The sequence below is a fragment of the Perognathus longimembris genome, chromosome 28 (assembly GCF_023159225.1).
Source record: "Perognathus longimembris pacificus isolate PPM17 chromosome 28, ASM2315922v1, whole genome shotgun sequence".
NCBI lineage: Eukaryota > Metazoa > Chordata > Mammalia > Rodentia > Heteromyidae > Perognathus > Perognathus longimembris.
The window spans coordinates 29818741-29962919 of NC_063188.1; the positions used below are offsets into that span (position 1 = coordinate 29818741).

The window sequence follows — 144179 nt, forward strand, 5'->3', positions numbered from 1 at the left end:
GGTGCTGGCAAAACTGGCTCAACACATGCAACAAACTAAAACTAGATCCTTATATATCACCCTGCACCAAAATCAATTCCAAATGGATTAAAGACCTTGAAATCAAAACAGGCACCCTGAAAACACTAAAGGAAGGAGTAGGAGAAACACTTGGGCTCCTTGGCACAGGACAGAACTTCCTTAACAAAGACCCTGAAAGGCTACAAATCAAAGAAAGGTTGGACAAATGGGACTGCATCAAACTACAGAGCTTCTGCACGGCAAAGGACATAGCTCTCAAGATAAACAGAAAGCCCACAGACTGGGAGAAGATCTTTACTGGACATTCAACAGACAAAGGCCTCATCTCTAAAATATATGCAGAACTAAAAAAATTACCTTCTTCCAAAACAAAACCTCAAAGAACCAATAGCCCCCTCATCAAGTGGGCTAAAGACTTACAAAGAAACTTCTCTGATGAGGAAATGAGAATGGCCAATAGACATATGAAAAAATGCTCTACATCACTGGCCATAAAGGAAATGCAAATCAAAACATTGAGATTCCATCTCACCCCAGTAAGAATGTCATATATCTAGAAAACTAATAATAACAATTGTTGGAGGGGATGTGGCCAAAAGGGAACCCTACTTCATTGTTGGTGGGAATGTAAACTGGTTCAGCCACTCTGTCAAGCAGTATGGAGATTCCTCAGAAGGCTCAATATAGAACTCCCCTATGACCCAGCAGCCCCACTGTTGGGTATCTATCCAAAAGCCCACAAACAAAAATCACAGTAATGCCACCAGCACAACAATGTTCATCGCAGCACAATTTGTCATAGCGAGAAGCTGGAACCAACCCAGATGCCTCTCCATAGATGAATGGATCAGGAAAATGTGGTACATATACATAATGGAATTTTATGCCTCTATCAGAAAGAATGACATTGTTCCATTTGTAAGGAAATGGAAGGACTTGGAAAAAGTTATACTAAGTGAAGTGAGCCAGACCCAAAGAAACATGGACTCTATGGCCTCCCTTATTGGGAATAATTAGTACAGGTTTAGGCAAGCCATAGCAGAGCATCACAAGGCCCAATAGCTATACCCTTAGGAACACATAAGATGATGCTAAGTGAAATGAACTCCATGTTATGGAAACAATAGATATATCACAGTTGTAACTACTTTCAACGTCCTATGTGTATGTGTAGTTTCTATTATTGATGATGTTCTTGTATCACCTTCCTATGGTTGTACCTACACTATCTCTGTAATCTTATCTGAGTATATTGGAAACCGTGTTTACTGGTATTGGAAGTAGGAAATTCAAAGGGAATACCAAATGTGAGAGACACAGGGTAAAAAAAGAGAAATAACTACAAAAGCAGTACTTGCAAAACTGTTTGGTGTAAGTGAACTGAACACCTGGGGGGGGGGGAGGGAAAGGGGGGAGGGAGGAGGGCATGAGGGACAAGGCAACAAACAGTACAAGAAATGCATCCAATGCCCAACGTATGATACTGTAACCTCTCTGTACATCAGTTTGATAATAAAAATTTGAGAAGAAAAAAAAAGCTGGTTCTTTGACACAATAAATAAAATTGACAGACCCCTTGCAAGACTTAAAATAAAAAAGAAGAGACTCATATACGTAAAATCAGGGACTCCACCCGAAAAATAACAACAAATACACACGATATTCAAACAATCATAAGGAACTATTTCCAGAACCTCTACTCACTAAAAAACAATAATTTTACAGAAATGGATCAATTCTTATAGAAGTATAAACTGACCAAACTGAATCAAGAAGAAATAAATCAACTAAATAAACCAATAACTTACAGCGAGAATCAGGGGGTAATCAAGAACCTCCCAACAAAGAAAAGCCCAGGCCCAGATGGATTCACCAATGAATTCAATAAACCTTTAGTGAGGAGCTAATACCAATACGCCTCAAGCTCTTTCGCAAAAGAGAAACAGAGGGAGAAAAACCAAACTCATTCTATGAAGCTAATATTATACTCATCCCCAAACTAGGCAAAGACCCAACAAAAAAAGAGAACTATAGACCAATATCACTAATGAACACAGACGCAAAGCTCCTCAATAAAATATTAGCTAACAGGATCCAGAAACTGATCAAGAAAATTATACATCATGACCAAGTAGTCTTCATCCCACAGACACAAGGATGGTTCAACATCCATAAATCTATTAATGTAACTCACCACATCAACAGAACTAAAATCAAGAATCACATTGTTATCTCAGTTGATGCCCAAAAAGCCTTTGACAAAATACAACATCCATACTTATTAAAAGCTCTGGAGAGAACAGGAATAGATGGAACATTCCTTAAAACAATAAAACCCATATACAACAGAGCAACTGATAATATCATATTAAATGGGGAGAATCTAAAATCATTCCCCCTAAACTCAGGAACAAGACAAGGATCCCCACTCTCCCCACTTCTTTTCAACATAGTGCTGGAATCCCAAGCCATCGCAATAAGGGAAGAGGAGGACATCAAAGGGATCCACATCGGCAAAGAAGAAATTAATCTATCCCTATTCACAGATGACAGGATCTTATATCTGAAGGACCCAAAAAACTCAGTCCCCAAACTCCGACACCTAATAAACCATTTTGGCAAAGTAACAGGATACAAAATCAATCCACAAAAGTCAGCAGATTTTCTGTTCAACAGCAATGTACAAGCAGAGAAGGAAACTATGGAAATAATACCATTTACAATAGCTAAAAAATGAATAAGTTACATAGGGATCAACCCTAACTAAAGACGTGACAGACCTATTTAATGAGAACTATAAAAATCTAAAAAGGGAAACTAAAGAGGACACAAGGAGTTGCAAAGACCTCCCATTCTCATGGGTAGACAGACTCAATACAGTGAAAATGGCCATATTGCCCAAATTATTATACAAATTCAATGCAATCCCCATCAAGATCCCAGCTACATTCTTCACTGAAATAGCGAAAGCAACCCATAAATTCATATGGAACAGCAAAAGTCCTAAAATTGCCAACACAATTCTAGGCAAAATAAGCAATGCAGGAGGTATCACAATCCCAGACTTCAAGCTCTATTATAAAGCCATCATAAGAAAAACATCCTGGTATTGGTATAAAAACAAACCTGAAGACCAATGGAATAGAATTGAAGACCCAGAAATAAAACCGCATTCTTGCAGTCAGCTCATATTCTACAAAGGAGCTAAAGACATACAATAGAAAAAACATACCCTCTTCAACTACTGGTGCTGGGAAAACTGGGCAGCCATATGTAGAAAACTCAGAGTAGACCCTAGTCTATCACCATGCACCAAGATCAACTCAAAATGGATCAAGCACCCCAACATCAGACGTGAATCCTTGAAACTACTGAAGGACAGAGTAGGAAAGACTCTAGAACTTATAGGCACAGGAAGGAACTTCTTGAATAGAGTCCCAGGGGTACAACAAATAGGGGAGAGACTCAACAAATGGGACTACCACAAAATAAAAAGTTTCTGCACAGCTAAAGACATAGCCACCAAACTAGAAAGACAGCCAACCATATGGGAAAGGATCTTTACCAGCACAGCAACAAAGGCCTAATGTCCATCATCTATAGAGAACTCAAAAACTAAGCCCCTCCAAACCCAGTAAACCAATTATGAAATGGGCAAAGGAGCTAAAGAGACACTTCATAAGAGAAGAGATAAAAATGGCAAAGAGACATATGAGGAAATGTTCAACATCCCTGGCAGTAAAGGAAATGCAAATAAAAACAACCTGAGATACCACCTCCCCCCAGTTAGAATGGCCTATACTCTGAACTCAGGCAACACCAAATGCTGGAGGGGGTGCGGGGAAAGAGGAACCCTTCTCCACTGTTGGTGGGAGTGCAAATTAGCACAACCACTTTGGAGAACAGTATGGAGGTTCCTCAAAAAGCTCAACATAGACCTACCCTATGACCCAGCCATACCACTCCTAGGCATCTATCCTGAACAACAGGTCCCAAGATATCAAAAAGACATTTGTACTTCCATGTTTATTGCTGCACACTTCACAATAGCCAAAATATGGAAACAACCCAGATGCCCCTCCACAGATGAATGGATCCAAAAAAATATGGTACCTATACACAATGGAATACTACATAGTGATTAGAAATGGTGAAATATTGGTATTCGCAGGGAAATGGTAAAAACTTGAACAAATAATGTTGAGCAAGACAAGCCTAGAACACAGAAAACAAAGGGGCATTATCTCCTTGATATATGACTGTTAAGGTGGTGGGGGGGGGGGGAAGACAGTAGAGACCAAGTCTGTGAAACCAAAAACTTCTTGTCAAATGGTATTTCCCACAGGTTTGGGTCAGCGACCCTACATTATGTAACTAAAACCAAACAACTACTCAACATATAAAGGTCAAAAATAGACCTCTAGTGGATCACAATAGCTCAAAAGCTATGTATGTATGTTCATATAAGACAAGGATAAGCAAAGTGTTTTGTTGACATTACATTTAAAGTCCTAGGTGAATTTCCTTTGGCGTAGGCCACGTGGCTACTGTATATGTTTTTGGTACACTGTGTAATATATATATGTCTACCTGATCTAGGGTAAGGAAAGAAAAACAGGGTGTAAGATATCACAAGAAATGTACACACTGCCGTATTATGTAACTCTACCCCTTTTGCACAATACCTTGTTAAAAAATGTTTAAATTAATAAATAAATTTTAAAAAAAAGAAAAATAACAGTAACAAATGTTTGAGGGGATGTGGCCAAAAGGGAACCCTACTTCATTGTTGGTGGGAATGTAAACTGGTTCAGTCACTCTGGAAAGTGGTATGGAGATTCCTCAGAAGGCTAAACATAGAGCTCCCCTATGACCCAGCAGCCCCACTTTTGGGCATCTACCCAAAAGACCACAAACAAACAAGAACACACTAAAGCCATCAGCACAACAATGTTCATCGCAGCACAATTTGTCATAGCTAGAATCTGGAACCAACCCAGATGCCCCTCAGTAGACAAATGGATCAGGAAAATGTGGTACATATACACAATGGAATTTTATGCCTCTATCAGAAAGAATGACATTGCCCCATTTGCAAGGAAATGGAAGGACTTGGAAAAAATCATACTATGTGAAGTGAGCTAGACCCAATTAAACATGGACTCTATGGTCTCCCTCATAGGGATAATTAGCACAGGTTTAGGCTAGTCACAGCAGAGGATCACAAGAGCGTAATAGCTATGCCCCTATGAACGCGTAAGATAATGTTAAGTGAAATGAGCTCCATGTTATGGAAATGACTGTTATATCACTGTTGTAATTACTTTCAACATGTGATGTGAAACCGTAGCTTCTATTATTGATGACCCTCTTTTATCCCCTTCCTATGTTTGTACCTGCATTATCTCTGTGTCTTATCTGAGTACAATGTATACTGGTATTAGAACTAGGAAACTGAAAGGGAATACCAAAATCGAGAGACACAGGGTAAAAAGATAAACGACTCCAAAAGCAATACTTGCAAAACTGTTTGGTGTAAATCAACTGAACAACTCATGGCGGGAAAGGGAAAGGGGGAGGGGGGAGCGAGGAATGAGGAAGGAGGTACCAAACAGTACAAGAAATGTATCCAGTGCCTAACGTATGAAACTGTAACCTCTCTGTACATCAGTTTGACAATAAAAATTTAAAAAAAATTAAAAAAATATTAGGAGATTTGAATAACAATATTAAACTATAATACTTTTATATTTAATAAAACAATGCAAATATTTTAATGAAAAGGAGTTATCTTGTTCTTCAAAGAATATTCCATCCATTTTTACTTGTTTTTGTTTTATAAGTATTAGGGGTGTAGCTCAGTGGTAGAGCACATGTATAGTAGACACAAATTCCTGCAATCAATCCCTAACACACACACAAAAAAACAAAAATATAACCCATTCTTTATTTTTTAGAAAAAACACCTTTCTTATTGTTAACATTTTAGCCCACTTACTTTATCCAATTTTTATCCATCTCTAAATTCATAAACCAATTGAGTGTAAGTTGCAAGCATGGTAGCCTAATTTCTAATGCTTTGCTGTGTATTTCCTAACTATAAAGAGTGACTTACATACCATAATACAAGTGATGATGTCAGCAATAACCTCCACAGCAACCAGGGTAATATGAGGCATTTTTTTTCTTTATCAAATCTTTTTAGCTTCAATTTAATATGAAATATTCTTACAGCAATTCTGTGTCCTTTATAATAATAAATATTCCATAAAATTTTAGATCAAAATAAAGTTATTTCAAAAAGTATAGCAGCATAGACTCTAAACCTAGATTGAATTGAAATCCTTGTTCTGCAACCAAGTATCTATAGGACCTTAGGCAATTTAGTGTCTTCATGTCTCATTTTCCTCAAGAAAAGCAGAATTGATAATGCTATCCCACAAGTGATATTATACACAAAAAATTTATAACAGTATTAATCACATGCTAAGGATTCTATAATATGATGTGTAATATTAAATATTAATAATATTACAAATGTAATACCAACTGAAAAGTGTAAACATTTACTGGCTACCTCTTGTATATAAGGTATATTAATGACTAAGACCCGGGCATGTATAATTTACCTATTTCAGAGTCTAAAATTGGGGGACTTGAAATGGGATTAATGATGATCAGTTCTTACTTTTAGTTTGTATATGGATTATTATGAATCCAGTAAAATTTAATGAGCCCCTCTCCAATAAACAATCCACTGTAGTGACTTTGAATAAAATATATTCACATTCTAATCCTCAGAACCTGTGAACATGATTTTAATTTGAGAAAACATTTTTTACAGATGCAATTTAATTAAGAAACTAAGGATAAGGAGATAGTCTTAGATTATCCAGGTGGGTACCATATTGAATAGCAAGGGCCCTGTGTCTTTGAACTCATAGAAGAGAGAGAAGAAAAGAAAGCAATGAAGATGGTGGAAGATTGATGAGGTCATAGGTTAAGAAACAATGAAAGTTGTATGTCATTATTTAAGTGAAATAAGCCAGACACAAAAGACAGTATCACGTATCTTCTCTCAGTGCAGATTCTAGAACTGAATTTTAAAACAAAAATGACATGGAGGAAAAAAAGTAGGACTGTTTAAGGAGGAACCGGTGGGAAGAATGAGTATGAAGGAAGAAGATAATGGATTTTCCCTGGAAACTCTGGAAGGAGCTTGATCCTGCAGATGTTTTGGATGTCTGTCATCCAGTCCTGCGACAGAATAAATTTCTGTTGTTGCAAGTTGCCAACATCATGGAAAATTGTTATAAAAATTACAGTAAACCAACATAAAAAAACATTCAAATACAGTGGTATAGATTTCAGTTATTATATATATCCCAGGTCCTGAAACTTGGCTGTTAACATTTTGTTTGTTTATTGATTGATTGATTGATTGATGGGGGGAGGGAAAGCAGGAGAAAATGAGAGAGGGGGTAACAGTGTTTGAAAAGAAATGTATTCATTACCTTACTTACGTAACTGTAGCTATTTTGTACATCACCTTTACGAAAAATTTATAATTTTTTAAATTAAAAAAAGAATAGATTGGCATGTTTTATATTAGGATGAAAAATAGCCATTAAACACTTTTTGAACTATGAAAAAAACCCTAGTATTAACACAGGTTAGCTTTGAACCCAAGATCCTTCTGCCTCTGTTTCCCAAGTGCTGGGATTACAGGTATGTACCACCACAGTGGACAGACACCATATTCTCAGTGTACTTCACCACTTGCTAATTAGAAACCAGAGGCTCAGGTAGACCTATAGCTTAATACTGAGGGAGTGCTGATAGCAACTCAAAAGCTCTGGTGTAGGATCAGATATGGCTAAACTTCAGAGTACAGCCATACTGGCCTTGCCTAGCAAATCAAGGAGCAGGGCTGGAATTTTCTCCCTGTGTGCCATTAGTGTTTCAGTCCTTCCTGCTTCCACAAGACAATTCCTTTCCCCCAAACCAGTATTTGAAAACTATAGAAAATAAACATAGTTAAATGGAAAGAATGTGAACAAAAAGCATTTTTATGAGTAAGTAAAGTGAACTTTTCCATGTTTCCTAGTAAACTGAAAGATTGAAACCATCATCACTCAAAAATAATTATTGAATAGACTTTGTTTCCTTAAAGAAATGAAATAAATAATAAGTAGTAGCATCACTACAGTAGAGATCAAGCTTGAAGCTCGATCTGAAGAAGGTTTATATTTCCTGTGCTTAAAAACCAGTAAATACTGTTAGGAATCTAGGCTCATTTGGGTCCTGTTGTGGGCTGCATTGTGTGCCTAAAAAGTAATTTGACATCTGAATCCCCAGAACCTATGAAGGAAATTATAAGACATTTCCAAATGGAGTCAAATTAAGACTAAGTCATCAAAATGATGCCTAATCCAAATAGGGTTGATGTCCTTCTAAGAAGACAAGAAGAAAGAGATGAAGATAGGAGAATACCATGTGAAGAAATGCAGAGTAATGAAAGGAAGAAAGTCATATGAAGACACAGGAAGAAATTGGAGTTAAGGTGTCAAAAGTCAATGACCACCTGGGTCTATCAGAAGCTAAATGAGGCAAAGAAAGGTCTTCCTTTAGAGGCTTCCTGTGGAGAACTGAGTGTGCCAACACCTTGATGTTGTATTCTGGTCCTCTTAGCTGTGACATAATAGATTGTATTTTAAATCATCTACTTTGAGTTCCTGTGTTAGGTAGCCCTAGGAAATAAATACAATCCCTTTATTTAGATAACCACAAACTATTTACTACATAACTACTGTGTGCCAGACAGTGTGCTAAGCCCTAGGGGACTGCAAAGATAAGGAGTTTTTCTTATGTTAAATCATACAGTTTTCTATGATGTGTTAGGCCACTTCTAGGGGCCTTTCGAATTGTTTTGCTAAATAGGGACTTAGCCACCTCACTTATGCTTTCTTATTAGCTCATGTGTGTTCCATATGTAGGCACTATAAAGATCAGATTTCTCCTGACATTTCTGACTATCCCACTTAGCTATAAACACATTCCCAAGATTACCCCCTCTCCTTTTAGGATTGCAAAAAGTACAGCAGTAGGAAAAGGGAAAAGGTTCCCTTCATCTTTCCTGGTGAATATATTTTCAGTGATTTTTTTCTGCTCTAAAATTAATTTTGTACATACTTAGGAAATGATGCAAGAACCACACTGCATTAGTATTTCATTCACAGAATTTAATAACATTCATAGTTAATTTTACATCAAAATACAAGGCCTTCATTTCATAGTATATGGGGTGTGTGTGCATGTGCGTATGTGTAACTCCCACTTAGAGACTATTGTCATCTTTACAACTGGGAATGAGACTCAAAGGTACATCGCTTGCTTATCATACATGAGGCCAAGATTTGCCATTGCTTGCTTATCATATATGAGGCCAAGATTTGTTCTCCAGCCCCACAGACAAAAAAATGTCAACCTCAGTAAGAGAAATTAGGTTTTATACCTTAGATCTTTGCTACCACTATGGAAAACTTTGGCAAATTCATGAAGTAGGAAGTGTTGTCTTTATTTCACTCCTATGTGAAATATATACATAATTAGAGACCTCGATTTCTTTTTTATTTTTGAACTCTACCACTGAGCTTATACTGTCCCCAGCCCAAGATGCCACTTTCTACTATACTCTGTCTTCCCCACTCTTCCACCCCCAATAAGTGGTTAGCTTGCCAAGGTACTAATAGAAAGCTACTAGCATGAAGTATGACTGTCTCAGAGTAGCAGTCTATTTTTAAAGAGGAATTTCTTAAAGACCAAAAAAAAAAGCCTCAAACTTGAAAGTAATCTAACTGATGATAGCCAGGCTTGAAGTGGGTGAATCTTTTGGGGTAGAGGTTCCAAACAACCCCATGTTCATTTTTTTTTATATCCAAGTGACTTGTCCTCTTTTATGAATTTTGCCACATATTTTTGACAGCACACAATATTCTTCACAGCAACCTGTGAAGTAGATATTGACATCTTAGTTTCAAAGAAAGGTAAATGGAGGGCCAGAGAACAGAAATAACTTGCCCATGGCAGACAGCAGGAATGTGTCAAAGCAAGAACTACTTTACTGTATTTTTCTGATTCTCATTTTAGTACTTTTTCTTCTACATCATACAAGTTCATTTGTTGTGTTCTAGATGCGGAAAAGTTTATTTTATATGCAAGATTCTACCCTGAGACTTGTGGAATGATACAGAAGTAAATCAGGTACTTCCCTCTTATCCTCAGGAATTCATTCTCAAACCTCCAATGGTTTTCTGAACCCATAGATTGTACCAAACCATATATATGTTTTCTTCTATATATGCTTTGGAATGATAAAGTTTAATTATTTTTGTGTCTGTTGTGGGGCTTGAACTCAGGACCCTGGACACTGTCTCTGAACTCTTTTACTCAAGGTTAATGCTCTTCCACTTTGAGCTACAGAACCACTTCTGGTTTTTGAGTGGTTAATTAGAGATAAGAGTCTCATGGGGACTTTATTTATTGGGCTGGCTTTGAACTGTAATCCTCAGATCTCAGCCTCCTGAGTAGCTAGGATTATAGGTGTGAGCCACTGGTGCCTGGCCTTATAAATTTTTATTTGTTGACATTTCCATATTTTTTAATGTCGGTTAATGGTAACTAAAATCATGGAAAGCAAAACCATGCATAAGAGGTGAAATGACTATGTATCATGCCTATGTTCTCTAAGAACTTAAAATCTATTTCTATCAAATCATACCAAGTAGTCAGTGCCTCAAGGCCAGGTTGTATTACCAGACTATCTCATAGATTGTTTTACCAAGGTCCAGGGAACTGACATTCAGAGAGTTCATTTTGGACTGAAGAGAAAGGGGATATGGTTGCTGAAGCTTTTCTGAAACGGAAAAGCTAAAGGTATTTTTCTTCTATTAGTAAGGTCTATTTTCCCTAGGTAAGCAGTAGTCATCTGCTGTTAACCTCCCATTTCTTAGGATGATGGCTGTTTCCTCCTCAGTATATAGCCATTAGATCATATGTTTTGTTCATTCTCATTTCCACATTAAATAGACCTTTTTTCTGGGAGAAGTCTTTAGGTTTTTTGATAAAAAAAAGATTAAATGAATTTGTTTCTATAATATAGTTTATTTCAATCCTAATCTGTCTTGTTATAGGTGTGTCAACTGTGATGCTTATGGTAAATGAGGAAGGTATCAAACTTTTGTGGGTCTTAAATTACCTTTTTATTATCTTTGAGTAGTTGTACAACAGAGTTATAATTCAACATGTCAGTTTTTGAATTCAATGCATCATATTTTAATAAGATATTTCATTCAGTGATGTAAATGAAGGAATAGAGGATGAGATGGGAGAATATCAGAGCGGGATAAACAGGAGTGATAAGGCCCTAAAAGCAAAACAGTGACTTTAGCAATGGAACAGCAATATCTCAGTGACTGGCTATGGATAATTAAGGGAGAGGGGATATTTTTGTAGATCGGTGATTCTTGTTTGAATCATCAGAAAATGAGGTTGATAGTGGTATCATTCATGAAGATGAGATATGTAGTCAAGGAAGATGAGAATGATGGGTATTTGGAGGAACAGATTTTAGATTTGGTTTTATTCTTTCTCATTTCCCAGTGGGTGTTCTAACAAGCACTTTGATATATGGATCTTATAAGAGATCTGGCAAATGGTATTGATTTTAGAATCAGTAGACAATGTGTTCCCTTGTCATTCTTTGAGGCATCAAGAAATATTTGGCTTCTGAATACTGAAGAACAGCTGGAAAAGTTTTTAAGAGGAAATAACATTCCTGTGTCCTTGAAACACATTCATGGTCTTGGCCAGTGACTAAATTTGCCCTAGCTGGTCAGTCTAGGTACTCTTGACCCATTATAGTTGTGTGTATTATTTTGCAAAATATGATAGATGCACTGGTTTGGGTATTCTTCATTTGTGATACAAGATCAAGAAAATCAAACTTAGTACTGTTATTTTGTTTGTTTGTTTGTTCTTTTTGCTAGGCCTGGGGCATGGGACTCAAGGCCTGAGCACTATTCCTGGCTTCTCTTGGCTCAAGGATAGCATTCTACCTCTTGAGCCACAGTGCCACTTCTGGCGTTTTTTGTATATGTGGTGCTGAGGAATCGAACCCAGGGCTTCATTCATGCTAGGCAAGCACTCTACTACTGAGCCACATTCCCAGCCCTTTGTACTGGTTTTGCTCTGTAACTAAGAAGCACATGTGAATCAAGAAGATTTGAATAATCTCTAAAACCTCCAAAAAAAAAAAAAAAACAAGTTTCAATTGCCCTAGGCAGCATTTGTGTACCTAGAGAATTTGTTCCTACCTTATGTTTGACTTAATTTTCCTAAACCTCTATGCAAACTACTCCAGTCATAACACTGTAACACACTGGCCTCACATTGCAAGAAATTCAGACTTTTTTTATAATAAAATTTTTCTAATTCTACTATTTACACGAACAGAAAGCTGTGATACCTTTCCTCACTCGTCATAAATCCCATAGCAAGACAGGTTAATGAGAGGAAGGCTTAGCAAGTTTATTGAATCCAAGTTTTACCAGACATGATAAACTTCATAAATACTCAAAGACCCAAGGAAACTTTTCTGGCTTTCTGCTTAGATTTGATGGAAAAAATAGGCAGGCCTATAGACATGTGATTATACAAAAAGGAATGGTCTTTTGGTTGTAGAAAATAAGGGGGAATAACCCCAAGGCCTGTCTGTTCAGATTCTTCTTGGCCTCCCTGTGTAGCATTCCTTCCTCCCGGGTATGGGTCAAGATCCCAATGGAGTTAGTCTTCAAAGGAGAATGTGACTCTTCTGGATTTTATGGCTTGCTTTGGGGTAGAAGGACTGCAGTTTTAACAGCCCAAGAAGAAGAATTCTTGTTTTCATAACTCATTTTGGGGAGAGAAAGAAATGGTAAAGACAGAAGGCCAAGATATCAGACAGAGCCTGCCTCTGAGATCTTCCACTCTCCTTCACTCCAGTGTAATCAGAAAGCCAAAGTGCCATAGTGTAGGGGAGTATATTCTGAACCACACTATAATCCATGTGCTTTGAATAGCTTCCTCTAACCACTCTACCTCTACTCAAGAGATCTCCATTGAACACCTTTGTGATGTTTGTTGAAACATAATTCAGGTAGCTACCTCCCTTTTCTTCTCTACTACCTCAAGAATGGTTACAGTGACCACATATTCAAAGTCAAACAACAGTTTGAAAGCACATATGTGCAAAATTACACTGAGGAAGGGTATTGAATTGTATCTTAGAACTCATTGTGTGATTACTAAAATATTTTGTCTCTTAAGTGACATGGGAGTTTTTGAAAGCTAAGTCCCAGTTGAGATTTCATGACACCAATCACAAGCTTGGTATTTAACAATCCTGCAGTGTTTGTGTTTGGACTAGGGGCTAATGTTTGTTCTTTGTTTGAGTTGGGCAACATTCTTTAGGTTTGGCCCACCCTCAGTAACTATGAAGGTAGAACACAAGGAAAACTAATGAGTTAGATTAAATTCGGCAGAAAATACATTTTAACAGAAGAGATTAGCCGTTCTGCTGAGTAAGCTGAGCCCTAGTAAACTGATCCTGCCTTCTTCCAAAGAGCTAAGGAAATAAATCACCTTGAGGGAGAAACAGAGCTAGTCTCCATTTGCAGGGGGATTTTAGTGTCTCCATGGTTTAGCCTTCCACAAAAAATCTGACCATATTTAACATCTGCTCTGTCTTCAAATTACCTTTAGTATTTTTCTGAAACTGTGAAAATGAGCAAGGAGCTCTCCCTTTTCTAAGGGTCCAAAGCCACAGGGATATTAATTAGAGGTAGGAGGGAAGGGAGCAGGGAATTCCTCTTCCCAAAGGAAGTTAGCTTATTCCCTAGGAAAAAAGTGAAATGTGAGTTCAGAAGGGTACAAGAGAAGCCTTTTAAACTCTTCATGGCTAGAATGGAAATTGACTGGAAGGATAGATGCGATGGTAAAACAGGGCGATAAACAAGTCAGAAATTTCCTGTAACTTTGCAAGAGAAGGTGATAAGGTCAAACTTGCTTCAAATTCTGTTTTAAGATACTGAGGAGAATTCTGTTATCAATGTCTCTCTGTAAAGGGCTAGTCAATATTTCAGGCTCTGGGAACTACATTTCTATCATCTCTATCATATGTTCTTTGTTTCTAACAACCTTGTAAAAATAAGCCAGGCGCCAGTGGTTCACATCTGTAATCCTAGTTGCTCTAGAGTCTGAGATCTGAGGATCAAGGTTTGAAGCTAGTCAGGGTAGAAAGTCCTTGAGATTTTTATCTCCAATTAACTAACTACTCAGAGAAAGTAGGAAGTGTTAGAGAACTAGCCTAGAGCACAAAAGCTTGGGATAGTTTCTGGGCCCAGAGTCCAAACCTAAGACTGGCAAAACAACAACAACAACAAAAAACTGTAAATATCAAGAAATGTTGGCTGGAGTTTCACAGAAAAAAGCAACTACTTCTCTTACTCTTAGATAATTGCTCCTCCTTGCTTAGTGAAAATTTCAGCTTAATTTCAACATAGAAAATCTGTATTGAGCTCCAAACTGTAGTGAGAACAACTATGCATAATTAACAGTGAAAGCGGGGAGGGGGGGGGGAGAGGATAAAAGTATAAAAGATTCAGAATGGGGAGGAGGGAAAAGACTACTCCTGGCACTAACTAGCCAGGATTCTGCAGCCTGCCAAAAGGCAGGGACTAGTTGGATAGGGAGCAGATATGAGAGAATATAAGGAGTCTGTACAAAAGCTGTTCAATGTGGAAAAAATAAATGGCGACTGTGATTTGAACAGAACACTGAGCATCTGGCTGGAATGAGGGATGGGGAGCCCCATTGGGAACTCTGTGAGCAGACCCAAAGGCAGGCTGGAAGCTGAGGTCAATGAGAGGCAAATGCTGAGAGTGTTTTGTGTTTCTGCTTAACCACAAAGGGAGGGCAAGTTCTGGGTTTCATAATTACCAAGCAGCTGAGATTACACCTTGGGAATAAGTAAAATCTCTGCAAAATGTAACTTACCTGCCTGGGATCTATCAAAATACCTCATAGGGTAGACCTTGATAGATGTCAAGAAGTTAGATCTGAAAAGAAAAAATTGAGTCAGGGGACCTGGAGAGTTCTGCTACAAGAAGAGGTTGAAAATCTTTCCTCACAAGATCCACTTTTCACTAGAGACAAGAAAGCAAACTTGAAGGTAGTATTGAAAGAGCTTTCAATAAAAAGCTTTTGAGCAACCTGGGAAGGGCTCCCCTTAAATACAGACTGAAAAGACCGGAGGGCAACAAGTTTTAAGCAAAGATCAACTTGTTGAGATAGGAAGAACAAAGCTCACCCCCTGCAGTTGTAGCCTAGAGCTAGGGGGGTTTCAGACTGGATCAATGCTTGGTGTCTCTAACTGGTGCTGTTAGCATAGGTAGTAACCACACTAACCACAGATGTCTTGAACACAGACATTTAGTTCATTGTCCAAGGTGTTTGATCTGAAGCTCTCAACAAGCCTGAGTGATATCCAGACAAGACAGTGATTTTCTTTTTTTTCCATTTCTTATTAAATTTTATTGACAAGGTAATATACAGAGGGGGTACAGTTACATAATAAGGTTATGAGTACATTTCTTGTCATATTGTTACACCCTCCCTCATTTTTCTTTCCCTTCCCTAGTTCAGGTAAGCATATATACAATATCCAGTGTACCAAAATAAGACAGTGATTTTCTCTCAATGTTTATAGAAGGAAGAAATAGAAGGATCCAAGTATTTACTTAAGTTTGAATAGCTTGTAAAATGGCATCACCAAAGTCTTGATCTCACTTTCCTTTTAATTTTGTTTGTAATTTTTTGGGTTGTTTTTTTTTTACTATGTAGCCCAAGCTGGCCTGAATCTTGAGCTCCTCCTAAGTCAATCTTCCAAGTTTCAAGTGCCAGGATTACAGGTGTGTGCTACTACTGCTGTCTTTTCTCTTGTATTAAAAGGACACATCAGGACTGTGCATATTTATAGGATGTTTTCATAATGTACATGTTGTGTTATAAAGAAATCTGAGTAATTAGAATATCTACCACCTCATACATGTATCATTTCTTTGTGATGAGAGCATTCAAAATGTTCTTTTGGGGAGGCAATTTTGAAATAGTAATACATTATTGTCAATATAGTTAACCTATAGAAAATTAAATTCTACTATTTCTATCTAGTTCTAACTTTATGTCTTTTTAACAACCTCTCCCTGGACTACAACCCTACCAGTAACTTCTACATGAAGATGAGAATCTACTGACAAAACATATTCTTGGGGGAGCTACAGAGGATAAAACACAAGTGAATAATTGGAAGAGGATGATAGAATCAGGGGAAACGGAAGGCTTTCAGAGGACTGTGAGTGAAAATGGCTTTTAAATTAAACAGTTCTGAATCCAATGTCTGTGTTCCAAGGAAACCAAGAGCTGCATTTGCAAAAATGTTGAGGGTAACCAAGGAAAACCGCTGTGATGGAATTAGGATTGCTTCTCAGGTTTTCATCTATGACAAAAGAATGCTCAAAAGCAAGGGCTTTGCCTGTTCAGTTGGCTATCTATGCAGAGAAAAATAACTTTGATTTTGTATTTAAATGGAGAGTAGGATTGGGGCATCCAAGAGAATTATCAACAATTCATTTCCATAAAACCCTTCATCATGAAATTCATTTCCTTCTTCTAACAAACATCTGAGAACTTACTATGTGCCAGATATTGCTAGTATGTGTTAGGTTTGGAAGAGACAGTGGCAAATGAGACACTCTCCATGACCTCAGGAGAACCTACAATCTAGCTGGCCACACAGGGTATAAACTGCTGCAAAACAATTTGATAAGAAATCTGATAGAGATAGAAATTAGGATGCTCATCCTTGGGTGAGGTGGGGAGTGTTAATTAAAATGCTGGAAATATGAGAGTACATGAAAGGCAACACTTGGTGAAATTAATCATATATTTTGTAAAATATAAGTCAAGGTTCTGTGGTTCTTCAATAGGGTAAAAATTGGAATTAAAATGTAGAAGTAGAAATTGGGAATCCTAAAAACCTAGGAACTCTCTCTCTCTTTTCCAATTTGAACACACTATGCTTCTAGAGAGATGGAACATTAAACTGGAGATAAATGTTGGTTTGAATAATGTCACCTAGATTAGAACATGACTGACAAGGTGGTGGTAAGAGAATGTCATGATTGCACATTCAAGTTTTTTGATCTCCTGGAGATAATAAAAGACAAAAGTTTATTCAAATGGATCCTAAACCTACTGTTCAGGGCCACCCTGGGCTAAATTTTACTATAGAAGGAACTGCTACTGAGGAAACTGTAAGGGGGAAAGAGGCATACAGGATGGAAAAATCCACAAAAGCCATCCACTATCTACAATATTTCAAGAATTTGGAGTATTTTGTTTAAGCTACTTATTGTCCCTTGTTTAAAAATTACCTAGCTTTACTTGGCTTTTTAACAAGGCAGTAGTTATCTATTAAAATACACTACTACTAATAATAAAAGCTATTGTTTATTGATCATCCACTGTGTTATGGTACTGTAAGGAAGGGCAATATTGTAAATCATCACAAATCCTTAACTATATACCTACCATTCCAATATCCCTTCAAATTGTAAGCTCCATAAAGCAAAGATTTTTTTTCTGCTGTGTTTGCCAATCTACTCCAAGTGCACATAACCAAGATTCAAACATAGTGGATATTCAATACACATTCTTTCAACCAATGGGCTTATTAAATTGAGAGTTGAGATGTTATTTACTTTAGGTCACACAATAAGTTGAATCGAGTTCAGAAGTTTTTCATTGGTTCTGCTACATTTGACACTTCTTAGAAAACTCTATTTCTGGTTTACAGAAAATGACATGATCTAGTAAATCATCTGGAACCTTCTTCCTGCCATCAAAGGCATTAAACAATATAATCATTGTCTAATGGACTCCCTAGTTCTCATGCCTGTACTGTCTTTCTCCTTTGCTAGGTACCAAATAAACATTTCATGTCTGATTAAACAGCCCAAACCCACATTGTCTAGTTATACTTCAAAACTCCTCATTATACACCAAGATCAAAGAACTAGGATGTAGATGACACTACTGAGGGAGAATCCCACTCTAGCATTGAGAGAAGCAATAAATCCCTAACTTGTGATTGCCTCAGGGCATCTTTAAAGGGGTGAGAAAGAGAGTGCAGGGGACACATAAAGCTGGGAGATAAGCATGAAGGTTTGTAGAGCAATACTTTTCTAGATTGGGAGACAAATAATTTGACTATTAAATATTTTAAATCATATTTGATATTGAAACCACTTCCAATATACCACATTGGAATACACAGTTCACATGAAATGTGTAAAGAGAAATAAGAGATGGCAGAATTACTAGGATGAGTTCCCTCAATAAATGACATTGAAGTAGAGACCTGAGAATCAGACTGGGTTAGTGATGTGACAAGTGGGAAGGGAGGGAGCAAAGGGGGACAGATACAGAACCTCAGGCAGAAGGAAATAGTGTGCACAAATGTCCTAAGGCAGAAAGATAGGGAGTACAAAGAAGCTGAGTCCTGGGTGTGACAGGAACAAAGGTCTGCTGCGGCACCATTTTTTTTTCACTTGAGTTCTGTCAAAATATCCTGAGAATCTTCGGGAGGAAAGCAGTCCACTACTTGAAATGAGATTTCTACAGTCCAACATTTGAACAGTGATGTCTATAGTGGTCCCAGTGACACTTCACATGTTGTAGCCTAAATACGGAGGTCAGGAAATGTAACTGGGGCATGTTTAAGGATTCACAACACTTCTACTAAACCCACTCACTGCTTTAGATTAGAAACTGTTGAGTAGAAAAAGTCACCTTTAGCAGTTGGGTGCCAGGAGCTCACATCTATAATTACAGTTAGTCAAGAGGGTGAGATCTGAAGATGGCAGTTTGAGGGCAGCCCTGGCAGGAAAGTCTGTGAGACTCTTATCTCCAATTAATAACCAAAAAAGTGGAAGCTGTAGCTGAAGTGGTTGAGGCTGGCTTTGAACACAGGAAGCTCAGGGACAGCATCCAGAACCCAAGTTAAACACCAGGTACATCAAAAACAGAAGAAAGAAAAAAAGAAGGAAGGAAGGAAGGAAGGAAGGAAGGAAGGAAGGAAGGAAGGAAGGAAGGAAGGAAGGAAGGAAGGAAGGAAGGAAGAAAGGAAGGAAGGAAGAAAGGAAGGAAGGAAGGAAGGAAGGAAGGAAGGAAGGAAGGAAGGAAGGAAGGAAGGGAGGGAGGGAAAGAAAAGGAAGGGAGGGAGAGAGAAAGGAAGACAGACAGAAAGAAAGAAAGAAAGAAAGAAAGAAAGAAAGAAAGAAAGAAAGAAAGAAAGAAAGAAAGAAAGGAAAAGAAAAGAAAAGAAAGGAAGGAAGGAAGGAAGAAAGAAAGGAAAAGAAAGACAGAAAGAGAAGAAAAGGGAAAATGAAAAGCTATCCTTAGCAATATGTTGTACACAATATTACAAATCGTAGTACCAGCTGTTACCTGGATATGTCTGTCATTTTATCCTGGATACCACCTATCTAGAATTGTCCTTAGTTAGCAAGTGAGAAAAGTGAGACTCAAATTGTACTCAAAGTCACACGAATAGTGACCAACAGAACAAAGCCTAAGGGACAAGATTCTTAAAGATATTGAAGCCCAAACATTCAGCTCCTTTGCCCTAACAGTCAGCATTATACAAGAGAAGGCTGACCAAGGGAATCTTACTACTACATGCTTTCTTTTCTTCTTCTTTATTGTCAAAGTGATGCACAGAGGGGTTACAGTTTCATATGTAAGGGAAGTACATTTCTTTTCCAACTTGTTACTCCTTTATTTTCCCCCATATCTCCTCCCTGTCCAGTCCCCCCTTCCCCATGAGTTGTACAGTTGGTTAATACCAATTGGTTTTGTGAGTATTGCTATTGCAATGGTTAGTCTTTTTTGTCCTCTGTCCCTAGTTCCCATACATGTATATACAGTATCTGGGGTATTAAGATCACTACATACTTTTAAGTCCTGTACACCAGTAATCAAACAATCCTCCTACCTCAGGAAATGCAACACAAGATTGAGTGGGAAGGAAAAAAGAAATACATTGTTCAAAGTGACTAGATAGCAAGCATTATGATAGAACCTCTAACTATGTTATTTCAGTCATTTACCACAACAGCTCCTTATGGTAGAAAATTTTCTAGTCATTTTACAGATGAGTGAATTGTTGTCCGTGATAATTAAATAATTGTGTTCACTGGTAAGTTGGAAAGCTGTGTTGGAACCCAGGCTTGAGTGATTCTGAAAGTCTAGACCCTTTCCACCAGAGCTAATAATGATGGCTTACTATTTAACCCTTCCCAGATTAGGTATTTGCACTTTATTGAGGGCCTTTTCCTGTGCAAATTTCACAGGACAGTGGCAGACCTGAAAAGAAGGTTGATTAGGGCCTACAAGTTGAGCTTGCCTTAAATCACATGGCAATGGCATTGACTTGCCTTCTCCCTAGAGTTCTGAAAGTAGGGCAGTGAGCCAGAGAAGATAAATCTCAACTTCAGTCACAGCATTGGGCTCCTCCAACTGGGATAACAACTTTCAGACAATCTGGCAACTATAGAAACAAAGAGAGCACCAAATCAATCACAAGTTTATTTGCAAAGGTCAATGTCAGTGGATGAACTTCCTTTAAATCTTGCTAATGCTGTATATTTAACATGCTTACTAGCTCACGGATTTGACTTGCCTCTGACCTGCTTTTAGAGATTAATTTTTATCATCGACTGCATTATATTCTCCCTCTCAGCACACCACCTTTCAGAGAGAAGACTTTGATGTGTTCCTCAGCCTCCCTACCGCCTTTGTGGTTCAAGTAACTGAGGACTTTGCAAACAAACCCCACTAAGAGGTCTGGCCAACCTAGGCCTTTCCAGAAACTCAAGCAGCTGTAGGAGATATGGTGTTTCGTTAAGCTGAAATGAAGCCCTCTGCATAATCATAAAAGAGCCAAACCTAGGTTACTCAAACAGGACCCTAGGAAGTGTTTGGGGAATAAAATTGCAGGCAGTTTTATTTTTCTACAGCCAATTTACTTTCCAAAATGCTGGGTCCCACAAACACTCCAGGAGTAAATTGGTTCCTGAATGCTGGAGCAGGTCTTGGCTTCAGAGCAGTGTTTCCTGTATCCCCACATTGCTGTTTCCACACATAGCTTGGAACTTCCTGTGTCTAGACTGTTCTCTCTCTCTCTCTCTCTCTCTCTCTCTCTCTCTCTCTCTCTCTCTCTCTCTCTCTCTCTCTCTCTCTCTGTCTCTCTCTCTCTCTCTTTGTGTGTGTGTATGTGAGTGTGTGTTTCTCTTTTGATTCTCTGTGTGTGTATGTTTAAATACTACGAAGAGGGTGGGAGAGGGGAGGGAAGAGATTCAAAAGGAATAGCATTTAACTCAGTGTTTGGATTGCATATATGTCCCTTTGTTTCTTTCTTGTTCAGATATAACTGTTCTTTTCTCATCTGTTGACTTCCCATGAACTTAGCTGGTGCACTTATGAATAATAGGAATCTGTCTTCTGTCCAGAGAAAGTATATCTTCAGTGTTTTTCTGACCTATCTGTGGGGTGTTTGGGTTGGGAGAGAAGAGGGGAAAGTTATATGTGGGGACATAAATCCTTAAGGTTTATTTTCCCCCAGTGTATATGTTTGCTTTTGTTCCTAAATGCATTTAAATGCTTTAGTTGTCCACAATGCAAATTAAGGGATATGTGCTCATTTCACACTCCCAGTTGACTATTTGAGTGGGGGAATGTCACTCAATGCAAAGCAGTACAATTTCATAGTCTGTTCTTCAAGGAATCTACCAGGGATTTGAAGAATAGATTCTTAAGTTGCACTCTCCTACCTGCTTCTCCTGTTCATAGGGCACTGATTTGGAGCCAAAGGTAGATTTTTTTTTTCTTTAAGATGTTTAGTAATTGTCAAAATTTAAAACTAGAAAATTTCCCATTAAATGTATTTGATTTCTAGTTTCTCTTCTAAAAATGGAAGTTTTGGTTAGATGAGCCTGTATTACCCCATAGTGATGATCTGGTTGCTCCTTTTCCCAGAGGTGTTACCTTCTATTTATTGGTAATTCTCATTAGTGGTATTGACTTTAAGTACATTTACAATATTGTGCAGCCATCTCTATTATCTGTTTCCAAAGCTTTTCATCATCCCAAACAGAAATTGTCCTTAGCCAGGAGCCAGTGGTTCTCCCCTATAATCCTAACTATTCATGCTGCTATTTGAAGATCACATTTTGAAGTCAGCCCAGGCAGGACAGACAGTCCATAAGACTCTTATCTCCAATTAACCACCCAAAGGCCAGAAGCGAAGCTGTGGTTCAAGTGAAATGCATGAGCTTTCAACCGAAAAACTATGAGACAGTGTCCAGGCCAATATTGGAACAAAAGAAAAAAAAACTACCCCAGTTAAAACCTGGTTTTCATCCTCCTTCCAACCTTTGAACATATGAACTTTATTTTCTGTCTCTATGAATGTCCCTCATAAGTGAAATCATAGATATGTCCTTTTGAGTTGGGTATATTTTACATAATGTAAAAGCCAGACATTTGTTTTTAAAAGGTAGACTTTTTAGAGGGAGATGTTGATTTTTATTATTATGCTAAAAGGTCAAACAAGACAGGTAGTCTAAGATAGAGAATCTTGAGTTCTGAGGTTAAAAATGATCCTCTTTTTCATATGGTTATATGGGGAGTATTAACATGTAATACTTTGGCAACTCACTGTCTTTACACAGGTGTTTTGCAGCTAGTGGTTAATTCTCCTGGTATCCCCCAGAGGGCTTTCCATAGTTTACAGTCAGAACATGAAGACATAGGGATGCTGTGGGGATTAGTTAAATGTGTGTGGCATAGTTTGTTGTATAAACTCAAGCTCTGAAACTAGTTTTCCCTCCCTGCTCTTAACTTCCACAGCTTTTACTGTCAATACCATTCATTTAGCACTTAGCATATGCTTGTTAGTTGTCTTTTTATGTATATATCCTGGAAGGCAAGAGCCAAGTCTCATATCTCTTTGTTTTTTCAGTCCGGTTGGTAATAGCAGTTCAGTGATGTTTGTTGATGTTAGCCTCCCCCTCCCACCCTTGCCCTTTTAACTAGTGCAGGCAATGCATAGCTTTAAATTCAAACTCAGTTTAAACAAACGGAGAGGTTTTCAAGGTAAAAACACAAAGGAAGTCTAGCTTGGCAAGAGAGAAAGAATGTGAAAGGCACATGGAAGACTGGGAAAAACTGAGGCTCCTCAAAAAAGATTGTTATCCTGGGTTCTGTATCAAAATTTGCTTGTGCTAAAGCGTCATGCCCCTCGGCAGTGTTTGAGAAAGGGGTGTTGAAAAAGTTGAATTTTAGTGGTTCTCACAGTAGACTCCTAAGTGGAAGGCATGCAGGAAAAGTCCTTTGAGAGAGAAACTTTAAAGATAAGGGAGGCATATCAAAAACACTGTCAAAAGCCTTTTGCTACCAGATTTTTTTTGTTGGTATCTTCCATAGTGACATGTGATGGGAAATAGTTTGAATACCCTCTTAAGGAAAAAATGAGTAGAACAATTTTTGTACATCTTTGCAATGAAATCCTGAGTTAAAATGAAAAAGGTAATCCTAAATTAACATGAAAAATGCGCTAGATACATTAAGATACACTTTAGAGTAAAACAAACACATGTGCTGTAGTGACTTGTTATAAAGCACCAAACGGAAAGGAGAATGGTGAAGAGAAACAACTGTAATTTCAGTACAGTTATAATGTGCTTTACCATGTGCATAATTTACTATTTTCATTTTAACAGTAGTATTGATTTTAACAAATATCCCTTATGACTCCAATCTTAGTAACCCTCTAAAATATTACTGCCCTCTCCAGGTTTCATGTGTGTGTGTGTGTATGTGTGTGTGTGTGTGTGTGTGTGTGTGTGTGTGTGTGTTCCTGCCTGTCCTGGGGCTTGAACTTAGGACCTGAGTACTATCCTTTGGCCTTTTTGCTCAAGGCTAACACTCTATCACCTGGGCCACAACTGTACTTGGCTTTTTTGATGGTTAAATGAACTTTCCTTCCCCAGGCTGGATTTGAACCACAATCCTGAGATCTCAACCTCCTAAGTAGGATTACAGACGTGAGCCACCAGTGCCCACCTATCTCATTCCCATGTCTCCAAACAAGCCTGGAATTATCTTGCTTCATAAATCAGATGTGTCTGTGTTTAAATACTGGAAAAATCAGGACAAACTTGCCTTCGTTATGAGAACTCACCCAGATAGCCTCACTTCATACATAAAGTGACTCATATCCCAAATCCAGCTTCCAATGCTCCTGCTTCTGAATCAGCAGCACCTAGCTAGAGTATTCTGTGCACTCCATAAGAAGCCATCCACCCACTATGCTTCCTGTGATATTCTGAGACCCTGTTCTCCAGAGATACTATTTCCTTTGGGCACACTTCCTCTTGCTTGCCTTGATCCATGATTCCTCAGAGGGCTCCATGTTTGGTAAGCTTGTGACTGATCACTCTTTCAGTGACATGAGTTCATGATAATAGCTGTGTGTTGACAAGGCCTTTACATTCAGACTTGCTTTTTGCTCACAGTATTGTCTAGGAAATAGAGATCTGCAGAGAATGGTGGTTTCCATGGCAAATGTTCCTTCATATTTGTTTTCTCAAGTTCACTTTGGAGATATGCTGCATGATTTCCTCTTTCATTACCAGCACCACAATAGATTTAGGTCGTGCCACAATTGCATTGCCATTTGAAAAAGAAAAACCTCACCCCACTGTGGTTAGAAAGGGAGTAATTTCTTAATGTGAAAGCAGGGAACCAATTTCATATCTCCCCCCCCAAAAAAAAACTGGAGGCAAAGAGTTGAAATTAAACAATGAAGCCACAAAACCTACACAATCTTGTATGCAAATGTTTAAAACGGAAGAGTGGAATATTTTGATTCTCAAATGTGATATTATGCACTGTGTGTCACACACAAGTAGAAATATAGATGTATGGAGTGCTTTGTGGTTTAGAGAGTTTTCCCATACATTTCCTTTTATTTTCACACCAGTGTCATTAAGTTAATGGGGCATGTCTTATAGCATTTATTTACAGATAGGAAAATTAGGGCTGAGAAGTCAAGCCAGTTAAAAGTCGCATAGTTAGCTAATAAGTGCCAGGGCCCACAATGAATTCTTCCTTCGGTTCCAAATTCCATGTTATTTTGTTACCCCTACACTGCTTCTTTGTGCTTTCGTTTTCACAAATGTAAAATGGTAGATTTTTCAGTGTCCCAGGATGCTGTTGTACTCAACTTTCCGTGTTTTTAAGCAACATCAATTTTTTTTTTTTGCAGCTAGGCAATGTGGACATTTTGTGGACTTTTTTCCCTTTTGGTTTTACAAATTAAGAGGGAAAAAAGTTACCTATTCCCAAAGGGCTGGGCAGTGGTACAAAAATAAAGGTGTTCCAGAGTCTCGGACACACTGTCTCACTCTTTTATGAGGCTAAGAAATCAATCGTCTCATCTTTCTATTCCCAGCAGCAGCTTGGGGAGAACAGAGAGCTAGACAATAGTCTCTTGTTTAGTTTTATTAATTTTGAAGACGGATGAAACAAAAGGATCGTATTGGCGACTCAAGGGACCAATGGCAGGCGAACTCCAGGCTAGGACCCGCCAATTCGTAGTCACAACAGAAAAAAAAGAAAGAAAGAAAGAAAAAGAAAAAACAGAAAGAAAATGTGGGTGGGGCTTATACTTCAGACCTCGCTCCGCCCAGCCAAGCACGTCCAGCCTCCCAAGGAGGAGGAGCGTCTTGCATGAAGCCCCGCCCGCCTCCCACACCCGGCCTCCCACCCCTGCCCGCGAGGCCTGCCACCAGGAGGTGGGCTAGAGCCTTGGGTTGACTGGAGGAGGGCAAAGAAGGGGTAAGAAAGGAGGCGGGGGTGGAGGGGGGAGAGGGGGTGCCTGGGAGAGAAAAGGGAAAAAAGAGGGTGTCACGCAGAGCTGTGATCTGGGTGGGGGCCTGCTGGTAAAAGGAAGCACTAGGGGAAGGAAAAAGGAGCGCTGCTCCTTCCTGAATTATTTTAAGCAGGATTTGGTGGAAGCTGCTTTTCAGCATTTCTATTACTTGTTTTTCTTTCTCTCGCGGCGGGGCGGGTCCTTCACAGGCTCTCCCACGCGACTTGGCTGCGCAGTTGCTGTAGATTATTATTGTTGTCTTTGCAATCCCTCTTTTTCCAGGCGAGTCCCCGTGTAAGACTCTGGGCTGCCATAAGCAGGTCGTGTCGAGCTAGTGGGAGGATAAGAGCCAGGGCTCCCAGCTTTTGCCCCAGCTCCAGGACCCCGCCGTTCAATTGTTTGAAACTTCCCCGCCCCCAAGCCCCGCCTTTCTTCCGTGCCCGCCCCCCTCCCTTCTAGGGTCTCGGCTGGCTCCCGGCCTTCTTTCCCCGCCCTCTTCTTGCTCCGCCTCTCACCGTAGTCCACTCCTCTTCTGGGCGGCCCTAGCTACTCACAGCAAGAAGAAAAGCCACCAATTTCTCCTCCTCCCCTACCTCTCTTCCCTGGCTCGGGAGCTGCCTTCATCGCAGTCACGCCCCTTCCTTCGTAGGAGCTTTCTGGCTGCTTAGACTTGTAGACCCCTTACTTACTCTTCGTCCTTCTCCGCCTAATCTCGTTCGCCTCCTCTTAGTTCTCATTCTCCGCCCCACTACCACCACCTCCCTTCTGTGTCTCCTCTCACCATCCGCTCGCTGCTCCACCCTCTGGCCCCGTAGTCTGCTAGTCCACTGCCACCAAGGAGAACCCTGGAACGGAACACCGAGGAGGTAGCAGCCGGGAGCTGGGGCTATCCCCATTGCCCACCCCTGGCCGCTGGCCTGGGACCACAGCCACTTGAGCAGCAGAGTCGGCACCTTGTCTTCGTTGCCTTCAGGGGTAGGAGACGCGTGGTTACTTTTGGAGGGGAACTGGGGCAGGAATCAGTGGTGGTGTGAGCTTGGTCGTGCCCTCGGCGTGACTGAACCGGTCTAAATGCATGTGGGTTGGATGCCCGTGTGTTCCTCTTTACAGCTGGCCTGAGTTTTCTGAGATGTGCAGCAAATTAAATGTTAGAGTATGAGCTCCTCTTGAGTCCAACTTTGGGGGGACGCTAGACTAAACCACTGCGGTGGTATTTTCTTACCTCAAGGGGTCCTTGTATGTCTCCATTACTTGAACTAAAGACCAGACGGAAGCCGAGGTCTACTTAGCCCCTAGGTATTGGTACTTATCTAACATAGCATTCTCTTGAATGCACGTACAGAGGTGGGAGCTCACTCTTTCACCTCAGGCCATGAATTCTTGAAGTTCTAAAGTCTGGGAGTAGTCTACAATGCTGCTACACTTGTGTGTGCTTGTGTGCTGGTAAGACTACCTTCGGAAGATCAGGCAGGTGTCTTGAAACTTCAAGCACTTGTTCATGCTTTTAACAGTAAGACAGATTTCATGGATCTATGTAAATAAAGGAAAGAAAACTGGGATGGAAAATGACAGTATTTACAGACTATAAGCAGTCTTTAGTGAGTTGCCATTGATGATATAATTTGCAGGAAGGTTCTAAATACAAATTAAGGAGGGAGGGAGTGGGGGGAGAGGAGAGTGGAGAGAGCACGACTGAGAAAACTCAAGCAAAGGAAATTTCCCACATGTGTTTTGGCAATAATATTCTGATTTGACTTGTCTTTCCTTCACATGAAGAGTGGACATTGGGAGACACTGTTTAAAAAGTTTTATAAATATAACCTCTCATTCAGAGAAGCTAATGGGTCACCATAGTCTTTAATGATGAAGGGCTAAGGGTATTTAAGTCTCCTTGAGCTAGGCTTTGTGAGAAGTTCCTTCTCAGGCCACCTTTTGTGAGGCCTCCTAAGTTAGACCTTTCAGTATCCTCATTTAGTAGCTAAGAATAGTCCGAAATGGGATACATTTTCACCCATCTCCCACATATCTTCAATTGCATAAATGCCCCAAGCTTGTTATAACGATGGTGTTCAAAGGTCTATCTCTTGCTGAGATACCCCCCCATCCTGTAAGTTTCTTAAGGAAAAATTATTTGCTCATTTTAAAATAATCTTTCTGGTTTATATTTTAATAGGGAAAGAGAAAGCAGAAAGAAAAGGAACAGTACGTGGTGAGAATTTTAAAGGCTATCAGGTTTCAGATCAGCTGGGAGGGAAAAGCTGGCCTGAATAAATTACATTTTAAAACTGGCCTGGGACATTTTAATACCCAGGTGGTTGTAGAGTAGTTGCATCTATTTACAGATGATAACTCAGGTTCCAGCTATTCTGTATGGGTTTACCCGGGTGTCATTTACAGACACTTTCTGGCCCTACATCATACTTCATTTTAAGTGACTTCTTTCTTTGGAAAAGTTTATGTCTTTATACAAATTAGAGGTAAAGCAAACCCACTACCATTCTTGTATGTAAAGTAGCTTTTGTGTGGACATTATGGATCATGAAAACAATTTGAGAAAGGGAATTTTAAAAATTTGTATTCAATACTGTTTGGAATTTGGGCCTTTAACTCTAAAAAATTAATTTATGAAGTAGGATTTATTAGCCTAAGGCATAAGAGTATTTTGGAGAATTGCTTTTCCTGAAGATTTGTAAAGAAGGAAGTAAGCTCTTTTGTAGAATGTTTTAAGACTCTTCAAATGGGAAAGGAAGGTAGGGGATGGATGTTATGACTTTGAGGTCCCATCTAGCACTAGAATTCTAAGTGGGTACATCTGCTTCTGGGCCTCTCCTAAGAGCCCTCTCCCAGGGCCTGTGTCTCCTTTAAAAGGGTGTCTTTGTAATTAAGCAGCCTGTCTCCCCCAACCCCCTTTCTTCCTTTGATCCAGCTTCTAAGGCCTTGTTTTCCATTTGGAAACAAGAGGAGTTTCTCACACTCTCCTGCTTCCTTCTTAACATTTATTTTCTTTTACCCCAGAAATGTTCCCCAGAGACCTCAGGATGGTTAGGAATTTTGTTTTATTTGGGGTAACTAAGTGTGGGGGAGTGTTACCCATGAAGAAGAGTAGAGAATATACTTCCACTTGGGAAATGCTTGTGGCCAGGTACCCTCTTCCATGGAGACTGAGTATTTGGAATGCATGAGAATGGTTTATTCTTGAGACTCCCTTGGTAGAAATTGTCCTTTGCACCCATTAAGCCCAACTTAAACCTCCTGAAAGGGGTGGAGAGAGGTGTGTATGGTTGTGGCTGAGCCTTTTAGGATAGTAAATTGGTAAATGTTTCAAAATCTATTACATCATCTCTTTCTCCTATAGATTCAGTGCATTTAAAGATTGGCTTGACAAGTTAATTCGCTGAGGACTAAATCAATTTGTTTAGAATTGTGATCCACTGATTTCCTGTCCCCAGGAATTTTTGTTGGTGTTTTACTATGATGCGTTTTCTTACTTACTTTTCATTCATTGCTGCCTTTTGGGGACTTTGGTTCAAAATCTAGGATCCCACCCCCAAGTCAAAGGTTAGAGTTTGGTCCCAGCAACTAAGAGGACATTAAAGGGGCTGACCATACTGCATGACTCTACTTCATGGTGGGCTTCTGACTCTTTAATCAAGAGAAAGGATGGAAGTTTCCCTTTGCACAAACAACGCACACAATCTGAACAAAAAAGTAACAAAAAAATAAAAGATAAAGGAAATAGGTGATTTGCTTTATAAAAGAATCCCCAACAGTTTTCTTTCAAAGAACTAGCTTTCATAGTTAGTTTTTAATCTTACTTGATAGATTAAAAAAAAATTCGAACTGGGCTTTGTCAGAAATACATTTATTGCAAAAAAAATCGATTGCAAAAATAGAATTTGTTGCCATGATTATTGCCTGCATTTTAATAAGGCCATTATTTGGCTTTTGAAGTTTTGTTACATGGGATTGAGTTAATCGAAATCTCTGGCTATGTTGGCCTTGGCTCACAAGTGCTTGTAGAGGGGAGCTGGTATTACTTTTTAGAAATAAGATCACTTGGATTTTGAGTAAGTCTAAGGGCCACCTTATGTGGGTAAAGTGTTTTGTTTCTAGTTATTATATTTGACTAACCCAAGAAAATTTTATTTAGTAAATAATGACAACTGATGCTGTTTTAAATCTAAGAATCTATGATAAGTTTTCTGAGTGAGCCTATTGGTGAAAGAGAACCTGGGCTGTAGGCTCAGCTCTAACTTGGTTTACCACACTTGGCATTCCTTCCAGTTTATATTGTGCAGGTTGGGCAGGGTGAATTTGCGAGCCTGTTCTCAAAAGTTTATGGATCTCTAAGCTTTGATATCAGGCATGAATATGAATGATTACTACTAGAATAAGATACATTGGTGTTTAGAGATACAAACACATAGTCATCCTGTACAGAGCCTGTAAGGATGTATCTCTAGAAATGTGTTAAATTTTATATTTTAGCTAAGACTGCCAAAAACTGCATCAAGAATTTCATTCATATTTTCTAGTTCCTTTCATGGAAAAACTATGTGTGTGTATGTGCTGGTACTGGGGCTTGAACAACAGGTCCTTTTGCACACTTGCTTGGCTTTAAAAATCAAGGCTAAGGCCCTACTACTTGAGTCACACCTCCACTTTTGACTTCTTAATCTACAAAGGGTTGTACAAAGGGGTTACATTTTAACCATATCAGTTTATGCAGAGTGTGTCTTGATCAGAGTGATACCTTTTGCATTTGGATGGTTAATTAGGGATAAAAGTTTCACAGAGTTTTTTGCTCCCTTCTGCCCCTGGATTGCTTAGAACTGGGATCCTCAGACTTCAGCCACATGCACAGCTAGGATTTACACTCATGAGTGTTGGTTTCTGTACCAAAGTGAATTTTACACAGCACATATAACATATAAATATGCATATAAGAATTTTAAAACTTATGCTCTATTTTAAATAACAACTCACCTAAGGTATAACTTTGTAAACTTTTATAGAGGAATAAAGGCAGAACTTAATCAAGAATGTATGAAGAATCCTATATATTTTGTTTCTTAAATGCAGCTGAGACTAATAGATTTAAAGTGTTTAAGTAATCCCTAAGCATTCTTATTTATGTATCTAGAAAGGCTGTTAATCCCATTCTTTCAAATTCCCTTTATCCGTTTTCTTTCTTCACGTGCAAAAAGAAAAAAAATCCAAAAGCTAGGTCTCCTGTTTACTTTAAGTCATTGGCAATGATTTTTAAATAACTGTATCTTGATATCCTATGAAGAAAATACAAATTTGTATGGATTGTGAACATTCTAGAATGAGAAAAGAGAAGTAGGAAGATATACATAAATTTGTTTTATAGTTTCAGAAAGAAAATGTACAAATCAGACTGCAAAAACAGCTAGGAGACCAAGATTTGTAGTCAATTACGTAAACATGTAGATGCAGTAGTGGTCCACACAAATGGGTGTACTACTTTATTTGAATTCTTCATTCAACATGTTAAAATAAAGTTCTATAGACCTTCAATTTTCCTTTGATAAAGGTGTAGAAGACATGTGATCTTCAATTTTGATGGATTCATTTTTCGAAAGCAGTGGATCTTTGTAGGAATTGTGGGTTTTTTTTTTTTTTTTTTGTCAGCCATGGGGCTTGAACTCGGGGCTTGGGCACTGTCTCTGAGCTTTTTTGCCCAAGACTCGTGCTCTACCACTTGAGCCACAGCTCTGCCTCTGGCTTTTCTAGTGGTTAATTGGAGATAAGAGTCTCACAGACTTGCTCAGGCCAGGCTGGCTTCCATCTCAGCTCATGGGTAGCTAGTATTAAATGTGTGAGCCATGGGTATCTGGGTATAATGTTTCTTATAATATGTGGTCATGGGAAAAATGCAGGTGAATTGATGATTTGCTAATATTAACACAGGTTATTCCTTTTCATGAGATGGTATATGTCTAGTATGCATATTTAAGGTTTAAAAAGATTCATTTTAATAAGAAAACCAGTCACTTACATTAAGAAATTGATATATCAAAGAAAAAGTTCCATTTGAAAGGTATTTTCAAAAATATATAGCCAGATAAAATACTTCAACTTCTAGAAAATCAGAAGAAACATGTACAGAAATGATTTTTCATATATTCATTATATGTAAGTATATATATATGTATATGTTTATATGTATATGTATAACAATCAGAATAAAGAGGGCAAGGTTTTATTCCCCATATCAATGTGCTTTCCCAAAGGCAATTCTTGCAAAAAAAAACCAACCTACCATTTAAAACACTTTACAAGCTTGTTTTGACATTTGTAAAGTCACTTTCACTCTTGACCCATTAGATGGCATTAGCCTGTGTGACTTGAAGCCAGGATCTGGGTTTCTTTGCCCAGCCCCTCTTTCACTTGCCATGTGACCAAGGGTAGATGAATTAGCTGCTCTAAGCTTCAGTTACCCTTCTGGGAAGCAAGGATATTAATACTTTGCAGAGGTGTTTCGGCATGCTTCATATTGGATACATGCTTTGAGGTCATTGGATGAAAGGTGTTCGCATGATGGCAGAGCAGGCTTATTATAGGGTCCTGAGCAGGTGTTCACTTTTAATGAGCTTTGTTCTCTTATAACATACAATGCCCTTTGGTGCCCCATTGCCTTACTGACTATAATTAAGATTGGCCCTACATTTGTATTATTGACCCTCTCTGCTTTTTGAAAACAAACATTTTTTTCATATTTTGTGATGAACTGAGTTACAAATAATAGAATTCTAGTGAATTCCAGGATGATTAAAAAAGAATTTAAAAAAGAAACCTTACTTGTATCGCAACATTATAATCAATGAAGTTTTCAGAGCACCTCATATATTACTGAGCCAACCAAATTTCTATGTCCACATTTTAAGGGAGAAAGTTTTAAGTAATATTTCCTTGTGACAAATACTGATGATAGTTACAAAAACTTGGCCATTGTAATTTTTTTGCACATCTGGTTTTTATTAATGATGGGATATTTATGCTTTCTTTACAATTCATGGCTCATTTCCATGCATATGTCAGAACTTAAATACCCCCCAAGGCAACATTACGATAACATTAAATATAAATGTGGTCTTGCTAGAAAGAGTGAACTGCGGGGGGGATGGAGGGATTCCTTTATTTTATGTTTCTTCAGATTAAATATATGCTCCCCCCCGGGGGCTGGGAATATAGCTTAGTGGTAGAGTGCTTGCCTTACATGCATGAAGCCCTGGGTTCGATTCCTCAGCACCACATAAACAGAAAAAAGCCAGAAGTGGCGCTGTGGCTCATGTAGTTGAGCGCTAGCCTTGAGCAAAATGAAGCCAGGGACAGTGCTCAGGCCCTGAGTCCAAGCCCCAGGACTGGAAAAACAAAACAAAACAAACAAAACAAATATCTGCCCCCCCCATCATTGATGTTAATCTGTCTTCCCCTTATAATATTCCATAACAAACTTTACATTTTGATCCTTTTGATAGGGACAAATGATTTGCTCCTCCTTTACAATGCAGATGAAACTGATGTATGTGTTTTTTAAGAGCATATTTTCCTTGCACATGCTTCTCATTATCCAAGAGGCCTGGGCTCAATCAGTAAAGGAGCAGAGAAACCACATAATTGAAAGGAGAATGACGGTGGTGCATACTTGGAATATTTGTGGGAAGGGGATTGCTGACATCAGAAAATGTAGTGGCCTGAGTGTTAACAGTTTTGAAGAGAAATCAGCTTTCTGTGTTTCTCTTTACTGCAAATTATTTTTAAGGAATAAAAGTAAGGGCCAGGTTTGACATGCTTATCTGATGTTGCCCTGGAAACTTTGATGAAGATTGTTACAGTATAGTTCAATTAAAACCTTCCCCATTAAGAAGCTAATTAGTGTATCCCTTATTCATTTTGGTTGTTTTTCAAGGGACATGGATTTGCGTTGAATTAGTGACGTTTTTTCTATGTGATAGCAATTATGACAAATTACAGATGGGGAAAATTATTTTGAAGAAATCTAATTTCCTGTTTAATTACATTTAAATTTTCTGTTCAGACTTTGTATTCCCTTTATATACAGTGATCATATTTTCATTTAGTAGCCAGTTTTCTTTTCTACATCATGGGCTATAAATTGTAATGTACTGATTTGTTTTCCTTGTAAATTGTAGAAATACAGTGAGTCATAATAAACCATTTTATTAAGAAAATATTTGACTTTCTTTTTGTACTTATTTTCCCGTTGCTCTGTGAGGTATAGCTATGGATGCATGGATTGAGGAGGTCTATTGTTTTTTTTTAAGTAAACAATTTTGGGAGCTAAGAAAATATTGATTGACTCTTTGACCTCCTTTACCTCCAAGAGCATTTTTTCCTGCCCTATTCTCTCAGTTAGGCTTAGGTTAGAGAAGTGTCATGGATTTATTGACCTGGTTTCTTTTTTTGTGACAAGACTAAATTCTTCTCCCTGGTTAGTCTGAAGGAAAAAGAGGTATGTTAGGAGTAGAAGCACAAACTTCTAAGAAAGTTTTTTATATTGTACTCCATCAATTTTAGGAGGATGAAGACTGGCTCTTGATGTTTCGGAACTACATGTGGTAGAGTAGATTTTCTGTCACAGCATATAGATGTGGGCCTGCAGCAATTCTCCTTCTCCCTGTAACTCTGAGGGGATCATCTATCTGTACATATCCTAGTCCCTGATGCTGTCCCATGGCATATGCATACAAGTTTCTGCAGGTGGGCAAGTTGATTAGGTGATAGGATTTGTGGCTTAACCAACTTCACCTAAGTCATTTGTGTGAAGGCAGGTCTAGATTGTTTTGTAGTGGTAACACAGTCAAACCATAGTTGCAGATAGTTCCACAGCAGCAAGAGGGGCTGTTTCTGCCTTGGAAGAGTGACTCAGGCTCTTTGGCATGAAGATATAAAATACTGGCTTCTGTCCAGGCACCTGCTGGGTGCCACACCTGCAGTTAGCACCTGAGTTACACTCAGACACAAAGCAGAGTGGAAGTAGATGATGCTTCCTTCAAAAGGAATATGGCAAAACAAGGAGCTACAAATTGTTAGTGGAATTTGCCTTATCTGTAGCTTTCTTACCCATGTTGCCTTGGAGAAATGACTTAGAAATTTTCTTTTAAGGTGCACTGCACCCACTTGCTCAAGGTACTGTTGCAGTGCTGGGAGAGGGTTTGGCTTTTCGGGTGAAATTCTCTTGTGAACTGACTTCTTAAAAGAGAGACAGTTTGTGGAGGGAAGTCACACTTGGGGTTTTGATACTGGTCCTACCAGTGAGCAATTAGTGAAACTGAATAAATTAGTTAAGGTTAGCTATCTGTTGTGGACTTGAAATTTTCTAGTTGTAAAATGGAATTAATCATAATCTTTATTTCAGCACACAGTTGCTGAGAGGATAACAGAAGTGAAAGAGCTTTTGAGTCCTTGGAAGGCTGAGAAACTAAAGGTAATTGTATTATTATTAACTATTTTATGTCTTTCATTTTTTTCCTTTCTGTTGTTGCCTCTAGCAATGTCTCTGAGAAGTTATTCTCTCATTATGCAATTGTTAAGTACCTTGTATGTACCAGTTAGCATTTAAGTATGGGATACACACAGTGAAAAAAGTCACAAACCAGCCTGGGAATGTGGCTTAGCAGTAGAGTACTTCCCTAGCATGCATGAAGCCCTGGGTTCGATTCCTCGGCTCCACATAAACAGAAAAAGGCCTGAAGTGGTGCTATGGCCCAAGGTGCTAGCCGTGAGCAAAAAGAAGCCAGAGACAGTGCTCAGGCTTTGAGTTCAAGCTCCCGGACTGTCAAAAACCAAAAAAGAGGGCTGGGGATATAGCCTAGTGGCAAAGAGTGCCTGCCTCGGATACACGAGGCCCTAGGTTCGATTCCCCAGCACCACATATACAGAAAACGGCCAGAAGCGGCGCTGTGGCTCAAGTGGCAGAGTGCTAGCCTTGAGCGGGAAGAAGCCAGGGACAGTGCTCAGGCCCTGAGTCCAAGGCCCAGGACTGGCCAAAAAAAAAAAAAAAAAAAAAAAAAAAAAAAAAAAAAACCAAAAAAGAAAAAAATGTCATAAGCCCATCTCACCCTGTAAGATCACAGTCCAGCAATTTTCACTTCCATTTGAAGTTTAACTCAAATTTTGCCGGGCCTTTAGAATTGTAAATGAAGAGAATTTGTTTCTTTTATTCTCTGCATTGAGGATAGATAGCCATCTCTGGAGCAAGATCTAAATTGAAATTATATGGTGGATAAGCAATGCAGTGGATGGAATTTCTTTCACTTGCACTTCCAAAGTGCCTGATCAATGAATAATCACTTTTTTCAGTGGTCCTTAGTTTCATGCATGGTTCTGGTCTGTGTATGGTCTAGCCCTGTCTTTTTGATCTCAGCTGCTGCACAAATGCTAATGACTCAATCGGTCTGTTACTTCAAATTGGTCATTAAATTCCAGGTCGACTAAGATGAGAGGTTTTCTGGGGGGATGAATGGTCATCACTCTTATCAGAGATAATATGCTCATTATCAGTGTGTTTTATCATTAAATTTCACCAACCTGGCTTGCCTAGGAGCTACTTGAAGGACTGGCCTCTGTTTTCTTTGTTGTTCTTTCCTCCCCCTGGGCCTACTAGCACAGTGTTTGAATGCAGTAAGTACTCATCAAATGTCTGTGGAAAATATGCTGTGATCAGTACACTAATCAAGATATGTATAAAGCCTAGTAGGGAAACGGGACAGAATTAATTTTCCCTATTGTGTAGAGTGGGTAAGGCAGAAGCATTAAGAGAAAAACCATCAAGGAGTAGGTGGAAAGCAAAACTGTCCTTTTCTGAGAGCCCTAGAAAAGAAATGAAGGAAAGAAATGCCTATCATGTTTGCTTTTGCTAAGCCAGGGGAATCTCTGGCCTGTTGTTTTCCCTGCCTCAGGAGTAGATGACTTTAATGGTCCAGTCTGCAAATAAATCTCTGTAATAAATTTTAAGATAGGTACCACTTATTCATACTATTAAACAGGACTAACCTTAAAGTGTCACCTTAAGTGAGACTTCAAATACAGGTATGTATGCAGGCTTACTGCTCATGTCTATTTAGTTCTACACAGCAAAAAATGTACGTTAGGACAGATTGAAGTTTGAGATCTGAAAACTAACAAATTTGGTTCTCAGAGTGTAACAGCTTGGGTCACTAGAACTGAATGTCTTCAAGCTGACTTGTCAGATCTTTCCAAGGGCAAAAATGAAAGATGATATAAGCTATTACAGACCATGAACCTGTTCTCACCCACCTGATGCCTTTACTAATTAGCTTCTTGGCCACATAGCAATTTGGGGCAAGTGGATGCAAGCTAGATTCACAGGGGAGCCTACATTCCACTGTGCCATTTCGCAAGTCACTAGGATACTACACTGACTGCTTCTCTGGCTTCTCTCCATCATCTGAGCCCTGCTCAGCCTTGGTAGAAAAATGGGAGCATGGGAACTTATAATTACATAAGATATTTCTTGGGGATTTGTTGTTAGTTTAATATTCATATTTCTTGAACAATTTATTTTAGTTGTTGGATTCTATCAAATCCAAAATAGTGAAAAATCACTAAATTACAAAGACATTTAAAAATATTTTTAAGACTGCTTAGACTAGCACAAGATTGGAAGATACTTTAATGCTTATCAATCTAATTAATCTTTAATCTTATTAAAATAAGATAGGTAAGTAAAATTTGATACATTCATATTAATGGACAGTTATAACCATTGCATTGTTATGGATTTTATGCCACAGCAGAGATAATGTGCTTATAATAAATAAAAGTGCTTCATCCTAAATGATGTGTGCATTAGTATTTTATTGCTTTGTAAAAAACACGTGGAAATAATTGAGGTGAATATTTTGTGATAAGATCTATTTTCTTATAAATATTTACATACTATGCTTATTTTACTTATAAAATAAGGTATAAATAAGAACAAAATGAATAGTATGCCACAGGAGTCATAAGACTAGGTAAGCAATTGGCAAATTCTTTTAAGCTTTCCTCTTTTTATGCTCAATTTGATTTTATAAATCCTTTGTAATTTTTCTGGTGCAATAAGTAATGGAATGTGATAATATATGCTCTACTCTTCTTTGGAAATACGGTGTGCCAGAGGCTGAAGTGGGGAGGGGGCCTCAGGATGCTTCCTGCTGCCTCATGTTGTACTGCTCACATTCATTTCCAAGTGGATTACTTTCGTTGCCTATTAATATTTTCAAGTTAATTGCTTCAGCACACAGTAAACGTAATACGGACACCAAATATGACTAAGCGTTTTGAGTTACTATCTTTGATTGCTCACAACGATGCTCACTAAAATTCAGAAATGCCAAGGCCTTACTGTGGTTCCTTTTTTTTTTCTTACTGTGGTTCTTGAAATAGATTCCCAGCCTAATGTAAGCAAAGGTAAGAGATAGGAGCAGAGTGTTTGGCAACTCTTAAATTTTCTCCTTAAGCTGGTGCAGACAGACTTAAGTAAAAGCAATTGCTAAGCTTATGTGATGGTCAGGAAACTAAGAATGGGGGCCTGGAAAAACAATGACCAGTAGGATGTTCATATTTATCCCAGACTGATTTTGTACATCATGGTCTAAAGAAGATATTTTGTAAGGATCTTATGACATACTTCTAGCTACCTCTAACACTTCTCTACTCAAACTTTCCCTATTACCATTAACAGTTTATTTCCAATATGACTGGGAAGTTGGTGGTAGCATTAAGCCAGGTTTATAGTTTCTCAAAACCAGGGTCTATTGGGCGCTAGTGGCTCATGCCTATAATTCTAGCAGCTCAGAAGGTTGAAATCTGAGGTTCATGGTTCAAAGGCAGCCTGGGCAAGAAAGTCTGTGAGAATCTTATCTCCAATTAACCACAGAAAAAGCCAGAAGTGGTGCATTGGCTCAAATGGAAGAGTGCTAGTCTTTAGCAAAAGTTTGTCAAGGATAGCACCTAGGACCAGGGTTCAAGTCCCAGGGCTGGCAAAAACAAAAAAACAGGGTCAATTCAATATAATAAATAATTGTCTTCAATGTGAAAGCTTAATAGTGTTAGGTAATACATAATGGAAAGTCCCTTGCCTTAGAATTTATAACACTTGAATTCTGGTCCTTTCTTTGACCCCTTTCAAGCTTTCACATCTTCATTTGAGTTTGTAGACCACCAAGGGGTCTCGTAATAGTTTTTTTTCCTTCTAAGTTCTTTTGATGATCTAACGATTATGTTACAAATATTAAAAAAACCCATTACTTCATGAAATTACCTCTACATCTTAGAGAAAATACTATTCTGAAATTATTATAGGAATAGCTAAATTTTGTTGAGCCCTTACCATGGACTAGACTATATACTTAGCACTTTTTAGAATATGAATCTTAATCTCTTTAAAAATCCTAGGAGGTATGAGACATGTACAAGGTAAGTTAATAAGCCCAAAGTATAGGACTTGAACTTATGGAAGGTGACTCCAGGCCTTTTAACCATGATACTTTTACTGCATCCCTATTACCCATTGAATGTTTAGAGAAACATGTATAATAATGTATTTTATGTCACCCAAAGTAAGTGTATGTGTATCCTGGGTTGCAAGTTTGCTGGAAATAGTACTTTCTAGGATACCTTAAACCACAGTAAGGACAAAGCTGAGTATGAGAACTCACTGGGCCCTCTCCACGTTTTTGGTGTATGAGAGAGAGAGAGAGAGAGAGAAATACATGGGCATGATTGCAACAAAAAATCCCTTTTATTGTGCGGGTGCTGAGTCTTCAACTCAGGACCTTTGCTTTTTTGCTCAGGACAGCACTCTGCCACTTAAAGCTGCATCTCCAATTCTGGCTTTCTGGGTAGTTAATTAGAAATAAGAGTCTCAAGAGTGCCCAGGCTGGCTTTAAACCACAATCCTAAGATCATGGCCTCCTAAGTAGCTAGGATTACAGGCATGAGGCACTGGCACCTGGCTACAACAAAAATGTTGAAGTAGCTGCATACCATTTGCGGGGATTTAAATTGTATGCAAAGAGTTGACTAAGATTTCATAGACTTAATTTAAGATTTTCTAAATTTTGAGACATAATGGGAGGAATATACACAAAGAAGATCTGATAGGCATATTACAAAATTTATTTGAAGAGTGAACATTTTTTTTTCTGGCCATTTTGTAATGTTGACTTTTTTTGGCCAGTCCTGGGCCTTTGAACTCAGGGCCTGACCACTGTCCCTAGCATCTTTTTGCTCAAGGCTAGCACTCTGCCACTTGAGCCACAGTGCCATTTTTGGCCATTTTTTATATATATGTGGTGCTGAGGAATTGAACCCAGGGCTTCATGTATTCGAGGCAAACACTCTTGCCACTAGTCCATATTCCCAGCCACTGTAATGTTGACTTTTGGGGGGACTTGGATTGGAAACCAGCTAGGTGCTCACTAATGTGTTTTGGCTCAGCCTTTCAGGTACACAGGTATTGGGCCATTGAGTGCAAATGGGGTAAGAATTTAGCTTAGCTTTGCTGTCATCTTGTCATAGAAGAGCTGAATATATAAATTCACATTTGTAGTTTTAGTAACAGAACTATTAGGCATCCTTTCTGTTCTTATCAAACATCCTCAAGGAAAGTCTGTATGGCCAGGAGCAACAGCGTTATTTCATTGATTAAAGATGATGTCAGCTCCCTGGGAGTAACATTATTAAAGCTGTGAGCAAATTAAATGTTTCAGAATTCGTATTATTTTATGAAAGCTCTTGTGCATGACACAAGGAATCTTTTCTCTAGTAAATAAATGGAGTAATGTTTTCCTTTGTGACTCCTCGCATGTAAATTAACATAAAATCTTTTAACAAAAGTAGCAGTAAACTAGACAGAACTTTGCAAAGGTTTTCTTCTTGGGATGATTTGTTTTCTCCTGTGAAACAGAAACCAAAAAAGGCCTGGAATGGGTGTGAGAGAATGGTCTATGTTTAGGAGACATAACATGAATTGAGTTTTGAAAAGGATGTGGAGGAGAAAATACAAAATTAAGTATAGATAGTGAGACTTGGGACAAGTTAAGTTTTCCCAATCTGGTTGTGAGAAAAAAGCCAGTCACAATCATCTTGAAGAATCTAAATAGTTCTGGAAAAGTATTGTGCATTCGTTTATCTCCAGTGCTCACCTTGAACATTTTCTAGTGTTTCAGTTAAAAGGGACAAATGTTTTATTCAGAACTGTACAATTGAAGGACAGTGGTTATTGGCCATAGCTTTGCTTATAATCCAGCTTTGGTTGCAATTTAAAAAATTGTCCCTCAACTTTGAAAATAGGGGAGTTCCTTAAAATAATCACCTTGCAGACTGGAGGCAGCTTTGCTCTTGATTATGCTTGTCAATGAGTCAAAATAAGCTAGAAATACAAGATTTCTTGGTTTGTTCTTCTCACTTTAGTTTTGCCAAGACTGCAAAGAAATAATGTTAAATTGATCACAGTGTGGTTTTGTGGATTGATTTTAACTTGAAAAATGTGGGCATTCTCCCCGAATATAAAAATGCTTTTGCACTTCCTTTGCGTTGCCTTGATCTTCCAATGGAAACTCTGGTTTGGATGAAATCTTAATGGATCAAGGCTTGGCCAGGAAATGTTTCATGTGCATTTACCTAAAACTCAAGCTTCCACATTTTATAACGATTTTTGTTGGACCTGGAGGGGTCTTCAGAGGTTCAAAATAGAAATTGTAAATGAGGATTGTCTCAACTCTATATATTCCTTGGGGGCATTTACACCTCATCTTTATAAACAGAAGCCTTGTAGATTCCTTTTGCTCGAACACTGGGGCTGAGGAAGAGCTGAGAAAGCAAACTGTACATCTTCTGTTTGGAGAAGGGTTGCTGGTTTGGATTGAGAAGGGCAGTCAACTTTCCTACTCCAGCAAGAATTAATGGGACATCAATCAGATTGTAAGCTCCATGAGGGCAGGAACTATATTTTGTGTGTCTTTGTATTCCTCATTGTGTTAAGGATGAGGCTAACAAATGTGTGAATAGTCAATATGCAATAAATACTAAATGACATGGCTGAAGTTTTGTTTTTCTTCTGCCCATTTGAGGCCGAGGCAGTCAAATTGGGAGTTTGACAGTGCTTTTTCTTGTGACCAAAAACCTCCCTTATGAGGACTTCCACCCTATATGGAATGTGGGCTGGTAAGCCTCATGAACTTGCCCCACAACCAACAGTAATTTGAGGTTGCCCCTTAAGGTAACAACAGTAGGTACAGTTTTTGTCATCATCCATCATTCTTACAGGGTCCTGGGTCCTGGGGCTAGGACAGAAAAATCCTTTCCAGTGTCAGATTTCAGATTTTCCATCACCTGGAAACTGATAGGATCTCCTGCACACAGCTGCGGGACAGTAAGCTTTCTTTCCAGCCCTAGTGGAGATGGATTCTGCCACTCACTTAAGAGCCAAGCATCATGGGACAACAAGTCATTCCATCGGAAGGAGTGGTTTGGTTTACTGCTGGCTATTGGTGGCAACATAGAAACGACATTTTTATTTCTCCCTCCCTTCCCCTCCTGAACATTTCAGAGTGACCAGTGATTGGACTCTTGGCGGTGCTTACCCTGAACCTGAGTGTTAGGGGAGAGGGAATCTGCTGCTGCGGTTTCTGGAGCTGTTCATAAGCAAGAATTCCCTATCCTGATCAAGGCTTTAAGCCTAAAAGAAAGCAGAAATAGGTATGGATCATCAGTGTTTGTGTGTGCATGTGCATGTGCGTGTGTACAAATCTGTGTGTTTGCCCACCTGAGTGCCCTATGTGAGGTGTGCTGGATGGGGTGGTTGTGGCACGGGAGGGGGTGGCATCCTCTTCTGGGTCTAAGGCAACTCATTGTCTACATTTGTCTGCCTTGCAGAAGAAGTTTTGAGGGGAATTTTAGCTAAAAGAAAAATAGTCTTGTATTCACCTCTTAAGTGCTAGGCATCAAGGAGTTTTGTATGTTATACTTTCCAGCCTATCACAAAGTTCCAATTTGGGAATTCAAGTAGAAACATTAAATTATCATTGGGAGGGGGACAGGGACTATAGGGCAAGTTGCTCAGCCTACTAGTGCTTGGCATACCCTTCTCATATTTTTGGCAGGCCTAGGATGTGTGAAGCCCTGGTTCCATCCTGAGTACTGTTAAATAAATAATAAGTAAACAAATAAATATAAATAAATAGGAAAACACTGTTTGGAGGTTGAGGTACCAAACTGCTCAATAAAACAACTGGAAACTGGGTAATAATACTCATGAAGAAGATGACCACTTCCATGTACCACCCATGTATTCTGGGTCATACTCTACCACTAAGGAAATTGGTTAGTATTTTCAGAGAGATTGGAGATTACTTATTATAGAAGTAAGGATTTCTGGGAAGCAGAATTCCAGGGTTTGCAACTAGAAACCTGAGGCTGGTTAGGTTGACCTTCACTGACTTTTTCTATGACATCATATCCATTCTTACCAAATTACTTCAGCTTCTTAGCGTGAAAGTTTTCAGAATTTAATATTAGTACTGAATTTTGGTACTTTTTGTGGCAGATTAGGAAGAATTTTTATCGCCAATGAATTTGTATATACCACTGATAAGGAGGAAAGGAAGTACATTATCACCTATCATTCATTTTTTCAGATGAGAAAATAGCCTTCAAGGAAAGAGGATTTACTTGTTTAGGTTACCCAGAACACCATAGTAACATTAAACTGAAAGGATGGCCTTTTTATTTTTCAATTTCTAAATGTCCTCAGAGGCATACTTAAATTGAAAGTGGTGTTACTTTATGCTCCTCCTACCTTACAATAATAGTAAAATACCTTAATGACTTCAATGACTGAAAGAAAATTTGTCAGTACTCTCTCCGACCCAACCTATTCTTGTATTATACCATGGAGCATCCACAATGGATAAAGAAGCAAGTCTTCCTTTTTAATAAAAAAAAATACATTTTACAATCTAATGAATTCTGAGAAAAAGCATTTGCATCAAAGCAAGAATCATTTCTATCTGGTGTAAGTTAAGCTCTCCTCACCCTTTGTTTTAGTTCTTATTTAGCATTTTATGTTCCCTGTTACATGCAAAACTCCTTTCACAAATACTGTTTATGGGGTAACTTTCCTTGATTGCCTCTTCCCACCCACACAGCCACAAGACTGGGATATTTTAGTGCCTAGAAACAAACCTTGTATTTAAGGACCTTGGAAAATTACCTGTTCTGATCATCTTATTTGACCATTCTAGGTGTCCTCAGTCCTCCTGAGGAGGAAGTATGTCACGACTGGATATCTAGCTCCTACTAAAAGTGAGAGGAAACTGCTGTATGACCCCAAGTTCCTCCTTGTATTAGTACTAGAGCCAGTATTCCCAGCAATTGATCTATTATTTTTCAAAGGTCAATTCTCTGCTTTGTTTCTGCAGTGGAATTCTCCTTCCCAGATAGTTAGACTTACCCCTTTTAGAGGATTGATTTATCCAACAACGTGGGTGTGTTAAGCTTACTGTTTCCCCTTCCCAGGTCAAGGGCAGCCCAAGTGCCCAGTTTCTCTCTCTCTTCACAAGGCACCACCTGCGATAGAGATGAGAAATTCTGATGAACAGCCAAGTGGAGGAACTACAGTGTTACAGCGTTTGCTACAGGAGCAACTTCGCTATGGCAATCCTAGTGAGAATCGCAATCTGCTTGCCATACACCAGCAAGCCACAGGGAATGCCCCTCATTTCTCCACGGGCAATGGGAACCCAGGCCCTCAGAATGATGTGTTGAGTCCCCAAGATCACCACCAACAGCTTGTGGCACACCCTGCTCGACAGGAACCCCAGGGCCAGGAAATCCAGTCAGAAAACCTTATCATGGAGAAACAGATGTCTTCGCGAATGCAGAATAATGAAGAACTCCCAACTTATGAAGAAGCCAAGGTCCAGTCTCAGTACTTTCGTGGCCAACAGCATGCCAGTGTTGGAGCTGCCTTCTATGTCACCGGAGTCAGTAACCAGAAGATGAGGACTGAAGGACGCCCATCAGTTCAGCGGCTCAATCCTGGAAAGATGCATCAGGATGAAGGACTAAGAGACCTTAAGCAAGGGCATGTCCGCTCCCTGAGTGAACGCTTAATGCAGATGTCACTAGCCACCAGTGGAGTTAAGACCCATCCTCCTGTTACCAGCACTCCCCTCTCTGCACCACAACCCAATGACCTCTACAAGAATCCTACAAGTGCCAGTGAATTCTACAAGTCCCAAGGGCTACCCAACCAGCATAGCCTGAAGGGCATGGAACACCGTGGGCCCCCACCAGAATATCCCTTCAAGGGCATGCCATCCCAGTCTGTAGTGTGCAAGCCCCAAGAGCCAGGGCACTTCTATAGTGAGCACCGCCTGAACCAGCCAGGGAGAACAGAGGGGCAACTGATGAGGTATCAGCACCCCCCTGAGTATGGGGCAGCCAGGTAAGATAGTTCTCTTTATGTCATTTCCTGACCTCATCTCCAACCAGCTTCTGACGCTGTGTTGGGAGTCTTAAGGGAAGGAATGGGCAGGTGTTTGGTATAACAAACTATGTAATGCATGGCTCCCCCTCAGCTAAGCAAATTGCTTGTCAATCTTAATTACTAGTCTCATCTGCCATAGTTAGTTACCTAGAAGATGAAAATTAATCTTGATTTTAGTACCTACTGGCTCTCTTGTCTCCTAGGATATTGAAGGAAGTGTGAATGTTTCTCTGAGTTATTAAGCATTTTCTTGAGAAGCAGAAACAAATTTATCTTGGATGTTAGTTTGCAGCATCTCATTACTTCCAAGCATTCCCCTCCATATGTATCTTATCACAAACAAATGTTTTTTTTTCATTAGTTGTGCTTTTCCAGAGAATTATTGTGATTCTTTTAGATGTTAAATGCTCACATACTGTAGGGGGATGACATACACGAGCAGGTTTAAGAATATGACTCACCTTGTCCTTCTTGAGGTTCTTGTAGTCTAGACTGCTTTGTCTTTCTTCTGTAAGGAGTTTGGTCAGTATATTTCCCATCATAAGGAAGAAGGTTTAAACCATGGGTAATGATGACATTTATGGGTGTTGTCTGTTCTCTGTGCCCAGGGAAATGGTTGGTGGTCATAATATTTGAAGGCCCAGGTGACACACAGATTAGGTCAATGATCTCTTTGATGTTTGGCTCCTGTCCCCTCCTTACTCTTTTGGCATAGAAGGTCTAGGTTTGAAGTCACTTGGGGTGGAGTAGGGTAGAAGTCAGAGAAATCACCTGATATTTCCTGATAATTCCTTCCAGATACAGGTTCTGTTTTTTAATCAGAGGCAATTGACTTTGGGCTCCACTTCTAACTTTGCTGGTCTATGATTTTTTTCTCCCTTAACCCAGGTTGATCTTTTAACCCTTTAAAACTTCCTCTGCAGCTTTCAAAGGGCCTAAGCCTAAGATGTGATAAGTGTCTTAGAACAGGAAATGACATAAGCAGAGAGGCTATTCAGCTTTAAACCAGAGTAAGAATTCTATTCCCAGGCCCAGGCCCAAAGAAACAGAAGACACAGGGAGGGAGTGCTCTGTTGGACTGAAAACTTTAGAGGAAACTCATTGAAGCCAGCAAAATGTCAATGAAGCTGAGGGGGGAGGGTGTTGTTTTGCTTTTCAGATCAGTATGGAAGAGTCTGGGACTCCTCAGACTGGGATGGGTGTATGATCTGTTGCCTTGTGGGAGGGGCGTGTGTTGGCTAAGATGTGGAGCAGAAGCCAAAGCCTGGCTCAGCATATGGCCCGCCTTCCCAGGAAAGCTATTTTCAGAACTCATTCACCAGTATTGTTTGAGATCTGAAATGACTCCCACAGTGTTTGAAACTAGATGGAAAGCCCTTTGATCTGCTAAATAAATAATGAGACAAAGGGCTTTTCTTTTTCTTCCCATACTGATTAAACCACCAGAGAAATTTAGCTTGTATACATTTTTTCTAGGAAATATAATTATAATTTTTCTTTCTTAGATTATCTATGGATTTCATTCTTCTTCTGTCCCCTGAAGTAACAGAGACCATGTTGAACAGCCTTCTCTTTCCGCAAAGGTGCTGAGAATCTAATCCAGGGCTTCAAGCATCCTAACACTACCAGTATTCCACATTTTAACACACAAGTATGCTCTAACAGTTGATTCTCTATGGGACAGTAGCTGTGTGATTGGTATGCTTAATGAAGAATGAAACAGTCCAAATCAGAGAAAAGTTGGCCTGAAATTTTGGTCTAAATCAGGCAAATTGTGCCTGTAACCTTTTTGTATATACTGTATGAGGGAGTGGTACCTATTGACAGATTCCTGGCCAGAGCTTTCCGGAATTGCAGTGATTTTAGGTGGTGACACATTTTTCCTTTATTTTCTTTAACAGATTAGCTATATAGTTTGGTTTGTGAATACCATTGCAAGTAAATACTTCTAGCAGAAAACAATTCAAAGGCTAAATTCTTAATCCACAAATTGGAGATCACGATACAAAAAAGAAAATCTAGAACTGATAATGTACAAAAAAAACCCCTTGTTTGCCTTTAGATATGCAATGAAATACTGGAGGTTTGCTGTTCAAGTGAACAAAATGTTATAAACAGTCCTTTGATTACTTCATCGTCTCCGTGCTCTCCTTCCTACCTAAAAAAAAAAGAAAAATCTTGAATGCTCAGAGCTCCAGAAGGAAAACAAGCCCAAGCCATCTGAAGAATTTTTAACTTTCTGATTCTTTGTCTTCCTGAGTAGTAAGGCTTTTGTGAATCGTGGTTTATATATTTATCAACTGCTTTTAAAAAATTAAGTCATTTCTGTTTATAAAGCAGCCATGTCCTTTCAATTGTTGAAATCATGCCCAGATCTGAGGTTTCTTGAAATCCTTGTTGAGTAGAATCTCAGGGTGACCTAAGTCTGTGGTTCAGAGCAGAGCTGGTTGTGCAAGAGGAACCAAATCTGGAATTTGCAGTCCTCTCCAGGATTCACAGATTCACCATCTCAGAGCCTGGAATAGGCACTGTTTTTTAGTGGTGAGATGTTGGCTTGGGCTATTAATGGTATTTGTTTTAATGAGAGTATATGTGTGTGTGTGGGGGGGTTGCACACATATGTACAGCTGTGTGTGCCTGTGTGTTTGTTCTCTGTGTGTCCAGGGGTGTGAGGACTGCCAGACAAAGAGGTAGTAGCAGGGTAAAAGGTGCTATGTCAGCTGTGTTGAGTGGCTTTGAATTTCCCTTTGTCTTTCCCTTCCGTCTCTGGAAGAGTGTTTCTCCTACCCCATCCCCCACACACCCTACCTCCCCGGGCTTTAAAGAGAGTGATTTTGCCCAGTGATCTCTGTCTTATATCAATGACCATTCCTTCCTTTTTCTGCAGGACAATAGTACAGTGGCCCAGGTAGTCTTAGGAAGTAGCAGGTTGCCAGGCAGGTGGGGAAGTATCTGGGGAGGCAGATCATGTCTTCCCTGAGATCATGTGATTCTATTGTCTGCCCAGTGGCTTGTTCTTGGTTAATGTGTCAGTGGGGAACATTTCCAGCTGCTGTGTTATTGAAAGACCTGGAAAGTGTTCTGCTCAAGTGGCTGCTACTTTTATTTTTACTATCATTTCTCTTTCTGTTAGTTTTTAATCTCGGGTATATTTTTACTTCCTCTGACATCCCCTAGAATTCTCTACCTATTCCCTCAGCACCCTCTTCTCAGAGGGAAATTCATTCTACTCTTCAGATTGTCCTTTCTAGTTGGTAGTGGGCGGATGCTGAAGCCCAAATGGAATTCTTTGCTGGAGAGATTTTTCTTTTGTGACTGCCCAAGCCTTTGCTTGTTTGCAAACCTGCCAGTGATGAACTTCCTTAGATTTTCCAGCAGCATAGTGCATTAAGATCAATTTCCTTTTCTAGCTTGGGAACTGAGGGGCTGCTGCCACCTCATCTCTGCTTATCTTCATCCTGGGCTTATCTAATCCTGAACCACACATCCCAGAAACCTTGTGGTCTGTCCTTGTACTGTCCAGGGCCTGGAAAGGCCTTTCAGTCACCAGGAAGGAGGAAGGCCAGCAGACTGAGTCTGAGAGAAAGACATGGTTTGCTCTATGGGACCCAGGGGAACCAAGAAGAAGCCCAGTTCAGAACTGGGTGTTGAGTCTTTAAAAGAGAATACTTCGCAAGCATTAGGTTTTCAAATTCTGAGAATAAGGATGAAAGTTAATGTAGTAATGTTTCTTAAATTTGCAAAGCAGATCAAGCAACATGAACTTTAAGCCCATTTGGTTCTGCTCAGGAGATGCAAAATCTCTAGCACATCCCAGCACATTATACTTGAACTCTAGGGATATCTATGAATTAAAATAGCTCTTACTTCAAGACAAAAGAGCAAAGTCCATTTTGCCCATGAAGCAATTGAAGGCTCCTTGAATGGAAAATGGGACTTCTTTGACTACATTTATAAACAGTTCCTAGGCTTCTAAGGGGACTAAATGTTTTGAACTCTTGGAAAGAAAGATTAGGCATGTCAGAAACCTTCCAGTTATAATCATGTCAATTCTGTGTCAATTCTTTTTTTTTTTTTATTAATTTTGTTGATAAGGTGTTGTGCAAAAAGGGTACAGTTACATAAAAGGGCAGTGAGAACATTTCTTGTGATTACACCTTCGTTTTTCTTTCCCTTTCCTAGATCAGGTAGGCATCTATACAATACCCAGTGTACCAAAATCATATACAGTAGCCACGTGGCATACGCCAAAAAAATTCACCTAGAACTTTAAATATAACGTCAACAATAGAGTTTGCTTATCCTTGTCTTATGGTCATATGTACATAGCTGTTGAGCTATTGTGATCCACTGAGAGGTCTATTTTAGACCTTTTTTTGTTTAGTGGTTGTTTGGTTTTAGATACATAATGTAAAATGGCTGATCCAAACCTGTGGAAATACCATTTGACAAGAATTTTTGTTTCGCAGACCTGGTCTCTACTGTCTCTCCCCTTGTTCTCTGTGTTCTAGGCTTGTCTCGCTCAACATTATTTGTTCAAGTTCTGACCATTTCCCTGCGAATACCAATATTTTATCATTTCTAATCGCCATGTAGTATTCCATTGTGTATAGGTACCGCATTTTTTGGATCCATTCATTTGTAGAGGGGCATCTGGGTTGTTTCCGTATTTTGGCTATTGTGAATTGTGCAGCGATAAACATGGATGTGCAGATGTCTTTGATATCCTGAGACCTGTTGTTCAGGATAGATGCTTCTGTGTCAATTCTTCTATATTCAAGTAATCTTCATGTCTTCTCCAAAATTCAGCAATTATTTTAGTGACATATTTATGAACTTGGGGAGAACTTGGGTACAATGGAAGCATGCAGGGGCTGAGGAATAAAACTGAGGATATGAGGAGGATCGATTATCTTGTGACCATTTAGGTTATGAAGTGTCCATTGAAAGTATTTGGAATGATTTTGTAGCTATAAAAAGCCCTTAATAGTCAGAAGCTTTGGTGGGGAATAAATGAACTAAAATAGTAACTGGAGTGTGTGTGGGAGGGATATGTTTTAGCATCTGGAATTCCATTTAAAAAGTTAATTGGTCCTGGTAAGTTGTCCTAGTTCCTCCATGATTTTTAAGCAAATTAGCATAAAGATCCACCCACAGTTAAGAGTCAAAAGTACTGTTATTTAAAAAATGTGAAGAACCTCCTGTTTTGCCGTTTATGTATATTCTCAGGAAATAGACTCATGCAGAATAAGGAATTTGCACAAGGTCGAACAGCTAGTGAACAGTAGAGAAAGTCTCTATAAACTTTGTCAGGGGGCTGGGGATATAGCCTAGTGGCAAGAGTGCCTGCCTCGGATACACGAGGCCCTAGGTTCGATTCCCCAGCACCACATATACAGAAAACGGCCAGAAGTGGCGCTGTGGCTCAAGTGGCAGAGTGCTAGCCTTGAGCGGGAAGAAGCCAGGGACAGTGCTCAGGCCCTGAGTCCAAGGCCCAGGACTGGCAAAAAAAAAAAAACAAAAAAAAAACTTTGTCAGGATCAAAATCCATGCTCATAGCCATTTGTGGTCCTTGGATTGAGAAGTGTCAACTGCAGGACAAGCGTCCACTGGATGTGGGAGCAAATGCGGTTAGCTGGGCATTGGCTGGAGAGGATGAACAAGCTGTTGTCCTCAGTGTTCACAGGTAGTTATTCTTGGTAGTGATGATAATGGAACTTTGTCAACAGTAGGTTGACGATCTGAGATTCAGCACATAGAAATCACTACATTGTATGTGAAAGGGCCAGAAAATGGCAACTTGGAAAGAAAGTTTCTGCTTTCTGGGTACAATGACTAGTTGGACTAAATAATTTTAAAGGCTTTTTCAGTCCTTACACTTTATGACTTAGTATAAGAAAGATAGTGTGTGCTTCCAAGTTGTAGTATAGTTACTGCTAATGGGCATCATAAAAAGAGTAATAACTACAAGATAGTTATTACAAATAATAAGTGTTTGATGTCAAGTGTAAGAAGTATCTTTATACCTTTGAGAAAATTTTATGAATGAATGAATTCTCAGAGGGAGTTGCAGATAGGAATATAAAGGGTATGTTTTGATGGTTTATTGTTTTTTTTTTCTAGACAAGTAACCAGTTTGTAAATGTGAATTGAATTTTAATATTTATGTGTGCTAGACAATATATATATATATAAAATGTTATTTCTAACCTTAGATTTAGGTTAAAATAATGACATAAAAATCACTTTGTAGAGGAATGTTTGAGAATGCCTAAGCAATGAGTATAGAGGCATGCATACATCTTTTAGATTTTTTACCAAGTGATCTCCCAGGTCATCTAGTTTGATGCTCCATGGGTTCACACGTCTGTTTTTCAGTCACAGTCACAGAAGGTTGGGCTGGGAATGTCTAATGCTGTCTATTCCTCATTTTTCAGGTGGCCTCATGGTGCTTCCTTGCGTCACATTCTTGTGCCTCAGGAGAGAACTTAACCAAAGTTTGCCCTTTGTGTTTTGCAGGCCAACACAGGACATCTCATTGTCATTGTCAGCCAGGAACTCTCAGCCTCACAGCCCTACTTCTTCTCTGACATCTGGAAATTCCTTACCCTTGCTTCAGTCTCCACCATCTACTAGATCTCCTGCCCAACACCCCTTGGTCACAAACCAAGCCGACCACTCAGCTCACCTGCCTAGATCACAACAGCATTTTCTTTCTAGTCAGGCTCACCAGGGGGATCATTACCGTCTCTCCCAGCCTGGCCTAACTTCATCACAGCAACAGCAGCCGGGAGAAGCCTACTCAGTCATGCCTCGGGCTCAGCAGTCTGCATCCTATCAGCCTATGCCAGCTGACCCTTTTGCCATTGTCTCAAGAGCCCAGCAGATGGTTGAGATCCTCTCAGATGAAAACCGGAACTTGAGGCAGGAACTGGAAGGATGCTATGAGAAGGTGGCAAGACTACAGAAGGTGAGGCTTCCATCATGGGACACTAAGGGCCTCCTTTAAATCTTATAATTAGTAGAACTTAATATTCCTACATTAGTCATGGAGAGGTTTGGGAAAATTTTATATCTGATGGGGTCCAATTTAGGAATAAGCCTCTGTATGTAGGAAAATTACATTTTATAATTATATTAGAAGGGAAATTTGCATAGGTTCTTCAGACCCCACATCCCCAAGCAAGATGTAACTGATTGTTCTACAGTTTCCAAAGGCAGGATTGGTACTTCTTCCTCAGGAATACTGGTGACTCTGTGTCTTGGCAGAACTTGGCAGCATTTGAAGCCCTTTTGTATTGATTCTATCCTCCTCATTTTAGTTTGAATCGTAAATATAAAACCATAGTTTATAATTCCTAGAAAAAATCTCACTAGTTCAAGTTGGTGCCTGGCCTGCGTTGTTTAGGAAAAGGTTCAGAGAACATTTCCTAGTGGGAGTTCTCAGTATGCTTTTTCAGCACAGGCCCTCCTCCCTTCTTTTGCTTTGGTCCTTCTCCATAGCTTCAATTTAACATCTGCTCTCTTTTTTTCTGGTGTGTGTGGGGGGTCAAGAAGGACTTAGCACCACAGCTGGGTGACAGGTGACAGCCCTAGGCTGAGGAAATAGAAAAAAAAAGTGTGTGTCCGCAGTTCACATTCTTCCCTGGCCCCCTCTTGTCTTCTGCAGCTGGGAATTTAACTCTTAAGTACCCCAAACTAGGAACTTTATGTCTTTACCTCTAGTGACTGTTGGTGAATAGAGCTACGTATTTGACAACTTTTTTTTTTACAGCTTTTGCCATTATGGAGTCCAGGTGGCATGATCTCTTTTCGATGTGTACTATTCTGAAGATGGAGGAGAGAGGGGCAGTTGCCTTTATATTAATCAACAGCATGGTCTTTAGAAGATTCCAGAAGTGAAAATTTCAGGGGCCTAAATGATGCTTTGAATTTGCCAGTACCACATCTGGGCCCTAAAGTGGAGGAAGGCTTATATTCAGCAAAGATGCAAAACTCTGTATCTTCTACAGTTTTTCCATATCTAGATGGAAGTTATTGGGAGGTAGAAAAAGACTGGTTTCTTTGTGGTCTTCTTCTGAATTTAACTCTACTATTGTCCCATATTATATTGGCACAGTAAATTGTAGCCACACATACAAGGAACTATGGGTAATTAGATTTATAGTTGACATCCTTCTATATACTCTCAGTCCAGGGTTACCTTGTCCCCCCATCTTTGGGGTAATTAGTGAAGAATAGCTTTTCATTTTTTTTGTTTGTTTGCTGGATGTGGAAAGATGGCACAAATAAGTACCATTGGCACTGTATAAGTATCAGGAGAAATGGGAGGCTAGGTTAACACTGAAGTGAAAAGCAAGGACAGGTGGTATGAAGAGGAAAAAGAAGGTGGCAGAATGAGATAGACACCAGATGGTTCTGGAAATATATTACAGCACCTGAGGTTCATAATGGTAATAAGTAAACCATGTAAGTATGGAAGTCACTGTCATCCATCCTACAAGTTCTTTTCTGGAAGATCATGTGGGTACATGTGTGGCTTCCCTTGCCCTTCTAAAGGGCTATGATAGTATCTCCAGAAAAATAGAGAGGGTCTTGCAACAGTAGTCTGAATAACTTGGTAAAAGAACTGTCTTCCAGATGTGATATTTGTGAGGAAGTTGGAAACAACAAGGAAGTGAGAAGCCTTTATCATTCTCTCAAGACTATGTAGAACAATGAGCATCAAGCTTACTTTTTGAAATGGAAGTGTTCATTTTCTCCACCTAGCACTTTAATTTTATGCAAAAGCTTTGCCATTGTGGTAGATTTTGTCTTTAAATGCCATTCACCAGTTTTCACCTTCTTTGCTGCTATCATGGTGCCACCTGCAAGAAGCAAAACACCTTCAGGTCTGCTCTTTTCAGTGACATAAGTCTCATTTATTTGTAGGCAGTCCTGTCACTGGCAGGATTTTGGAGATGGGCGCCAGTTGAATCTGAGGTGTTCAGTAACCTTACCTTTCTCCCCAATTTCTCACTGGATGCCTGGCATTTCTCCCCATAAAGCACCCTGAGGAGAAATGCAGAATGGTTGCAGGAGCCAAGCTTAATTTGAAAATTGCCTAATAGGCCATGGGTTTATTTATCTCATACAAATTATATGCAAATAATCTATGTGGTTTTTATGTGTGCAGTGGAGCTCTACTGATTAGAAAAGGACTCTGGAGTCTAATTTCTTATTTTCTAATTGATTTTAGGCAAGTTCTTTTTTTTTCTTTATTGTCCAAGTGAAGTACAGAGGGGTTACAGTTTCATATGTAAGGCCGTGAATACATTTCTTATCCAACTTGTTAGTTCTTTTACCTTAAATTTTCTCTTATTTTTACAAGATCTACAGGAGCATCATAAAACACAATTCTAATCATGAATTTCAGCTGAAAATTCTTCACTGTTTTCCCAATGACTATGGGATAAATTTCAAATGCCTCATATGAAAACTTTTAATGATCTAACTCCATCTATCTTCATAGCCATATTTCTCTAACCTCCCTCTGCCTACACCACAGTGTCCAGCCAAATGAGACTACTAGTCATTCTGGGAATGCATTTGCTCACTCAGAATAGAATACCCTTCCCCTCACCTCTATCCATTGAAATCTGACCCAGCATTCAGGATCTGACTCTAAATGCCACCTCTCCCTGAAATCATTTTCCTTTCCTTCTCCAACCACGAAATACTATTTATTCCTTCTCTGTGATTTATAGTACTCCTAATTCTATTTATGATTTTTGTAAGCATACATTGGTTGTAAAGCAGAGGTTTATCATGTCATTTCCATAAATTCATACAATGTATCCAGATCAAACTCACTTCCCTCTATCATTCTCCCTTATGCCACTCCCTGCTTCGTACCATGTCAACAGGTCTGGATCAACAATTTGCACCATCTTAAAGGTATATCATGTGGTCTTCATTGACTTGAATATATTCAAAGCTCCTTGAGGGTAAGAATGAATGGGTAAGAATAATGTGACTATACTCATTCATTCTTAATAATTGGTCCTTGGTTAAATATCTCTTAAAATTGATTCAAATTATATTTCATGGCATTAAAGTTTTAGGTTTCTTAAGGGTTATCTCTGCTTCTGACTTGCTCTTGGGAAAGGCAATTTTACTTTCACTTTCTTGCCTAGGCAGATTTCAGAAAAAAATTGAAATGAACATGTGAAAGCTCTTTGTTTTGTTTTTTGCGAGTCCTAGGACTTGAACTCAGGGCACTGTCCCTGGCTTCTTTTTGCTCAAGGCTAGCACTCGACCACTTGAGCCATAGTGCCACTTCCAGCTTTTTCTATATATGTGGTGCTGAGGGCTTCATGTATACGAGGCGAGTACTTTACCACTAGGCCATATTCCCAGCCCCTTGAAAGCTCTTTGAATGCTCTGAAATAAGTTTTTGCATGCAATATACATGGTTACTAACGTTTTCAAAGTTAATTTGTTTTCAGAAATTATAATACTATTTATGAAGTTTATACTGTCATATAACATTCTTTGAAAGTGGAAAATATATAAATAGGTAGAGCAAGACAGTTATAGCAATAGCCTATCCCAGACAAATCTTATGGAACAGTTAATTTGCTGAGATGTGGTTGAACTTGGGCAGTCTTCTTTGAAACTCTTTTTCTTCTGTCTGTTATAATTATGCTGGAGACCTGGCCATCTGTAAGCTCTGGGAGAAGGTGTCACTAAGATTGTGCATGTTTCCAGACCACCTTCTCCATCAACCTTCTACCATCATCACCACCTGCTTTTTTATGTTAAGGTGGAAACAGAAATCCAGCGTGTCTCAGAGGCGTATGAGAATCTTGTGAAGTCTTCCTCCAAAAGAGAAGCTCTGGAGAAAGCCATGAGGAACAAGCTAGAGGGCGAGATTCGGAGAATGCATGACTTCAATAGGGATCTGAGAGGTGAGAGAACAAAGAAGCTTGGCTTTGTAGTTCTTTTGTGTAGACTAGTCTGGCCCTAAACTCTTAGTTTTCTTAATCCAAACCCTGAGTTCTGAAATTTCTGAAATTACTGACAGAACACCATACCAGGATTTTGACTTTGTTTTTCTGAGATAGTTTCAAAGTAGTGATAGAAAGGGCTGAGGAAAGAGTCAGTCACTTTGGATTTGTCCAATCCATTCATTTGGTATGGACAGAAAAATTATAGGACCTATACCAAGATGGTGTGTGTGTGTGTGTGTGTGTGTGTGTGTGTGTGTGTGTGCACATGTGCATGTGAATGAAATAATAGTTTCAACTTAGATTAAGTGGAGGTTAGACATGACTGGCCTTCTAGTCAGGTCATCAGACAGCATCTCCTTCGGGAGACTTGGTCTACCTGCCTACTCTCATGATTTGTACAGCCTCTCTTCCTTTATAGACCTGTCAGGTATTTTTCTTTGCTTGTGCAAGCTCTAAAATAGTGATGCTGCCTATTATTTGTAGGCCTTATTTCCCCTTTATTATGTTTATCTTGATATTGAAGAAGCTGAAAAATATTTCTACTTGAAGCCATCATCAACACCTTTAAGACTACTGACCTTGGGAGTATTTTCTATCTTAGATTTTAATTATCTCTAAGATCAAGGGGCATGGACTATATGGCCACCATGATTCCTAACTCGATATGATGTGATTTTAAGAACTTCTTAATAATAGTGATACTTTTTTTTGGTTAATGAGAGGTATATTTATATGTATTCAGGGGTGGATTCATTTGTTGAAATTTAAAGTTCTGTACTTAGGTCTACCAGTGCTAAGTACTATTTCCTTGATCCCTGCCATATTCTAGTATTGTTTTGAGACTCACATTTGTAAATCCAAGTTTGTGTCACTCACTTTCTTTTGACAAGAAGATACTGGCTTGCTTTGTGAAAGGTCAGTATTTAGAAGGCAACACCATGTGCTTGGAAGTTTATGTTTGAGGCCCTGTTGATTGTCTCCAAATTCCACAGAACGTCTAGAGACTGCCAACAAGCAGCTTGCAGAGAAGGAGTATGAAGGATCAGAAGATACAAGGAAAACCATTTCTCAGCTCTTTGCAAAAAGTAAGTCTTCCTGGTATGAATATCTGAATGACAGTGAAGTATGTTAAAAGATTACACAGTTTTCTTTGGCTTTTAAAGACAGCCAGAACAGAATAAATGTCATCTAGATTTTTTTCCATTATTCATGCATGAACGTGGAAGCTTCTGTTCTTTCCTCTTACGTCAGGGAAGGGAGGCAGCCTGTGGCAACATCTAACCATATTACATGTTTCTCTTTGTATTAAGTCAAAGAGCCCCTTAGAATTATTACTGTTATCATGGCTAGCTGAAGAAATGATATTAGTCCACATGGGTTCCCTCAGCAAGGGAGGAATTTCCTTAGGTGGTTACATAAGCTAGCTCTGGTAGACATAAGACAGACAAGTCTGTTGATTTTTGTTTGGAACCTCCAACTTGTAGCCAAGGCTGGCTTAGTTAAGTCCTTATGGTTGTATGGTGTCGTTATGCATTGGTAGACAGCAAGAGTGGGGGTGGGTAACACACTTCTATGGCCTGAATTAGTGATTCTGATTGTAGAGTTGGATGGTATAGAGCAGGGCAGAGCTGTGCCTTCCTCATTATAGTGTTTCTTTTGTCTGAAAATACATCTAGAACTGTAACAATAAATTAATCCTCTACTTTATCGGTCCCTAATGGACTCCACCCAGCTAGACAATGCCCAATTCTTTCCAATTGCTGTAATAAAAGCAGCAATAAAAACTTCATAGTGGATTGAGTCCACAGGGAGAATGAGTTAGGGGAAACAGATGAACTACTCTCATTTCTGCAAATGCCTGAAGTTGATTTCCCCTGCCCCAGCCTTCCTCATTGTGCCTCTTGCTTGGAAGGGATTTGTCTTCCATTTTTGCTAGGCCACCCAATGACCCTTTCAAGTCATTTCATGCAGCTTTCAGGTAGCTTTTACAAGTTTGTTTGATCTTCTGTTACAGTATTTGCCTCCCTGCCTGGATTTCTGTGTTGTGCTTTCATTCTGGAACAGATTTTTTCTTCCTTTTTTCACTAAACCTCTGCTCCTTTTCCTTTTTTTTTTGCCAGTCTTGGGCCTTGAACTCAGGGCCTGAGCACTGTCCCTGGCTTCTTTTTGCTCAAGGCTAGCACTCTGCCACTTGAGCCACAGTGCCACTTCTGGCCATTTTCTATATATGTGGTGCTGAGGAATCGAACCTAGGGCTTCATGTATGTGAGGCAAGCACTCTTGCCACTAGGCCAATCAACCTGCAGTTGAGTATAATGGAATGAGTTTTGTATAAACTGGGTTTAAGTATGGACTCTACTCTTTATTTTCCAGTTGTAGGACCTTGTGCAGCTTAGTCATATTCTTCAAATGTGTTTCCTCATACACTAAATAAAGAAGAAAATTGTAACACCTTGTGGTTGTTCTGAGGATTAACTTAGTGTAATACCTGGTATGTGCTAACTATTCAATAAATGTCCATTTTTTTCCAAGGGACATCTATAAAGTCCAACAAACTGCCCCATTAAAGATTCTTCTAAACCTTAAGGTTAAGTTCTTGAGGTAGTATGTTGGGCTTTCAAACTTGTATCTTACTCATTTTCCCATTTGAGTTTTCAGTGTGAGGTTTTATGTAGGAAAAAAGTCCTAGAGTGGCACTGGATATACACAGACAAGGGTCCCCTATAGCTGTGATGTAATATTTAATTGATTAAAATGCAGAATTGCTGTTCTTAAATTCTAAAAATCAGTATAAGAACCTGTCATATTTCAATGAAGAGCATCTTATGAAAATGTATTGTCATTAATCTTGGTGATGATAATCATCCTCCATATAATAAGTTCCTTTAATTTATTGTCTTATTTATTCTTAAAAATATTATGTGTTAAGTAAGACAATTAGTGCCTGAGTTTTAATTTTTTACCATTAAAAATTCTTTTTTTTTAGAAATTTCTACAAATTCCTCATCTCTATTTATGCTACTCACTCATGTGTTCTTACATGCTATTTTTCCCATAAACCCTTTTAACATGTTAATCATGACCTTCTAAGGTTCTGATACTTGCTCTGTCTTTTCAGATGGTGTGATTTGCATTGCCTTATTTTGTTAATGAGTTATGGGTATGATGTATAGGGCAAGAGGAACTGTGTATATTGGTATTTAAATAATATCTGCCTTGTGTGGTTGTTCAGAATATATGGTCTAGTGTGGATAAGACAGGGAGGGAGAAGGCAGTGCTATCTAGTACTATGATTAGGTCTGAATCTTTCAGAGATCTTATGAATCTTTTTAAATTAAATTTTATTGACAAGATGTTGTGCAAAGGGGGTATAGTTACATAATAAGGCAGTGAGTACATTTCTTGTGATATCTTACACCCTCGTTTTTCTTTCCCTTCCCTAGATCAGGTAGGCATATATACAATATCCAGTACATCAAAATCATATACAGTAACCACGTAGGGTACGCCAAAGGAAATTCACCTAGAACTTTAAATGTAACGTCAACAATAGAATCCTCCTGTGTCCTTTTCTTGGAGTTGTTTTTGCTTATCCTCATCTTATATGATCATGTGTACATAACTGTTGAGCTATTGTGATCCACTGAGAGGTCTATTTTAGACCTTTTTATGTTTAGTGGTTGTTTGGTTTTAGATACATAATGTAAAATGGCTGACCCAAACATGTGAAAATACCATCTGAAAAGAAGTTTATTGTTTTGCAGACCCGGTCTCTACTGCCCCCCCACCCCCAACAGTCATATATAAAGGAGATCATGCCCCTTTGTTCTCTGTGTTCTAGGCTTGTCTCACTCAACATTATTTGCTCAAGTTCTGACCATTTCCCTGCAAAGACCAATATTTTTATCATTTCTAATCACTATGTAGTATTCCATTGTGTATAAGTACCACATTTTTGATCCATTCATCTGTAGTGGGGCATCTGGGTTTCCATATTTTGGCTATTGTGAATTGTGCAGCGATAAACACGGATGTGCAGATGTCTATGATATCCTGAGACCTGTTCAGGATAGATGCCTAGGAGTGGTATGGCTGGGTCATAGTTCATGTCTATGCTGAGCTTTTTGAGGAACCTGCATATTGTTCTCCAAAGTGGTTGCATTAATTTGGACCCCCACCAACAGTGGAGAAAGAACCCTTCCAACTTTCCCCGCATCCCCTCCAGCATTTGTTGTTGCCTGAGTTCAGAGTATAGGCCATTCTAAATGAGTGAGGTGGTATCTCAGGGTTGTTTTTATTTACATTGCTTTTACTGCCAGGGATGTTGACATTTCCTCCTACATTTCTTTGCCATTTTCATCTCAATTCTCTTTTTAGCTCCTTTGCTCTTTTAATAATTGGTTTACTGGGTTTGGAGGGGGTTAGTTTTTTTAGTTCCCTGTAGATGACAGATATTAGGCCTTTGTCTGTTGCTGTGATGGTGAAGATCCTTTCCCATATGATTGGCTGTCTTTCTAGTTTAGTGGCTGTGTCTTTAGCTGTGCAGAAACTTTTTATTTTGTGGTAGTCCCATTTGTGGAGATTCTCCCCTATCTGTTGTGCCCCTGGGGCTCTATTCAGGAAGTTTCTACCTGTGCCTATAAGTTCTAGTGTTTCTCCTACTCTGTCCTTCAGTAGTTTCAAGTATTCAGGTCTGATGTTGAGGTCCTTAATCCATTTTGAGTTGATCTTGGTGTATAGTGATATCAAGGGTCCACTTTGAGTTTTCTACATGTGGCTTCCCAGTTTTCCCAGCACCAGTAGTTGAAGAGGCTGTGTTGTTTCCATTGTATGTCTTTAGCTCCTTTGTCGAATATCAGCTGACTGCAAGAATGCGGCTTTATTTCTGGGTCTTCTATCCTATTCCATTGGTCTTCAGGTCTGTTTTTATGCCAGTACAAGGCTGTTTTTGTTATGATGGCTCTTTAATAGAGCTTGAAGTCTGGTATTGTGATACCTCCTGCACTGCTTATTTTGCCTAGATTTGCGTTGGCTATTCTAGGTCTTTTGCTGTTCCATATGAATTTATAGGTTGTTTTCCCTATTTCAGTGAAGAATGTTGCTGGGATCTTGATGGGGATTGCATTGAATTTGTATAACATTTTGGGCAATATGGCCATTTTCACTGCATTGAGTCTGCCTACCCATGAGCATGGGAGGTCTTTTCATCTCCTGGTGTCCTTTTTGATTTCCCTTTTTAGATTTTTATAGTTCTCATTAAATAGGTCATTCACATGTTTAGTTAGGTTAATCCTAGGTAATTTATTCTTTCTTTAGCTATTGCAAATGGTATTATTTCCACAATTTCCTTTTTTGCTTGTACATTGCTGGTGTACAGAAAAGCTGTTGATTTTTGTGGGTTGATTTTGTGTCCTGCTACTTTACCAAAATGGTTTATTAGGTGTCGGAGTTTGGGGACTGAGTTTTTTGGGTCCTTCAGATATAAGGTCATGTCATCTGTGAATAGGGATAGTTTGAGGTCTTCTTTACCAGTGTAGATCCCTTTGATGTCCTTCTTGCTTGCCTTATTGCTATGGCTAGGGATTCCAGCACTATGCTGAATAAAAGCGGGGAAAGAGGGCATCCTTGTCTTGTTCCTGAGTTTAGGGTAATGGTTTTAGTTTCTCCCCTTTTAATATGATATTAGCAATTGGTCTGTTGTATATGGCTTTTATTGTTTTAAAGAATTTTTCCTATTTTCCTGTTCTCTCCAGGGCTTTTAACATGTATGGGTGTTGTATTTTGTCAAAGGCTTTTTGAGCATTGGCTGAGATGATGATATGGTCCTTGGTCTTAGCTTTATTGATGTGGTGAATTATGTTTATTGATTTGTGGATGTTGAAGCATCCTTGAGTCTGTGGGATGAAGCCTACTTGATCGTGATGTATAATTTTCTTGATCAGTTTCTGGATCCTGTTAGCTAATATTTTGTTGAGGAACTTTGCATCTGTGTTCATTAGTGAAATTGGTCTGTAATTCTCTTTTTTTGTTGTGTTTTTGCCTGGTTTGTGGATGAGTATGATATTAGCTTCCTAGAATGAGTTTGGGATTTCTCCCTGTTTATATTTCGTGAAAGAGTTTGAGGAGTATTGGTATTAGCTCCTCACTAAAGGTTTTATAGAATTCATTCGTGAATCCATCTGAGCCTGGGCTTTTCTTTGTTGGGAATCTCTTGATTACATCCTGTATCTTGTTGTAGGTTATTGGTTTATTTGGTTGATTTATTTCTTCTTGATTCAGTTTGGGCAGTTTATACTTGATCCATTGAATTGATCCATTTCTGTAAAATTATTGTTTTTTAGTGAGCAAAGTTTCTGGAAATAGTTCCTTATAATTGTTTGAATTTCCTGTGTATTTGTTGTAATTTTTCTGGTGGAGTCCCTGTTTTTACATATATGAGTCTCTTCTCTTCTTTTTTTTTAAGTCTTGGAAGGGGTCTGTCAATTTTATTTATTTTCTCAAAGAACCAGCTTTTAGTTTTATTTGTTGAATGGTCTTTCTATTCTCAATCAGATTTATCTCTTATTTAATCTTTGTGATCTCTCTCCTCCTAGTCATTTTAGATTCAATTTTTTCTTGTTAGAGATCTTATGCATCGTGATTGTGAGCTTCACCAGTATTGCTCAGGTTTTCTTCCCCTTGGGTAGTATAGGGTAGGCAGACAGTGTTCAGCTTTGAGTTTTCTTTTTCCCACGTGGCAGGTTTGAACAGGCTGCAGTTGGGTATTACTTTTTCCCCAAGCTAGTTAAGATCTGAAAAAAATTCAATAGATTAGGTTCTGGTTAAATAGTGTCTCTTCGGGCATGACTTCTTAAGAACAGAATGCCAAGGTATCTGTCTTAATGGTTACTTTATCCTCCTTCCCACATGATAACACTGGGGCATTTTTCTCTGATCATCACTATGAGCTCCTGGAGGCTAAACTCAGCAAAGCACAAAGTTCTACCATCACTGGATCCTGGTGGACTTATCTCTCAGGCTTACCCACACTGACTCCTCCAACAATTCATTAATTACAGTTCAGGTTCAAGCCTGTTGCTAGTTTCCCTAGTTTCTGTTCATGGGTTTCTAATCACCTAAATTATGATTCTCCCTGTCTTTTTATATCTCTCCAAATTTGAAGACAGAGGTTTGCCTTGTGAAATAACTTTACTGAAGAATCTAAGTAGGGTTGTTGATTTTTAGTTCAGCTTTTTGGTTGTTAGGGTTGACACTGAAACTCTAAAGTCCTTATGCCAGATTAGAAACCAGAGGTTCTATCATTCAGTTTTAAGACAAAGGAATGGTGGTAACTCCCATGTTCAAGTCAACAAAGTCAAGGCAGGGCAGGTATTAAAGACATGTTTTAAACTTTTTGAATGGATTCAGTCTATTATATATATTTAACCATCTTGATATATCATCTCATACAAACTTTGACACATTGTATATTCTCCGTAAAGAAATACCACTTCAATCAGATGTTTGAAATGAAAACTCTTTCAGTTTTCTCTGCTTTGGGGTCTTTTCTCTTCCTCAAATTTATTTATAAAATGAGAAAAAATGGGGGAAATTTTTATTGGCTTTGATTGCATTTTCCAGTGTAAGAACACTTTTTTCGTTACTGAGATTAATTACATAAATTTCATCATATACATTTTAACCTTCCCACTGATGAACATCACCAATCTAATCTACAAAGCTTATGAACTCTATGAACATTGACAAAACTACATCTTCCAGGGGCTGGGAATATGGCCTAGTGGAAAGAGTGCTTGCCTTGTATATATGAAGCCCTGGGTTCGATTCCCCAGCACCACATATATAGAAAACGTCCAGAAGTGGTGCTGTGGCTCAAGAGGTAGAGTGCTAGCCTTGAGCAAAAAGAAGCCAGGGATCAGTGCTCAGGACCTGAGTGCAAGGCCCAAGACTGGCAAAAAAAAATAAACTAAAAAAAAATAACCTACATCTTCCAGATCGGGTCAGACATATATTTCTTTCCTTTTGCTTTGTATCATCTGTTCCTTCTTTTTCATTTTGTCCTTCCCATCACCACCCTTGGGTTGCTTAGTTCACTTTTACCAATGAGAAGAACATTTTGAATGATCAAAGTTAAGGAAAGGACCATACATTCTCTTCTGATTTTTGTATATATGTATATACATATGTATGTATGTATGAGTAGGCTATCAAATAATATGTCCATTTCATCAGTTTTGCTTAATTAAGCCTTTCAGCCAGCTCCAAAATGGCAGTATTGACATTTCATGTTCTGACAGATAAAGAAAGCCTGCGGGAAAAGGAAAAGCTGGAAGTGGAGCTTGCCACTGCCCGTTCTACCAACGAGGACCAAAGACGACACATTGAAATCCGAGACCAGGCACTGAGTAATGCCCAGGCAAAGGTGGTGAAGCTGGAAGAAGAGGTATGGTTTCTCTAGCCTAAGGGACAATGAACTGGGCAATGAAGGGCACTGTGCTTCCCCATGTTAGTGAATTGGCAGCTTGTATATTCTTCTAAGTAGGGAAGTACTATGTTTTATTCCTGGTTACAGTAGTACTGATATAAGTGAACTCTGGAGTTCACTTTCCCTGTCCAAAAGTTCTTTTATTAGGCTTCAGAATACGAAATCTCCACAGTAAGGACAATTCCCATTTGCTCATTTGTTATAAGCTAACCACCCTCAAATTCTTACTAGTGCCTCATCCTGCCTTAAACCTGTGACAGGTAGGTAAACAGACAGATAACTAGGATGTCTTATTACCAGACTTAAAAGCTTTATTTTGGAACAACTAGAAAATGATGATGATTCAGATATTTTAAAGTGCTGTAAGTATCTTGCAATTAGAATGGCCTTTTTCTCCCATGCTCATTGGGAAGTTATTCCTATACTTGGTAAAATATGCATCTTGATGGCCACACCTTTTCCTTTTGGATTTTGCAGATCCATGTGGGAATAAAAGCAGTCTTGGAAAGTATAGGACAAGATATAATCCAATTCTCAGTTCCAACAAGAGAATACACTGGCCAAGATAATGGCTGTGGCTTAAAGACTAGTTTTTAGAATGTAATTATGTGGCTGGCAGAGAATTTGTCAAGTATTAGTGTATCAGAATGGAGCCTTCCCTTGACAAATACAAGAGCCCTCAAACTATTAAACTTACAATTAAATATGTATCTGATTAGTCTCCATGTAGATTTTACACAATTGCAACACTAAACTGTATTCATGTGAAATAGAGGGAACTTTATTGCTGGGTTGTGATTAATTGATCTTGCATGTCAGTTGTCATCATAATGAAGTACATCCAAGTCTTGTAAGTTTTGAACATCTGGGAATGGGTATAGTCTAGCAAATGTTGATGCTAAAGTATAACTTGGTTAAGACAGTCACATCGTATTAAATTCTACTTTAACATTTGAGTTCTTTTAAGGGAAATGAGCCTCCATTCTAACAAGTTGAAAGCTTTATGAACTCGAGACCAAACATAAGTGTTAATACCCAATGGCTATTGTATGTAAGGTGTCTTTCCTGCTTTTATTGGTTTTCTGATTCCTGTCCCCTGTAAGAATAGTCCTAGTTCCAGATCTCCTGACTTACAAATGCCTTCTGCTTTTAAGTACTGAAAATCTTTTTGGATTTGAGTTGGGTTATGGGCTCATAATTTACCAAGAGGTGTGACATGTAACCCATGATATCCTTTAGCTTGATTTGCATAAACGTTAACTTCAGTTTGTTTAACCTAAAGTGTTAATATCAGGCAATGTCTTGCATCTTGACTTTACTGTCTCAGAAATAAGTAGGTTACTTTATTGGAAATAAGGAAGCCTCATGTGTGTGATGTCTTTAGGTACCTTATACATTAAAGTTTCATTTTTTGCAAGAAAATTACAACTACATTAAAATTGTGTGTGTGTGTGTGTGTGTGTGTGTGTGTGTGTGTGTGATTAGAGCTAAGGAAACTAAGATAACTGTTGAGAAGCATCTGTTGGTAATCACATGGCCACTCTTGGATAGAGCCAGGAATAAAACTGGTATCTCATGACTTCTTTCTTTGGGCCCTGCTGCCTGTCTCTAGGTCTGAATCATCCTTTGGTTCAATTCCCAAAGAGCAAATGTGGGCACCTGTTCAGATTTAGAAACCTCTGTATCTTTTTACCTTCTTATTTTATTGACAGATAATAGTGGTACATCCTTACAGGGTGAAATTCTGATACATTTTATATATTATGTATTGATCAACATATAATACCTAGGTTATCCATCATCTGAAAGATTTAGCATTTCCTTGTGGTGAGAAAATTCAACATCAACTCTTCTATTTTGAATTATGTGATATAGTGTTATTAACTATACTCACATTTGGTGTAAAGTAATACCAGAACTTATTTCTTCTCTGGTTTGGATGTGGCCTGGTACCCAGTGTATCCTTATACTCTGTACACTGGCACTTTGAATTTCTGCCTGTACTTTGCTGTACCCTTTAGGCCTCTTTATTAGAAAGTAACTGGGAACAATGTCTGAAACCTTCTTGTCTTGAGAGTCTGAGCATATATACACTGTAGAGTAATCTGTAGTTCTTAGTGAATTTGCTTGTTAGAAGAGTTACCTGACATATAGTCCTAGTTTCACTTCTCTGAGGGTCTTCTGAGCATTCGTTGAACAGATTTTTAGTGGATTCTTGGGGCCTTCCTATAAAACATGTAGCTTTACTGTATTAACAAGTTCTAATTAATGGATGGGATCCATTGGCTAGATATCTCACATGGGTCATTCAATTATTGTTGTTTGTAGTGTATAACCAACTTTCACATGGGAGGTAGAAATATTGATTGTAAATGATTGATAGTGTCACAGGCCCCATAATGTCTTCCATTCTGAACTCAAATCAGTTCTTATGTAAATAAAGGTTTGTGGCATTATATCTCAGAAAAATAAACTGATTCTTATTTTTCTTCAGAAATTTTTTTCTTATTTTTCCTCTTATCAGCTGGATTGACTTATTTATGAATAGTGTTTGTCCTACCTCTTCTATTCAATGGAAAACTTGCTCTTCTTGAGCTTTGACTCACCCTCATTACATCTCGATCATTTGTGGGTAAAATTTCTTAAGTATCGAGTAGATCTGGTAAGCATTGTGTTGTGTGGTTTCTTCACAAAATTTGTGAACACTTCTACTCTAAGAAAGGTCTTCATAAGTAGACAAGTTTTCTTATGGTGGAGATGGCTGAAGACCGACCACACTTGAAGGCAGAGGGATATATGCTGCATGATCTCCTTTGTCGTGCACACACATAGTGGTTATGGCTTAGAAATGTGTTCATGAACTTTCCTTTTATTCCTCAGGAATAATGTTATTCCAGGGAAAACTATTAGTATACTTAGTAAATCCTAACTAGTGGAAGTTTCTCCAAATAGGCCTTTTGCTTAAAGAGTGTTTTTTAGCCTTCTAAGTTAAGGATCTTTCGGGTAATATTCTCTTTGGTCAAGGAGAGATTATACTACTTTAATGTTACAAGAGCTTGGGCATTATATATTTTGTCTTCTTTTAGAAAGCTCTCATTGATATGCATACCCTAAAATTCATCTCGTCTTTCTAATCTCAATAACTATCTTTCCTGAAGTTCTCCGCAGTCACTATGCCCTAAACTCTAGGCTGAAATGTTTCCTCAGGGACACAGAAAACTTTTCTCTTGGGCTGGGAATGTGGCTTATAAGTAGACTGTTTGCCTAGCATGCATGAAGCCCTGGGTTCGATTCCTCAGTACCATATAAACAGAAAAAACAAAACAGAAATGGCACCATGGGTCAAGGGGTAGAGTGTCAGCCTTGAGCAAAAAAGAAAAAAAAGTGGCTCAGGGACAGTGCTCAGGCCCTGAATTCAAGCCCCAAGACTGACAAAAAGATGAAAAAACTTTTTTTCTTGAAATCCACCCTTTTAGGTTCTCTGCAGATTCTTTTCTAGTACCTCCTTTGTTGATATCTGTGGAGATATGTTGGGATGGTTGATAACTAGACCTATTTTCTTGGTGAGTTACTGTGAACCATGCCTCAACCCAAGAACTGCCTGTGCAGGAGGCAGCCAGATGAGGTGATTGGTGCCTTTCTGTCCTCCTTGTTCTTATCTTTCAGGACACGTAGGTCCTATTGGTCCTATTGAAGTGGAGGCTCATTAAGCTCCAAGTCAAAAGAATTATGCCCTACAGCAACCATGGTATTCTCTCATTCAGAGCTTCCTGACCCCCTACTAATTTAACCTCACTGGAGAGTTTCCACTGATGCCTGGCATATTCTTTCACAAGGCTGAGGGCAGCACAGGCTTCTGGCTGGCTGCAGCCTTATGAGAATCCAGCATTGAAGCCATCACTTGGGTAATTGTTTTAAGAATGGTGGGAAAATGGCCTTGGCAAGATCAAAGAGGGAAGATGCTGCGGGTGGGCTGCTAGCAAGTTGAGTGCACTGGAAGCAACAACAGAATGTGAGAGGGCTGGCAGAAATAGCTAGTGAACCTTTTTCTTTGGTTTTAGGCTAGAATGGAGGCTATATAGATTCAGGAAGAAGGGGCACCAGTGTTAAACTTTACTGAACTACAGTGGCAGTGGTGATTTAGATGTTAAATAGGTAACTCTTGTTGAGGTACCTAATGTATTTTCCCTGTGGTTCCCTGTGGCTACCACACTGACTCCCCTATTTTTTTTTCTGTTTTACTTCATTTCCACAATTCTTAAGGACTGATGTTTTTCTGTCTTTCTGGATCCCTTGGTCATTTGTTTGTTTGGTCCTTCCTCCTTCCCTCCCCACCCTCCCTCCCTCCATCCCATTCGTCCTTCCTCTTTCATCCTTGGGTTTTAAAGATATGTAATTTCAGCAAACTCACCTTTATACCATAATCACTTTCCTGATTTCCCATATTAGAGGAAGATGCCTTAGATGTAAACATTTATATGTCTAATAGTCCAAAATAATTTTCAAATAAGAATGAGGACTTAATTGGTGAAGATACAACTTAAGCAGAGGTTATTATAATGGGTTGTAGATCTGGATGGAAGTCTGACAATATGAATGATGTGCATGCTTAGAGGATTGATAATATTCAAATAAAGTACATTCACTAGATGAATATATGCTTCCAGGGTGTTCCTCTGATGAAATGTTCACATAGTTGAAGGATATTTCTTCAAAAGATCACTCTTCTCACATTTATAGCTATGTATTTTCTTTATAGTAGTTGTGCTTTTATCCAATGTGTTAAAAACAGAATGAGTGACCTATCCAAACTCAGTTCTTTCAGTCGTTTTATGTTTCTGTCTTTTTAAATACCCAAGTTGGAAATTTTGATTTCTCTTTAATTGTTTGACTAACCTGACCCATCCTGAGGTAGGTAGCAAGTTTTTAGAGGTTGCTTTTAGCTGTTCTGTTCTTATAATATCCACGAGTGGACCACAGCCTCTTGGCAATGGACAGAGACAGCCTGCTAATACCAGGGTAGTGTTACCAACTTGCTTCAGCATGAACCCTTACTTGGAGCCAGGGGCACTCGGGTAAGACTAAATCAAATCAAACTAAAAATCGCCATGTAGGTAGTTGTATGAAGGAGCAGAGCAAATAAAGTATACCTTTGTTTTGACATTTATGAAATAGCATGTGCAATTGTGAATAATAGAAGGGAATAGGCAAATCAGACATAATGAGGGGAGTAGACTTAGTTCTGTATTATTACCATCATTCTTGTTGAGCTAAATATTTGTATATTTGGTGCTTATGTGGTTAGTTTGCTTGCTCTTCCCTCTATGAATCCTACTGTATTTTTAACCTTTAAAAATATTTAAAGATATATCCCCTAAGAATCCTGCAAGTGTTATTTTCCCACAGATTAGAGCATTTAATTGAAAATGTGTTAGGTAATACAGTTAGTGATAAATTTAAGAAAGCACAAGATATATAATCCTATTCTTTTTCTACCAGTGACTTAACTGGGAGAGTTAGTAAGTTGCTTCCTTGCAAATAGTTATCTAGAAGTAATTTTGTACATGGGCATCCTTTTTAAAAGTAAGTTTGAAAGACACCCACAGTTGGATTGAAGGAAAAGATGCCATCACGTGGTATTCATTTGCAGGGATCAGATTTTCCTGAGTCAGAAGGGGAATAAGGGATCTGCCAAATGCTTAGGAATGGGTTCAAATTATTGCAGAAGGGTAATGGGAAAGTATGATTGATTGGGCTCAAGAGAATTTGTCTTGTTCTTCAATCGGCTGCCTTCCTGTAGTTCTTTTTCTCAATTGAGATACCTTTTCTTTGGAAATTTACCTGGAATACCAATGATTTGATGAAACTCTTATCTTGACTTTGCCAAGTAAAATAAATATATCCACAAGGGTGTTTTATATTTGTAGTATTTAGCTATAGCACAATATTCTAATTTTTGTTATTACATGTAACAGTCATTTAGTATTAAGTGATCATCAAGGACATGGGACTAGATTGTAAAATCATTACTAAGAAAAACAGAGACTGTCCTTTAAATGAATTAAAGGATACTTGCCCCAAGTGGAACAGGGGCTTTGGCTTGCTCCACACTATATTAACTCCTGCTCTCAGATGAAGAATGGAGATTGGCACATAATAAATATTATAAAAATATGTGGCAAGTGAATTCACAAATCTATTCATAAATAAAATATCACAATGACTTGATTGTAGTGTGTACAGTATGAGAACCTGCAGAGGAATCAGCAGCCAAGATGAGGTAAGGATATTCAAGGACAAGCTATTGGAGAGCTTTGTGATTTATTTGAGGAAGTATAAAGTATCAGACTAATACAAACGTTGATCATTCTCATTTCATAGTAGACATGATGATGTTTTGAGGCTGTTTAGCAACACAGGGCATTGGAAAATGCATTTGTAAGAGCCATGCCTGATCTGAACAAGGGACAATGTGATAATATAGACTGAGTGGTAAATTAACACATTCAGTGGTTTAAGATAGGAAAGTTAGAAACAGTTGTTTCTAAAGAAGTAGAGAGGAGGTGTTATGAGCCTTACATCTAGTTGATATTCTAATGGAATTGATTGCTAGCAATAAGTTTTATTAAACTATACAGTGCCAAGATGTGTTATTACAAAGTCTATAGCAGATGACTATAGATGGAAAAAATATGTGCACATGTACAAATACACATGTACATATAAAAGAGCAAGATCTGAAAAATCACTTAGGTTGTTGTTAAGTAAGGGCTTGAGACCTATGGGAGATGGTAGTTAGATTTTAGACAGAATTAGGTTGAATATGGTGTACAAAAGAAAGAGGGAAGAACAATAAGTCCACAATATTGAGTTTGGAAAGATGGGGTAAGTGCTTCTGACTACACAATCAAAAAGGATGACATGATTTTATGCCTCTATCAGAAAGAATGACATTGCCCCATTCGTAAGGACTTGGAAAAAATTATACTAAGCAAAGTGAGCCAGACCCAAAGAAACATGGACTCTATGGTCTCCCTCATAGGGAATAATTAGCACAGGTTTAGGCTAGTCACAACAGAGAATCAGCTATACCTTTATGGACACATAAAATGATGCTAAGTGAAATGAACTCCATGTTATGGAAACGCCTGTTATATCACTGTTGTAATTACTTTCAACATGTGATGTGAAACCGTAGCTTCTATTATTGATGACCCTCTTGTATCCCCTTCCTGTGGTTGTACCTGCACTATCTCTGTATCTTATCTGAGTACATTGGAAACCGGGTATACTGGTATTAGAACTAGGAAACTGAAAGGAAATACCAAAATCAAGAGACACGGGGTAAAAAGACAAACGACTACAAAAGCAATACTTGCAAAACTTTTTGGTGTAAATCAACTGAACAACTCATGGGGGGGAAGGGGGAGAGGGGAATGAGGGAGGAGGTACCAAACAGTACAAGAAATGTATCTAATGCCTAACGTATGAAACTGTAACCTCTCTGTACATCAGTTTGACAATAAAAAATTAAAAAATAAATAAATAAAAAAGGATAATATGTGGCAGAAAGATGACATCATAACAAATATCAGAATGTAAAATCTCGTAGTACTCTAGAGGTTTGTATCAAAATATGAATGTAAGTAACTGTTAAAATTGTGCCATGAGTGAGAGATCCAGTACTGCTTACTTGTCAAGCATGGTTTCTCAACCTTAATATAATAGCTATTTTGGACTGGATAAATCTTTGGTGGTAGGTAATGGCTGTCCTCTATGTTATAGGATGTCTAGTAACCTCCCTTGCTTCTATACGCTAGTAGCTATAACCAACCCTCAGCTATCACAACTAAAAAGGTCTATACACAGTGCTAAATATCCCCTAGGGGAAGGAAACCTCAGGTGAGAACCATTAGTGGAAGGCAAAAAGCAACTTATCATAGTCTAGACTTGCAGGGTTCAATAGGGTAGGGTAGGGAAGAAGGTAGAAAATTTCATTTAAAAATCAAGACAAAAGAGTAAGAATGGTTTAAGAAACCCACATTGGAAGAACATAAACTTGAGGAAATATTTGATAAGCTTTTAAAAATGACATTTTTTAAGAAAAGTTAACTAGAATCATCCTCCATTCACTGAATATCTAGGGGGAATTTGGTTGAAATGATTGATTTACTTGGCTTCTTCTAAGGGCTCATGGGTATGGTTCTTGATTAGAAACCCAGAGTAGCTAATTGATGGTTCTGAAAACTCATTTTCCACATGAAGACCTGAGCCACTACTGTGGCTTTAAAAACTTTTCAAGTGAACCTTGATTTCTTGAACACTAAAGACATTGAAAAATCATTTATGATGCTATGGAGACCATAAATATGTGTTTTAATTCATGTATTATTTACATACCTATGTATGCACAATTATGTGTGCATATATATGTGTATATACACACAAACTAAACAAGTCTGATTATACAAACTTGTAGGACTCCACTTTGCTTAGGTCTCTTGGATATTGGTCAAAATTGAATCTAAAATAAGGACTTCCAAAATCACAAAATATTTAGAAGTCCAAAGACTTTTAGAGGTCATCTGAAAATCACCTGAGGGTTTTTTAAACTTCTTAAAACCTCTTGAGACAAGGCATTCCTGAAAGACAAAGTATTATGTCCAAAGGCAATTAGAGAGGGAATGTCAAAACTTACTTAGAAAGTTTTAAGTTATTTAACTATAATAATGTATAAATAATGCAAAAAAACATAGCTAGGTATGGTAGTACATACTTGTAACCTAGAAACTTTTAAGTTATCTATCTATAATGTATAAATAATGCAAAAAAGAGATAGTTAGCTAGGTATGGTAGTATATGTCTGTACCTGGGTTACGCACTAAGATTTAGTTTCAAAACAACAACAGAGAGATGATGAGGTAAGTAAGGTGGTGGCTGGGCGTGGAGGGGTGGAGGGTTGGGGATGGGAGGCCCATTCTTTGGGAAAACAACAAAAGAACGAATAATGTGGTATACACAACTGTAGCAATCATTTTTTTCAAAATTGTATACAGAAATATCATAAAACAGTAGCAGAATTATTTTATTCAACCCACCCAACATAATGACCCTTTAACTTACTCTATGAAACACTAGGACACTGAAATTCGGTTTCAAGACCTCCAGGCTTTGGAGATTTTTTTTTTGTAAAGGGTCAGATAGGAGATCTGGTGGTTTTTATTTTTTTTAATTTCATGGACCATGTAGTTTCTGTTGCAACTGCTGTGTCTCCACTCTGCCATTTTGTCTGGAAAGCAGCCATTAACATGATAGAAATCAATGAGCTTGGCTACATCTGGCCTCCTTCAGGCCATATTTGTTTGCTGATTCTTTGGGTTTGCTGAAGACCTTTGGGATTCTTTTTAACAGATAAAGACAAGTTAACAGGAAACAAGTGACCATTAATAGCAGCACTTTGTTGCTACCTAATTTCTTTACCTTTCATTGCAATGTTTGATATGTATGTGTGTGAGAGAGGGTAAATGGAAAAGGAGAGATGAAGAGAGAAATATTGACACAGCAAAGAATGGAGGAAAAGAGGGAAGGAGAATATTTCTATAAGCCTTTAGAAACTTTGACCACAGGTAAAGTAAAAGTATCCCCTAAGTCATGTCATTTGAGAGACTATGGTGTCTTTATAGATACTCACCTGTTGCTCCTAATTATTTTTGCCTTTAACACCAGTGAATGTCTTTGTTCTACATTGCTATCTTCACCTCCATTGCACCAACTATTTGAGAGTGACTATGATTTAATGATATAATTAAACAGTGTTGTGATCATACAGGGTTACTAACATAATGAGAGCTGCCTTAATCCCATTTGGGCTAAATGTTCACAGTTGAGAGGATTAGAACAATGTCTGACTAGGTGTTCACTTTTTCTCCAAAGGGGAAGAAAACCTCTGAGTACTTTTTGTACCACACATACTACTAAGCACATCATGTGTTATCTTGCTTGATTCTTACAAGTGATACATCACATTATCATCTGTCCTTGTTAATGACGAATGAATAAGTTCAGACTTGTGGGAGAAATAAGCTCAGAGATTTAAGTAACTTCAAGTTTCATAGTTAGTGAGGGAGAAAGGATTTGGAATTGGGCATTCGGAGGCTAGAGCTCAGGACCTTAGCCAATTTACTATGTGGTCTCTTTATCACACAAGAAAGAGCCATTGACATTTCTAATAGCACTGACTTCTGTAATTGCTTGGGGACTTGGGTATTGCAAGTACTGAGAGTATTCAAGGAAATAGCACTAGATAAATAAATTCGTAGAAAAGAGGCAGAGAAGAAAAGAGGATTTATCACAATAAAGGTAGATAGTAGTGGAGTTAAGCCATATAGATCTTTGTCCCTTTCTATATGTACATGAGTATGGAATTTAGAAGATGACTGACATTGCTGATGGCATCTATAATAAGGTTTTGTATCCAAGAATTGTTTTCTAACATATCCAGGGATTAGCAGTTACAAGGAGATTTATTTTTTTCATACAATTTGTACTTTTTTAAATGTGTGCAGGATCTTGAACTCAGGGAGGGCCTGGACTTTTTCCCTGAGCATTTTTGCTGAAAGCTAGCATTCTATCATTTGAGTCACAGCTTCACTTCTGGCCTTTTCTATTTAGGCTATCAAACATAATCCTCAAATCTCAGCCTCTTGAGTGGCTTGGATTACAAGTGTGAGTTACCACAGCCTAGCTGAGCTGTACTTCTTTTTAAAGGGGTGGGAGATTGATGCTAGCAACAATGGTCTTAGTACCCTGTGGAAAGTTATCTCATAGCAAATACTAATTTTTGTTTCTTAGCCTGCTTTGTGGAATAATTTGTCTTGCCTGCATGCCAATCCTTACCAACTCAGAAGATTGACTCAGTGACTTATTTTGCTGGGAGTATTTTTGCTAGGACATCTAGATTTCCTTTCTCAAGAAAGTCAAGGCATAGAACAATATACATGGTCATGGACTACTTATTTTTTATTTTCTGAGCTTATATTACAATACTTCACCATCCAGGCAAGAACTGCATCCTATCTAAGTTTAATTGCCTTTAAGTATTACTGCTATAAGCCTTCATAATTATAGTTAACATTTGCTGCATTGACATTGCACTGTTCCCTTGGGGTTTTCAGAGTGATTTACGAATAAATGCATTTGACTTTAAATAGCTCATGAGGATTATAGAACCCCAAAGGTAAAGGATAGAGAATGTTTCCTGCTCTTCAATTATTCAAAACTTAATAAATAGGAACAGACATCCATGACCAGAAAGTTTTAGTTACCCTAGTCACTGTATTACAAATAGTTATGTGTCCCAAGAAAGAAAGGTTTAAGCTTGAGAGAAAGTAATGGTGGTTTTTTTTTGTATGTTTCATTTCATAAGAAAAGATTTAAAGGGTAAAAGCACTTAAGATTAGAACTCCTCTTCACTGGTTTACAAGGTTCAACTTAATAAGGCCTAGAATTAAAGGAAAACCTTAAGAAAAGTATCCAAAATATTTAATGTTTGTGTTTCCCAATCACATAGGTTAAAGCATACCAAAGGTCTGGTGGGGAAATACAAAATAGATTTCCTTCCACCAGAAGAAAGATCAACAACTCAACTTGAAGGGAATAACAATTTTTAGATAAGGATTGTCTCCATAGCAGTACATGACAGTGCTGTTGGACTGGAAATTCTAAAGTAGTTATTTGAACTATGTGAATGAATTACCTGGTTACTGCAGTGGGAGCGTTGAATTGGTCTTGTTAGCTTAGCTTCAACCAAATGGCTGTAAGCAATGCTAGTATGATGACATTGCAATTGCCTCTACATATGTAGCTCAAGGACATAAAAAATATGTTGAAAGGCTCTGTCTGGAACAGATCTATAACTTTAGGCTTCCATGAAAACATCAATGATGTATACCCTTCTTGGAAGAATTTTTGCTTTAGAAAGAGACTGCTGGTTGATTTATTATATCAAGCATGCCATAAAAGTGCTATGAGAGACAGAATCGTCCCTTTTGCTAGCAAAGTGGTAAGGCTGCCCTTTCTCCTATCCTCTTGGATGTCCAGAATATATTATTGAAGATTCACTCTCTTAGAGTCTAATTCCTTCATTGTTATAGAGGCATGATGTAGCTTCAATTACAAGGGCATATCACTAGAAGCAATAGTCCCCATTGCTTGTGCTTTTACTTTGGGATATGGCTTATAAGCCTGCAAGGAGAATGAATCAGTTTTTAATCACATCATTTTAGATGTGATTGATTCTTCTGAGTCTTTAGGGATCTTTCAAGGTACCAAAGTAAAATTTGAGAAAAAACAGTCCAGAGTCTTCACCTTGGGCCTGTGAGATAGAAGTCGCCAGTAATGTATGGCCTTTTTCTAAAGGACACATAGAACAGTGCTGGCTAATAAGAAAACTAATGATGCTGTGTGCTGGTGGCTCACATTTACAATCCTGGCAACTCAGAAGGTTAAGAAACTTTCTCTCCAATTAACCATCAAAAAGCCAAAAGTGGAGGTGTGGCTCAAGTAGTAGAACATCAGCCTTGAGTGAGCAAGCCAAGCAAGCATGGGAGACCCTGAGTTCTAGTTCCAGTACTGGCACAAAACTAAAAGAAAATTAAAGAAATTTGATGCATGGCAGATTCAGTAAAAAAAGAAAGAAATGTTCCAGGAGAACAAAACTTTCCAGGAGAGCATTGATGGGTTATTTTGGGCAATTACTGGAACAGACTTCCAAAAGACAATTCTGTCTACTTTGCACCTTCAGTTGCCTACTCTTTTTTTCACCATATAAAGAAGACAGTATATAAAAGGAGATATATCAAGTTAAACTTTTATCTTTGGAGAACCTCATCTTATCTTTTTTTCTCTTTTCTACTGTAATGATTAAAATATGACATACTTTTCTCCAGAATATTTTGATTTAGACCGGAGAAGAACAGAGATGAGAACATCTGTATGTGTGAACACGAAAAATTTACCCTTTCAGACACCACATTAAGGAAAGTAGGCTTGGGGAAGGGGAACACATAGAAATTGGGTAGGAGGAAGAAATTCAAAAGGTCCTCAATTTCTATCCCTCTTCATAGTGTTTATATGAGAAATACAAGGCAACCTGTGGCTTAGCATTTCTCATTATTCATTCTTTTTGGAGTTGGACTCAGGGATAGGAAGAGATCTAAAAATGAAGCTGGATTTGGGGACCAAATAGCTGAGTGTTATTCTTTCCTTCCATCTTTCAAATCTCTCAACCTGTACTTTCAGCTGAAAAAGAAGCAAGTGTATGTAGACAAGGTGGAGAAGATGCAGCAGGCCCTTGTGCAGCTCCAGGCAGCGTGCGAAAAACGGGAGCAGCTGGAACACCGACTCCGGACAAGACTGGAGAGGGAACTCGAAGCACTCCGAATTCAGCAGGTATGGAAACTTAAGGACAGGAAGAAGACAGAGAGAGACAGAGGAAAGGAAGGAAGAAGGAAGTTAGGAAAGAATGGCGGTAAAGTTATTATTTCTGGTTGATTTTTTTTAATTTGGCATTTAGCATGAACAAATCCTTACTTTTCTTTACATTTTTTTCTTCCTTAACCTTACTCTTACTTCTCCATTGTAAATATAAAGCCCAATTCCTTGTCTAGCTTCCTATCACAGAAATGCCCTTTATATTTAAGATCTTATACCTTTTATTTCCACATGAACCAAAACAAGAGACTGTAAGAAGTGAATTTGCTATACAAGTAGACTCTTAGGTATCTTAGTATAGGGAATGATGTTTAGAAATCTTCTGGCCTTGGATTTAGAAGAGATGAATTCAAGACCCAAAGAAGGTTGCCTGACTTTGTAAAGATCACAGAAGTTAGGGGAAAGCCAGGAACCAAATCCTACATTTTTAAATTTCCATTTCTCTTATATCCATCCCATGCTTGCAGGAAAGTGTGGCTGATTTTGCCTCATTGAATCACTTTCCAAGCAAGCAGTATGACAATTTGATAGAGCGGGGTCTTTTTCTGACCAAGAAGTCTCATATTCAAGCCCTGAATATCTGAATTCCCCTTTCTTTCTGAATCAGTACCCAAACTAGGGTCTAAGGCTGTAGCTCAGTTACCACAATGCTTGAAACACTAGGTCCCATTCTCAGCACTCCAAACCCAGATAAACCAAACAAAACCAACCCCCTCAGAAAAATGCAATGTAAAGTGACATGTACAGTAATCCCTTCAAATGGGACTCTATGATTGTATTCTCATTAATGGATGGGTCTCTGTATATCCTCCAATAGCGCCAAGGCAGCTCTCAGCCCACCAATGTTTCAGAATACAATGCCGCTGCCCTGATGGAGCTCCTTCGGGAGAAGGAGGAGAGGATACTGGCCCTGGAAGCTGATATGACTAAGTGGGAGCAAAAGTATTTGGAGGAAAACGTGATGAGACATTTTGCTCTGGATGCTGCTGCAACTGTGGCTGCTCAGAGGTAAGAAGTTGGCAGGATCACTACTTGAATAGGGACCATGACATGAATAGTGGGACCGAGGACACCAGATTCTGAACTGATTACTAGGTTTCCTAGTGCTTTCTTTTCTTTAATACTGTATTTTTTCTTCAACTTCATTTTCTATCAGTTTCCACATCTTCTTCCCTATAGCCATAGATCCTTTAAGCCCTGTGTGCACACTGTTTAGCCCCAAAACTGGAATGAAAAGCCTCCCTGTAAAAATGCCACTCTGAAAGCAAATGCCACTTGAGTGCCTGCTGCCATTTGATAGCTCTGGCTCATCCTGGGCATGTCAAAAGCTGTGCTGAACATGAATCCATTGCTGCCCTTTGAGATGGTCTATATTTGAAGGGCACATTCTCTGTGTAAGCAGTCCCATTCCATCTGGTATGGGAGAGAAAGTGGCAGGAGCAGTTTTGTTTATTTGGTTTATTTGTCCCCCTTTACATAGTACAAAAATTAATGGTTATTGTTTGGCAGAAGCAATTGCTTGTGTGTATGACTTACTGCTGCTCATAACTATCAGATAAGAGAAAAAGAAAGGAGAAGAGGGGATAGGGAGAAGGAGAGAGAGAAAAGGAAGGGAAGGGAGGAAATCTCCCAAGTCAGTTGATGTTATCATGAGAATGGACATCGATTTGGTCTGGTATTGGGTATGAAGGCAGACTGGAATATTTGACCCAGGCAGGTTTGTCTCCACAAAGTTACTAAAACAGCTATGTTGTTTGTAATGTTATCACACAGGTAGTAAATGAGTAGAGCCTAAAATCACCTTCTAGACTTTGTGGGCTGGGGTATGGATATGTGGAGAATGGGTGATGGTATATGTATTTTGGGGTCTCTATACTAAATTAGAGGGATATCACTGCTAAAGAGCATGGCTGATACTTTCTAAGCTTGCTCCTGATTGTTTAGGAAAGGATCTTTCACTTCTAATGTGATAAGCCTGACTCCTGGTATCCTTTACACCTGTAATACATAATACACTGAAGTTGCCAATGGCTTGATTTTGACATCTTCCTTGCCCAAAGTTACCCTGAATTTATTTCCTGAGAAAGGCCTGTTCAGTAATTACCAGTGTGGTAGTAAAGCACACAGAAACTCAACCTATGCCAGAAGACGGTTCTAAGATTCAGAGTCAGATTTGAAGTGTCATGTTGCCTACAAGTTTCCATAGAAACACCTGTGCCTAGCACTTGTTCAGGAGTTATTCTGAACAATAGTGAAAAGTGTTTGTTTTATTTGGAACTGGGGAGACACAGGGTAAGTGTTTTCTTTGGAAAAGCTTCTAATGATAGAATTTTTAGGGCTGAAAAAGTTAGAAAACAGAGGTTGTTGGTGCTGACTTCAGAACAGATTCTAAGGCAAAATGTAGGAAAGCAGGGGAGGAGCTTTGTATAAAGACACTACTATCCTGCTCTCCTTCTCTTCAAGGCATTAACTATCAGAAGACTACCTATTCAAATGGAGTTCCTTTAAATTGTCGGTTAGTTACAAAGTTTCATTCAATTGCTGGTTTTAGTAAAATATGCACTCTTATGATTTAATATAATTAAGACATAGCCTGTTCCCACTCAGGAACAACTTCTACCACTAGTAAATATTTTAGATCTATTTTAGATCACATGCCACTAATTCAATTCCCATGGCAGATTGAGAAATAGATTATATATTCAATTCCTATGAAATGAGAGTTAGACCTAGTGATTCATCTAGGCACTTCTACATATTTCTAATAGTCACACCCAGCGTACTTGCCATGAAGATTGATATCCATTTCCTCTTTTCTCCACAAGATTACAAATATCGGAGATACCATTCAAAGATTGACTTCAGAACTTGAGTTCTTCTGCCCTATCCACTTGTTATTCTTATTCCTCTTAACCTTAAGTGCAAGTATTAACCAGTTCTGTCTTTTTTGGTCAAATATTTATATTTCTCTTTTATTATAAAAATAATTTTCAGATTACTAGAATTACTGACTACCAAAAGAATACTTAATATTTCCTTGGGAAAGGAAGGAAAAAATAAAAGATAAAGAAAAAGTGAAAGAAAAGGATGATGATTGCTGAATGTATAATGTAGATTACTAAATATAGGGCCACGTTTTAACGTCCCACTAGGTTTATGTGTGTTGTGTTAGTATCTCAATTTTTATACAATACAAGAGGTATCTGATAGACAGCTCACAGGTTTCACAATTTGGTAATGTTACTTGAGAGACAACAATGGAGTTCACAGATTTCTTCAATTAAAGTGTTAATTCTACAGTAGTAATTGCCTACTGTTTATGTACAGTTCTATGAACGAATCGAATGCAATAGTGTAGTTACTACCATTGTCAAGATAGAGCACAAATTCTAAAGTTTCCTTGTAACCCTCAAACTTGATCCCTTCTTTTTTTTTTTTTTTTGGCTAGTCCTGGAGCTTGGACTTAGGGCCTGAGCACTGTCCTTAGCTTCTTTTTTGCTCAAGGCTAGCACTCTGCCACTTGAGCCACAGCGCCATTTCTGGCCATTTTCTGTATATGTGGTGCTGGGGAATCGAACCCAGGGCCTCATGTATATGAGGCAGGCGCTCTTGCCACTAGGCCATATCCCCAGCCTTGATCCCTTCTTTTCTAGGCAATGACAGTTCTGTTTTCTGTCATAAAACTTTAATTTTATTTCCTAGAATGTCAATATAAAAAGAGTCATGTTGTGTTTGCTTTTTGTTTGACTTGTGTTCAGCATAATTATTTTGAGGTCCATCCAAGTTGAGACACGTGTTAATAGTTCATACTGCTTTGGGGCTGAGTGGTGTGCCATGGAGTGGATGTACCATATTTTTTATCCATTCACTTGATGATAGATATTTGGATTGTTTCCTTTTTGGGACTATTGTGCATAGCAATACAAACTTTCACATAAGAGAAGACATATGATGACATATCAGGTGGTCTTTATATCTCTTTTAGTACTTTGATTTTCTGAACTACATCTTATTGATGGAATAATTTCATACAAGAACACAGGAAGGAAAATTAGACATAGATTTAAAGGGTACAGGTATAAATATTTAGTTTGTTTGGAAAGTGTCATTGCCTTTCATTCTGAGATGAATCCAAGTAGCAGATACGCTAACTCTATGATATAGTACACGTCAAAGGTGGCAAAATAGGAATCACTGTTCAATGAGCTATTAGGATATTATTTAGGCACTTGGAAGTAGTATAAATATTCACAACAAAATTGTCTACATTAAGACTGTGTTAATATCTCTAGAGAGCCTTTCTAGATGTTTAATACAAGTAAAAGGAAATTACTACCAAGATGGGTCCCAGTAATGACCACAAGACCCAATTTGGCCATGCAGATCTTGTGTTTCATCTCACAAGTAGTGAATTTAATTTTTAAAGAACAGCAAACAATGATGATCAATCATGTAATTTATTATTTGTATTTACTGTATCCATTTATTATCAGTTCCTGGACATGCAAGGTTTCATTTTTCTTATTTTGAGCAAAAAAATTCCAAGAAGAAGCATATGGCTGTTCTCATGACTTTCACTCCAGTGTCCCTAAAATAAAAGATGATCACAGTGTTCCTTTGTTTGCTATGACAGCAAATGATATGCCATTATTTGAATTAGAAATAACAAAGTTCATTCATTGTTTCTTCTCCTGAACACCCACATTGAAATAGCCATCAACTTCTATCTATTCTACCCCCTACAACCTATTTTCATTTCCCATGCCTAACCACCTCATGTTTTCATTATCTCTCTTTTTTATTTCTTTATTGTCAAAGTGAAGTACAGAGGGGTTAGAGTTTCATACATAAGGCAGTGAGTACATTTCTTATCCAACTTATTACCACCTCCCTCATTTTCCCCCACTTCCCCTTTCCCTCTTCCCTCCATGAGTTGTGCAGTTGGTTTACACCATATAGTCTTATAAGTATTGCTGTTGCTTTGCTTTGTCTTTTTATCCTTTGTCTCCCGATTTTGGTATTCCCTTTCCCTTCCCTAGTTCCAACACATATACAATATCCAGGGTACTAAAACTCATTATCTCTTGCTGAGATTATTTCAGTCACCTCTCCAACTACTGTGCTTGATTCCAGTGTCTCTTTCCTCTAATCCCTCCATCACAGTCTTCCTAAAGCTTGGGGCAAGTTGTTTCATTCCCTTTGTAAAGCTTTAGTAATTTTCAGTGTCTGTTGGAATAAAGTCCAAACCCGTTCTTGTAGTGGTTAATTATTTACTTTTTGGGTCCCTTGCAACTTTTCTGAAGCCAGGGCCTAATCACTTCTTTTTCCCATCTCTAACTTCGTAATTATTCTAAATACAGTGCTCCACTTATATTAAAATTTATATGTTAGCTTCACGAATGGAAATGCTCCCAGAGAAAGGATGGTCTAAAGTGGCCACTATTAATTATGAGTGGCATTTTTAGAGAAATTTAAGGAAGAAGAGGGAAGATGCTGACAAAATTGTTTACTTAATTAAGAATTTGAATTAGGGAATCAAATTCAGGAATATGTACTTCCTGGTTTTCAAGCTGTATTGTCACAGTGTACCCAGCATTTCTCTCCTGATGTTCTCAAGGAAGGTGTCAGAGTACTAGAAATTATTTCAAACACTACATGCTTGCTTTTCCCTGTCATTGGCTTTATAGCTCAAGTTTCTTAGAATATTGATGTGCAGTGCAGTCCTGGTGACCTTGTAGAAATTCACTGTGTCCCACATTTTAAGTCTCCATTCCCAAGGAGTTCACAGTGTCCATATCAATTAGCTGGCAGTGTTCTGTGTACTCAGAGAGGTCTTTTATGCAATGAAAGTGGCCGTTGGCCAGCCATAGTTTCCCCAGTGAGAAACCATATGTTTAAGTCCCTAGAGTCCATAGACACCATGCACTTTTCAAGAGGCCTGACTCTAAACCTCCATCCATCACTTTATATTGGCACGGTGTAGAACAAAGATGGCTCCTGGGTTTATACTAAATGCTGGAACTGGGTGCTGTCCCTGAGCTCTTCTTTTGCTCAAGTGTAGTGCTCTACCATTTTGAGCCACAGCTTCCTTCTGGTTTTCTGGTTTATAATTGGAAATAAAAGTCCCATACACTTTCCTGCCCAGGCTCGCTTTGACCTGCGATCCTCAAGTCTCAGCCTAGTTCTTTACTTTTAAAGAGCTTTATTGAGTGTTTTTACTGTGCCTAATGATGTATGATTTACATGCATAATTTTACTTTATCTTCAATGAGATGAAGGTACAATTATGGCTTCCATTTTCATATGAGGTGAGGCTTTGAGCAAGTGACTGTTTTTATTTTTTTGTTTTGTTTTTTGTGTTTGCCAGTCCTGGGTCTTGAACTCAAGTCTGGGCCCTGTCCCTGAGCTTTTGCTCAAGGATAGCACTCCACCACTTGTGCCACAGTACCATTTCTAGCTTTTTCTGTTAATGTGGAACTAAGGAATTGAACCTAGGGCTTCATGCATGCTAGGTGAACATTCTACCACTAAACTACATTCCCAGTCCCTGATTGTTTTTTGAAGTCATAAAGCTTGTTAGTGGCAGAGTACTTGGAGAATCTGGGTGTTGATTGACTTAAATGTTGAATATAGTAAAACCCATACTCCTAAGCAGTATGCAGTGATGCTTATTCTCAAAGTATCCACTAGAACCACAAGCAAGTGAATGATACTAGAGGAAACATAGATATTAAAATATTTCAAATTTAGGAAGTGATGACAGTTGTAGTTATTTTAGCACTCCAACAAGTTTAAAGTTGAAACTACTTGCTGGCTTTGCATATAAGCCATAATCAGCGGTTTTGCAGAGGCTCACCCCCACCTCCCCCAACATTAATTTATACTCTCTGTCTACTCATTTCCTTGCTACTTCACTCCCATCCTCACTGGTCACAATGACAAGGCCAAGAGAACATAGCTACCATTAGAAAATGTCATATCTAGAGTTCTTGTGCAGTTACCCATTCTTATAGAAAAGGCAGTGAAATAATGGCAATTCAATATTCTTTGGCCTTGTTGTCTGCTTTGCTCTGTGACTACTATAATTCAATTCCTGTTTTCCTCAATTCTAGCATCTGTCTCTCCATTTCTGTCTCTTCCTACATTTTCCTTGTTAATTTCTCTTGAGCTAGTGACACAATATACTTTCAAATATAACAACATGATAATCCTTTATGCAGTTGAAACTCTGGCAAAAGAACAATCACTGATTTAGCATAATCACTGATTTAGTACTAGAATGTTTCAAAGGTAGATTAGATACAGAAGTGAGTGTCACTATGATAAAATACCTCTTTGTAAGCTCCAATGCTTTACTCGATCTTAATTGTTAATGTGTGTTTTCTAACTCACAGGAAACTAGGTAAACAGCTTCTGATTTCTTCAGTATCTAGTTTTTCTCCTTCACGACTGTCAGGAGACAAAGTAAAATATATTCATATTTTTGTTATTTGGTTATGATTTAAACGCCAGAAGTTTTGAGAATGATGCCTATCTAGTTCTGAAGGCAATTATGGGACATTTCATATAACTTTGGCAGACATGTCCATGACACCAAACTTCTTCCTAGTTTTGGGGGCTTTTAGTCACCCAGTAACTAGCCATTCCTAATGGGTATAATTTCAGTTTAGTGCTTTGCAACAAACCTTCCTTTGGCTTAGGATGGAGGTAGCATTTATTGATTCTGCTGCATACCCATCATCATCACACTTGTTTACTTCATCAGGGATGCAACAGTCATCAACCACTCTCCTAACACCAGCTATGACACAGCTCTAGAAGCTCGTATCCAGAAGGAGGAGGAAGAAATCTTGATGGCCAACAAACGTTGCTTGGACATGGAGGGCAGGTAAAATGTTGATCTGGGCTTGTATAGATCTATGAAGCTGGAATAAAGACTAGTTAGGTCAGTAGGGAAGGGGAAAAACTTCTGAAAAAGTCATGTAATCTCCCTCTCCCCACTTTCATCCCTGTCAACCCATTAGGGTATGAGATGAGATGACTGGTACCTTGTTCATTCCCATTAGTTGTGTAATTCCAAGTAGGATTATTTTACTCTGGTTTTTCTAATTGCTATTCATCCTTTTGCCACAGCTGTATTATTTATATTTTTACTCTGGGCTATTCCTCCTGTAACTACACCTCAATTGTATGACATAGCAGACTGCTTGGAAAGATAACTTCTTCTTCCAATTGCGAGACAGAGCTCAGAATCATTTACTTATTACCTGAAGGTTATTCATAGAAGACTTCATCTTACTTGTTTTTATTGACTCAGCTTCTTCATGACAGCACCTACTGCACTCATATATAGCCTTTATTTTGTTAACATGTGACTTTGAAATTCCAAGATATAAGAAAAAGTTATTAGATGCATTCTGATACTCAATTTGTTATGCAGAAATTGGTACTTTTCTTTTAAAACTGTAGCATACCAAACTTTGCCTTCCAATGAAGAACTAATAAGAACAAAAAGACAATGGGACATCAAGTCCATGTTGGCAGCAACATCAGTAATCAGAGGTAGCAACAAAGGTTTTTTTATATCTGTTGTTTGTCTTTGATCCCTAGGATTAAGACCCTCCATGCCCAGATTATTGAGAAGGATGCCATGATCAAAGTACTCCAGCAACGTTCCCGGAAGGAGCAAAATAAGACAGAGCAGCTATCATCTATGCGGCCAGCGAAGTCTCTGATGTCTATTTCGAATGCCGGAACAGGCTTGCTTTCCCATTCATCCACCTTGACTGGTACCCCCATCATGGAGGAAAAGCGAGATGACAAGAGTTGGAAGGGGAGCCTAGGTAATAACAGCAAATAAGAAAGAGCATAGTGACATGGTTAAAAGAGAGCCCTAACCAGGAGAGCTTCACACAGCAAAGAAAGGGGTAACAGACCAGGTTCTAGCGAGGAAGGTGTGCTCAACTGGGATTTTTTCCTCCTATGGGGCTACTACATATCCTGGAGGCCCTCTATACATAGCAGTCTCGTGGAGAGAACAGTATCTGGGGACAAAGCCTTAAAAGAGAATCCAGAGTTCTTTTTGAGTGAGATGGAAAATAATTTCATGTAAAACTTTCTCAGACTTAGTGCCATGTGGGAAGTTTGTTTTTATTCAAAATCAATGTGGCCTTCACCTCATGAAAAATGTCTGAAGTTCAGCATTTCTATATTCTTTCCTCAGTTACAATAGGAAGACCCAGAGTTCTCAATTAAGCGAAATGGAGCTGGGTGGCAAGTTTTGGTTACCAGAGTGATTTGATGAGAGATTAGAAAATATCTTTTTAACCCACTCCTGTCCATTCCTTCCTGTCTAATTAAAACACCAGAGTACTGTAGATACCATGAGGCACATTTTTAGAGCCTGGAGATCAAATATACACATTAGTTTGCATATATGAGCACTTTTTGTTGTTTTTCATGTCTTCTTTGATCCTCTGACACTTGCTCTTTAGTGAGAGTAACATTCTTGGAACCTTGGTCATGCTTAGAACCTTAGGCCATGTGTGTTTCTCCATGACTATGTCAGCTTTCTGGTAATAAGTAGTATTGATTATAACTAGAATGCAGTAGAATTACTCAATTACCAGTGGAAAACAAAATACATGAGAACCAATAAGCAGGGCACTTAATATTTTAACATATTGTGCTGGGTGTTGAATATCAATGACCAAAAGGGATCTCTCAGTCCACAAAGCAACTTTTTTTTTTTTGCCAGTCCTGGGCCTTGGACTCAGGGCCTGAGCACTGTCCCTGGCTTCTTCCCGCTCAAGGCTAGCACTCTGCCGCTTGAGCCACAGCGCCGCTTCTGGCCGTTTTCTGTATATGTGGTGCTGGGGATTCGAACCTAGGGCCTCGTGTATCCGAGGCAGGCACTCTTGCCACTAGGCCATATCCCCAGCCCAACACAAAGCAACTTTTAATAATGGTAGGAAATGCTTGATTCCAGAGGGGTTTGTTGGAGGCAAAAATGAGCTCAGACCCATTCACATTTCTCCTCAACTTAAGGTAGAACTTCTAATCAAATGCCTGGATAGAAAGTACTTAACTGTTCTCTAATTTCTTTCCCTGTTTGTAGGTATTCTCCTGGGTGGAGACTACCGTGCCGAGTCCATCCCATCCACACCCTCGCCGGTGCCCCCCTCCACTCCTCTGCTGTCAGCTCACTCCAAGACCGGCAGCCGAGACTGCAGCACCCAAACCGAGCGTGGAACGGAACCGAACAAAACCGCAACTGTCGCTCCCATCTCTGTTCCTGCTCCAGTTGCCGCTGCTGCCACTGCTGCCACCATCACTGCCACTGCTACCACCAACACTGCCACTGCTGCCACCAACACCACCATCATGGTAGCTGCTGCACCAGTTGCTGTTGCTGCTTCTGCTCCAGCTGCTGTTGTGTCTGCGTCTGCTACTGCTGCTGCTGTTGCCCCATCTCCAGCAACTGCTGCTGTTCTTGCTGCTGTTTCTCCAGCTGCTGCTGCTCAGATTCCAGTTGCTATATCTGCTGTTGCTCCTGTTCCTGCTCCTGCTCCTGCTTCTGCTTCTGCTGCTTTTGCTGCTGTTCAGGTTGCTCCAGCTGCTCCGGCTCCGGTTCCAGCTCCAGTTCCGGTTCCAGCACCAGCAGTGGCTCAGGCTTCTGCTCCGGGTCAGACTCAGGCATCAACTCCAGCTCCGGCTATGGCTGCTAATCCAGCTCCAGCTCCAGCTCCAGCTTTGGCTCAGGTTGAGGTTCCTGCAAGTCCAGCCAACAGTTCTGGATCACGTCGTCTGTCTACAGCAAATTTGACCTACAGTCCTGACAAGACAGGTAATACTAATTTTCTCTAGCAGGTAGCTCCCCCCACCTCCTAATACAGATTTATTAGTTGGTGCCCGACGCTTATAGTTGGTGACTTAGATTTACATTTTTCACGTTTCACATGAGATTCAGCAGAAGGGAGAGTCTGTAAGTGACTTTCCTTCCTGGAAAGGAGAATAGGCACGAGTGAAGCCCATTATTCTCCCAGTACAGGAAATGAGGTGGGTGGCGGGGAAGTGGCACTTTGTCATAAGATTCATGACAGCTCTAACCATGACTTTTGAATGTTGGGTTTGCATTTTGTCCCTAAGTGTTTTCTAACTCTTTATTTTCATTCAGATGGCCTGGTTTTCCACTCCAGTACTCTGGAAAGGAAAGCTCCCATTCAGATCCTGGGACAAGAGCCTGATGCAGAGATGGTGGAGTATCTCATCTGAATCAAGAGCTGCGGTTTATCAGCAAAAATGCTTTTAATCATTTTCTCTTTTGATTGTTTGTATTCTGAGGGTGGAGATAAGGGTTGGGGGAGGGGATTTTTCTAAAGGGTCTTCTTATTGAAACAATTGAAGTAATGCCATGTGAATTCCAGTCAAATATATTCTGGTATGCTTAAGGAGTACTTCTAAAAGGTAGATTTATCAATCAGAATGTGCTCTAAGGTTTATTGTTGGGATGTATAAAAGTACTGGGACTGTTAATAGGTGGATGATACATGTGGATGTTGGGGATGTGCTTAAATTTGTTTAAAATTTCCCTATTCCAGATCTTGTTTTTTATTGAAGAGCACAGTATGTGTGGAAGACAGTATGTAACATGTGGTTCAGAAATGAGAAGCCAGAGAATTTGAGTTTTTGCTGCTTTGTCTAGTGACTAGACAGCAGCCACAGAAAGCTCTTAACTCCTCTAACTCATGAAAGGGAATTGTCTTAGGAGATAGGTAAGCTGGAGAAAAGGTAGGGAGCACTGTGGTAGAAAAGGGTCTTGGAGCTAATCTTTCCTCCCAATAGCCCGCTACCTAGCCCTAGCAGATAGTTTATCCTCATTTCAACAGTGCTTTGGAAATGGATTCTTTTTTCCCTCCTGGAGGTTCAAACTTTCATTCATATATATATATATACACATACATATATATACACTCTGGAGTAATTTATGCATTTGTATAATTAATATATTGCTTTCAGATTCTAGGGAGAGTAAGTGAACTGAGTGTTGCACATAAGGATTTACACAAGAGGCCTTGAAATAACATTGTGTGAGAAGTTGCATGCCGACTTTTGTGGTTTTGGTGTAGCCATGACCATAGCTTGCTTGCTTCTTATAAGATGGATTTAGTATATGTTTCCTCTACAGCTCAGATTCATTGGCTAGGTCATCACCATTCTCCAATAGCCAGTCATTTACAGAATGGGGAATCATTTTGTGGGGTGACAGTTTGAATGCTTTGGATATCTGGTGACTAGTTTGTTAGGTTTGTTTCTCCAGATTCTTAATGTATGTCATTGAAGGCATATGTATCTGTTACCTCCAAGGGAATAGCATCAAAAATCCTAAGTACCAGGCTGCAATCAGGGGAGAGGTTGATTGCAGCCATCCCCTCAACTACCTCTTCTCACCACCAGTGATTCTCTATTGGATTCCCTTTGGGAAGTGGTGAGAACTGTATATGCAGGCAGAACCAAAAGAAGGCTGCAACAGTAAGTGTTGTAACAGAACTGCTTCCAAGGACACAGAGGAATGCCAGTTGTCACATGTCACTGCCATGTGTTACCTTCTTGAGGTGACAAGTCTGAAGATAGTCTCATTAGATCACGGGTTTAGGGAGAGCTTGGGAATGGGAGGGTGGTAGGTAAGGGAGGGAGGATTAGACGTTTGGGGATATGTTAGTTAGAAAACAGATTAATAGAAGAATAGCTGGATGATACTATATCATGAGCCATAGTTGCAGGGAAGAACTTTAGCAATATGTAAGCCCTGCACTCTTAATTTAGTGTTGAAGAATTTGGACAGGTTCAGTGAGTTATAGTATCACACAACACAGCTGCCCACTCTGCCAATTACCATGCCTAATTTGAGAAACACTTATATACAAAATTGAAGACTTTTTTTTACTTTTTTTTTTTTTTTTTTTGGCCAGTCCTGGGCCTTGGACTCAGGGCCTGAGCACTGTCCCTGGCTTCCTTTTGCTCAAGGCTAGCACTCTACCACTTGAGCCACAGCGCCACTTCTGGCCATTTTCTGTATATGTGGTGCTGGGGAATCGAACCCAGGGCCTCATGTATACGAGGCAAGCTCTCTTGCCACTAGGCCATATCCCCAGCCCCTGAAGACTTTTTTTTAAAAGAAAAAGCATATTATTGATCCAGGTCATATGTAGTTTGTAAAATTTCTCCGGTTTGAGTAGATTATCCAGGATTCTGAAGTCTTCTCTTGCCTCTCATGCAGTGCCTTGAATAAGGTTTTGCCTTTTTTGATTCTCATTTCAATATTGACTCATGAAATAATAAATCAGCTCCACTTTTCTTGCTAAAGAATAGGTGTCATTTTATCTTCTGTGACTGTAGGAATGGTATGTTCATCTGTATTCCTTTGTAGTTTCTAATTCTTTTCCAAAGGAATTATTTTGTGTGGGTGAAAAGAGACAAGAGAGAAGGCAATGTAATTTTCAGCCCATCTTTTCACATTTTCAATAATGAAGTGATCATCCCACACACCAGTCTTCAGTTATAAAGTAAATTCCAAGTAGAAATTAAATGTGCAGTTGTATTCATTCTCATTCATACTACCCTTTAGTCATAGGGGAAAAGCTCTCAAATTGCAAACATTAAGAAAGCTACTTTCTGTCCAAGCAAATAAACAAAAGTACAAATAAACCTTCTATTCATTTCATGGTGATAACATTTTGCCAGATTTTTTGCTGGCTCTAGGAGTCTTGATTATAATTAAATTCTATAAGGTGACAAATGTCATATATTCCATGCTGTGTGGCAGACATCTCTTTGATTCATGTGTTTTGGAGGAAAGGAGAAAGTTTTGTTCTTGCCTAAGTACTATTTTGAACTTTCCAGAGCTTCTCTTCCAACTTACACCAGAGGCAATCCAGCTCTGCTTTGTTTTCAGACCCAAAGTGATTTGCTGAAATGTCATTGTACATGAAAAAGATGGAAAAAGAAAGTGTTAATATATCTTGTTTAAGGAAATACAGATTTTATCTTTTCAGAAAAGTGTTATCTAAAAATCAGGATTATGGGGAAATTTTCAAGTTAGCCACCTTTTTGTAATTGTGTGGATGTAACATTTGGGGAAATCTCTCTGGACTTCCACCAATCTATGCATTTTACTGGCACCCTGCGATAGGAGGGTGACCTTATTGTCTTAACTTATATGGCCTGGTGGTCTATGGGGACCTTCTGATTCAGTTGTACCCCAATGTTTCATGTACAGGAAAGCTTCATTAGAATGAATGTTACTTGATATAAAACTCCTATTACCAGTATTTGGAAATTAAAAGTAGATTGAATTTTCTTTTAAAATCATGTATCTTGATTGTTGTCTTAATGAAGGATTTAATCTCAATGCTGCTTTTGATCTTCAAGATGACAGGACAACAGGAACCTGAAATACCTGCCATCATTTGCTGTGGGAAACATACCAAGAGACTTATCATGTTCTGTTTATGTTGTTACATTGTTGGGTAGAATGATTACCAAATGAACAAAAGGCTTTGTAGAATGATTACACATAGAACAAACTGATTTTCAAACTAGTTTTTATGAAGAGCCCAAATAATGTGGCTGCTTTAGGTGCATATGTGTGCACTAACTGTGGTATATTATAGTCTCATCTGTTAGTCAAAGTATCTGATTATCTCATGCTCATTCATAGATGAGAATATTTAAAATATGTGCCTTCTTACTGGAAATGTGTTTTTTGTAAAGAAAGACATCAGCCACGGGCTCATTGCCAGCAACTTCAGCCTGCCATATTCCTTGGAAATATATCTTCCAAGTTCCATCCATCATCAGTACGACAAATGTTGGAGTTTGTTTATTTTCTTCTAGTAGCAACAACAATAGGTTACATGGAGCTAGCAAAACTCCTGACCTCTCTTGTGATTAATGGCATGTGTTAATAAAATGAATAGCTGGGGTTGGCAGATGGCTAGAGAATTGCCTTTGGTTTAAAATGTATGTGGTCCGATGATGATTATGATCTTACTCTGTAATCTACAGATCTAGTTTCAATAAAGTTTCAGCAGATATAAATCCACGTTGTGCCTATCCTCTAGCTGATAGTAAAGTTTGCTATTTTAAACTGCAGTACCATGTGGAAAATGCTTTGATGTTTACCCAGCATATGCTTTGTTTTTGCTATATCAGTGATTACTTTCAATTCATATGCAGTAAAAGCGCCTTTCAATGGCAGTGTGCAAAGGAATTTGTAATTGTTTGAAGTATGCAATGTGACTATAGATTATACAGTATTAAGACAACACCATAGGCCACATAGTCTAACAGGTCTCTTCATATACTCAGGCAGAGTATAGTAAGCATTTTGTGTCTTATATCTCTTGGTTCAGCGAAATAAAATGATGCTCACTCAAAGCAAAATAGTCATCTCTTGTTTAGCATTTTGGAAAGCTCTTTGATACTACTTTTGAACCCTTATTTCTATGCCAATTCATCAGTTTTACTTGAAAGAGCTTGTTATTAAATGCAAAGCAAACCCACAAGCAAGTTGGCTCTTCACTGAAAATGTTAAGGCTGCCTTTACACTGCCCTTCCTGTGTCCCTGGCTGACCCATGAGTTTCAAACCTGAGTGGGAATGAAAGGATCCCTGAGGACTTCCTTTTTTTATTTAATTCTATTGTCATGTAAGGTACTGAGTACATTTCTTGTCAAACTTGTATACTTCCTTCATCATTTGGACTTTCAAATAACACTTTTTCACAGTGAAATTGACTTTCTGAGCCTTCCAAAAAAGATGGAGCTGGGGTATACAATTCATTCAGCTAGGACTATTTTTCAGTTAGACTTTATTGTCTCTATTTGTTATGAGTTATTTGAAAACTACTGATGACAGCTCACCCCCCTTTTTGCTCAAAAAGCTGGTACTGAGACAACTACACCTAATTACAAAATTTTAAGCCATTCTTTTCAGGAATATTTTGTGCCAGGATTTTTTTTTATTACAAAGGTGATATACAGAGAGTTACAGACGTCAGGTAATGAACACTTTTCTTATTGGATGCTGTCTCCTAGTTTTTCCCTCTCAACTCCCCTCACCCAGAAGTTGTATAGTTCATTTTCAACATAGAGCCTAGTAAGTATAACTGCTGCATTTGTTAATCCTTTTTTCCTCCATTTCTGTGCCCTCCCGCCTTCTCAAAGACAGACAAATGAGCAAATGAGAAAACAAATACAGCAACAAGGAAAAATCCCTTGTATCCATTTCCCCAAGTTCATTTTTTTTTTTGGCCAGTCCTGGGCCTTGGACTCAGGGCCTGAGCACTGTCCCTGGCTTCTTCCCACTCAAGGCTAGCACTGCCACTTGAACCACAGCGCAGATTCTGGCCGTTTTCTGTATATGTGGTGCTGGGGAATCGAACCTAGGGCCTCGTGTATACGAGGCAGGCACTCTTGCCACTAGGCTATATCCCCAGCCCTCCCCAAGTTCATTTTGATAAATATTATTTTATATGATCTTTTCTTTGGTGTGTTGTGGGGCTTAAACTCTGTGCCTGGGCACTGTCCCTGAGCTCTTCAGCTCAAGGCTAACATTCTACCACTTGAGCCACAATGCCAGTTCTGGCTTACTGGTGGTTAATTGGGGATAAGGGTGTCATGTACTTTCCTGCCCCAAATGGCTTTGAACCATGATCCTCAGATCTCAGCCTCCTGAGTAGCTAGGATTACAAGGGTGAGCCACTGGCACCCTGCTATTTTATATGATATTGTGTCAGGATTTAAACACACAATTACTCATGGGACAAGGAAGCAAAGGTTCCTTCAAAATGGGTGATAATCACATTATACAGCATTTCAACATAGCAAGTATGATAACTTGATTTAGTATTTTTGTAGTACTTCTGATGCCACCCTTCTGTGTACATCCTCTGTGAGTTAACATAGTGGCAGAAATGTTTTCTGCTACTCACTTCCAGTGCCATCCTACTCTATAGGGAAGTGCTTACTCAAAAGCTGACCAAACCAAGGGTATCTTTTCCATTGCCTGTTTATAAATAGATTTAGGCATGTTTGAGTGACTGGGTATATACTTACTAGATGATGTCATTCTGCAAACAAAAAAGCCCTAAAACTTATGTCTGCGATTCTAATTTCAGAGGGGAAAACTACATACATATACTATATTTTAAATGTAAAATATGTTGTGACAAAATTGAATGAGAGACAAAGCCTAGTGCAAAGGAGGGGATGATTATTGAGAGGCTATATGGGGGTCATGAAGAAACTATAGAGTTTTGAGTGATAAATTTAAGTGCTAACCCAGTGAACTGTGGGCTGGGGTAAACATTTCAGGTATCAGGGTAGAAGAACATAAACAGATTATCTCATTTTGTCAAACCTGCACCCAATGAAGAACTTGAAGACCTAAGAACACAGTGAACTGCTCTGAATGCTAATATCCAATGATAACTTCCAAATTCAAGTGCTGCATGCACTAGTGTAGAAGTTAATGGAACATAGAACGCTAGCTCTGTGCCTACCACTGAATGTGTTCACCTGTGGAGATGCTCCTTAATAGGGATCAGAGGTCTATCAGTAAAATAGGAATGAATATCATCCTTGGAGAGAGAGGAGAACTAAAAGGCAGATTATAAACATGTTTTACTAATAAAATTCAAACATGAAAAACTAGCCAGGAACATCCATGAACCCATTACTTGGTCTCAATAATTATCAATGCAGGGCCACTTTTGTTTCATTTATTGCCCCATCTACCTACCTTGTATTATTTTGAATACTATCACATATACTATTTATCTAAATATTTCAATATGTATAAAGATGGAAGTTTTTACTAATGAACAATATATAGTGTCCTACATCTGGAAGCAAAATATATAATCACTGAAATGAGAAAGTCTGCCACTTAGAACCCTTCATTTGATTCCCCAATGTCTGCCATAAGCCATAACCTATGGTGTTCAACACAGGGATTCATTCTATGACTCAATTATAAAAATGCGAGATGCATTCCTTGAAGGATCTCCACTGTAGATTCCAAGCAATTATTCTTCCTTCATGCATACATAATTCTGGTTCAACATTCCTTTCATCCATCTCTCCTTGTTACTCTCCCCTACTGGTTTGCTTACTATCCCAAGTTCAGGGATTTTGGTCCTTGGGACATAGTTTTCTCTCTATCTTTAAATATGCAACCACCATCCTGGCCTGTCATCTCCTTGGCCTCTCTACCTTCAAAGTACATGTGATCAAATAAATCCAGTGCATTAGCTTTTTGACACAATGAGCAGCTGTTTTATTTTCATTCACCCTTGAAGTAGCTACCTATTCTCAGTAGATCTGACTTTATTGCTGTGATAAAACTGGATATATTGTTGTTTAATTTTGTTATTGGTTTATATGGTTTATATTCCGTGAGACAACCACAACCACATTTGTGATTTTGGCCAGTTCATTTACCTCCAGTGACAGTTCTGTAATATGATGTCACTGGATTATGATCTCTAATATCCCTTCTGGCTCTTCTACTCCATGATTCCATGAGACTAAATACTGCTTCTGAGGTCATACATTGTTTTTCATGAATCCGAAATTGGCAATGAGGCACATATGAAACATTCTGAAATTTTAATATACTGAAAATATTCTACAGGCCTGCAGATGTACTCATCAAGCCAATTCCTTCCTACTTTGTCCACACTGATACTGTACTGTCTTTCTAGTTACACTGACAATTGTTCCCATTCTACATGATATTTTTCAAAGAAGATAGGTCCACAGGAATAAATTTCTCATAAATATCTGAGAGTTCAAAACGGAAGGCATAGCTAACATTTTAAACCATGGGTTTATGGTTAATATGCACTTCTAGAGTTGTAGGGGACAATGATAATAAGTAGAGAAGTGTTCAGCATAAGTGCTATATTACAATACATGGCCAAGAGAAGCCTGGCAATTACTGAGCCACCATGATATCCATGATACAATAGATAGGAAAAGAGGAAAAGGAAATAACTCTTGTGGTGTTAGAAACTAATGTGTGACAGATAGATCTTACAAATTATTCCCAACTAGTAGGTATAAAATCCAAAAGTTAAAAGAAAAGGAGAGAGATTATATTTTCCACTATTGTTTACTTTCTCCTACAAGGGCAGATCCACATTTTGTTATCAAAATGTATGATTAGTGTTGGTGCTTGAGACACGTTTTAATGCAACTCCACGTACAGATGTTCTCTATGCTTGTAGAACTGATTAAGATATGTACTCAGAAACCATAAACATTTGGATAAATTGTATTTTGTGCAATTCTCATTCAGAACAAATTAATAAACAAAGCATAGCTCTACACTTTATAGTACTGAAGATATTTCTAATAGAAGACAACTGAGTAGACATTAATGACACTTGTATAATTGTCATATTTTGTATACCAGGTTAATTGAACAAAAATTCTTTTTTTTAAATTTTTTATTATAAAACTGATGTACAGAGAGGTTACAGTTTCATACGTTAGGCATTGGATACATTTCTTGTACTGTTTGTTACCTTGTCCCTCATACCCCCCTCCCCCTTTCCCCCCCTGAGGTGTTCAGTTCGCTTACACCATACAGTTTTGCAAGTATTGCTTTTGTTGTTGTTTCTCTTAATTTACCCTTTGTCTCTTAATTTTGGTATTCCCTCTCAATTTCCTAATTCTAATACCAGTATGCACGGTTTCCAATATACTCAGATAAGATTACAGAGATAGTGTAGGTACAGCCACCTGAAGGTGCACATACATACCTTACAAATTGTAAATTACAATCTATACATTGCAAATTATGTGTGTTATCTAGCATCACATGCTATCATTATCAGGCAGATTCTGCTTTTGCACTTTTCTATCACCATGCTAGCTAAGTCAGCAGAGTATCTTAGGGTATTTCTGTAATCAGTCTCTTTGGCAGGGTATTTAAGGGTATTTAGTAATGATATAACTATATATAGGACTGACAGCCACATATATATATATATATATATCACTAAGCATACACTAAATTCATATCTATGTCAACTTCCCCTTTGTTGCTTCTAAAACATGAGAACATATAATAGAAATCATGGTGAAATAGGATTCTCCAGAGAAACTATATTATTTATTACACACACACACACACACACACACACACACACACACACACACACCATGTATAATTGAGGGGCAGCTTATATGTTCATTTACACTCAATTATTCAGTAATCAGGAAAAGAGAAAAGAATATTAGCTTTCAGAATTAAGATTTCATATTACCTATTCTCCTGAGAAATATTTACTTTGTTAACTCCTATAGAATGTTTATATTACTCTGTTCTTGTAATCTTACTTTTACTAGCAAACAATATATTAGAAAGTTCAAGTCATATATGTAGAATAGATTACATATATAAACAGTCCGAATGTTGCTAATATTAACAGTTCAGTTAGCTTGTTTTCAGAAATGAGAAGAGTGGATTTTGTTTGGGAGGGGAAGAAAGAAAAGAAAAAGAGAAGAGGTAAGGGAGAAAGGAGAAAGGAGAGGGGAGAGCTGGGATTCAAACCCAAGAGTCTTAGGCATGTTAGGCAAGGGCTCTTCCACGGAGTTACATTTCCAACACTGGAAAGAATGAATTATTAGTAAATTGCTGAGCAGTTTAGAGAGGATATTGGAGATAACACTAGATATTGCAGTATTGAGCCAAAATTGTTTTTACTTTGGAAAAACCTCAGTCTTTCTTCTCAGTCTTTAACTGATCACATGAAACTCACCTAGATTATAAAGGACAATCTTTATACAAAGCATATTGATTTCAATGTTATTCACATATAACACTATTTTCATAAAAACACCAGGACTGGTGTTAGACTGAAAAACAGAGTACTATGTATTATTTAAGTTGGTAAATAAAATTAGTGGAAAATTAAAAACTATCCTAATCAATATAACTAAATATCTTAAACTCACCTTTTTTTTGCCAGTCCTGGCGCTTGAATTCAAGGCCTGAGCACTGTCCCTGACTTCCTTTTGCTCAAGGCTAGCACTCTACCACTTGAGCCACAGCACCACTTTCGGCCTTTTCTGTTTATGTGGTGGTGAGGAATCAAACCCAGGGTTTCATGCATGTTAGATAAGCACTCTACCACTAAGCCATATTCCTAGCCCAAACTCACCTTTCTTTGCAGATGATAGAGGAATAATTATGTGTATCTATTCCTGCAGACCCTTTCAGAGTGTCAGAATGCACCCAATGAAACTCATATCTCACTTGGAATCTACCAGTAAATTTCACCCATCTCACCTTCAAAATATACCCAGAGTCAGGCACTGGTAATATACATCTGTAACCCTAGCTATTCAGATGGTGGAGTTCTGAGAATTGCTGTGTGAAGCAAGCCTGGGTAGCTAAACCTGGGAGACGTATCTCTAACCATCACAAAGCATGGCTCAAGTGATAGAGTGCCAGCAATAAGTGAAAAAGCCAAACAAGAGCAAGAATCCCTGAGTTTAAGCCTCTCAGTACCAGCACACACACACACATACACACACACATACACACACACATATGCAGGCAAAGGAACAGGCACACATATACACACAACATATATTTGTAATTGTGGGATTATTTGAGGTGATTAGATGTAGAAACAAGTAATGTTTTGGGGTAAAAAATACTGAAATACATTACAATGGGGTTAAAGGGAGGCAATCTGATTACAGTGTTGTACATACGTATGTGAAATACCAATCTACCACAATTTTTAACAATGAACATACAAGAAGGTAAAGCAGGTTCTGTCTGGGCTACCTGGTAATAGTGGAAATGAGGAAAGAAAAGAGAGTGAAGGAGGGTGACTATGGTAAAAAATATATAATGTACACATATGAAAATGGAACAATGATGTTGGTTTGGGAAGTAGGGTAGGGAGATGAGGGATAGTAATGATAGAAGCAAAGTGAGTCTGACCAAGTGAGTCTAAAATGAAGTCCCCCTTTTCAAATAATTGATGTTAGTTCAAATGTGAGGGGAAGTGTGATGATATCAATCCCCCTATCAAAACATTTCAGCATCAGAAAGAACATGTTGAATTGTAACCCCTTTGAACAACTTCTTAAGGATAATCAAAATAAGCTTTAAATTTTCAAAAGAGTTAACCTCCAATACGCCACTCAGTTTCTACTACCCAAACCGTATCTTCCATCTCCATACCCACTCAGTTGCCATCACAGTAATTAGCTATGTACCTCTGCCTAGGGGTGCTTGCTTTAGCTCATGTTTCAATGGGTACCACAGCCAGTAGCTTTATGCTCTCTATAGTTCAATTATCCTCCCTCCAGGGAGGAAAAGGGGAAGTTGTGTGAAATATGGTGCTAGCCATCAGTACAATAAGTATGAAAAATAAATATTACCTTCATGCTGGAAAGAGTCATGGACTGCACATACAACAATCATAATTTAATTTGTTGGTTTACTTTCACAAAGTAAATTGTAGTTCATGATCTTTAATCATGAAAGTAAGCTAGGAATTGTTATTCTCACTTTACACAAGAAGAAATGGATGTAAATGGGCTATGCTAGTGCCCAAGATCACAAACTATGTTATCAGTAAAGTCAGTGCTGATGTTCTAAAGCATGCAAGCAATCTCTGACAAAATAGCAGGTCCACAATGCCCCCCTCAACACCAGAAATGCTCTGAGGTACATTGCACCAACCAAATAGCACTAGATTTTCTTGTAATTACTCCATGTGTAATTATTTAGTTACTTGATGTTCTTGAGTTGTATGTTACTTGAAATCAGGAAGCTAAGTTTATGTATTATTGTACTCCACATAAGGCCTACTATGGGTCTGAACTAAAAGAATGAATTCCTTAAAAATATCTAATATCTAGATTCTAGTGCCTTATGCCAGTAATCCTAATTACTCAGGAGGCTGACATTTCAGGATTGCAGTACGAAGCCACCCTGCCTGGGAAAGTCCTTGACACTCTTATCTCCAATACTGAAAAAAGCCTGATGTGGCGCTGTGGCTCAAGTGGTAGAGTGCTAGCATTGAATAAAAGAAGCTCAGGGGCAGTGCCCAGGCCTGGAGTTCAAGCGCCAGGACTTGCAAAAAAAAAGTCTAATGTTGCTAATAGCACTATATAGTTTACAAAGTTCTTTCACATAATTTATTTCATCTTTATGGAAACCACACAGTAGCACAGTAAGAAAGGTTAGATCATCTTCTCTTCCTCATGATCCTTACCGTAACTCTATTTTTAATCTGCTCATTTCGTGAATCATTTATTGAGAGCTTGCTATTTTTTATCATTAATAGCTAATGTTGGTTAAACAGTATGTATTAGGAATTAAATCAGCCACTATGACAAATTCTGAAGATACAAAAATAAATCATGTATTTTCCAGTCCAGAAAGAGTCTTGTTGATAAATAAGTGATGCATTATGAACAATGCCTAAAGGTGATCATTTGGCCTCTGGACTGTACTTCTTCAGTGAGGAGAATAAAATGGCATTTTAGTAGCTCATTCTTGTTTTTGATAGTTCTGATAGAAGATTTTTGTCAGCTTACATGAACATCTCTTCTCTTTGCTCCTACTCCTTGCTTATAGGCCCAGGTCCAGATATGTATAAGAAGAAGTATAAATCTTCCTTTTATGAGACAACCTTTCAAATATTTTGAAGGCAATTTTCATCACCACCTATCCCCTCATCAAGTCCCCTGTCTTAGCCTCTGTCTGAGCCAAAGACTTTACAGCTAGTCTCACTATTCTTCCCCTAAAACTCTGCTCTGCCTAGTTTCTAGAGCAACTGAGGAATGAAGTAGGAAGCATGCAAGTAGCCAACCTCAACGCCCTCTCTTTTAAATCCCAACTATTGGGCTTTCTATTACAGAATTGTCCTTATTGTATTAGTGACCCAGTTTGTGAAAGAAGACTTCTCCCAGGACACTTTGAGTTACTGGCCTAATAGCCCAGACGTCCCTTATGGTATGTGTGTGCGAAGGGAAGGGGAGGAAGTTGTAGCCTGAATACTTTGATTAGATTGGGAACAGGAACCAAAGAACTGGGGAGAGGTTGTAGATAAGGGCAGACTCTACTGAAAATATTTCAAGGTGCCTGAGGCAATTAAGATAGGAGGTCCAGGGTAAAAGTGGGAATGGATGAGGTTGGTCTTGTATGGAAGAAGAATATATAATACTAACAGTCTGCAGAAGAAAGGCAAATTGAATGGAGCTGTAGGTTAAGTATGCTAGAGGTTGAGGATGTTCCTGAGGCTGCTTGAGTGCATTAACATCCGCATGGGACCAGCTGCAGAAATGCTTTCCGATTGGTCAATGGCTGTGTTTCACCTATTACATATTTTTCAAATACCTCAGATTCCTAACTGAAAATTGTTTTCACATATGAGAGTTGAACGCCATCAATGTAGGAGGCAGGGAGGTATGTACAGATTGCGAAAAGGGAATTATGGGTGTAATACTGTCATACATTTTTGTATTACTTCATAAAGGAGACATGTTCTGATGAATGTGTAGTTACACCATTTCATCATTGTACAAACATAAATTACTGCACTATCTTTTGTTTCCCAGTCCTGGACCTTGGACTCAGGGCCTGAGCACTGCCCCTGGCTTCTTTTACCTCAAGGCTAGCACTCTACGTATTGAGCCACAGCATCACCTCCACCTTTTTCTGTTTATGTGGTGCTGAGGAATCAAACCCAAGGTTTCATGCATGCTAGGTGAGCACTCTACTGCTAAGCCACATTCCTAGCCCCACTGCACTATTTATTACATTTACATAAACGAAAGCAGCTATGAATTCAATAGATGATATAATCATATGAGACTGCAGTCATATATGTGGCCCATACTTGACCAAACAATTGATATGTGGCCCATGACTCTACTTGCTATGAGGAACAGAAAACTAGCCAAGGGCAAGTACAGAAAGTCCCAAGTGAAACTGGAGCCTATGAATGTGTGTGGGAACTAAAATATACCTCTTTCTCCAGTAACAAGAGTAGTTCAGCTATGGGAGTACAAAATGCAGTTTACTGAGTTAGTGTTTATTGAACACCTATTTTATGTCACGCACCATTCATTCTGTACTTTAAGAATATAATGATGAGCCAAAAAACCAGGTTTTACAATATCAAAATAACTGCTTAAGTCACCATTTCCACCCTTTCCTTTCCTGGAGATTATGTAAGAGCAAGGGAATGGGAATAAAAATTCCAAAGGGCCACTTTATTACTAAGACATAGGATTAAAGACTTAGAGCTATCTGTTGTTGCCTAGTGTATCTGAGATCAGGGGTGAAGGATGAGACCAACTGATGCACTGGGAGTGTAGGAAGAATCTCATAGATCTCAGAAAACTTGTATAAAAGTACAGTATCTGAAACTGAGTGGTACACTTCAGGCACCACAGCTATGACACACAACAACAGATCCAGGAAGTCTGAAGAGTAGAGTAGGAGTAGTTTTCACTGAATTAGATTCAGCTTAGAGAGGTTTCGAAGGTGGGAAAAAGAACCACACAGAGGAGACATAATTTCAGTAAGACATGAATTTTGGTTGTGCTAAATAAACTTTGTATACATCCATTGATTTGGACTGAGCCCTAAACTAGGTCCCAATAGACTAAACCAAAATGGAATCACTTATGGTAAAGTTCTACAGCAATAAGCTCAAACTAAGTTGTTTACTTGACCTTCTACAAATCAAGAGAGAAAATAGCCAAATCCCAAATAGATCAATTTCAGCTCACATGATTTTAAAAAAGTGCCTTTTGCTTTAGCCTTCATGAGGAAAGTAACATTTAGAATGTCCACTCAATCTACTTTGTTTTGTTTTGTTTTTTTGTTATTGCTGTTTTCTTCAGTCTTTTCCCATCTATAAGTGCTGATTTTGCATGTTAGTGAGTGGAGTTCCTTGAACTACTTCTGATTGTGATGGTTGTTGAATTTGTATATTATTCTTTGCTCCAATTTTGTTAAATTAATTTTGTAACTGGGAGAGAGTGAGGAAAGGTGTGACATTTTCCAAAAAGATATGTACTTATTACCTGACTTGTGTAACTGTAACCCCTCTGTATAACACTTTTATAATAACAATACAGATAAAATAATGAAGTTTGTATAAAGATTTTAAAATCAAAATGTAAGGCATGTAAATCTATCCTGGCATTTTTCTTTTCTTTTTTAAAATTTTTTTATTTTCAAGGTAATGTAGAGAAAGGTTACAGTTACATATGTAAGGCAGTGAGTACATTCCTTGTTAAACTTGTTACCCACTCCCTCATTTTTCTCTCACCTTCCCTCCTCCCCAATTTTCTGTCATTGGAACATTCTACCAATAACTAAGCCAGGATAATCCAGATCACTGAAAGCTGAATAATTAAAACTAAACTTTTATTGTCTTGATAAAAGTATGATATTTTCTACATTTGTATTATCATCGATTAGTTGTACAAGTGGGTTTGATTTGACTCATATACTATATATATATATATATATATATATATATAGTATATGTAGACTCTACACTCCTTCATCACCCATCCTCAATCTCTTCCCATTCCAATAAAAGTATGATATTTTCTACATTTGTATTATCATCGATTAGTTGTACAAGTGGGTTTGATTTGACTCATATACTATATATATATATATAGTATATGTAGACTATACACTCCTTCATCACCCATCCTCAATCTCTTCCCATTCCAATATCAACAAGCTTCTGCATTCCAATTTCATACAGGTACGTAAAGTTTTTTTTTTTTTTATCATATTTACCCTCCTTCACTCTCTCTATTCACCTTTCCACTCCCTATTACCCACATACCCAGACAGGATCTTATTTACATTCCTGTCACTTGTTTATGTGTATTTTTTTTGTTTTAACCATAGGGCAGTTGACTCTTCCCCTCATGTGTGATTCTCTCTGTTAATTGGGGCTTTCTTTTCAATGTTTCTACACTGTCTTCCTGTATAATCCTTCTATGAATGGCCAGTTTTCTCCACTTCTTTACTTGCACTTCTTAACAGTAACTACAGAACGTACTGAGAATTCATTATCAGATAAGGATGGCGCTGGCTAGAACATCCTGGAACACGTGTACCATCTTCCCACTAGAAATAAGATGTCCTTCAACACCTTACTCCACTGAATCATGTAATCATGAGATACAAAGTCCAGTGTAGATAACTTATTGGAATTCTTCACCTGTGGTTCTAGAAGAGGCAAGCAGGACTCCATCAGTTCCAGGGAGCTTTCTGAACCTTGGAGGTCTGATTTGTTCTATATTCTAGACTTTTTTGTCTGTTATTTTATTTGTAAATATTAACTTTGCTTTATGAAACTTGTATGTGTGCATTTCTTTCTCAGACCTCAAACTCAAACTCAAACCAGTTCACAGCAAACCTGCTTCACACACCTTGGTATGGATTGAATTATATCCCTTAAATTTATAGGCTGATGCCATCACTTCCAAATGGACTGTATTATGAAGATAAAGATTTTAGGTGGTAAATAAGAGAAGCCACTCTACATATGCTCTGAGTAAAAATCATGTGACAACACAGAAATAAGGCTGTGAATGCCTGCCAAAATTTGACCTTGAACTTCTCAACCTCTAAACTGAGAAAATAAATCTCAATCTATGGTAAATGTTTTGGTAGCCTGAAGTAACGAAGACACTTCATACTATACTCCACACACTACAACCATGGGGGTAATGGCTATAAATCAAAAGGTACATAAACCGAGTCCTGATTTGAGGCTCCTAAACATGTGGATGAATTGTGGGGTGGTATGTGAACGAATGGTGCCTGTATCCCCAGAAAAGGATTGCCAAAATTCAATTCTGGGTAAGTGGAATCAACAATCAATAACTGTTTAATAACAGTGGGTCGTTTGTATTTAAAACTAAAGCCACATTTCTGAGCAGATTGCTGAATATTTCTGTGGTAAAGCAGCTACACTGAACCATGAGAAGCTGAGCCACTAAGCAAGGAACAATCTGTTTCCTTTTTTAGCGGTCAAGTTCTGTGGAGACCTTCTGTAGCAGATGGGATGATTTCTGAGTCTTTTTCTGATATATTTTTCCTCCTGCTTCTTCAGAACCAGAAGTTAAATTAAAAAAAATAACTAAAGTCAATTTAAAAATGAAAATATCTTTATTTACTTTGTTTTTAAAGCATTACTATTGCTGCTTCGGATTCTGTGCTCCATGGAACAGATTTATTTCTAGGTATCCAAAGGAACAGGGGCTCCTTCACACTATATCGCCTTACAAGCCAATACATGAGGACAGAATGAAAAACCACAGACTTGGGGGCTGTTTCCTGCATGGTCCAAATTGCCTGCCACCCTGTATTCACGAAACTGCCGAGGAAAACATTTGCTTTCCAGATGCTCTGTGTGACAAAACCCTTGTTCTTTCTCATGGTCTGTGTGATGTGAACTACGGATGTCTCCAGGATATAGTCAGAGCTATTTCTATTGCTAGTATTTCCAAGTAAGTGTACAAAGGTTAGGACAAGAGGACAGGGGGTTGGTGGAGGTTACGAAGGATTCAGTGACATCTACTGGCCAGCCTTGTGTATCTTTAAGGCACTGCTTTGGAGTCCTCTGAACAGTTGCTTCATATAAAGATTCCATGGCTTCCGTTTCCAGAGAATATGATTGGCTCTACCAGGTAGGAAATCAGAGTCTCTGCATATTTAATAAACTTCCTGCATTATTGAGCACTCCCATAATTGAGAGGTAGACATCATTGCAAAATAGTGCACCTCACCTTTTCTTAGATGAGCCCCAGACCTGCAGACCACCAGGTTTTGAGAAGACAGACATTTCAGGCTGATACTTGATATGTAAGGGAAAAATAAATGACTTATTATGTTTGTTCTCAGATGAAGAACTATGAGGTAGCACACTGAACAAATGAAATGGAATATGATATTGCCTATTGACATGTAAATGTTATTTATTAAATATTTAATATGTCTTCACAAGGATCAGGAGGGAATTCTTTATTTTAGTATTTGGTCAGAGAAATTGGCCTCATTGGCCAAGGTTATACTAGCCACAGTACTTTACCCTGACAGTTCATTCTTTATATTTATTTACTCATTCAAATTTCAACTCAGATATGTTAATTAATTAATTCATCCACTCATAAATCCATACATCCATTAAGAGGCAGATCTAATTCAAATAACTCCCTTAATGATTTTGGCATATTCTTTTTCTTTTAAGATGCCAAACCCTACCTACCATTATAGAGTTGTTACGGTAACAATGAACAATAGCAGTATTTATGAAAGGCTTAATGCGGTACAGGTACTACATGCTTAACATGTATTAGTTATATCAATCCGTACAACAATTATTTCCATTTTTCATATTGTTGTTTTCTTAGTAAAAATGAAATTCAACATACAAAAAGATAGAAATTTCAATAAGTAGGCATGTATCACTCACCCAGCTTGAGAAACAAATCATTTAAAATATTGTTGGTCTCATGGTGAGACTTACAGAATCCATTTTCCCCTGAATCACTCCCAGGGTAACCATTCTCTTGAATTTTATTTTCATCATTTGTACACATGTTCTATAACTTGTACTACATAGGTACAATGCCCTAAGTAATGTTTCTATGCAAGATACAGGATGTAGAATGTTTCATTATGTTTTTAAACTTTGTGTGAATTATTTTGTAAGTGGTCTTCTGCTACTTGTTTTGTATTTTTAAACTTTTATTATTTTAAGTAGTTGTACAAAGGAATTTCAATTCAATATATCAATTTATGAGTACAATGCATCTTAGTCAGCCCCAACCATTTCATCATTCTCCCTAATTCCTCCCAAACCTACTCTTTACTTCATTTAAATGGTATAGGCTGAAGGATTAATCTGTGTTAATTCATTTAACTGTGACATATTATCCCACTGTGGTATGAAAATATTTCTTTTTCTGTGTTGGAATCAAATCAAGAGTGCACTGTGGTATGAAAATATTTCTTTTTCTGTGTTGGAATCAAATCAAGAGTGCATGGTCTTCTTGAGCCCTAACATTTTTCAAGATCAGTTTTCTTTAATTTGTTTCCAATTTTCATATGGTCCCGAAATGATGATGTTCTTCCACATAACTTTGTGTTTGCATAGTGGTGTTTGCATGTGTGAAACAATTATGTATTATAGAAAGTAGAAAATGAGAATTAGAGAGGCCCATTCATCTTTTGAAAGTCACATAGCTTTGTTGGATGTTAACTTCTTTGTACATCTACTTAAAGATAATAAAAATATAATTAAAAGTAAATAAATAAATGAAGACCTGGGGAAATTGAGCTTTTATTTGAACTATTGTGATTGAAGAGCCAATACTCTTTTTTTTATTATTATCTTTCAGTATTTGTACAAATGAGTTGCCATTCAACAAGCACTTTATAAATACAACACATGTTGAATAATGTCACCCCATTCTCTTCCATCCTCACCCCTTTTCCCAATTTTCTTAATTTTGGAGGATATGCATTGAATTTTATGACGGTATTATCTCCTCCCCCTCTTACCTTCATCATCTAACCCCTTCCCTTGGTCTCACCCACTCCACATTTCCTGGTGTTTATTTTGTTGGACTGCAAGTTAGGCTTTCTGAGTTCTAACACCATTTGTTTTTGCCCCCAAATTCTTAATCCAAGTTTTGGTTGCCACCTTTAAATAGTGGTGTTTGCATGTGTTAAACAAGATCCATTTTAGAAAGAAGAAACTAATAATTAGATAGGCTCACTCAGTTTCTGAAAGTCACACAGCTAGTTAGTGGCAAAGTTTTTATATAAAAGCATTACTTTTTCGACAGTGCTATTTGTTATTTTTTTTGTATTTTTTTGTTTTTTTGTTTTTTTAAGTCTAGGTTGCTTGTTCCACTTATGTCATTACCCTGGAAATTGACAAATAGAGAATTTTTGGAGAATACTAGCAACCAGTAGATAAGTATGTACTAGAGCAGACTTTGTGAAGTTTTTCTGAAAAGGGACAGATACAAATATATGAGGATTTCCAGTTCAAAATTACTGAGATCTACAACTGTAGTGTAAAAGCATCCCTTACAAATTCATAATCAAATGGATGTGGCACAATCCATCCGAACTTTATTCACAACTGTTAATGTTTTAATTTTATATAGATTTTATAATCATCAATGGTTTTGCTTGATTAAAAAATTCTTAATAAACGTTTTAACAAAAATTCTTAACTCATAAGCTACATGTAAACAGATCTGACCCATGCATCATAGTTTGCTGATTCTGGAATGGAGATTTCATATGCTTAACATGGTAAGTAGCATGTAGCTCAAAAGCTGCATGTCCACAGTTAAAGCATGTAACTGTGTATAAGAGCTGAAGAAAATGGAAATACAGAAAGGCAGGATTGACTTGTGGGCATCATGTTGAATAGACAGCGTGAGAATGGTAAATAATTTGAATTTATAAATGACACCCATTTTCTATATACATCCGAAAGGAGTGGGTGGTATATATATAGGGGGGGGTAAATGAAGATTAAGGGGTATGGGATTATGAAAACATTCTAAAATTTGTTTGGATTATGATTCCACAATTCTTAATATAACACAACCAAAAACCATCAAATTACACACTCAATTTTTTAAGTTTCTGATTATTTTTTAGAGCTTGATATCAGGGCCTTGCTGTTGCAGGCATTTTATCATTTTAGTTATACTCTTAGCTGTTTTTGCTCCAGTAATTTTTCAGATAATGACTCATTCTTCTTTTTAAACTTCCCAGGTACCTGGACTGACAGACTCATATGATCACATTTTATTGTTTCAGAAAAGATTTTGCAGGTCCCCCATCCCCCAGGGTTTGCCTCGACCTGTGACCTCTGATCTCCATCTTTCAGATAGCTATGATTATAGGCATGACACTGTAGTTGATTCTTAAATTTTATTTTCAACACATGGTCTTGTTACAGACCAGTCTGGCCTTGAACAAGAGATGTCAGCCTTCTATGTACCAAAATTGCAGGTTTAATCTTCCACGCACAGCCTTGAATTGTACACTTTAAATAGGTAAAATAAATGAAATATGAGCTATATCAAAAACTTATTAAAAGCCAGGCACTGTTGGCTGATGCCTGTAATCCTAGCTACTCAGGAAGCTGAGATTGAGGACCATGTTTCAAAGCCATCCCTGGCTGGAAAGTCTGTGAGACTCTTCAATCAACCACCACAAAACCAGAAGTGGCATTATGGCTCTAAGTGTTACAGTGCTAACCTTGAACAAAAGAGTTCAGGGACAATGCCCAGGATCCAAGTTCAAGTCCCACAACCCCTCCCCCCTCAAAGTAAAACTGGTTTTCAAGAAACAAACAGCAGAAATAATTCAGGGTAAGATATAAACAGGTATTAAAAATGTCTTCTTGGGCTCAGAATACCGCCTAGTGGTAGAGTGCTTGCCTCCTTCACATGGAGCCCTGGGTTTGATTCCTTAGCACCACATATATTGGAAAAGCCAGAAGGGGTGCTGTGGCTCAAGTGGTCGAGTGCTGGCCTTGAGCAAAAAGAAGCCAGGGACAGTACTCAGGCCCTGAGTTCAAGCCCCAGGACTGGCCAAAAAAAAAAAAAGTCTTCTTACTTTTTTTTTCTTTGTTAAAGTGAAGTACAGAGGGGTTATAGTTTAATGTGTAATTCAGTGAGTACATTTCTTATCCAACTTGTTACCTCCTTCCTCATTTTCCCCCATCTCCCCCCTTTCCCTCTCCCCCCATGAGTTGTACAGTTGTTTACACCAAATGATTTTTATAAGTATTGCTTTTGGAATGGTGTGTCATTTTATCCTTTGTCTCTTGATTTTGGTATTCCCTTTCCTTTCCCTAGTTCCAATACACGTATATATAGTATTCAGAGTACTAAGATCAGATACCATGATAGCATTCTTACTTTTAGTCTCTATTATGAAAATAACACGTTTCTGTAGACATGTAATATACAAAGTTTAGAGAAATGTCCAAAAAAGAAAAAAATATTTATTATTCTTCCAAAGGCAACTGTTATTGATGTTCTAGTTGTTTCATTTCTGTGCCCTTAAATCATCTCTGTGTAGTTGAAAATTGTATATATGATTTTTAATTTGCTTATTTTCTACTTAGTCCTAAATTTTCTATATTTTTGTCTCTACTGAAATTTTATTTTTTGCCAGTCCTGGGGGTTGAACTTAGGGCCTGGGCGCTGTCCCTGAAGTGCTTTTGCTGAAGGCTAGCACTCTACCACTTGAACCACAGAAACACTTCCAGATTTTTTTGTATATGTGGTACTGAGGAATTGAACCAGGCTCCATGCATGCTAGGCAAGCACTCAACTACTAAGCCACATTCCTATCCCTCTACTGAAACGTTTGCAAATTATAAACATATAATTATCTATCTATCTATCTATCTATCTATCTATCTATCTATCTATCTATCTATCTATCTATCTATCTATCTATCTTTCTTTCCCTATTTCTATATTCCACACCTCAACTTCAGAAGTTTGAACATTTACTTTAGAAAATTTTGAGGGCTGGGAATATGGCCTAGTGGCAAGAGAGCTTGCCTCGTATACATGAAACCCTGGGTTCGATTCCCTAGCACCACATATATAGAAAACAGCTACAAGTGGCACTGTGGTTCAAGTTGCAGAGTGCTATACTTGAGCAAAAAGAAGCCAGGGACAGTGCTCAGGACTGAGGCCCAGTGCTGGCGCAAAAAAAAAAAAAAAAAAAAAAAGAAGGAAAAAGAAAATTTTGACATTATAGATTATGTGTCAACTGATATTTTTAGTTTTACATGTCTATCAAATGGTTTCTTTTGAAAACATAGCTAGAACTAGAACTACACAGTGGTATATTTTAAAATTTTTGCTAATTTTTTTGTCTCCATTTTGTTATGTCAATGAAGGCCTTCATAAAGATTTTCTTTTTTAAATTTTTAAGTTTTTTAATTTTTTTACAGCTATTTGAAGATCATTTTATATTTTTCTTATTTATTGTCAAAGTGAGGTACAGAGAGGTTACAGTTTCATACGTTAGGCCTTGGGTACATTTCTTGTACTGTTTGTTACCTCCTCCCTCATTCCCCCCTCCCATAAAGGTTTTCATTTGTAAAATTACCTTTACTATTTAATTATCTTAATAATTTTCACTCAACTTGCAAACATGTACTAGCACTTATTACATCTCAAAGCTCTAAAGTGGATATGAAGAATTGATAGGAACAATCTGTTCTTTGATGCTTGCAATCTATCCCCAAAGTAATATTAAAATACACAAAATTTACCAAATTCTATTGGTAAAAATTTCTTCTAAAGATATACATATAAAATCTCACCAAGAGATATGAAGAAGGATACATTTACTGCAGTTTTCTTTCAGGAAACAAAAGCAGAACAAAATAAAGAAAAAGAGGGAAAGAAAAAGGAAAAGAAACGAAGGAACACACATAAAAGAAAAGAACATGTAAGAAAACCCAGAAACTGCTAAAATGACAAGTAATGAGGGGTATATTAAGTTCATATTTGAAGAACTATTGAAGAGAATAAGTGAGATCTGTATAAAGTGGTATGAAATATCTCTACTATAAATTATTCATTGGAAAGAGAAGCAAGTAAAGAACATTGTGCATAGTGCCTTCTTTGTATGCATGCATGCATGCATATGTGCATGTGTATACCTCAGAGATGAAAGAGGGAGACTATAAAGACAATATCATACCTGTACCCTTCCATTGCCTTAATCATAAAGTCTCTGAAAAATGGAATTTTTATTAATTTGGCAGAAAGCTTACATTAACTGACATGGAGCTATTTGTGATCTTCATCCCACATAGTATGCTCTAAATGGTTTTGTAAGTATTGCTTTTGGAGTTGTTTGTCTTTTTATCCTTTGCTTCTCTATTTTGATATTCCGTTTCACTTCCCTAGTTTTAATACCAGTATATATACAGTATCCAGGGTACTTAGATGAGATACAGTGATAGCGCAGGTACAACCACAAGAAGGGAATACAAGAGGATCATCAACAAAAGAAGCTACTGTTTCACATGGCATATTGTAAGTAATTAGAACAGTGATATAACACTCGTTGATAAAACATGGAGTTCCTTTTACTTATCTTATGTGGTCATAAGCTGTGACTAGCCTAAACCTGTGCTAAATATTACCTATGAGGGAAACCACAGAGTCCATGACACTTTGGGTCTGGCTCACTTCACTTAGTATAATTTTTTCCAAGTTCTTCCATTTCCTTATGAATGGGTCAATGTCATTCTTTCTGATAGAGGCATAAAATTCCATTGTGTATATGTACCACATTTTCTTGATCCATTCATCTACTGAGGGGCATCTGGGTTGGTTCCAGATTCTAGCTAGGACAAATTGTGCTGCAATGAACATTGTTGTGCTGGTGGCTTTAGTGTGTTCTTGTTTGTAGTGTTTTGGGTAGATGCCCAAAAGTGGGGCTGCTGAGTCATAGGGGAGTTCTATGTTTAGCCTTCTGAGGAATCTCCATACTGCTTTCCAGAGTGGCTGAACCAGTTTACATTCCCACCAACAATGAAGTAGGGTTCCCTTTTGGCCACATCCCCTCCAACAATTGTTATTGTTAGTTTTCTTTTATTTATTTATTTATTTTTATTTCAATCATGTACTCTTTATTTTGAAAAAAATATGGGCAAGACTCCATTTTAATCAGGAATCTCGGCATGGCAGCATACACCTATCATCCCAGCTATGCAAGAGGCTGAGATTGGGAGGATGGAGGTTCCAGGCCAACTCTGACAAAAATGAAAAAGCTAGGAATAATAATGGCACATGTCTATCTTCTCAGCCATGGTGGGAAGTGTGAATAGGATTGCTCTCCAGGCTGATCGGGGCAAGAACTGAGATCCTATCCCACAAATAGCCACAGAAAAGAAATCTCTAAGAGCATGAACCAATGGGTGGAGCCCTTATTTCATTTGGGTTTCAACCCTCGCATCATGGTTTTGGAATAGATAACTTTAAGGGATTAATTTTCCAGGCTTCAACATGGAACTTTGGATAAAGTTTTCTTTCATCCTACAGTGTAATCTTTGAATATGATCTGACTAACAGCAATGCTGTTTGTTTTTTTAAAAATTTCTCAAACTGTACTTATTTTGAATGGGACTTTATTTTGTACGTGACTTATTCGCCTCTGTAGAGCAAAGGACATTCTTACTGGGGTGAGATGGAATCTCAATGTTGTTTTGATTTGCATTTCTTTTATGGACAGTGATGTAGAGCACTTTTTCATATTTCTCTTGGCCATTCTCATTTCCTCATCAGAGAAGTCTCTTTGTAAGTCTTTATCCCATTTGGTGAGGGGACTGTTGGTTCTTTGAGGTTTTGTTTTGGAGAAATTTAATTTTTTTAGTTCTGCATATATTTTAGGTATGAGGCCTTTGTCCATTGTATGACCGGTAAAGATCTTATCCCAATCTATGGGCTTTCTGTTTATCTTGTGAGCTATGTCCTTTGCCCAGCAGAAGCTCTTCAGTTTGATGCAGTCCCATTTGTCCAACCTTCCTTTGATTTGTCGCATTTCTGGTCCTTTATTAAGGAAGTTTCATCCTGTGCCAAGGAGTCCAAGTGTTTCTCCTAATCCTTCTTGTAGTGTTTTCAGGGTATCTGTTTTTATTTTGAGGTCTTTGATCCATTTGGAATTGATTTTGGTGCAGGGTGATATATAAAGATCTAGTTTTAGTTTGTTGCAGGTGTTGAACCACTTTTGCCAGCACCATTTGTGAAAGAGGCTATCTTTCTTCCATCCTATTTTTTGGCTCCTTTATCAAAGATTAAGTAGGCATAGTTCTGAGGGTTCATTTCTGGGTCTTCAATTCTGTTCCATTGGTCTTCAGGCCTGTTCCTGTGCCAAGACCAAGCTGTTTTTATTACTATAGCTTTATAATACAGCTTGAAGTTTGGTATTGTAATTCCTCCAGCACTGTTCTTTCTCCTTAGGATTGTTTTTGCTATTAGGGGTCTTTTATTGTGACATATGAATTTCTTGATTGCTTCCTCTATTTTATTAAAAATGGTATTGGGATATTAACAGATATTGCATTGAATTTGTAGATAGCCTTTGGCAATATTGCCATTGTGACAATATTAATTCTCCCAATGCAGGAGAATGGGAGGTTTTTCCATTTCCTTAGTTCTGCCTTAATTTTGTTTTTCATGTTTTTAACATTCTCATCATAGAAGTCTTTCATGTATTTGGTTAAGGTTATTCCTAGGTATTTTATGTTTTTTGAGGCTATTGCTAAAGGAGTTGCTTTCCGGATTTTGGCTTCGGTCTTCGAGTCATTGGCATATAGAAAGGCCTTTGATTTTTGAGGGTTTATTTTGTATCCTGCTACTTTGCCAAGGTTTGGGATCAGCTCTAGTGGCTCTGGAGTAGATTCTATGGGGTTCTTTAGGTATAGGATCATGTCATCTGTGAAGAGAGAAAGTTTAACTTCATCTTTTCCTATTTTGATCCCCTTTATGTTTTCTTCTTGCCTAATTGCTCTAGCTAGGTATTCTGGTACTATGTTGAAGAGGAGAGGAGAGAGCGGACATCCCCGTCTTTCTCCTGATTTTAAAGGGAATGGCTTTAGCTTTCCACCATTTAGAATTATGCTTGCTGTTTGTTTGTCATAGACTGCCTTTATTATATTCAGGAATGTTCCCCGGAATCCCAGTTTTTCCAGGGATTTTATCATAAAGGGGTGCTGGATTTGATCGAATGCCTTTTCTTCATCTAGGGATATAACCATGTGATTCTTTACCTTGCTCCGGTTGATGTGGTTGGTGGATTACATGAATTGACATGTGTATATTGAACCAACTTTGCATCCCTGGGATAAATCCAGTTTGATCATGGTGTATGATTTTTTTTGATGACCTGTTGAAGTCGATTGGCCAGAATTTTGTTGAGAATTTTTGCATCAATGTTCATCAGGGAAATCAGTCTATAGTTCACTTTCCTTGATGAGTCCCTGCCTGGTTTGGGGATGAAGGTTATACTGGCATCATAGAATGTGTTTGGTAGTGAACTTTCTCTTTCAATGTTATTGAAAAGTTTGAGAAATATTGGTGTGAGTTCTGTTTTGAAGGCCTTGTAGAATTCTGCTGTGAATCTGTCTGGACCTGGGCTTTTCTTGGATGGGAGATCTCTTATTGCCATTTCTATTTCAATGCTGGATATGAGTCTGTTTAGAAGATTTAAATCTTCATGGCTGAGTTTGAGGATATCAATTTTTGCTAGGAAATCGTCCATGTCTTCCAGGTTCTCGAATTTGTTGGCGTAAACTTTTGCAAAATAGTCCTTTATTGTTCTCTGAATTTTGGGTGTTTTTGTGGTGACGTTACCTGTTACATCTCTGATCTTGTTTATTTGGGTGTGCTGCCTTAGTTTTTTTTGGTCAGATTTTCTAGGCGTCTATCTTGTTAATTTTTTCAAAGAACCAACTCTTCATTTTTTGATTCTTTCGATGTTTTTTTTAAATCTCTAATTGATTTAATTCTGATTTGATTTTAATTACTTGCTTCAGTGTATTGGCTTGGGGTTTGGCTTGTTGTTCTCTTTCAAGGAGCTTAAGGTGCTTCCTTAAGTTGTTGAATTGCTGTTTCTCCAGTTTGTTGATGTAGGCACAGACATAAATTTTCCTCTGAGTACTGCCTATACTGTGTCCCAATGGAGCTGGTACTTTGTTTCCTCATCTTGGTTGAATTCCATAAAAATTTGAATTCCTGTTCAAATTTCTTCAATGACACACTGATGGTTCAGCAGTGTGTTGTTTAGTCTCCATGAATTGTAGGATTTTCTGTGGTGGCTGTTTGAGTTGAGCTCTAATTTTATTCCATTGTGGTCTGAGAGAATGCAGGGAATAATTTCGATACTTCTGAATTTGTTCAGATTTTCTTTGTGCCCTAAGATGTGATCTGTTTTGGAGAATGTTCCATGTGCTGCTGAAAAGAGTGTGTATTCTGGTGTTTCTCGATGGAATATTCTGTAGAAGTAGGTTAAGTCTAGTTGGTCTATGCAGTTGTTTAGTTCTTTGTTTTCTTTGCTCAGCTTTTGGCGTGTTGATCTGTCCAGAGGTGACAGTGGAGTGTTAAAATCTCCAACTATCAATGTGTTTGGGTCTATGAGTGTTTATAGAGTCAGTAGTGTTTGTTTGATGAAGTTGGGTGCTCCTGTATTTGGGGTGTAGATATTTAGGATGGTTATATCATCCTGTAGGAGAGATCCCTTTATTAGTATGTAGTAACTTTCTTTGTCTCTTCTTACCATTTTTAATTTGAAGGCAATTTTATCAGATACTAGGATTGCAACTCCAGCCTGCTTATGGGGGCCATTTACTTGGTAGATTTTATTCCAGCTTTTCACTTTTAGAAGATGTTTGCTTTTGCTGGATAGATGTTTCTCTTGGAGGCAGCAGAAAGATGGATCTTGATTTTTGTTGAATGTATTGCACCTTTCTAACTGAATTTTGTATCCTTTCACCAACATTGACCAAATGCCTACTCCTCCATGTATTACTTTTATATTATAAAATGCAGCAGAGTTAAGAAGGAAAACTTATGATTTACTTTTCTTTCTTTTTTGTATCCCTCTGTATTCAAGATCAATAGAAATGTAGTTAAAATTGTAAAACAAAGTATATTTTAGACAGTAAAAATAAATGTAGCTAAGATGGGAGAGCATCCTATGATGAGTCTAAGAACCCACAAACACTAAAAAGCAGAGTATCTGCAGCCTAAGAGCGGTCCAAATAGTCTTCATGTGGGTAGAGATTGTTAGTTCACAAAGGCAAAGAATTAAGAAATATTTTAATCTAGAAATTTGTGTCATGGACTTAGGGGTGTGAAACCACCTTAGTAGGCAGTATAAAGGACAGTAGAGTGAATGGTGCTCCTATTTCTTCCATCTGACCCTGACTAGTCTCTCATTTTATACAGTTACCATCAAAGTGCGTAGTTTGAAGGTAACTATCTTTTATCCATCTCCAATCCATTTAGAAACAGTCACAGAGTTATATTTGAATTAATGCATTCTTCACTTTATGATGATATGAAAACAACACACATTGCATAGAAGATCTACTTCAAATTTTATATTATGAATGTTACTCATTTTCTGGGCTTTGGAGAAATGCTACAACACTCTAGTCAGGTACTGGGCAGCTGCAGAGAGATGCCATTGCTAGTCAACCACATGATCAGGAAATACTCCATACAACACTGTGCTGCTAAGCTGTGTTACTTCTCTAATGTGTGATTGGCAACCAGGAAAGGTGAAACAAAATATAAAAACATATGAGATCTGGGAAGGTCACTAGAGAAACATAGTACTGGCTTGTGTAGATTCTAGCCAGGGTACAATGGCAACCTCTGAGCATGTGTTTTAAACTCAAGGGAGAAGATTGAATTCCCATATCTTGGCTTGGCCTCTCATTACTGTCAAGATGTGATATATTATTTCAAGCGAATGAGCTTGCAAGTGTCAAGTTTGTGTCTGTGGGTCACAGTTAATGGAGGTTTAGACACAGTCACATCTTCCTGTTTACAATACCTTCCACTTTGGAAGGGGAAATTAGAAATGGAAGAAGAAGAAAGGGAGGGAAAGAGATAGGCAATGAGGAAGGAAGGGAAAGAAGTAAAGAGAGGGAGGGAGGCCCATGCTCCTGGATTGGGAGGATTAATATAATCAAAATGGTAATATTGCCAAAGGCTATCTACAAATTCAATGCAATACCCATTAATATCCCAACACCATTTTTTAATGAAATAGAGGAAGCAATCCAGAAATTCATATGGAACAATAAAAGACCTAGAATAGCAAAAACAATCCTAAGCAGAAAAAACAGTGCTGGAGGAATTACAATACCCAACTTCAAGCTGTATTATAAAGCTATAGTAATAAAAACAGCTTGGTATTGGCACCGGAACAGGCCTGAAGACCAATGGAACAGAATTGAAGACCCACAAATGAACCCACAGAACTACGCCTACTTAATCTTTGATAAAGGAGCTAAAACAATAGTATGGAAGAAAGACAGCCTCTTTCACAAATGGTGCTGGCAAAACTGGCTCAACACCTGCAACAAACTAATACTAGATCCTTATATATCACCCTGCACCAAAATCAATTCCAAATGGATTAAAGACCTCGAAATCAAAACAGACACCCTGAAAACACTAAAGGAAGGTGTAGGAGAAACACTTGGGCTACTTGACACAGGACGGAACTTCCTTAACAAAGACCCAGAAAGGCTCCAAATCAAAGAAAGGTTGGACAAATGGGACTGCATCAAACTGCAGAGCTTCTGCACGGCCAAGGACATAGCTCGTAAGATAAACAGAAAGCACACAGACTGGGAGAAGATCTTTACCAGCCATTCAATGGACAAAGGCCTCATCTCTAAAATATATGCAGAACTAAAAAAAAAATTACCTTCTTCCAAAACAAAACTGCAAAGAACCAACAGCCCCCTCATCAAGTGGGCTAAAGACTTAAAAAGAGACTTCTCTGATGAGGAAATGAGAATGGCCAAGAGAAATATGAAAAAGTGCTCTTCATCACTGGCCATAAAAGAAATGCAAATCAAAACAACATTGAGATTCCATCTCACCCCAGTAAGAATGTCATATGTCAAGAAAACTAACAATAACAATTGTTGGAGGGGATGTGGCCAAAAAGGAACCCTACTTCATTGTTGGTGGGAATGTAAACTGGTTCAGCCACTCTGGCAAGCAGTATGGAGATTCCTCAGAAGGCTAAATATAGAACTCCCCTATGACCCAGCAACCCCACTTTTGGGTATCTATCCAAAAGTCCACAAACATAATCACACTAAAGCCACCAGCACAACAATGTTCATCGCAGCACAATTTGTCATAGCTAGAATCTGGAACCAACCCAGATGCCCCTCAGTAGACGAATGGATCAGAAAAATGTGGTACATATACACAATGGAATTTTATGCCTCTATCAGAAAGAATGACATTGCCCCATTTGTAAGGAAATGGAAGGACTTGGAAAAAATTATACTAAGTGAAGTGAGCCAGACCCAAAGAAACATGGACTCTATTGTCTCCCTTATTGGGAATAATTAGTACAGGTTTAGGCAAGTCACAGCAGAGCATCACAAGAGCCCAATAGCTATACCCTTATGAACACATAAGATGATGCTAAGTGAAATGCACTCCATGTTATAAAAATGATTGTTATATCACAGTTGTAACTACTTTCAACATCCTATGTGTATCTGTAGCTTCTATTATTGATGGTGTTCTTGTATCACCTTCAAGTGGTTGTACCTACACTATCTCTGTAATCTTATCTGAGTATATTGGAAACCGTGTATACTGGTATTAGAAGTAGGAAATTGAAAGGGAATACCAAAATTGAGAGACACAGGGTAAAAAAAGACAAACAACTACAAAAGCAATACTTGCAAAACTGTTTGGTGCAAGTGAACTGAACACCTCAGGGGGGGGAAGGGAAAGGGGGAGGAGGATGGGGGGTGTGAGGGACAAGGTACCAAACAGTACAAGAAATGTATCCAATGCCTAACATATGAAACTGTAACCTCTTTGTACATCAGTTTGATAATAAAAATTTGAAAAAAAAAAGTGAAGGAGGGAGGGATGGAGGGAGGGAGGGAGGGAAGAGGCTTTTCTTGGTATCATGCTTGCAATATACAATACTATGCTTCCATTAGCTCTTCCTGACCTGAAAAAATAATTGTTCTGGTGACAGAAATAGATTTTTTTAAGAATGCTAACTCTCCTTCCTCATTTCTCCTGATTCTCTATGGTACCACAGGATACCACCAATAATCTGCTGTGGCTGAGAGATTTATAAGCATTTATAGAAAACACTAATGCTACTATTCTTATGCGATTCTCTTCTCCTGGGATCAAGTCCAATGAAATGTACTTCAAGATATGGAAACAAGACATTTTTCTTTGTTGTTTTCTTTAATGTGTTATGTGAAATTATTTCTTTTCATCCCCTATAGTTTATCCCCTGTTGTCACTGTATTTGATTTTGTACACCATGTATTGTATAACTATTTATCTGAATTAGGGAAGGGAAGGGGAACAGCAAAATGGTGAGACAAAAGACAAACGATGAACCAATGCCACAGCAGTACTCACAAGACAATATGTTGTAAATGACCTTTACAGCTTGTGGAGAGGATTGGTGGGAGTAAAGTAGGAGAAAAATAAGGGAGGGGCTGACAGTGTTCGAAGAGAAATGTACTCTCTCCCCTACCTATGTAATTCTAACCCTTCTTTACATCACCTTGACAATAAAATTAAATTTAAAAAATTCAAGCATTTATAGAAAACATAAATGTTACTAGCCTTAAATGGGTCTCTTTCCTGGGTGAAATCCAACAGACACCAGTGAAGCATGGAATTCGGAGTGGATTTCAATTGGTGTAGGTTCCAAGGGTATTTCAGACCTCAGAAGGCCTGCTCTTCTGACTCAACCTATGAATTTTGCCCTATCTTGTACATGTTCACAAATAAAGACATGAAATAATAGCCTAGCTCAGAAGAGGAAGATAGTGACATGTAGTCATTGTGCTGTTTGAGGGGAGCAAAAGATTACCACTTGTGGTTCTCAGTTAACTGAGTAGTATCATTCTAGTATCAAGATTCACTTTTTTACTCTGCCAGATGGAAAAGATGATATGTGTTTCTTTCTCCATCCTATGGCTTCTGGAGCAGTTATGTCCATCTTTTTTTTCATTCTACACACAGCAGATTCATTATTGTCTTCTCTTTTTTGGTTTTTTCTGTTGGAATATTTCCTCATATTATGTGACTCAAAAATAAGATCAGAATTCTACCTTGTCTACATTTATATCCTAGTCTCACTTATGAAAAATGACCCTTTGTCGAAATCTCACTTAAGTTTGATGTTGTCTGGTTATTTATTCACTCTGTGCTTTGATGAAGAAAATGAGAAAAGCATAAAAGAAAATAACCCACGCAAAGTACTGGGGCAGTACCTGAAACATATTAAATGTTCGATAAGTCATAAGAATTGTTACCATCATGGTGAGACATTGCCAAGCCCCAGTTAGAAACAGCATACATTACTCACTTTAGCATCAAAAGCAACAAAAGTAAAGCATCTGTTTGTGTGTTGGATATATGAAATGATGCTCTGCCTCCCAGAGAGTACAAAGAATGATAAATATTTATTGCATCGTAACCATGAGCCAGATATGGCTCTATGAACTTTTGTCTTGTTACTAAGTTATTGAGTTCTTATACCACAAAAAATTCAGGGCTACTGTTATTATCTGCATTCTACATACAGAAATAGAGAGCAAGAGAAAATGGGTAACTGGCCACAAGCCATACAATTAGCTAGTGTCAGAGTCACTTCTAAACCTAGACAGTGTGGCTCCAGAGCTTGGTCCCCTATAAACTGTACATTCCTTCTTGCAAAATTGAAAGATGAAACCCTAGGCCAGTCTTTGTGGAACAAGGAGGCCATTTAGAAAAGGGTTGCGAAGTTGGGCATAGGTGGTTCACAACTATAATCCTAGCTACTCAGGAGGATGAGATCTGAGAATTGCAGTTCAAAGGCAGTCCATGCAGGAAAGTCCCTGAGACTCTTACAACCAATAAACCACTCAGAAAAAGACAGAAGTGGTGCTGTGGCTCTAGTGGTAGCCTTGAGAACAAAGAGGCTCAGGGACAGTACCAACTCCTGAGCTCAAGCCCCAAGACCATAAAAAAGAAAAGATTTAATTGGGAAGTGTCTAGAATCAGAAAAAAAAACTCCATAGAATCAGGGTGGCCCATCTTTGTGGAGCAGAAGCACCCCCTGCTGTGAATTGGGTGGGCATGTGCTCTCCTTGCTATTTGTCTCGGCACACTTTCAGTCACAAGTTAGAAGTCTAACCTTAGTCTGTGGCTGATATAATGAAAAAAAGGGACAAGAAATAAGGTCAAGAAGGAATGGCATTTCAAGGTTGTGGTATCAGAAGATCCCCCAACAAACTCTGAGATGGTGGCAGGGAAGATGAAAGAGAGAAGTAGGCCAGCTGATCCTTGGCCACTGAGGAATCAAACATTTTCAGAAATGCAGCCTCATAAATTAAGGCTCAAAGTCTTATCTCTAACTTCTTTCTGTGTCTTTGGTCACAATCATTTTTATCTGGAAAGAATTTCAAGTGTTACACAAAACTGAGAAGAAACATAAATACTTGGTTTTAGTGAAATAGTGTTCCTCATAGCTAGGTCTGGTGGGGGCTTTCAGCCAAAGGCAAGTTGCTACAGCTCTCACAGGTGAAGCTACAAGAGCTGGGGCTACAAAGCCTTCCCTAAGTCAAAGTTCATAATCTTTGGAGTGTTTTGATGACTTGGTCTTTTGCTGCAAACTATTCTCAAATCTCCAGTGAATTCACAAATATTTGAGAGCTAAAGAAACATGGGAAGAATTGCTTCAACCAAGGCTGGTTCTGTGAGCAAGAACCTTACATAGGTTTAAACCACCAGGGAATTGTATCCCTGAAATCCTTGAAATTCCAGTATCCCCCACACCAGGCTTTTTACCATCCGAACATGATGTCTGAAACATATTTTTTTCTGCTATTAGGTTTTGAACTCAGGGCCTCATGCATAGCTGGAGCTTGATGATTCATTTGGAGATTAAATCTCATGAACTTTTCTTTTTTTTTCCTTTCTTTTATGAAAGAATAGTACATCAACGACACGCTTTTGGTTTTTTGTTTGCTGTTTGTTGTTCTTATTTTTGGTTTTCAGCAAACTTTGTAACTTAACAGGAGCTTGGACCCACATTTTGCTTCTACTCCTCTAGATGGGCAAGCTGTGTTTAGATCAACATTGGTTGATGGGATGGGATGGGATGGGATGGGATGTTTCTGGTGGCTGAGGAATCCTGGAAGACCAGGGGACATTTAGTCTAGAGAAGAGCAAAATTCATGGCAGAACAAATCATTGTCATCAACCTGAAGAATTCAACTGGAGATTGAATTAGCACCAGGACTTCAGAGAGAAAGAGATTGACTTCTTTTTTTAAATAATATAATTCTATTGTCAAGGTGATGCAGAGGGATTATAGTTACATACGTAAGGCCGTGAGTACATTTCTTGTCAAACTTGGTACCTCCTCCCTCATTTCTCTCCCACCTTCCCTCCTCCACAATTCTCCACCCCTAGTTTTACAGTTAGTTTACAACATATTGTCTTTTTGTTTTGGTTTGGTTTTTTGCCACTCCTGGGGCTTGGACTCAAGACCTGAGCACTGTCCCTGGCTTTTTTTGCTCAAGGTTAGCACTCTACCACTTGAACCACAGTGCCACTTCCAGCTTTTTCTATATATGTGGTGCTGAGGAATTGAACCCAGGGCTTCATGTATATGAGGCAAGCACTTTACCAATAGGCCATATTCCCAGCCCCACAACATATTGTCTTGTAAGTATCGCTGTTGCATTGGTTCACCCTTTGTCCTTTGTCTCACCATTTTGATGTTTTCTTTCCCTTCCCTAATTCAGATAAATGTATATACAATACCCAGCATCTGACTTCTCTTTAGTCTAACAAGTAACCTCCTGGAGAAACAGCATTGGAAGTGACTGAGAGCACAGGATACTGAGTCAACTACGCCCGGGTTAAAAAACAATTAAACTTGGAGTACTGCTTGCCTCTGCTATAAAGGATGCTGATATAGCTTCCCCATAGGAATGATAAAGGGAGTAATGAGAATGGATTTGAGAGGCTCAGCACCATGCCAGATAGCGTAGGTACTTGGCGAATGTTGGCTGCTACTTACTAGGCAATTAATTGTCATCTTCTAGGCTTCCCAAGAAGCAGTGAGGCATTTTTTGGTTAGGATTTCAATATTCACTCAAATATCAACATTCCATGTCACTCAAAGGCCCATATTGGCTTGGTTACTAATCTATGTCACTACTGGGAGGTTGTGGAGCCTTTAGCAGTGGAGACTCTCGGGAGTAAGTTAGATCATTGGGGCATGCCTTGAAGAGACTACTAGGGTTCTTACCTCTTCTCTCATAAACTTTTCTGTTCAGGTTGTTTTTGAACTGCAGTAATCGAAGACTCAGGTTTCTGAGTGACTATGATAACAGATGTGAGTCACAAATGCCCTGTGGTCTTTGAATCTTGAAGTCTGCCACTTTTATCTTTAATAATGCCCACCTAATAACTAGAAGAATGAAAAGGACACCTGCAGTTCTCTGATTCATTCAATTAAACTTGTGAAGACTTACTGTAGGCAGTTGATTTCATAGTGACTTGAGGTTTATGGGGAAAGCTCTATGAATTTTCTGAAAATGAATATAGATATCCATGTGAATGTACACCCTTACCATTATGCTTTGCAAATTTCTTATCAAGCAACATTGTAGTGGGCTGTCTCAAAACTTGGGATCCACAGGAAAATGTGGTACCTATACACAATGGAATTTTATGCCTCTATCAGAAAGAATGACATTGCCCCATTTGTAAGGAAATGGAAGGACTTGGAAAAATTATACTAAGTGAAGTGAGCCAGACCCAAAGAAACATGGTCTATATGATCTCCCTTATTGGGAATAATTAGCACAGGTTTAGGCTAGTCACAGCAGAGCATCACAAGAGCCCAATAGCTATACCCTTATGAACACATAAGATGATGCTAAGTGAAATGAACTCCATGTTATGGAAACGATTGTTATATCACAGTTGTAACTACTTTCAATGTCCCATCTGTATCTGTAGCTTCTATTATTGATGGTGTTCTTGTATCACGTTCCTGTGGTTGTAGCTACACTATCTGTGTAATCTTATCTGAGTATATTAGAAACCGTGTATACTGGTATTAGAAGTAGGAAATTGAAAGGGAATACCAAAATTGAGAGATACAGGGTAAAAAAAGACAAACAACTACAAAAGCAATACTTGCAAAAGTGCTTGGTGTAAGTGAGCTGAACACCTCAGGGTGGGAATGGGAAAGGGAAAGGGGGAGGGGGGAGGGGTGTATGAGGGACAAGGTAACAAACAGTACAAGAAATGTATCCAATGCCTAACGTATGAAACTGTAACCTCTTTGTACATCAGTTTGATAATAAAAATTTGAAAAAAAATAAAAAAAATTATCATAAAAAGAAAAAAAAAAACTTGGGATCCAAGCGGTAGAACACATGGGCTTGAGGAAAGGCCTGGCTTTGAATTCTAGCTGTACCACTTAGGAGCTATGTGGGTTTGGACAGCCTGTTTAAGCACCTTGAGCAGGCTCTACTAAATGGCAAAAATAATAGTACCAAATAGGAGTTGGTGAAGATTCAATGAAGAATGTAGGTAAGAAGTGTTGAAAATAGTTCTGGGCACAAAATGGGCGTTCAATAAAAACGAAGTCATTCAACAAATATTTATTGAGTACCTACTCTATCACTATACTATTCACTCTTCTATGTCTCAAATATCTAGCAATGAGGACAAAACTTCTGCAGTGGTGTTTACATTATGCTATTTTATGGATGTTACTGAGCAGGCATTATTCACTTACTCGTCTATTCACTCAACAACTTTCTATTAAGCACCTGTTAGGCAATAAGTTTAAGATGGAAAACAAAACAGATGGTGCCTCCTGATTTCTCTCTTGGCACTCATGACAAAGACAGATAGAAAAGCAATTTAAAAATAAAATAAATGAAACAACCAAAATTGTGATAAAGGTCCATGGAAAGTACAAACAAGGGAGACTTAAAACATAGAATAATAGGTGTGTGAGAGAGTACATTAATAGTGGTAGGGGGAGCATGGGATGAGAGACTTGTATCCTTAGCCATGGTCATTTTCAAGCTGAATTCTGAAAGATTGAAAGGAAATGATCAAGAAAAGGGATGGACAATATGTTGATTTTCTATTGTTGCCATAACGGATCATTAAATACTTAGTGTAAAAAATATTGATTTATTATCTCACACTTTTCATGGGGCAGCAGTCCAAGCACAGTGCACCTGGGTTAGGTTCATTGTTTAGGGACTACCAGGGCTGAAAATCAAGGTGTAGGCTAGGCAACATTCCTTTCTGGAGTCTCTGGAGAAGAATCTACTTGCAAGTGTATTTCCTTTTTACATTTTCCACATGGCCCCTTCTAGCTTCAGCCAGCAAAAATGTCTGGGGACCTTAAAATCAGTTTATTGGTAACTCTAATTACATTTTCACAAACTCTTTGGCCACATGATATAACATGACCACAGGTGTGACAGCAGAAGTTGAAACATGGGGGTGGGGTAGTACAAGATCCTGTCCAGTATATATAGAAAAGATTATGTAGGCAGAGGGAGCAGAGTGATACACATGTGCACTGACAGGGATACAACTTGGCATGTTTAAGGAACTGAGAAGCCAATGTCACTGTAACATTGTGAGCAAGGACAATGAGACAAGATGAAGTTGGAGAGACAGACAGGAATCAGTTTGTGCAGAGCTTGTGAGCCATCGTTGAGTGTAAGATCAATGGGAAGCCACCAAGGAGGTTAAGACAGATAAATGATATGATCTGATTCTCATGTTTGAATGATCATTTGTGCTGCTTGTTTATGAAGAGCTTCAAGGGAACAAAAACATGAACATGAGAAAATTTCCATGCAGAATAATGATAATGATTCCAACCCTTAATTCCAAAGCTTCTGACCTTGTGTCTGTGACATGGCACAGGAAATCACAGAGCTCTTTGTAGAATCTTATGGTGTATTCTTTATGTTAAGAAAAAATACCCATAAACACAATTCTTTGCTAAAAAAAAGTTGCAACCCTTTTTATTCTAGTAAAAGCATGTGCAAATCAAGGGCTTCAGCAAAATTTATAGGAGCACCTGGTATCCCTTTCCTTAACACTTTCCCTTGAAAATTTGAGGGAAAGATTTCCTTTGACTTTACCACCTTTCATTACATCTTCAATTGGTCAAATACTTTTTTACAGAACACGGTATTGTCTAAGAGAAACAATTGAAAACCATTGTTGAAAGATCAATCTATTAGAGTATAGACAATGACACCAGCTATATGCTGATCAGGGCCATTTTTGTGTTTTCTCAATCTCTCCTGGCTCTCTTTGCTAGGATATACAGCTAGCTGATTGAAACACATTATAACAGTGGGAAGAAATTCAAAGTTCAAAGGCTACACATATGGGAAAAGTCCAGGTTCACAGTATAGCCTAACTCATCAGTAAGAGGCAATACATTTTGGTTGCCTTCCTAGGTGAGCATTTTGGTCTCAGATTAAAATTGCTCTAAATTCACCTGGCACAGTCAAAGTTCCTATAGTTTCCTCTTACAGAGTTCTTTGAGCACAAATCCCTAGCCTCTAGTCCCTTAAACCCCAGAAGTTTCTCACAAATCTTCCTTGTCTTCTGCTTTCTAGTTTTTAACAATTCTCTATCTATGCTCCTCATAGGCACTTAGACTTCTGTTGCTTACTTTCTCATGCTGTCTTTTCATTTACACACCTCTCATTGAATTTATCAATGCCCTATTTTTTCTAAATAGCCTATGTGTTTCCTTTCATAATTTCTAGGTCCTCTCTTTGTAGTATCACACATCTGGGGCTCTGATGGCACTTATCCATTTCTTCTCCTCTCACTTACTTTGTTCAGTTTATCCATGCTGGGCATACACATTTGCATGTCTAAGAGTCCCATTAACATTATGATTATGCCTTTCCTATTCATCTTCTAGTTTTCTCAACATCACATACATTGAGAAGAGGGAAAGTTTCTATAGGAGACAGGATGCAGGTGTCAGAACTGTGAGCGAGTCCTTAAAGGTGGCACTGTTAGAGTCTTGAGAGCCTGGGCTAAATTAGCTAAGAGTGGACTGAAGAGGCACTGGAATGTTCATTCAAGGATTTGTGGGAGACCCTAGTATCTTAGAAACAAAAGAAACATTGTCATCTTCTGTTGGATAAATCTACTCAGCTTAAAGTGGAGCAGGGCCTGTATACCACCACATCTTTTTGTCTGTTTGGAGCATTGTGGGGAGAGGGAGCTTCTTTGGTGATGTTCAAGGAGGAGGGGTGTGGAGAGAGACAGAGAGCATCAGAGAGCGTGAGAGCTAAAGTGACACTAAGAAAGGAGTGAGATGGATAAAAGAAAAATCTCTTCAGTGTTTTGAGGATTCATTTGAAAAAGTGTGGAGGGTACAGGTCATTCTGTGTCAAGCAATTTATTTGAATGACACAGGGTATTTCTGGAAAAAAATCATTCCATGTCAAATTTTTCCCTTGTACCAAATTGTTATTATGATGTCAAACATTTATTGAGTTCTGATACCATGTGATATCCATATAGTGACATTAAGGGATAGAGGCTATTATTGTGTTTACATTTCTAAAGAGAAAAATGAATGAGGAGAGGAAGTAATTTCAAATATTTAGAAAATGACAGAATCAGGATTTAAGGCCAGATGAAGCCAAGCTGAGTGACATGCTTGTGACTCTGATGTCTGTAAAATCTGCATGCTTGTTGGTCAGTCAATGATCCACTACAGGCTAGAAAGCCCTGCTCTCTAACTCACCTGTGTTCTGAATCCCTCTGTCCTTCTTTGTTCATACCCACTACAACTTCTAACAATTTTTGTTTATTTGTTTTGCTTTTGTTGCCAGTCCTGGGGCATGGACTCCGGGCCTGAGCACTGTCCCTGGCTTCTTTTGGCTCAAGGCTAGCACTCTACCTCTTGAGCCACAGCGCCACTTCCGGCTTTTTTCTATATATGTGGTGCTGAGGAATCGAACCCAGGGCTTCATGTATACAAGGCAAGCACTTTACCACTAGGCCATATTCCCAGCCCTACTTCCAACAATTTTTGAGAAATCCAAAACTTGCAGAATGGGAAAGGTCTGTCATTGGGATATAACTAGTTTACATTAGGTACACACCGTTTGGTGTCTGTATTAATCCACACATTGCTGGCTAAAGAATGACTAACACTATCTTCCTGTGAACAAAATGTATACTTTTTCCAGGTGTCTTCTAGGATTAAGCATCCATTGAATGTATTAAAGTCGAAATTATTAGCTAAATTTCCTTCACCTCTTTATCTTGCTTTGCTTCCCTCTTCCTCATCTCTAGGTCCTGTATTTTTTCTTTTTTTTTAATCTATTCTTCTCTCCCACATCTCTCACTCCTTTTTCATACTTACTTGCAGAACTATTGCTATTTAAAAGTACCTCTGTATTTTTACTTTCCTGACTGGTCACAGTCTCCTCTAGGGATGACTTCTAATCACTGTAATTCCTCTGCAGTCACTGATACATGCAAGGTTTATGAAGGAATGGAGACTCACACCTGCTCAAGTGTAGGCAAAGCTTAAATTTAGTTTTTATTGACAAACAACATGAAATGTCAAATAAAAATGATACTGTCCCTCTAAAGACGCTTCTTTCAATTTCTCTGGATATTTATTTATTCCTATTTTTATATTATTAGGCACAGTCAATGTTTGGCATGTAGAATGAACAATTGAACTTTATATTCTCTCCCTCTTTCTTGCTCTTCCACTTTCAAATGTGAGGTTAACTATGAAAGTATCAATGAATCCATTTAGTGGCAGGCAAGTGACTTGCTCATGACCATGCTTCTAGAAAAAGGCAAAGTTGGAAGTCAAACCTATGTATCCCACCCTTAGCTCCAGAAACTGAACACTGTCCTTGGCCTCTTTTTGCTCAAGGCTAGTACTTTACCAATGCTGGCCTTTTCTATATATGTGGTGCTGAGGAATCAAACCTAGGGCTTCATGTATACGAGGCAAGCACTCTACCACTAGGCCATATTCCTAGCCCCTATAGATTTCTGAGTCTGGCTTATTTCACTAAGCATGATGATTTCTAGTTCAATCCATCTTCCTACAAATGACATAATTTTGTTCTTTCTTAGGGTTGAATAAGACTTCATTGTGTGCATACACCACATTTTTAAAGTTATTTGTGTAAGCTTATAGAATGTCCCCCTGCTCATACATAAAGTCTGCCTTTGGCAATGCAACTCACCCCCCTACTCCCCTTATGTGAGGTGGTGGGTGCAGAAGGTATAGGTCGGGTGCATGTTCCTTTTTCGCTAAATGCCACAGACATCAAGTTCCACCAAGCTTTCTGCAAAGTGGGAAGGGCCTTATCCAGTAACTCTCTCTACCCCTGTACAGCTGCACAGGTTCAGGGATATCCATACTGGATCCATATCCACCACATCAAACGACACCTATCTGAACCACCCTCATACACTTGTGAGCCAACTGGACCCCTGTCTCTATGGATAAAGTTGGGACCCAGCCTCCCTCCAGTCACCAAGGACCCAGAGGATCCCACAGTGGATAAATAACATCTCTATAACAGCCATGACCTTGGCCAACTTGGACAGTACCAGGTCTCCCCCTTTTTCCCTTTCTGACTACCTCGGCCCCTTTCAGCAGGAAGTAGATCCAGAAGAAAAGACCTCCAACCATACCACGTGCCTGGTACTGCCCATAATAAACAACAAAGGGGGGAATGTAAGCTTATAGAATGTCCCCTGGCTCATACATAAAGTCTGCCCTTGGCAATGCGACTCCGCCCCTGGCTGATGATACTTGAGGGGCAGGCGGAGCACCTCCCACCTTAGTTTCGTGAGGGTATAAAAGACCCCCCTGAGAGAGAGTTCAGGTGCCATTTTCCTTTCCTCTGTGGGAACTTGGCCTTGCCAGCCTGCTGGCAATAAACTCTTTTGCTCTAGGTGACTTCGCTTATCGTCTGTGGTTGTTCAGGGATAATTTTCCTTTCAATTTGCAGATGGGCACCTAGGTATATTTCAATTCTTGGCAATTGTGAAGATAGCAAGGAGAAGTATTCTTGATCAACTCAGGACATTTTAGATTCAGTATGTTTTACACATTCTAAAGCTTTCAACATCCAATACAACTACAAAGATCAAGCATCTTAATTTTTTTTTTTTTAGAAAGTTTGTTTGAAAGAAGTACTAGAACATATCAAGTAAATATTCACAAAAAGGAGACTTGGAAATTGGAAATTTGTGTTAAGACTGTAAGTAAACCACATGGAATCACTGATTCTCAATTTTCAAAGAAGCATCAAAACATCAAACATCGGGCTGGGGATATAGCCTAGTGGCAAGAGTGCCTGCCTCGGATACACGAGGCCCTAGGTTCGATTCCCCAGCACCACATATACAGAAAACGGCCAGAAGCGGCGCTGTGGCTCAAGTGGCAGAGTGCTAGCCTTGAGCGGGAAGAAGCCAGGGACAGTGCTCAGGCCCTGAGTCCAAGGCCCAGGACTGGCCAAAAAAAAAAAAAAAATCAAACATCAAGGAAATGTGGAAAGGTGGCTTTTCTCATAACTGACATTACTGAGTCTAAATGACCATCAGAGAAGAGTTGCTTATATCAGCTATAAGTTTAAAATTTGGGAGGGGGAATGAGGGAGGAGATAACAAACAGTACAAAAAATGTATCCAATGCCTAACGTATGAAACTGTAAACTCTCTGTACATCACTTTGACAATAAATAAGAGAAAAACTAAATAAAATTTGGGTCATGGAATTAAATTGTCTCATCCATTAATTCCTTGTTAACAGGAAGAAGTACAGAGAGTCCCTGACTTAAAATCTCCCCACTTGGGAATTTTCAATTTGATGATGGGGAGGAAGTGCTATGTATTCCTTAGAAATTACACTTCAAATTAATTTTTTTTTATTTTTCACTAGGGTAGTCATTAGGAATACAATACTCTTTTAATGTGCTATACAATACCTGTCAGCTAAAGGTACCAATCAGTCCTGAGATCATGAGAAGAAATAAAGCAATGCATTCTGGTACACTGCATTGCTAAGCTATGTTGCTATGTTTCTAAGCTAAGAATTTAAACTTAGGTGCATTAAATGGATTTTTAAATATTAGTATCACGTGTACAAGTGGGTTTTATTTTAAAACACACACACACACATATCTTGATCATACTCACCCCCTCTATCATTCTCTATCCTCCCCTTCCCAAACCAGTCTTATCAACTTTCCTTGTTCCATTGAATACACACACACACACACACACACACACACACACACACACACACACACACAGAGAGAGAGAGAGAGAGAGAGAGTAAGTTATTGTAGAGGTGATGTATAGAGGGGTTACAGTTACGTAAGTCAGGAAAATGAGCACATTTCTTTGGAACCATGTCACTTTTTCCCTTGTTCTCTGTTTTTCCCTCCCATCCCCCACTAGTTGTATAGTTCATTTTCCACATAGTGTCTAGTGAGTATCACTGCTATATTTGTTCACCCTTTGTCCCATCTTTTTTTTCCAGTCCTGTGGCTTGGACTCAGGGCCTGAGCACTGTCCCTGGCTTCTTTTTGCTCAAGACTAGCACTCTACCACTTGAGCCACAGCGCCACTTCTGGCTTTTTCTATATATGTAGTGCTGAGGAGTGGAATCCAGGGCTTCATATATAGGAGGCAAGCACTCTTGCCACTAGGCCATATTCCCAGCCCGTGTCCCATCTTTTTGTGTTCTCCCTTCCCCTCTCAAAGACAAATAAACTAACAAAACAAGACAAAAAGACAATAAATACAGGAGTAAGAACAAAAAAATCTTGTTTCCTTTCTCAGAATTTTTTCAGAATATTTTATATAATCATATGCACGTAGCTATTGAGCCTTTGTGATCTGCTCCTAAGGTTATTCTCCTTTGATCACACTATTTGACTGTCTAGAGACTGTATAATACACTGAATGCATCTTTCATTATAATTTCAACTTCCAATGGGTTTATTGAGATATAACTCTGCAGTAATTCAAGGAGCATTGGTCCTCTAGTCTTCATCTCTTCAATTCTGACAAACCCTTTTCACATTGAAAACTTCCTCCAGATAAATTATGGAAACCATTTAATTAATAATATCATAAATTATGAAGTTAATTTAATAAGACTAGCCAAAATTTTACTTTATGTAAAGTCATTCAGAGCTGGGTTCATGTCCCTTTGACTATTGCCTGTTTACCTTCATAATCAAACCTGTCTGTAATCTAGTTCTTCTATCTACAAAATTGAGAAATACCTGTATGTAATCACGTTTTATAGGAAATAAATGATGAAATATAGGTAAAACACAGGAAAGATTGCAGAAACAGTGCTATTAACGTTTCAGTGTTACTACCATTCTGTGAGGCAGAGGCTGCCACTGAGAGAAAAGATTTTTTTCAGGACCACTAGGTATCATGTATATTCACTTGACAAGGTAGCATTGGCTCTGTCATTGACAAGGGCTTGAGCTCCCAGCTGCCTGAGCATGTTTACTGGATTACAATGAAAACGTATGTACTATGTTCTCCAAGCCCACTTTTCTCTTTCTTTTCCTTCTCTTTCTTTTCCTCTTTCTTTTTTCCCCCTCCCTTCCTTGCGCCTTCATTTATTTTCCTTCCTCTCTTCCTTCCTTCCTTCCTCCTCTTCTTTTCTTTTTTTTTTTTTTTTTTTTTTTTTTTTTTTTTTTTTTTTTTTTTTTGGCCAGTCCTGGGCCTTGGACTCAGGGCCTGAGCACTGTCCCTGGCTTCTTCCCGCTCAAGGCTAGCACTCTGCCACTTGAGCCACAGCGCCGCTTCTGGCCGTTTTCTGTATATGTGGTGCTGGGGAATCGAACCTAGGGCCTCGTGTATCCGAGGCAGGCACTCTTGCCACTAGGCTATATCCCCAGCCCCCCTCCTCTTCTTTTCTTTCTTCCTTTATGAGAAATGAAATTAGATGTTATAAAACCAGAAAAAACTATGCAGGAAAAAATTGTGTACTGTTAATTTTATAAATATTATTGGCATGCATTCTTTTTTTAATCACTTCTTCCTTCAATCCTTTTGCAATTCTTTTGCTTAAAAAGATCATGGCAATAGGGACAGTGCAGAGTGGGGGAGGTCCCTTTTAGATTTTCAGGTCAGCGCTGGGATAGATTTTGTGTCCTTGGAAAGTGCCTTTCCTTTTCTGCTGGCCTTGGAAAGATCTCTCTTGAGCTTCACACAGTCTCAGGTTTTTTCCTCCAGAATGTCTGTCTCTGCTGAGGACAAGAAACAGGCCAGCAACTCTCTCCATCCTGGCCCCTCTTTCCCTCCCCCAGATACCCACTTCCTTTATAACAGCTGCAGCTGCTGGGTCAACTTGGGAGCTGAACCCCCTTTCTCACATCCCTTTCCCCCAGGTAAAAATAAATAAAATGTCAGTGAGCTGATTGCTTTTTGGATTGCACCTCACTTCTTTCTTCCTGTTTTGAGCTTTCCAGTTTCTTAGTGAAACTACAAACCTTGCCTTGACTCCAGGATTTGTGTGATTTCTTTCTTTCTGGTTTCTGTCCCATTTCCCCTCCACCCCCATTCCTTCCTTCCCTAGCTTGATTTTCTTATCTTTCTAAATGAGATTTCTCACCAACTAAGGCTTTTCATCTTCTCCCAAATTAGTAAGAGCCAGGAAAGGATGGTGGAAAGAAGTTTCCAATAATTGAAGCCAAGAAACAGCAACTCATAATTTATCTTTTATCTAAGACTCACTATGCGACCTTGAGCCATTCTCAGTGGTAGTGCAATTTGGCTGGGGATGCCAAATTAATAACATTACTTCAAATAAGCTTACAAAAAGCATGCCTACTCCACATACACACCTTCAAGACAAATCCCTTAATATTTACCAGTTCTACCAACTGTTTTCACAGAAATGAAGAATGTAGTACAATGAGAAAAGGATGTATGAAGGGAGAATGAGTTTGGCTTCTCAGTAGTAATTTTATTCAAAATCTGAAGGCTCAACCATCTCTGGATTGAAAAGATATTTTTAATACCATGAGGTCCAAGAAGCAAAACTTAAATTTGTTGTATGCTAAACACTACACTGAATCTGTATGAATTATATTTAGGCATTCCCTACAGATAGGCTAGTGCATCCGTATTTTCACAAGTTCAGAGAATCTCACCAACACTCATTGATTATTCATCACTTCATATTCTTATATTATGGAAATAGGCCTATGACTTTTTCCTTATCATGATTCTCAAAATAATACAGTAAAATGATTTACATAGTACTTATATGATTTTACATATTATAAGCAATCTAGAATGATTTAAAGTCTATAAAGGATTGCATTATGTTAAATGAAAATATTATGACATTTTACATTAGAGATTTGAGCATCTCTACTTTTCATTATGCATAGAGAATCATGGAAAAAAACATCCTGTGATTGAGAAATGACTATAGTATTGAAATTGTAGAGCTAATTCTACCACTGACTTTATACTCCACACCCCCCGCCCCCCGCCAACTGTAAAGCAATACCAAGATTTAACAATTTAAGGATGGACTTGGATTTTGTAAAATTTGGTTGGTATATGTAGGTTTTGCCCGGGAGGTTAGCCTCCCGCGCTTCCCTGTCTTGCAGGAGAGACGGGAAAGCACACCCCTCGCAGACAGGTCCAGGAAGAGGAAATGGGCTGACAGACTGCCACTCAGCCCTCCTCTCCACAGAGAACAGACAGGCAGCCTGGGAGCAGGTCGAGCCAACTCGTTTATTCAGGAAAATGATCTGTTCTTTTACACGTTGAAGGGCTGCGGAAGGGGAGGGGTACGTGCGCCTATAAAGGGGCTGTGATTTGATGCCTGAGCTGTCCTTTAGGGTGGCATCAGGGGACTTCCCCCAGGGGCGGTCGTCATGCCCCCCCCCCCAGGACAGCCTCTGTGTTCATCACCCGATGCCATGCGGTCTGAGGCGGGAGGCGGGGCTAGCAGCCACGCGGTCCCAGGGCTGGGAAAAGAGGCAGTGCTAGCTAGAACCGCCTCATGTTGATGTAAGGCATCTGGGAGTGCCCCACAGGTTTCAAATTGTGTCCTTGACTTATCAGAATTGTAACCTGTGTGGTACATTTACAGTTCTGTTTGCAATCATCATAAAATTATACTGAAATAGTGAATGAACATTGACTGAAATTGTTATGCAGTCTTTTCCGTTCACCTGAAATGCATTCCGATTTCCCAGATGGTTCTGGAATACATTAAGTACATCCAGGCAATGGGAAGGGACAAAACAACAGTTGAAGAGAAGCTTAAAATGTAAAGCACTTTGTTTTAATGCTAGGTCATTGATGGCAGGAAGCAATTGAGAGAGGAGAGGAAAATTGATAGCTGTCTTGGTAGAGTTGAGGGCTGGAAAATTTGAACCCCCTTCTCACTAGCTGGAAACAACAAGAGGAAGAGACTATAAAGTTAACTTCTGCATGAGAACAGATGTAATCCATGTTCTAGAGGTCCTCACATTTTTTAGGGATTAGAGAGTATACACAAGTATAGAGTGGTTAATGGTATGGTTCTATTATTGGGACATAGAAATTCAAGCAGATCTTCCAGTAACAAATGGTGTGACTTGATTACTCAGTGTGGAAAAGGCACTTTAGCCTCTGTGTCATCATGCCCATAGTAAAAATATGGAGGCAATTGTTGCACCTACTCTATAAAGTCAATAAAATACATTCATGGGTACAAAACTACTGGCACATATTGAAAGATCAATAGGTTGTAGCTATTACTTATTCAGTGTGTTGTACTAGACTAGTTGCTATATTCTTTCCATACTTAGTGGACTTTATTTCTATAAACCACTTTTTGAAGTAGAAACTACCATTGTTTGACAAGCGATGAAACTGAGACTAGGAGAAGTATATGCAAAGAGAATTGAGTGTTCAAAGTGGTATAATAGACAGTTGCCATCAGAATACAAAATATCTAACAGGGCCTATGAAAACCAAGAGGAGAGGCAAATTTAGGTAGATTGTAACAGGTAAGTAAAAGTTCAACAAGGGAGGCATAGAATATAAGGGTGAGGATATGGTGGTCGAACATACAGCAAGATAGAGTTTAGCAAAAACTAGGACTGAAGTGTGATCAATTTGTGTATGCCACGCTAAGGAATTTAAACCTTGCTGCTTGAATTATCAGAGATTCTCTGTATTAAGGGTTTGTACAGGGACAAAGTTGAGGTGAAAATAAGAGTCTGCACAGTAATCATGGCAGTGAGAATAGAAAAATGAATTCAAAAAAATTTAAATTGTGATGTTCAAAAGTAAAGTATTTTTGTTCCTTCATTAGATACCGATTCAGTATACAGCATATGCCTAAATAGAAGCTGTACTAAGGTCTACTTTCCCTCAAGGACCTCACAATATACAGAACTACAACTCCCCAAATCAATGGTAAACCAACAGTTACAATACATTACACTCAGACACACACACACACACACACACACACACACACACACACACACACACAATGGGGGGGGCATGGCTAAAGAAGTGCAGAATGTACATTGCTCTAAGGATAGAGAATCAGGAACTCCTGGATCTAAGTATTGAAGGGTGAAGCAGAAATTTTCAGGCTCAAGTGGCACATGCCTATAATCTTAGGTACTCCGGAGGCGAAGATCTGAGGATCATGATTCAAAGCTAGCCTGGGCAAGGAAGCCCGTGAGAGACTCTTATCTCCAATTAACCACCAAAAAGTCAAAAGGAGAGCTGTAGCTCAACTGGTAGAATGCTAGCCTTGAATAAAAAAGCTCAGGGGCAGCACTGAGACCCAAAGTTCAAGCCCCAGGTCTAGCAAAAAATAAAAGAAAAAAAATCCCAGGCAAAGAAAGGATTGCAGTAAGGTTGTCATTCCAGTAATACGGGTCACATGAACAAAGACAGAGATATTCCAGCAGAATACAATGTGAGATATAGTACAAGTATTTCAGTATTACCTGATCTGAAAGTTCCCTAGCAACAGTAATGGGTAAGAGAATGGTAGAAATGGATGTATATCAATATTTACTAGGCAATGTGGATGTTGGAATTATGAGGACTAAGCTTAGAAGAGACAAGGCTAGAAGCTAGGAAAGCTGGTAGGAGACCATTTTAGCATTTTATTAGAGATAATGAGTACCTACACTAAGGCAAGTTAGGGGAGAGGGGAGATTGGAGAATATAAGTGGTGGACTTTTGTATTTAGTGATAGATTTGCTATGATAATTGAAGTAACAGGAGTAACGGAGGGCTTCCAGGTTTGGGGTTATAAAGATGAGTGAATTTTGGTTGCACCAACTGTGATACAGGATGGAAAATAAATGATGAACTTATTTCTGAGTATCTTCAGTTTAACATGGTTTGGGGACATTTAAGTGATGTCTATGGGGCCCTTTTTAATATTTCTAGAATCCAGAGAAACACCAACAAAAATTTAGATTTTTGAAACATCAGCATCTAGATGACAGTAAAAATCATGAAAGGATGACATCATCTAAAGAGAAGGTATCTAATGGGAATAAAAGAGGACCAAACACAAAAGTTCAGTGGACAATAAGTATTCGTGGAAAAAATAGAGGAGAGGGTCTAGGAAAGGTTGGTACTTGTTACATACTGTGTCATTTAGGAACACTAAAACTAAATAAGAAATCTTACCATAGCAGCTTCAGTTTTTCTTCTGGGAACAGTGTGAAACTATTCTGTGCCTTACATGGTTGAAGATACAGTCCATACATATCTTATTTGAATAAGAATTCAAATTCATAAGTGTTTTGGATTTGGGATATTTTTGTATTTTGGAACACTTACATATATATCATGAAAAGTGGAAGTAGGCTTCAAGTCTCATCATTAAAGTCATTTATACTACACATAAGCCTTACTTGTGTCCCCTGAAAATAAATTTTCTTGGATTTTCACTGCAATCCATCACAAGAAGTCAAGTGCACAATTATTTACTTGTGAAATCATGTCAGTATTGAAATGCATTCAGATTTTTCAGTATTTTGAACTTGAGAATTTTAGATCAGGGATGTTCAATATTTATTAACACATTTTAGGAGTGTATATTTCCTATATTCTAATAGAGGGTCTTTTCTGAATACTTGTACAATAATTTTTGTGATAATATCCATAATAAAGTTTATTGGTTCCCTATCTATATCCAACTATCTATCTATATACAAAATTCTTCCATTAGCCTAAAATATTTTTGAAGTGTTTACCTCATTTGACTCTATCGTAGTCAGTTTGAGCTGCTATACTAAATAACATCGACTGGGTGGCTTAAACAACAAAGATTTTTTTTTCCCTAACAGTCTGGAAGCTAGGATGTGTCAGAGTAAGGTGCTGGCCAATTCATTTTGATGAGGGCCCTATTTATGATGGAAGACTGGAGCTTTCTCATCATGTCTTCATATGGTCGAGAGAACATCCCTCTCATATCTCATCATATAATGCACTAATGCCATCATGAGGATTTCACTTTCATCTAAAGTTAATGGTTTCTCCAAAGATCTCACATCCAAATGCCCTCTCATTTTGGATTAGGGCTTCAGCATGCAAATTTTGGGGGTACATAAACTTTCTGCCTATAACATTGAGGAAAAGGTTTCTTTTTTTATGTAGGCCATAGGACATAGTCAAAATAATTCAAATGGCATGTGAAAAATCATTGTTAGCACCTACATATGCATATTTTTGCTGATTTGAAATTATTTAACCAATGACAATGCTATTTTCTCACTCTGTAGCATCACTATGCTTGAAGACAAAACTGAAGGTGAATTTACTTTCTAAAATTACCATGTGACCATCTATAATTATAATGATATAACATTTTGTTAAATATACACATCATAGCCTGTAGCTAGAGATACATATACAAGTAAGTTAGATCTTAAAACAATGATTGCTCAATTTGTCATGCCTTATAGGTTTCAGTCTTAATTTTTGGCAATAAAGGGTGAATTAGAAAAAGAAAAAAAGATTTCTACATTCCAGGGGCTAATTTCCCTTTAGATTATTACAGCATGCTAAAAACTGATCACAGTTGATATAGAGCAGCTTGCCCAAGTCTCTGCAACATTCCTCAAATGCAAAAATCCCTGGTGATGGACGACTGTGGGTAAAAACATACGTGCATCAGATTTCTTCTTTGATAGCTTCCAGACCCCATTTCAGTGGGTTTGGCTCTCAAGGCAAACTCCATTTGACAACCCAGGCATAGCGCTCAGTCATTTCCCTTACATTTGGCCTTCATTCAGCTGGCGGGCCTACTTAAATCCTCTCCCTCCTAAGGGAAAGGGGAAGTTTGAGAACGCTCTGGGGAGCGCTGAATTGTGATCTGTGCATAGGATTTTATAGGGCAGAACAAAACCACTATCCTTTCTCTCAATTTTATTGTAATAAATCTCTGAAGAGACTCTCTGTTGGATTACCTAAGAGGGAGAGAAGAAAGAAAGAAGGGAGGGAGAGAAGAAAAGAGAGGTGTCAAAGGAGAATAAAATAATGGGAGGGGGAGGGCAGAGAAATGGAGGACATTGCCTCTGGCATGCACTGATTTGGAGGTATGCTTTTTACCCCAATGACTAGTGTTGCCCATGCAATCTGTGTGTGAAACTTCACTTTTTCAGGAATCCAGGATACAGTTCTTTGTATCCTTCATATTGTATTTATTTTTATTTATTTTTAAATTTAATTTTATTGTCAAGATGATGTGCTGAGGGGTTACAGTTACATAGGTAAGGTAATAAGTACGTGTCTTGTCAAACATTACTTCCTCCCTCCATTTCTCCCACTTTTCCTTTCCTCAATTCCCTCTCCTCAAGTTGTAAATTTCATTTCTAACATAAGGTCTTGAGAGTATCATTGTTAAATTGTTTCGCCCTTTGTTCTTTGTCTCACCATTTTGTGTTCCTCTTCCCTTCCCCAGTTCAGATAAACATATATAAGTGTATGTCTAGGATAATTCTAGAAAAGGATCACCATAGCTAAGTAGCTATGTACAAATGACCATATAAGATAATGCTAAGCGAAATGAACTTCAAGATACAGAAACAAGAAACAAGAGTTTTTCTTTGTTGTTGTTTTTAATATGCGGTGTGAAGTGATTTCTGTTTTCTTTCATTTTTTTCCCTTTTGGTTTATCCCCTGTTGTTACTGTATTTGATTTTGGTACCCCATGTCTTGTTTTTATTTTTTAAAGTATATCAGTGGTCAAATAAAAAAGAAATTCAAGTCAGTTTACCAATAATTTACTGCTCACTGCCTCCCAGTATAAAACTGCAGCTGTTTACAGTGCCACAGTTTTGCACACATAGAAGGCAAGACTTAATTGTTCAGGTGGTCTAACATTATTTTCATTCTCTTGCTAGGTCATATGTTAGCACATTGAATATCAGCTTGTATCAGGACCAAGTTCCTGCTGCTATTGACACTCTATTTATCCAGTCTTTTTTTTTTGCCAGTCCTGGGGCTTGTACTCAAGGCCTGAGCACTGTCCCTGGCTTCTTTTTGCTCAAGGCTAGCATTCTGCCACTTGAGTCACAGCTCCACTTCTGGTCATTTTCTATATATGTGGTGCTGGGGAATTGAACCCAGGGCCTCATGTATATGGGGCAAGCACTCTTGCCACTAGGCCATATCCCCAGCCCCATGATCCAGTCTTTAGCAAATGATAGGAGGGGAATTTTTTTTGCCTGTCCTGGGGCTTGAACTAAGGGCCTGAGCACTGTCCCTGTCTTCTTTTTGCTCAAGGCTAGCACTCTCACTCTTGAGCCACAGCACTATTTCTGGCTTTTTCTGTTTATGTGATGCTGAAGAATTGAACCCAGGGCTTCATGCATGCTAGGCAAGCACTCTACCACTAAACCACATTCCCAGCTTGGTGACTGTTTTTAATCTCTTTGGTAAACTCAGAAATGAAGAAAGATAATAAATGGTAAAGAAAGGAATAAGTAGGAAAAGAACAAAGGGGAGGAAAACTAAAAAAACTAAAGGCAAAAAGAAAGAGAAAATATCTGAAATAAATTTCTTCACACTCTAGGCTTCATTTATTTGTATTTCTCTGTTTCCTCACTCAGAACTTCATTAAATATGTGATTTTTTTTTGAGCCACAAGCTTTCTACTCCCTACTGTGGTCAAGGAAAATATATTGTATGATATAAACAAAACAGTCTTTGGAATTATATCAGCCTAGATTCTCATTTCAGAGTCAAACACAATATCTGACCCACAATGCTGATTAGACTCTTTCTCTTAAGAAAGTCAATAATTCTCTATAGGGATGACAATGTTGCTGGGATATATATAGTATTTTTATCATGATGAGGCACTAGTAATATCTTACTGGATATTCACTCTTTTATTGTGTGTTTGCCTTTGAGAAAAATATATGAACACAAATTCTTGCATGCAGACATACTATGTACTTGATTAAAAAGAGAATGTAAACTTAATGAAGAATTCAAACTTAATAAAAGATATATAAGAAAAGAACTTGACTCTTTCCTCTGCATCAACCCTTATTTCTATTTTTAAATATAACCTTGGGACCACA

At 38.5% G+C, this 144179-nt stretch overlaps 1 protein-coding gene across 2 annotated transcripts; it reads left to right on the forward strand.

The window, feature by feature from the left end:
* Positions 1–25984: 25984 nt before the first annotated feature.
* On the forward strand, positions 25985–91571 carry Amot (angiomotin). Of its 2 annotated transcripts, none has more exons than XM_048336109.1 (14): positions 25985–26079; positions 35520–35588; positions 42720–42868; positions 44687–45617; positions 52179–52629; positions 56464–56608; positions 57643–57735; positions 64948–65093; positions 78435–78584; positions 79444–79634; positions 86392–86514; positions 87237–87469; positions 88744–89472; positions 89803–91571. In XM_048336109.1, exons 4-14 carry the CDS (start codon positions 44749–44751, stop codon positions 89898–89900), a joined length of 3228 nt encoding a protein of 1075 aa, XP_048192066.1. In that variant the 5' UTR covers positions 25985–26079; positions 35520–35588; positions 42720–42868; positions 44687–44748; the 3' UTR covers positions 89901–91571. The 2 variants fall into 2 exon arrangements, with proteins under 2 accessions (XP_048192066.1, XP_048192065.1); XM_048336108.1 differs by lacking the exon at positions 25985–26079 and adding an exon at positions 26398–27088.
* The last annotated feature ends 52608 nt before the right edge of the window (positions 91572–144179 follow it).

What these genes read in the sequence shown, in the direction of transcription:
- Amot (XM_048336109.1), top strand. Translation starts at nt 44,749, where the DNA reads ATGAGAAATTCTGATGAACAGCCAAGTGGAGGAACTACAGTGTTACAG. An exon ending in AAGCACTCCGAATTCAGCAG is followed by an intron (nt 78,585 to 79,443) that starts GTATGGAAACTT and finishes ATCCTCCAATAG; the next exon opens with CGCCAAGGCAGCTCTCAGCC. An exon ending in CTACAGTCCTGACAAGACAG is followed by an intron (nt 89,473 to 89,802) that starts GTAATACTAATT and finishes ATTTTCATTCAG; the next exon opens with ATGGCCTGGTTTTCCACTCC.